Below are 144179 nucleotides of genomic sequence, written 5' to 3'. Positions count from 1 at the left end.
CGGTGAGGAGAACGTGATGCCAGTCCTGAGCGGTCCATTCGGCATGTTGTTCGGCCCATCTGCACCCTGCTGCATGGTGTTGTGGTTGCAAAGACGGACCTCGCCATGGAAGTCAGGGTTACGTTGCGCATCATGCTGCCTATTGCGCACAGTTTGAGTCGTAACACGACATCCTGCGTCTGCACGAAGAGCATTATTCAACATTGTGGCGTCGCTATCAGTGTTCCTACGAGCCATAATCCACAGGTAGTGGTCATCCACTGTAGTAGTAGTCCTTGGAAGTCCAGAGCGAGGCATGTCGTCGACAGTTCCCGTCCCTTTGTATCTTCTCCATGTCGAAACAACATCGCTTTGGTTCACTCAGAGATTCCACGTCACATCCCTTGTTGAGAGCCCTTCCTGGTGCAAAGTAACAATGCGGAAGAGATCGAACCGCGGCATAGACCGTCTAGGCATTGTTGGACTACACATAAGCCGTGTACATCCATCCTGGTGGAATGAATGAAACTGATCGGCTGTCGGAGCCCCTCCATCTAATAGGCGCTGCTCACGTGTGGTTCTTTACATCTTTAGGCGGGTTTAGTGACATATCTGAACAGTCAAAGGGACTGTTTTGGGATGCAAAATCCACAATCAACGTCCGCCTTCAGGAGTTTTGGGATCTAGGATGCTACAAAACCGTTTTTGATATGTATATATCGGAAGATTAGGACAAGCGGTAAAAATATTAGCGAGTACAAAAAAATGTTCAGACGTGTGTGAAATCCTTAGTGAGCAAACCGCTGTGGTCATTGCTCCCTTTATCAATTCCTCTACCGAAAGGCGTTAGCGAAGTTTTTATGGTTCACGGTTTTTATCTTTTTTTTCTCTCTGTCAGATGTTACAAAATAAGGATGACATAGAAAATGTTTGGTTGACAGACGTTAATTTACAGTTAGAGACACAGGTCTCCTTCAGGCCATACCTCGATTCTTTTTAAGATGGATATCATTAGCAATACTTGTATGCGCCTGTAGAACCAAGTCCGTTTGTGACAGTAACTTCGGTTCTGCGATAGTGTTTTTAACACCTGGTGACTTGTAAGACGATTGCGTCTCTCTTTCTAAATGACACTGGTGTCACGCTCAAGGAAAACTTGTGAGACATGTACATCCATCGCGGATTTTCACCCAGTATTGTTTGGTATCACCAGCATTCATTTACTGGCGAAGAATTATATGTAGTTGTAGAGGCTGTGAGATAGATTTGCTGTGATCAGCGGGCTTATAAAGTATGTGTACTGTGGTCATTATTCCGATAAATTCAAAGAAAATGACTTTGGCCTGTCATAAAGATGCTATGAACCTAATGTGGAAAACTGCGATAGCCCGTAAGGGAAATGAAATCAATCGATTTCCCTCGAAATGGCCGATCAGCTGAGTCTTTTTCCCACTAATGTCTGGTATAGGGAGGAAAGGGGAGGGGCCTGGGGTGTTACGCAGGATGGAATTACTTATTTGATCGATTTAATTTATTAATCAATCAAATTGATATCAAAAGTGTGCTTGTATGAGTGAGGAAAGTTCCCAGAGGGATGGGGGACGGGGATATGTGAGAGGAGGCGGAGGAAGAGTTGGAGGGGAACAGTGGATAAGGACCTGTGAATCAACAGGAAGGATTATGCCCCCTGGTCATAACCTGTTAATCTAAGGCAAGAACTATCCCCAGAGAGGCTAAATCCTCTTAAAACAATAGGTTAAGGTTTCTCTATCGAGAGAGAACAATAGGTTTTCCCCTGAATCTATACTTGCCTTTGATGTAGGCCACCTGTACTATGGGTTGATGTGGCCGTTGTCCCCCTGCTGTCGTAAACCATGATTCCTTGCCTGTATTAAGCTATATCAGATTAACGGTTGGAAGAGGGTGTAATGTGCAAGTCACAAGTAACCATTTCGCTCCTTCACATGGAAGCCACTTCACTCATCAGTTTGGTTCATGTGTTTCTGATTATTAAATATTCTCACTGCATAACAGATGTATGTCTCATTAATTGTGTCTGCAGGTTGTGCACATTTTTAATCAAATGGAGGTAATGCTTTCAGAGTCTTAAGCTCTATCTGGTTAATAAAATTTTATATAAATTCATAACGAATTATGAAAGATTAGCATAAGACCAAGACAGGCTAGATTTTTAAATTCTGTCTTTTCTTTTAACTGAAACAGTTTAATTTTAATTAAAATAAAGACGTTTATATCCGAGCTCAACATAATGGTCTGGTGTTTCAATTATTGTTAATAAACATCTGATTTTTTATAAAATTACTATTCTATCAAATCCCGTTTAAAAAGGGGAGAGAAGAAACAAAATGACTGAGAAATAAATGTACTACAGTTTAAGAAATATATTTTTTTTCTCGTAATCAGTCTTTGCCACTTCCCTCTCCATGAATTTGCCAACTAATACCATAAAAATATACCAGTCAAGCGTCTTCCCTTCTGTTGCACGAAAATATTATAACAACTAAGCTGTCCTTACAAACTACGAGTAATGAGGAACCCACAAAAACATAGTCAAGGCCACGGGACATCACGTTAATACCGTGTATAACCTCCTCTAGACTCTATAAACATATCAGTTCGGCGAGGAAGAGAGCGCACAAGTCCCTTCACACATGCCATACACACGAACCAGTTCAATAATATTCGATTCCGATGGGCTATCAGACTGTGGATATATTAGCTGCTAGGTTCCATGTGCTGTTAAAAATAGACCAAAATATATTCTGTCCAGTGATTTAGTGGAGCATTACAGTTGCAATAGGCTGTCTCAGCGTTGCAAGATCCAGGAAGTATGCTATAACAACGTCAATACTGTTGTTGTTATTTTGGGAGTGTCCACGGTACAGTCTTCCTTATGCTGTCATAGAAATGGAAATACTAGGTCAAGGAGGGTGTTGAAATAACCATGATGGTTTAAGTTCATACTAATGTGTATGAGTGGGCCCAAGGCATGGTACTAAAACTATAACAGAACCATCTCCGGCACGAACTGCGTCCTCCAGAAACTACTCGGTGTATTTGGCGCCCTGCTTCTTGTGAAACGAAAAAAACAGCGATTCGTCGGATCGCACCACACAGCTTCAGTCATCTATTGTCCAGTTTTGTTGTCCCATTGAAAACGAGCAGCTTTGTTGAGCCGCTCTGAGCAATGGATATCTGCGAAGTGAGCAACTACAGCTGTACACAGCAAGCAGTTCCTCTCACTATGCTCGAAAATTCGTTGAGCGTGACCTGCATTCACTGACAGTATAAATTCGTCTTAAGCTTGAAGAGGATTGTCATTAAAAAGATGTGCCGTTCGTTTCCAGTCCTTATCGATTAGAATCCTTATGCCGTGTTATGTAGTAGATTGGTACTTCATTCCTTGTTGACACGTTGAAAATTCCGCATTGTTACTAAACAAATCTGCCGATTTCATCCACACTGTGGCCAAGGAAAAATCCAAACACGAAAGCTGCATTCTAACATTCTGTCAAGTCTCCACGTCGACAGCCCACTGGCGCATACACCACCATAGTGCACCACCTGACCCCTTGATTCTGCACTTTTTAGAACAAATAAATTTTTAGGTTTGAGTGTGTTCAATATCGTCAGGATAAAATATTAAAAACAATAATAGTCTTATTGTTGTTGTCTTCAGTCCTGAGACTGGTTTGATGCAGCTCTCCATGCTACTCTATCCTGCGCAAGCTGCTTCATCTCCCAGTACCTACTGCAACCTACATCCTTCTATTGGAAAAATGTATTTTTGTGCACTTTGAAATTTTGCGAAATTGTGTGAAATTTGTATCATTAATAAATGTTCGTTCTGTATAAAAATATAGTTTCAAAAACAAAATTAAGAACAGTTACGGCGGAATGAATGGTACTATCGAAAATGGGTGGACCGCGCTTGTCTTTAGATACTATAAAGAAGGGTGTTTGTCTTTATTGAAAACATAAGTTTACTTCGCACTTCTCACACGTGATAAAGGTATAGGCTTTGCAGTTATAACGTTTTCACTTTGTTCTCTTCTAATTCCACACTCGCTAGTTATTAAAGGGTTCTAATATTATGCCCTATGGAGGTAAGGATGATCCCTTGTGCTTAAGCTTGTTGATCCCTGTTGGATCCGAGCTAGCAGTTCTACCTCTCTTTTTTGCTCGAGGACCAACCTGGCGAAGAGTTTAAGCCAATTCAATTTTAAACTGCTAATGGTTCATTGGTATGTCTGCTGTTATTTTCTCACTGAGCTCTAACATGTGTACGACTATATCTGTAGAGGAATAATATCTGCCAAAATAGACCTTATGGTTCTGGTTCTTGCCATTTCCCTTATGAGGCGAATCACATTATTTCCACTTTCTCCATTAGGTTGTTCATTATCTAGTATGAATTTCGGATTATTTTCTTGTTCACTGTAGATCTAATTTTGTGTTCAATTCCCATCGCTTCGTACAAAACTGAAAGCTTTTACCTTTATTTGTGTGGTTTATCTTTCATATACGTTTTTATGTGGTACCTTCTGTAACTGCAAACATTTTTTCGTGAATGGACCAATACTCACTCACTTCAACTGAAAGACGTTTGTTGTTCAGTTGACCTATTATAGGGTTACATTTGTACAATTTGATATGATCGCGACTCTCAGTGGTTGGTCGCATCGTATTGTGATTGAAGTGCAAAGTGGTCGCCAGACTCTCAAAACATCTCTGAGACATTGCCTGCTTTACTAGCTGAACACCAGCAACATCGTTCCAGAGATTACAAACAGAGCTAGGGGCAGCCAAAGAAGTAACAAAGCATGTACCTATAAATTTACGCATGTCCTGAATATTGTAATCAAAAGTTTTGCTCCGGTTTCACTGGGTAATGTGGTGATGATTTGATTCATTCTTTTCGATTTTCCCTATGTTAATATGTCGTCGTCGTTGTCGATGTTGTTAATATATGTGTGTGTGTATAACTACTTCTGATCCCTCTTTGTTTGTTAAATAATTATTGATGGTAGAAACATTTTTAATGTTACTCTCAAGTTTTACTTTTATTATTCGTGTAATGATCAGATTATCCATAATTTATCCCATTCATTCGTCAGCGACAAAAAAAGAAATACAGCATAGACAACGATAGCATGGTTGAAGTTTGGTGGTATTTCCTTTGAATCTAAAAAGGCTATATACACACATCAAAAAAGTATTTCGTCATCTCGATTCCGAGAGTTCCGGAACCTGTACAGAAATTTGGAAAAGAAATCAACATAAACATCATTTGCGTTCCGAGATGGTGGTCCAGATTACTGTACACACAGGTACTTCTGATACCCAGCACCACGTCCTCTTGCACTGATCCATGCATGTATTCGTAGTGGCATACTATCCAGAAGTTCATCAAGGCACTGCTGGTCCTGATTCTCCCACTCTTCAATAGCGGTTCGGCTGAGTTCCCTCAGAGTGGATGGTGCGTCACCTCGTCCATAAAGAACACTTTTCAGTCTATCCATGACATGTTCGATAGGGTTCATATCTGGAGGACATGCTGGACACTGTAATCGACCGATGTCGTTATCCTGAAGGAATTCAGCCACAAGATATGCACCATAAGGACGCGAACTATCGTCCATGAAGACGAATGTCTCGCCAATATGTTGCCGATATGGTTGCATTGTCGGTCAGACGATGGTATTCACGTATCGTACAGCTGTTACGGTGCCTTCCTACCAGCGGCGTACTTCGGCGCCACATAATACCACCCAAAAACAGCAGGGGACCTATAACTTGTACACTTGCAGGACAGTGTGTCTAAGGCCTTCAGCCTGATCGCGTTTCCTCCAAACATGTATCCGACGATTGTCTGGTTGAAGACATATCCGATAGTCATCGGTGAAGAGAACTTGAAATCAGCCCTGAGAGATCCATTCGGCATGTTGTTGGGCCCACCTGTACCACTCCGCCTGGTGTCTTGGTTGCAAGGATGGACCTCACTTGGACGTCGGGTGTGAAGTTGTGTATCGTGCAGCCTATAGTGCACAGTTTGAGTCGTAACTCGATGTCCTGTGGCTGCACTAAAAGTATTATTCAACATTGTTTTCCTCCGAGCCATAATCCACAGGTAGTGGTCATCCACTGTAGTAGTAGCCTTTGGGCGGCCTGAGCGAGGCATGTCATCGACAGTTCCTGTCTCTCTGTATCTTCTCCATGTCAGAACAACATCGTTTTGGTTTACTCAGAGACGCATGGACACTTCTCTTGTTGAGAACCCTTCCTAGCACAAAGTAACAATGCGGACGCGATCGAACCACGGTACTGACCGTCTAGGCATTAATGAACTACAGACAACACGAGCCGTGCACCTCATTCCTGGTGGAATGTCTAGAACTGATCGGTTGTCGGACCCTCTCGATCTAATAGGCGCTCCTCACGTATGGTTGCTTACATATTTAGGCAGGTTTAGTGACATCTCTGAACAGTCAAATGGACTGTGATACAATATCAACAGTCAACGTCTATTTTCTGGAGTTCTGATAACCGAGGTCACGCAAAACGTTTTTTGATGTGTGTATAAATGTAGCACTTGGAAAAAAAAATGATTCGATTCTTCTATGTCGTGGATGTCTGTCAGAAGCCTCTAGCACCCATGAAACAACAAATTCGTTGTTCTAATCGTCCAAAAAAGTTATTAGCTTGGTGCATAGGTAATTAGCTCTTTAGTTGTGCATGTTGGTATTCCGGTTGCTACGCTCTCATTTATCGATTGTAATTAATTTTTTATCTTTAGTTCGCTGGTGCTCTTTGAGGTTACATGTTGAAAGTTTCTAATTTGGAGTTAGTAAGTGGACGCTAGAATATATAGTGCCAAATGGAGTAATCGGATGATTTACGACATATTCAGTAGAGGGGTGGCAGCAGCCGAGGCAGCTAGAAACACTTGAGCCGTCTGTGGAGATAATGAAATTTGACAAATGACGGCAAGAAAACGGTTTTTTCGTTTGAAGGACGATCGTTTTGACATTAGAGACTCCACGTTCAGGAAGACATTCGGAGTTCGATTAAGGTCGTTTAAACACGTTAATGCACAATGATCCTCGTCAGCGTACACTACAGCTGCCTCATGTGATGAACTGTGATGATTCCACCATTGTGCAACATTTGCGTGCAGTGAGAAAAATTCAAATATCGGATGTATGGGTAGCGCCAGCTCTAATCCGAAATCACATAATCAACAGCTTGCCATACGTGCATCTCTTCTTGCTCGTCATCAATAGGCTCCTGGGCAAATGGAACCGTTCCTACCGTGTATAGTTACTGGTGACAATAAATGGCACCTGTATAGCCACTCCCCGTACGAAGACCTGCGCGCCATCACAGAAGATGTTATGCATCAGGTGGAACAGCAACGTTGTGGCGTATACGAACAGCTTCCCCAAGGTGTAACTATCACTGCTGAAATTTAGTGCCAACAAATGAGACGTTTTGCAGACGTAATCCAACAACAACGACCAGGAACATGGCGTCAAGTGATGCTACTCCACGATACCGCACAGCCGAAAAAAGAAACAGGAGACACGCCGTAGTGAAATGTATCTCGTATTTCGTCGAACCGTGTAATAGTTTCAAAAAGCAAGGAAGACACGAAAGTCATTTTTCCGTTGTCAAACCCTGTAATAGCTTCAAAAAGCAAGTCTAAACATTCATGGTGGTGTCCGTTCTATATCGTGTCTCCCTACCACTTTCGCGCAACGACGCTCTGAGCGTGTTTTTTTTTTTTTTTAGAGAATTAATTAGTTTGAACCTGGGACCTGTTGCTGGTAAGGAGACGCTAGACCACACATGACATGTAGCATTCAGAAGAGTTCAGTGAGACTAACGATGATATAACCAAATACTTAAGGATCTCAGCGTCGGCTCCATTGCACTCCCTGTAAAAGAATCTTAATGCTAACTAAATTTAGTGGAAAGGGTTCAAGGCTTTCCTATTTTTAGTTAGCTGGTAAAATAACGTCGAAAAAGCAGTTAAGTTTACCATTGGAAATTTATTCTAATCACAAAACGTCGTTTATAAATTGCACTATTGATAAAAGGAACTGTTTTAATACAGGATGGTAAAAACCAAATGCGTTCAACAAAAATTTGAACGAATATTCCCTGAGTGGGTTTCCAAGTTCTACAATGGATCGAAGGATGACCTATGCCATATCACATCTATAATCTAGGTTTAAATTAAGTTTCACAAAAGAGAAAACTATCAAAATTGTCTACAGTGACCCTCAATTATCTTTAATTACTTATCTAACTTGTCGTAAATTACAGTGGCTGATGTGGCTTCTCTATAACTATATTACAGAAAAATCATCTCGTTTCAGATCTTTACTTCAAGTAGCAAATGTGAACACCATGAGTTTTAATTAACGATCGACACTAGTATTACGCAAAAAGGGGGTGTAACAGATGAGACTTCTGCAGTTCTGAGTGAAGTCTTATGCGCTCAAAAATGCGGCATCGCATGCGTTCATTACCTTGTCGGTGTTTAGGCAGCGTCAGGGCAGCGGCGGCAGCACAGCTCCGCTCACCTCGCCATCTCGGAAACAACTCCGTCCTTACTACCATTTACCGAAGTTGGTTTAACAAAAACTATCTGGCTGTGTTTTCATCTGACCAATCAGGGTCTCAATGTTAACCTTAAGCTCCGCCTAAAAAAATTCTGTCCATCCAATGAGAAACGTTATACTTTTTGTGGTGGGGCCATTTTTTTAAAGTTTGCAACGTAACAGGGACGCGAAAAAGTCTCACGCTAAAACCTGCAGCTGGTGTGGTCCTTTTAGCGTTATCGTGAGATCTATACTGTTCTTCTGGAGGGCTCTAACATGGGCTGGAGGGTGGTCCTAATGTAACAGACACGCGAAAAATCCTCGCACTAAAACTTGCAGGTGGTAGTGGCCCTTTTTGTGTTATCGTAAGATCTATACTGTTTTTCTGGAGGGCTGTAGCTTTTAACATGGGCTGGGGGGTGGTCCTTTATCGTAGCAGAGACGCAAAAAAGTATCACGCTAAAATGTGCGGGTGGTAGTCTTAGCGGTAGGCTGCCGACGTGGGTGTCCAGTCCATCCCTTATCGTAGGGCCTTCTAGCTTAACACGGTTCTGCTATCAGCTTCTGTTCTCGTTTCTCCCCTTGGAACTGCGTCGGTCTCGCAGTGGGAAGGTACGACATGCATTTAGGCATTCTTGTGTTAGTCTGTGGTATTCCATTTGCTCACTCGTTACTCGTATTACTTTGGTTAATTTAATGTCACTACTTATTCGGAGCTATGTGACATACTACTGGATTTGCTTATCATGTCAGGGTTTTGATGGAAGGTGTTGGATTTGCCTGACACCTTACAGCCTCAAAGTCATGTGATTTTTACAGTCGCGGAATCGAAAAGTTACCCGAACGTTGGCCGATTGTTCTAAATAGTGAAGGACAGTTTATTGTTGATGACTAAAGCCTCTGATACGCGCATCTGCTGTGTTTATTAATCTTAGGGAGAAACGTTACGAACTTATGTATTAACAAAAATATTGAATTATGTGTACTCCTTACAGTAGCCTCAGGATCGCTATTACTCTCTGCAAAGTTCAGTAACAGTTATAGTAGAATCATCGTCAGAATTGTTAAAATCTAACTCATCGTGACCATCACATGAACATTATATGGCCATGATTTTTTCAGGAGCCATCACTTTGCGTCACCCATTATCGTTGTTATTGTGGTCTTCAGTCCTGAGACTGGTTTGATGCAGCTCTCCATGCTACTCTATCCTGCGCAAGCTTCTTCATGTCCCAGTACCTACATCCTACTGAATCTGCATAGTGTATTCATCTCTTGGTCTCTTTCTACGATTTTTACCCTCCACGCTGCCCTACAATGCTAAATTTGTGGTCCCCTTATGCCTCACAACATGTCCTACCAACCGATTCCTTCTTGTAGTCAAGTTGTGCCACAAAATCCTCTTCTCGTCAATTCTGTTCAATACCACCTCATTAGTTATGTTATCTACCCATCTAATCTTCGGCATTCTTCTGTAGCACCACATTTCGAAACCTTCTATTCTCTTCATGTCTAAACTATTTATCGTCCATGTTTCACTTCCATACATGGCTACACTCCATGCAAATACTTTCAGAAACGACTTCCTGACACTTAAATCTATACTCGATGTTAACAAATTTCTCTGCTTCAGAAATGCTTTCATTGCCATTGCCAGTCTACATTTTATATCCTCTCTACTTCGACCATCATCAGTTATTTTGCTCCCCAAATAGCAAAACTCATTTACTACTTTAAGTGTCTCATTTCCTAATCTAATTCCCTCAGCATCACCTGACTTAATTCGACTACATTCCATTATCCTCGTTTTGCTTTTGTTGATGTTCATCTTATACCCTCCTTTCAAGACACTGTCCATTCCGTTCAACTAATCTTCCAAGTCCTTTGCAGTCTCTGACAGAATTACAATGTCATCGGCGAAACTCAAAGTTTTTATTTCTTCTCCCATTATCAGAATACGAGAAAGATTCCATTACAACACTAAATCTGGCACGAGAAATTAGAAGAAAGAAGAATGAAGGATACACGAATCTGTTTTCTTCGAGTGCAAAGAAGCGCGGAGAGGTGATAAGCAAGCGGTGGGGGCCCACATGCTTTCCTTGTACCAGATTCTCGTCACTTACTTGGCTTGAGTGCTACCATTATGCTCTTTTACGGGGATGTCCCGTAGTTAGTCAGCCACAAACTTATTTAGAAAAAATAAAGTACGTAATAACTGGTAAAACATACTGTGAATTGAAGTTGGACTTGGCTGTAACGTAAGCTGCCATTTATACTGTCCACTGAAAGAAATATCTCGATCAGTGGCAGCAATGTTTGGGGGAACTTAATATCAGATCATCGATTAGTCATACCACGACAGACTGTGTGTCGTAAAGATTACTGAAATGAAGGAGGGAGTTATTTGGTGGGAGCCCCGATATATTTACGCCGATATTCATACGGCTGTGCTGTATCTGGGGGGAGGAAGGAGGGGGGGGCAGACAAAGACGACTGGGACCCCCTGCCAGTAGGATCGTTTTATTGCCGTCATCATTTCCTTCCCGCTGGCGGTTCTCGTAACTCAGGAGCGACCGAGCGGGCTGCTCTCGTAAATTAGAGCGGGGTGGCCCTTCCCTTCCCCTCCCTGTCCCTCAGGGCCGGGTGGCGCGTGCCGCCACAGACATCATTGTCCGCCGCTGACTGGAGAGGCGGAACAGCGTTTCCGGTTAAGCTCCGAAATCGGCCACAAATATCTGTCGGCGTGGAAGTGACGTCTGCAAGCGGTGGAAGACGCCGCAGACTTAATAAAGATAGCAGTCCGGGATTTTACTGGCCCCTTCCCTCCAGTCCTCTCCGCTTTCAGTGTTGTTTAGTTTTTATGTCTCGTTTCTGTCTGCCAAAAGAGATTTGGATACACGCAGACGATGTTGATTTCTGCTTTGACGACTTCCACAGGGATGTCATTCAACGCGCATCTCGAACGACTTGCTCGTTGGGCGCTATAAATAAGTACTACTAACAAAGAGAGAAATAGCGATGACTTAGTTAACGTTTTATCACAGCCGATAAGACAACTTTTTTTGTAACAACTTAGTAAATGGTACAATATACAACCTTCATAAACAATGTGGACTGCAGAACTTTAAAGGGTAACATGAATAAAATCGACAAACTGTAGGGACGGATTTCTGACGGGAAATGGAGGGGAAAAGATCTTATGAACATGTATCCGTAACTGGACGGTGTGAATCCATTAACAGAAAATCGCCCTGGGACGTAGTATAGAAATGCTTCGTATCCACGTCACAGCAGATGTTCAAAGTGGCTTCCATGGCATGCAATGCCACGCATTAACACGTCTTATCATAGATAGTTGCACTCTTCCGCACGTTCCAGCCTCTCTCCGAATAGCGTCACAGGCGTCGGGAACCGGCTGTTGAAGGATCTGCCCATCAGGGACTTGTTCAGCAAACACAATGCTTCTCAGATGCCCCTAGAGGTAAAAATCCCGCGAATTTGGTGATCTAGCAGGCCATGCTACAAGGCCTCCGCTTGCTATACAACGCTCGGGAAGGATGTTGAGATGTGGTCGAACTGTAACATAGGAGTGTAATGGTGCTCTGTCATGCAGTAACCACATACCTCGTCGTATTGCCAAAGATGCATTCTCATGCAGCTCAGGCCGAGTATTCCACAGGAAGTCCATGTGCGTTTATATGTGGAGACTGTAACACCATAACTCTAATATTCCAATGATTTATTTTGGCTTTTGTTTCATATAATATTACATCGTTAAGCTTCTGTAAATGTGTTTGAGTGAATATATGACACAAAAGTGCATACTCCTGTCTTTGTACAAACTTTGATGTCATGGTATGATTCTATGGAGGGTAGTATATCTGTCATTTAAATTCTTTGTCCCATTTGGAGGGAACAAGTCTTATTGTTTATAATTGAAATTTCTGTGTGAATAATTTTTTGTAGAAATGTCAATACGTGCAAATATTCTGTTTTATTGAATGAATTTGGTTGCTGTTATGTAAACTGCTGATCCTCACTTAGGGTTCTTAGTTTGTATGTAAAAGTTGTTGTGGTTCCCCTCGGGCACGGAACTGTGTAGCGCGCGCAAATTGTGGTTGGCCTAGAAAAAAAAGGTGGAACAAGAGTCAGTCGTGGACGAGCCACCAGTCGGGGACGAGCTACCAAACTGTGCACTGCCATGTAAATGTTGCATACTGTGCTGGTTCCGAGAGAGGGTTTTTTTTCTGCCACTTTCCAATGCCTCGGATGGATGGATAAATAGCTGGAACTGTTCTGGAATTTGCATCTATCATCGCCACCAAGAAATGACTGAGTCCAGCAATTCTACCTGCAACTCCATCTACCAACATGCAGTTGCCACCACACTGCGCAATCACTGTAATGGAGCACTATAGTAATGTACAGCGAAGGATCAGCTTTAATGGATGTGTTAGTGTGCTCAAATATAAGGTAATTTATAACTGAGTTTATGTACCTACCTTGATTTTTCTCCTTATCATAACACCTCTCAGGTTCCTTTCCGTTTGAACTAAAGTGATTTCCGAGGGTCCCTACTGAAACAACATTAAAGACCAGTGTTTTTGCTAATTAATGCCTCTTAAACATAGTAAAAAAAAGAAAGTTAAAGTTAATGAAAGTAATTTTCCTAATAAAACTGCTTATTAATTTATTGTTGCCAACTTCAAATTAAGAGTTCGTAAGACTGAGGCTTATAAAGTTTTGCTTCGTAAATGATCTCATTACTGCCTGTTGTAAGTCACAGAAGGTGAGTCAGTATCTTACATATATGTTAATTTTGTCTCTCAATGTAGTAAGAGTGGAAAACTGCAGTATGAAACGTTATATACTCACGTTTGCTAAGTGTTTGTCTCTCTTGTGTATTAGAAGTGCATATGAATAGTATACCAGGATCCACAGTTTGTCTATTGTGTTAATGCTCGGTAACAAGTAACGGAAAGACCATTAATTATGAAAACCATAATTTCTTTATTGAAATGATAGTGAGAAGCAACCTGTTATTGGATTCCAATTAACTTTCATTTTAAATAGTAAAGTCTTTAACTGAGAGAGACTTAACTTATATCCAATTAATAATTCGGCAGTGAATAGTAATAATAACGTTATAAAGACCATTCAGTTGGTGTAAACCCTGAAAGTAATAGTGTGCTCCGGCACCTGTTACAATTTTGCAAATAGTTTGTGCTGCTCCAGTTGTTAGCTTCAATCTTAAAACATACGTATGTGTCAAGAGTTCACTGCACTCACGTGTGACAAAGTACAGGTTGTGTTTATCCATTAAAGTTACTAATAACCATTTTCTTGAACGAGAATGTTAATCATTCTCTTGCCTAGTTAGGCTGGCGACCGTTTTCTTTACCCGTTAAACAGTAGAGATAGGCAAAATTTTGTTTGTTACTGTTCAAATATTTCCGTAATTCTGATTTTCACTTCCGATAAGCCACCTCCGTTAGGTACAACACGGTCAACACAACAAAATTCCTCCCAGAGGGTAACACTGCTCTGTGGCTTTATACCATAATTGCTTTGTCAAGATAGTTTTATTTTACAACCTGCTTCAAGCTTTAAGGTTATGGTACAACAGCAGTAGCAAATTGCACCAGACGGTAGTGTTATAAGACGTTGTGAAATAATAACCGGTCCAAGTATTTGGTCGCAAAGAATCCCTGCCCAACATTTATGCTGAACCTATGCTGATGAGCGGCCTCAACCAATCCCCCAAGATTGTCTGTAGCCCACAGCTTACGAATATGCAAATAGAGGATGCCAGTTCTGGTAAAGGTTACTTCGCCGGTAAAGAGGACAGGTGACACGAATCCCATAATTGTGAAGGTCTGGTGGAAAACCACCGAAAATGTCCTTCCCATAGAGCAAATTCCGCTGCCGATAATACCTGCACTCGTTGCAGATGATATTGATAGTAGCGGTTATTACACATGACACACATAATCGTACTTCGGCTTACACCATGTTGGCGGACCACTTGCCTGGAGGTCATACTAGGGTTCGTCTTCATATCTTGTCGAACCTCTTCCTCCAAATCTGCTCTATGCACAGCCCGCCGCCTCCCTGCACATTCGTCTGTCTGGAAAGACCAACGATCATACAAACGCGCAAAATGGCCTTGAAACGTTGTGTGGTATAGCTGATGCCTGTGAGAGTACTTAGTTTCATATAGCTGTGCTGCCGCTCGATAGTTTCCGTCTGCTTGGCCGTACACAAACACAATCTCAGCTTGTTCCTGACATGAATGCCGGACCGATCTGCTGCTACAGTAGGCTGGGTCACTTACATAGCCTGTAACCCACATGTAATACACGTCATGTGGTCAGAGGAACTTTCAATTGTCAGCGCCATCTACTGTGACGAAGACTCATTTCTGAACACTTGTTACAGGACGTTTTTTCCTTAATGTCCACTCAGGAATCTTTCCCTTCAGTTTCTCGGTTTTGTTAATGTCCACCCTATGCGCAGTATGGCCAGGCGCATAATGAGATGAAGGCGACGAAGGGCAGGGCACGGTAGCATGTAAAAGAAAAACTTTGTGACACAGTGCACTGTGTGTACACAATGGGAGGCAGTTTCCACTGTCGCACCTATCCCGCGATAGCACGTGATTCGTGCGCCACTCATCAGCTGCGTGGCGCTCGCGCATTAAGCTGTGTCCGGAACACTGAGCCAAGAATTCGGAGGCAGGCACTGTACTGCCCTGTCCTGCTAGACATCGCCATTCGCTCTCATTCCCATCAGCAAGACGACGCGTTGTAGGACGTCATGAGAAATCTAAACCGATGTAAGCTAGCCTCGATAACGAGCACTCAGTTCCCATCCAAAAGTCATGGAGACGGATCAGAACTGTGTGCTAGCTACATAGCTCGATTACTTCCAGATGGGTTCAATAAAATTGTGGTCAAGTGCTCTTGATGGTGATTTGGAGGGGTGGGTGGGGGGATCTACATCTACACCATACTCCGCAAGCCACCTGACGGTGTGTGGCGGAGGTTACCTTGAATACCTCTATCGATTCTCCCTTGTATGCCAGTTTCGTATTGTTCGTGGAAAGAAAGATTGTCGATGTTCTCTTCGCAAGATATACATAGGGGGGAGCAATATACTGCTTGACTCCTCAGTGAAGGTATGTTCTCGAAACTTCAACAAAATCCCGTACCGAGCTACTGAGCGTCGCTCTTGCACAAACTTCCATAGGAGTTTATCTATCATCTCCGTAACGCTTTCGCGATTAGTAAATGATCCTGTAACGAAGCCCGCTGCTCTCCGTTGGATCTTCTCTATCTCTCCTATCGACCCTATCTGGTACGGATCGCACACAGGTGAGAAGTATTCAAGCAGTGGGCGAACAAGTGTACTGTAACAAGACTGGTTTAAATGGTTCAAATGGCTCTGAGCACTATGGGACTTAACATCTGAGGTCATCAGTCCCCTAGAACTTAGAACTACTTAAACCTAACTAATCTAAGGAGATCACACACATCCATCACCGAGGCAGGATTCGAACCTGTGACCATAGCAGTTGCGCGGTTCCGGACTGCAGCGCCTAGAACCGCGTGGCCACCGGGGTCGGCAACAAGACTGAGTGGGGGAGGGCTGTCATGTCTGTGGAGGTTACTGACGATTCAGGAGGGATGGTTTATGTAGCTTAAGTTGTGCTGTAGAATAGAATGTTGCCATTTCATGGAGTCATCGTTTGTTTAAGATAACTATATTGCATTGTATTGTGGGAACGCCTTTGCGTTTGTTTTCCTTGCTTTATAAAAGCCACGCGGGTTGAGGCGCCTTGTCACGTTTCGCGCGGCTGCCCCGTCCGAGGTTGGAGTCCTCCTTGTCCTTAGCGTAAGTTAGTTTAAGTTAGATTAAGTAGTGTGTAAGTCTAGGGGCCGATATCCTCAGTAGTTTCGTTCTGTACGAACTTACCACCACCACCAACAACAACACCACCACCGTAGCTCAGTAACATAAATGCTCAGATGACGAATATTACAAGACTGTCCAGAGTAAAACAGCGTGTTTTCTTCTCCATTTTTCAGTACCCCACTCCAAATAATCAACCGTTTGAGTTTGGTAGACATATTGTACAAACGAAGCTATACTGGGTGGTTAAAATGAAGCCTTAGCAATTCGAGAGACACCCATGATAAACGATTGAAAGTAGGCCTACGAAGTTTACGGAACATTGATAAGGAAATACGAAATGGAAGTAACGAATGGACCACTGAAAGAAACACATTTTAATTTCTATGTGAGAAGTAACGTTTGTTAATTGTTTACCATGTTTACAATCTAGGTTTCAAAAGTTACTCAGCGTGAGGACTATCTGCATCCACGACAGCCTGGAAGAGCACTCGAGATTTTTCACAGCATGATACACTGTCGAGACACAGCTCGTGCACTGACTGAAGATTGCTCATTGCGTCCAGAATTCTTGGTCAAGGCAACAGTAATATCTTCGACAATATGTGGCACAAATGGCAGTCGGCTTCTCCCTGGAGCATTTCCCAAGTGGCCAGTTAATTTGAACTTCCGAATCATGTTCTTTACCACCGGTTCGTGAAGAGGACCTCCCTGTATTCCTCCAAGCGCTCGATACCTGGGAAGAGCAGCAGTAATGTTGTGTCTGAGTTGACAAAACAGCTTTACGAGTAAATTCCTGCTCACATTGTCCAGACGCATGTTGACTGTCCGCAGTTGTAATGCACACTGACGCTTGTGATTCAACCCTACCTCACCGCACCAGCATCGGCGCCAAACGGCAACTCATGACGCTGACAGTACTAACAAAGCCCATCCTGCAGCACACATCTGAACATCATTCCTACAAAATTTGGTACCCATACGGTAAATAGTTTTCCCTCAACATTGGCTCAAGTAGTGGAAGTTTAATTTTAACAACCCTACATGTTGATCTACACTCCTGGAAATTGAAATAAGAACACCGTGAATTCATTGTCCCAGGAAGGGGAAACTTTATTGACACATTCCTGGGGTCAGATACATCACATGATCACACTGACAGACACACAGGCACATAGACGCAGGCAACAGAGCATGCACAATGTCGGCACTAGTACAGTGTATATCCACCTTTCGCAGCAATGCAGGCTGATATTCTCCCATGGAGACGATCGTAGTGATGCTGGATGTAGTCCTGTGGAACGGCTAGCCATGCCATTTCCACCTGACGCCTCAGTTGGACCAGCGTTCGTGCTGCACGTGCAGACCGCGTGAGACGACGCTTCATCCAGTCCCAAACATGCTCAATGTGGGACAGATCCGGAGATCTTGCTGGCTAGGGTAGTTGACTTACACCTTCTAGAGCACGTTGGGTGGCATGGGATACATGCGGACGTGCATTGTCCTGTTGGAACAGCAAGTTCCCTTGCCGGTCTCGGAATGGTAGAACGATGGGTTCGATGACGGTTTGGATGTACCGTGCACTATTCAGTGTCCCCTCGACGATCACCAGAGGTGTACGGCCAGTGTAGGAGATCGCTCCCCACACCATGATGCCGGGTGTTGGCCATGTGTGCCTCGGTCGTATGCAGTCCTGATTGTGGCGCTCACCTGCACGGCGGCAAACAAGCATAAGACCATCATTGGCACCAAGGCAGAAGCGACTCTCATCGCTGAAGACGACACGTCTCCATTCGTCCCTCCATTCACGCCTGTCGCGACACCACTGGAGGCGGGCTGCACGATGTTGGGGCGTGAGCGGAAAACGGCCTAACGGTGTGTGGGACCGTAGCCCAGCTTCATGGAGACGGTTGCGAATGGTCCTCGCCGATACCCCAGGAGCAACAGTGTCCCTAATTTGCTGGGAAGTGGCGGTGCGGTCCCCTACGGCACTGCGTAGGATCCTACGATCTTGGCGTGCATCCGTGCGTCGCTGCGGTCCGGTCCCAGGTCGACGGGCACGTGCACCTTCCGCCGACCACTGGCGACAACATCGATGTACTGTGGAGACCTCACGCCCCACGTGTTGTGCAATTCGGCGGTACGTCCACCCGGCCTCCCGCATGCCCACTATACGCCCTCGCACAAACTCGGTCAACTGCACATACGGTTCACGTCCACGCTGTCGCGGCATGCTACCAGTGTTAAAGACTGCGATGGAGCTCCGTATGCCACGGCAAACTGGCTGACACTGACGGCGGCGGTGCACAAATGCTGCGCACCTAGCGCCATTCGATGGCCAACACCGCGGTTCCTGGTGCGTCCGCTGTGCCGTGCGTGTGATCATTGCTTGTACAGTCCTCTCGCAGTGTCCGGAGCAAGTATGGTGGGTCTGACACCGGTGTCAATGTGTTCTTTTTTCCATTTCCAGGAGTGTATTTTCTGGCAAATATGCAGTATTATAACAGGTCGAAAGAGTTACATGGTGCTCAAAATTCTACGAATCTATGGGTTACACAATAATTAATCGCTCTAGAAACCTGTGGCTCTGCGGCTCGGAATGGCACTCATTGCTACCGCCGAGGTTATCTTCTGAAGAGTTCTTTTAAGAATGTAATGTTTCTCTTTAGGAACCACCATGGGTTCCGAAACCAACGATCGTGTGAAACCTGTTTCGCTCTGTTCGTCCACGAGGCCAAGGAAGCAATAGGTATAGGTGGGCATATAGAGTCCTTGACTTCGGAAGCAATTCGATACAGTTCCAATTGCTGCCTAATGACCAAAATACAAGTGTATGAAATACTAGACCAACAGAGTGACTGATTTGAAGATTTTCTAGCAAACAAAACGCAGCATGACATTCTTACAGCAGATAAGTTATGACTCATAAAACTAAATTCTGGCGTTCCCAAGGGGAGTGTTATAGAACCATTACTTTTCACATCATTTTTAAATGATGTACTAGGTAACGTCGGGATTTCCGGAAGACTTTTCACAGATGATGCTGGTGTGTGAAGAGAAGTCGCGATGGTAGAAGATTGTAGCAAAATCAGGAAGATCTGTAGAGGATCGACACTTGTTACACGGAGTGGCAGTTGACCCTCAGTATAAACAAATGTAACGTATTCTGGTTACGTAGACAGAAAGTATGATTACAAAGTTGCAGAATAGTCGTTGGAAGGAGTTGCTTCCATAAGATTTTTGGGAGCATGCGTACGGAGCGATTTAAAGGAGAACTAGCACACAAAATTAATCGCAAGTAAGGAAGATGCCAGACGGAGATTCGTTTGGAAGAATTCTTAGGATAGTCCATCGACAATGAAAGCAATTTACAAAACACACGTTCTACCAATACTTGAATTCAGCTCGTCAGGGAATAGAAAAAAAATGGCTGTAAGCACTATGGGACTTTACATCTGAGGTCATCAGTCCCCTAGAACTTAGAACTACTAAAACCCAACTAACCTAAGGACATCACACACATCCATGCCGGAGGCAGGATTCGAACCTGCGACCGTAGCAGTCACGCGGTTCCGGACTGAAGCGCCTAGAACCACTCGGCCTATAGACTCAAAGAAGAGCATCGCGTTTCATTACAGTTTCGTTTGGTAAACATGGGAACGTCAGAGAGATACTGAGCGAACTCCACTAACAGACGTTCCAAGAGAAACGTTCTGCATCTCGTATGGATCGTTGTTAAAGAACCGAGGGCGTATGTTGTTAGAAGACCTAACCAATACAATATATTTCTTCCCGCAGACCATAAGAGTCTGGAACAAAAATATGGGAAGTAAGACCGGTACACAATGTACCCTCCACCACACACTGTAAGGCGCCTATCGGAGTATCGATGTAAATGTAGATAATGAAATCTCGTATATCACTGCTGCAGACTTTCCGAGACTTTTCCTATGTTTCTGCTTCCGCTCGTAGCGTTAAGTGATTGCATCCCACTACAAGTGGCATGAGCGGATAACAAGAGGTGCTATGAAGTGCAGCGCCTTCGTGGTGCCTTGTCGCACGTGTGCGTGTGTGTTTGTGTGTCGGAGCCCACGTGGCGCCGGCAGCAGCGACGCAGCAGCTGCTACAAACGGCTGCTACCAACAGCTCGGCTCGCCGGTTACGACGGTAAACATGGCTTTCAGGGACTCTGCCGCCAACGATAAAATATCTGGCGACATTCCTGTTTACGTACCTGCGGTCGCTATAAACGCACAGTTGCCGCAGCTCCGCCGACGGCTCACAAATTTCACTGGGCTTAGACAATGTGTTGTTGCTACTGCCTTACAAAGGAATGCACTCAGTGGATTCCGGTCCAAAATAGAAACTGTATACGAAGCTGCTACCGTTTGATGGCACGCATAGGAGTGTTACTGTTCTTGTTAGAGTTCTTGATACCACCTGATCATAACTAAAGGCGTTCGCTGAAAAATGTGCGCACCTACAAACGACCAGCATTTTGTGTTACTACATGTGATATGTTGTGTCAGGTTGAAAGACAAGAAAATAAATATAACAGTACAAAACCGTTTACATTGATGATAACATTTTAAAAACGTGCATAGTGGACCTCTCGCGTCAGTTTGTGGTACATTCGAAAAAGCAAGAGATAACTTTATCAGAGCAATCCATATTAACTGAGGTTAGCACTTACTTCCACAAGTTTCTTCGACATTTCTCTCGAGTAGAAATCAAGCATTTTTTTAAAAAATAATTTGTCTTTCGAATTGAAGATTTACTCCATATATCTGCATATGTATTACAACAAAAATCGTATGAGATCTATTTCAAATTTTGTAAGTTAAATCAAACTTTCACTGCTAGGAACGTCAGACTTATTAAAATGTCCGAGGGTATTATACTGTGGTCCGATGAATTTGTTTAATAGAGGATATGTGTTTCATACTGGCGTATGTGAACAAATGCTGATAACTACTCGTGTATGCATTTTAGAGCCCAGCTTACTTTACATTTATACTTCTATTGGTCCATACTACCATCTCTGAAAGCTGCATACCCTATATTCTTACAAGAACAGTACCGGTCCATGTAATCGGGTTTCAGAGGTATCGCTTGCAACTTCTGACACGTCTGTTTTCGGACCCTTGCCTCGAATTGATTCACTTATCCCTCTCCATCACCCTAGAAAGTTTATGACATCATCACGGAACAACCTTATATATTTATAGAGGCACTTTGACGGTCTGTAGCGTCGTTGGATGACGTTTCCGGACTGGGGTTCCCATGTTAAACTTGATCTACTAAGTCCTCTCTACATCCTACAGAAGTGTGTAACATAAATTATGAGACACGCTGTGTATCAGATATTAAACTGTTGTTGTATATATTTTAGTTGTTCCTTAAATCCGGATAGGTTTCAAAAACTCACATTTCGTTTTCACATTGTTTAGTAATGAAATGCTAGCTTAGATTGAGTTTCAAAAGTTGGCTCAAGATCTGACGCTAAAATAAGAACTCCCTCACAGATTTATCAGAGAAAGGAAATTAGCAAGTAAAGATGTCTGCGAAAAATTTATGTCGAAGCATTCAGAACAGTCTCACAGAATACTTCAGTGTACAAGTTAATGCGTGGTGTCGGATTCAACTGACTACATTTGAAACTTCTTTTAACAAAATGTTAATTTTTATCGTATACTTTCGATGTATAAAAAGGTTATTTGTTCGTAAAATACAAAAACACCTTTCTTATTTAAGGAACCTATATTTTGTTGTAAAGCCCACACTACCCGACATTTCCCTTAACATTTCGAATTGTGTGTTGGAAAATCATTTCTTAGTGTGTGTCGTTTACGTTAGGAATCTTTTTTCCCTTCAAAGTAACAACAGAAGCTTATACCAATTTTGGCTTAAGCCACTCGTACTAGGAGCTGGTCCCCCACCGGAATATCGCCGAAGTAGAAGGGAAGGGAAACAGAGGTAGAAAGCGCTCCCATGTCACTTACGACGGCAGTTATAAGGATTCTGTTATCACCAACAAAAAGTAAAATATGTAATTAAATTTTTGTAAAAGTTTCTGTGATGGAGCATATTCGTATCTGCAAAATGACTAATCACACAACCAAATATTTAATTGTATAACTTTATTTCTTCGAGTGTATAGCTACTCCACATAATATGCTCTTAGAGTGGCTACAGAAGGTGAGATAAGAACAAGTTTGATAAATAAGAGAAAGAGTTTAGATAATAAGGCACATCAACAATGAAGACATTGAACTAGATGTTGAGTTTGAGTAGGTCGAAGATATGAAGGCAAAATTTCATCGACCTGAGCTTGAGAGCATTTGGAAAACTAAACAGTTTTTACATCTGAATCTATGTTGTGCTTCTAAGGGAGTTCTCACAGTTAACGTACTTATGACTTTGAACTTTGGCATTAGTAACGCAAAAAAAAATTACGATTGCTCAGAAAATTTTTACATTCGCGTGTTGGGAGATATTAGGAAAGCTAGGAAAACAAACAAATGGTTATTGGAACAGAGGGTGTGGAAGTAATTGCAATGGCAATGCAAATTAACAGGCAGAAATTACAGTTATTGTGTGTCTAGATGACTGCCGAACAATCACTAAAAGGAGTCACATCCATCAAATACCTGAGGGTACTTGTACTGATATTAATTAATAATAGGAAAAGCGTGTTTCTGCGTAAGTCTACATCAGTGCTCTACCACTTACATTTAAGTGCTTGGTAGAGAGTTCATCGAACTACGAGTATTTTCAGACTGTTTTTTCTACGGTTCCATTCTCGAATAGATTGCCAGAGAAATGAAAACCTATATATTTCTCTTATTATGTCACGATGATCATTTCTCCATATGTAAGTGGCAGTCGTCAAATTGTTTTGACTCTCGGAGGAAAAAGTTGGTGATTGAAATTTCGAGAAAATAGACATCGCTGCAACGTAAAGCGCCTTGATTTTAATGATTGCCTCCCGGTCTTGTGTATTATACCAATGACACACACTCCTCTATTTTGTGACAACACATATTGAGCCACACTTATTTGAACATTTAGACGTCATTCGTCAACCCTACCTAAAAGGATGCCGTAAGGCGCATCAGTACCGCACAAGAGGAGGGTCAAAGGTAGTGTAGGCAGACAATCAGATTTGCTGTATCTTCGTAGCGTTATATCAATAAAATACTGTCCTTTTTTCGCCTTCCTCACTTTTTTGTGCGTGATTCCTACAGTTTATGTTGTTCGTAGTCGTAATTCCTGAAGTTAGTGGATTCGAAAACCTTTAGATCTGTGTGAATTATCGAGTAACCCAAATTTAAACGATTCTTTTGAGTGCTCACTTGAAACTCACATTTTTATTATTTAGAGCTATCTGTCACTTTTCGCACCGTAGCGATACCTTATCTAAATAATTTTTGATTGGCTTTGATCTTCTGATGACTTCATTAGACGATAAATGAAAGCATCATCAACAACAACCTGAGATGTTTGCTCAGGTTGACTTGTGATTCATTTGTATAGATTAGAAACAGTGGAAGGCGTATAACGCTTTCTTGGGGAGAGCCAGGCATCACTTCAGTTTACTGGGTGTTGTGTGATGTCCTTAGGTTAGTTAGGTTTAGGTAGTTCTAAGTTCTAAGGGACTGATGACCATAGCTATTAAGTCCCATAGTACTCAGAGCCATTTGAACAATCACTTCAGTTTCGCTCGATGACTTTCCATCAGTTACTACGAAATCTGACTTTTATGATAGGAAACTGCGAATTCACTCCCACAACGCCAACGATACTCCATTTGCAGGCTATCTCATTAGAAGACAACTAAATGGAGTAAATCCAAAATATTCTGGAGATGTGGAAATATGGAATCAATCAGAGATTCCCTGTCGATAGCAATCATTTCTTCATGTGAGTAAAGTGCTGGTGTGTTTCACAAGCATGAAGTAGTCCGAGCCCGTCATAAGTAGGTGTCACTTAATAGTTTTCTGCCCACTGTTTGTCGTCTTCGGTGAAATGGGGCTGTAATTCAGCGTATTTCTGTTATTTCATTTCTTGCGCATTCATATGACTTGTGCAACTTTCTAGTCCTTAGGTTAGGATATTTCCTCGAGCGAGCGGTGTATTTGATGGATAAATGTGGAGCAACACACTCCTAAATGAACCTAATATGTGTACAGTCTGGATCGAAAGATTTTTCTTTATCAAGTTATTTATTTTGTTCACTAAACCTGGAATATCTAATTCAAAGATACATATGCCGGCAGCTGTTCATATTCCATAATGCTCACTGCTTCTTCTTGGGTTCAGATTGGTAACTGTGCTTTTGGGGCTCTGGAATTGGCAACATTACCTATGGTAGCTCAAACAAAGTGGCTCTGAGCACTATGGGACTTAACTTATGAGGTCATCAGTCCCCTAGAACTTAGAGTTACTTTAACCTAACTAACCTAAGGACATCACACACATCCATGTCCGAGGCAGATTTCTAACCTGACCCTGAGGCGCCTAGAACCACTCGGCCACTCCGGCCAGTCTTTGGTAGCGCTTAGTTAAATTACTAGGTGGACAACAATGTGGAAACACGAAAGGCACATTACCAGAGCCTGCTCAATACGGTGTAGGAAAACCCTTGGCTTTAAAACAGCTACCAGTTTTCTCGGAGTGAATAAATACAGCATCACCAGTAGGGATCTAACACTTTGCAGTGGGAAGATCTTGATTAACCAAAATCGTCACATATCCCTTGACAGTAATACCACCTTGCTAAGTAACCAATGTACCCATACAATAACACTGAATGATATGCCAAATGATCTCAGACCCCTCGCCATGTGTCACTCTTGGTAGCAAGACGTTTGCCTCGCAGGACTGGGACGGCATCCGCGAGACGTAAACTCTAAGTTGGACACAACGTGAAAAAAGACTTACCCGACCAACTTACTTTCTTTTACCATAGGCCAGGTTTTATGGCTGCGGCATCACGCTTTCCTGTTACGAACATTTGCATCACTGATAAGTGGTTCTGAAATTTCTGCTTGCCCTGCAATTCCCTGCTTATGGGTCCCACTTCGTGTGCGTGTGCAATGTTCAGTGCTGCAGTGTCTTTTTCAGCTGTCGTCATCTTATCTTTCTTGACCGATACTTTTTCCGCTTCCCCTCTATAGATGAAAATCATCGATACGGTGCCTCTTGAAACACGAGACACTTGGTTATGTAACTACCCACCATATGAATAACAACAATTCGTCCATGTTCGAATTCACTTAGCTGCGACATAATCCACTCACTATACAGAACACTCTCTGTACGCAGCTGCCGCAGGTACGTTATTGACGGCATTATCCGTGGTCAGACACAGCAACGCCGCCGGTAATCTCGTTTAACGTCTGAATTTACGGTAAAAAAGTCTTATCACGTGGTATTTTTACATTTTTCTCCAAACCCTGTATTTACTCTGTCTTGCTACTGCTTCACTTTGCAAGCAACTAGACGCTATTTGAACCTTGTCGTACCGGAAGACAAAGTTTTGTTAACTATCAAAAGGATCTCGCATTGAAGTACATGTTCAATGTCGAGTTTTTGTAGGACTCAGCCAATCTTCGAGAGTTTGCGTTCTTTTAAATATGGCATCCATTTTTCGTTGCTTCTACAAAAGTGTCCTTACTTGTACGTCACGGAGGAGCTGTTTCGACTCTTATTGGTTTACTGTTTGTTATGATCTCTTATCTGCCGTCAATCGATTTCGTTGAATTTAAGCTGCATATCAGATACATTAGATAAGAAAGTATGGATTGAAGGTGCCCATCTACATCTGTAGTGTTCTAGTTCTGGGATGATAGCAATTTTTGAACTAAATTGGCTGCCGTAATAGCTAGAAGCAGCCCCATCTCATACCTGTACAGACATGTGCCTTAGAACCAGTTTGGAAGTAATGGAGACAATCTCTTAGGACAGGGTAAGGCGAATATTTTTCTTTATTATGATTTGCGTTTCTCTCCATGTAGGTGAAGAAGAGAACAGTGCATTGGCAGAGCTGTCATTTGTACTCAGGTGGTTCACGTGACCAACTTTCCGACGTGATTATGGCCGCACGATGAGAATTGATATTTGAAGGCGGAATGGTAGTTGTAGCTGGACACATGGAACATTCCTTTTCGGAAATCGTTAGGAAATTCAATATTCCGAGATACGTTGTGTCAAGAGTGTACCGAGAATGCTAAATTTCAGGCAATTCCTCTCACTACGGACTACACTGTGTCTGACTGCCTCCATTTAAAGACCAAGAGCAGCGGACTTTGTTTAGAGTTGTCAGTGGCGACAGACAAGCAACACTGGGTGGAATGATCGCAGGCGTCAATGTGGGACGCATGACTAACGTATCTGGTAGGACAATGTGGCAATATTTGGCCTTTATGGGTTATGGACGAAGACGATTGGCTCGAGTGCATTTGCTAACTGCACGAAGTCGCCTACAGCGCCTCTACTTGGCCCGTGACCATATCGGTTGGGCGCTAGATGGCTTTGTCAGATGAGTTCAAATTTAAGTTGGTAACTGACCTCACAAAACCATGGACCCATGTCGTTCACAAGGCACAGTGTAAGATGGTGGTGGCTCCATAATGGTGTGGGCTGTGTTTACTTGGAATAGACTGGCTCCTCTGGCCAAACTGAACCGATAATTGACAGGAAATGTTTATGTGCGGCTACCTGGAGACCATTTGCCACCATTCGTAGACTTCATGTCCCAAAACAATCATGGAATTTCTATGAATGCAATGCCTCATGTTCAGTGCCACAGTTGATCGTGATTGTTTGGCCACTCAAAACACCCGACATGAATCCCATCGTACTCTTATGGGACATGATCGAGAGGTCAGTTCCTGCACAAAATCCTGCTTCGGCAACACTTTCGCTATTACGGACTGCTAGTGAAGCAGTATGGGTCAATTTTTCTGCAGAGGACTTACGACTTGTTATGTTCATGTCACGTCGAGCTGCTTCACTACGCCTGAAACAAGGAGGTGGGACCCGATAGTAGGACGTATCCCATGACTTCTCTCATCTCATTGTACATGTGGAAAGGTGGACAGGGATTTGAGTAACTTTCCTCACGAATGCGAGTCTATTGTCTTAACAACTCTCCACTGCACTCGATGCACGGAAATACATAAGAGTTGTAATTGTTCCTTGTGCATAACTGACGTTTTACTAGGCTTAACTCATCATCTCAGAAAGCCAAAATTTTCGTGACACTATTTTCATATATTTTTCAACTTAACTTTTGATCTAACTGTGTTAGAGTGTAACGCTTGTAGTGCGTACACCAAGTGATAATTTAGGAACGCTTTTCCCTGATGTTAAATCCTTTGGGATGCTAAATTCAGAACGTTTACAGGTTGATTTATGCATGTGTTCATTAATGGAGTGTGTTAAATGGTGGCAAGCAGCAATTTCAGCACTTTTCAGATGTGTGACATCGGAAATGTTCATGTCGCGAGTTTATGTAGGCTAGTGATATGGCGCGCGCCGCTGACCTGTGATCTTGTTCAGCGCGCGCTGTAATTGAGTATAGTTCGCTGTCATGGTGCGGGTGGCGCTCCGGTGCCGATTTGCTATGACGTCGCTGACGTGTGTTTGCGGTGACCGCAGAAAGCGAGAGGGTAGTTGGTTTTCCGGGTACTACACGGAATGTGAAGTTCGCTCTGATTGGTCTGCTAGTGACTAGCGCTGAGGTTATTGTGCCTCGCAATATGAGCAGAGTGGTCTTGGGCGGAGGCAACATGCCGCTGTGCTGTCCATGCGGTGGTGATTAATTGGAGTCGGCGTACTTGTTCTTCCTGCCTGTCTGATGTGGAGGTCCGGTGGGGTCCTGTGATACTCTGGCCCGGAGACAACTATTTGCTGAATTTTTGAGTCGTCTGCGAGGTTAGGGTGTGAGTTCAGTTGGTTCTTCAGATTTTCCCCTGGAAGCTCCAGGAGCGGTTTCTGAACTTTTATGATGTGGGACGGTGTTGCTGGAACTTTTTCTGCGTGTGTGGCTCGTTACGATATTTGTTGGTACTAATTTATTTGTTCGACTGGAGTCCTGCCCGGAGTTGCGTTCATGTATGGTACATTTGGCAGTCGATGTGTTAGGTAAAGTCTGCCTAAGAAGGGCGATATATACATAGTGGCATAGTGCTGCTTGGTATATGTGGTCTTCTGGGACCTGAACAACACGATCTAGTCAATGTGGTTGTATAACAGCATTTAGAGGCATGTTCTGTACTTTTTTACTGTGTTAATATTAACTTGGTGGAATAGTCGCGTTTGGTGTCGTTAAGGCACTTCTGAGACTGTGATTTGAGTATTCATGTCCGCTTGACTTTTATTGTTTCGGTTTAGGCAGCGAGAATTGTTTGAAATTTGTGTGTTGGCTTCCGGCGCTTATTAAGAGCAACCGAGTTAACGGCGCTGTGGTTATCATGCTCTGTTGGCATGATATAATGTAGTTTTGAATTTTATCTTGTGTTGATATTGTCTGTTGTGTGTTAAAGAACATAACGAAGGTACGGAAGTGATGGGCAGTTGTGGGAGGCATGTCGGGGAGCTCTCAGCGGTTTATTTGGAGGACCGTTTATAGTGGGAAGTCTCCTAAGTGTAGAGAGCCCGCTCGTCTGTGATTGCGTTGGGAGTTGCCCTCGCCCTTTGGTTATATCAAATTATTATTTTGTTATTATATTTATTGATTGTGTGTTGAGCTTCTTTCATTTTATGGTGCCAAGCGCCATTATCTTTCTCAAAGTTTTTATATAAATCTTTTTAAATTGTAATGCCAAGTTAATTTGTTATTGGATTTTGTCTTTTGGATAAACTCTAAAAGCACTATTGCAAAAGGTTCTTGATTTTATGGTATCAAGCCGCCGTTATTGTTTTTAAAGCGCCCTCTTAAACCATTTGTTCAGTTTTTTTAAGTTATATGAATTTGTTGCTGATTAAAAGAGTTTAGTATTGGCTATTTAATAAATTGTGTACAGAGTCTGCTGTTTGGATATCATTGGGTGGAACTCCTTGGATAGTTGCCCTATAAGAATACACATTTCAGCTAGTGTTTGGCGTTAACTGCAATGCACCCGTATATGTGCCAGTACTGTACTATCAGTAATTTGTAGCCACCATCCAGTATGTGGCGACATGCAAAACAGATAGTATTAATCAGAAGCCCAATGCAAAGGTATGTGTCTCGTCCAGCTGCCGCAGCAGACCTCAAGCACGTTGACCTTTCGATCCGATCGATTAAACTTTGTATTCGATCGCACTGGATAATTAGTCGTTAAAATGGCTTTAAATTAGATGACACCTGACACTGTTTATAAAACACGCTTCTATTCAGACACTTTACATCGGCATCACATACAACAATAACGATTTTCAACATCAAGACATTTCCCTCATGGGCAAACACAACGATGATTATGATGTTTATAAATAGGACTTGTAGTGAGCTGGGTTTCAATTTCTGGGATATTCCCTACCGTTTCCTGCTGCACTATGATGCTAAACATTTGTCCAGTCTCCACAGCTCTTGTGACACACTTATCATCATATTGTAGCAACGTTACGTTTTTTCTATGTATTGCGCCATTACGTTATTTATTTTAATAAATGGAGTGGTTTTATAAGTTATCTGGACTACATGTTTATAACTAAAATTTGCTATAAGGATTACGTTTCGCCGAAAGAATGTTTTAAATTTTCTTTGACAGATTTTCGTAAATTTGGTATTCCTAAAATTTCAAGAAAAAATTATGAAGTTCAATAAAGAATGAACACCCAAGAACACTATAATAAAACGAATCTGAGGATCCACATGCCACTACACAAAATAGCTGGTATTCCTCTACGTACGAATATAATAGTAAAACTTTTCAACTATGCCCGGTCGCAACAGTATATAGAGGGTCACAAATGGTACACACTGACTGCTCAGACTAGAAGACCATCATTAAGTTCAGTCGTTCTGAATCATGCTTTTGTACATAGAAAACATTTTCCACAATTAATAAATCATGCCATAAGTGCCTCTGTAACACCAATATCAACATTTGCATTGTAACATTGTCGTAAATTGCATACACCGTAACAACTTAATAAATCATCTTTAATGTAAAAAACTTACTGTAGTTATTTCACTTCTGCTGATTAATTCAGCAATGGCTCGAACTGCTTGATGTTGAAACTCAAAGCAAAATTCCTAAACGTAAACATTCAAGGAAATCCGCATTCCAGAAACGGAAAGAACCGCGAAATGAGAGCGCCTGAAATAACAAAAGAGGGCTGACAACACAACGAAAGCGACGCAGCGCAAACGAATGAAAATACGGCGGGACAAATAATCAATAGACCTCCGGCAGATGTTGAATAAAGCCGAAATTACTCGCTCGGTAACCAGTAACATCAAATCCCGCTAAAAGAATTCCCCAATGTTTTCTCCACTCGTGTGTCTTCGAGCTACAAATAACGAGAGCACATTTACGTCGTCCGTCTTTCGGTGGAAAGCAAGTCGAATAGAAGTGATTGGAATATTTATTCACAAAGAACCAGATTCTGTGTTTCTCCACTGCGTTCTGGGATATCTGAGCTAAAATAAATTATTCTTTTGTTGCGCATTTCTTATGAAGTTGCAGTAAGTTTTGCCATTTCGTCCTCAACATACATATTTTCTCCCTGGCATAATTACACAAAGACTTCAAGAGACTAATTACGTTTATCTAAACAGAGGCGACTTTTAAATACAAGAGTAAACGCGATACAGTAAAGTAACTAGCGCCAGCCACATAACTGAACAATAAGATGTTTTACTATATCACAGGAAATAAAGCAATGTGAAGGATCTCTTTTCCCATTCACAGAATTATCACTATCACATTGTGATAACTAGAATTCTTAGACAAACTATCCTCGATGGTAATACATTGTTTTTGAAAACAGAAATGCATCCACTTGTTTCTGTGCTCTTACCAGCTGATTTAAAGGTTTTCTAATGAAACAGCAGAACAAATACAGCACCAGGACAAATTATACATACTGTGAAGTACAATGAAGCAGCTAAGAACATCTACACATATATCCAGGAAGAGTAAATACAGGAATTAACGATCTTTATCATGTCACTGCGAAGAATGCAGTAATTTTTTTTACGTAGACAATTCATTTTTTATATTTACAGCTGCCGGATTACGTTATCGACATTATTTACTTGAACCACGGTTTTTTTTCTTTAGCACTGGGAGGAGTGTTCGAAGAGGACTGGCCGGCCACTGGAATATCCTTCACCTCGATCGTCAGGGAAATATGGACTAGCCGGCATTATGTTACATATATGTTAAGTGTTGAGAGAAAACTTACGGTGTCTAAAAATTAGTTTAAAATTGCAGTAATTATGAAGGACAAATAACTTTATGAGGTCACAGTGTTACAGTTTATCCAACTGGGAAAAAGTAACTTCGCGGCTGTTTTTAATTCACAGCTATAGTTGTCAGTTGATAGTTGCACAAAATAAATCAACACAACAAAACTAACTTTCTTTGATACCAGTGTCCTATCTTTGCCAGGCAGGCATATTTCAAACCAGCCTTCATCGGCGACACTATATATAATCCAGACTGGCATAAACTGTTATCATTGTGTGGAACATCCGGATGGTTCAAACGCTCCTCACAAGGAAACCTCCCAATCGCAGCCCTCTCAGGTTTGGTGGTAAGATGGACCATTGGATAGCCGGTCAGAAATTGAACACAGATCAAGCATGAAAACAGGAAGAAAGGGTATTAAACTGTAAAATAAGAAGCTAATTCGAAACACTGAACTGCCGAAGCTCAAGGTGTGCATCATTGATGGGAGTCGGGTAGTGGCGGCGTCATGGTTATTTGGATACGGTGTTGGACTACGGAGAGAGAGATTGATACTGAAATCTTCTTTGTTACGCAATTTCTTTTTGACAAATGATGAACTATCTTTCCGATCATCGATGTGTCTGTTCGCTGTATTCACATTTCTATCTTTGTCGTGGCTTAACGTCCGTTAGCAACAGCGAAGTGTAAAGAAGGAATCTCCACACATACATACCTCCTAGACAAGTACCGGAAGATATGACACTTGCCTTTCGTTATGGAAGTTTTGACTCTTGAATTCCTATGTTGTAACAGTTCACACCCGTTTTCATTTCTGTGAGAGGTCTAAGCGGCATCTCGCCAGCGCTCACTATTAATCACATTTGCTAGCGACGGTAATTTATCTTACCACACAACTCATATTCTGTAACCAATGTATGACTACAGAAGGAGACCAGACAGGCTAATGACCAGGTGGAATGTTGATAATGCTGTCCCACACCATTACCACACGACCAAGATTCCATGGGTCTGAAGCTGTTCTCTAAGTTGTGTATGTTGTACTTGGATCGTTCATTGTTTCTATTTTGCTTTCTTTTTCGCAGTTAAGTACACCTTCTTCCTGTTTTCATGCTTGATCTGCTATCAGTTTTTTACAGACTATGTACTGACCTAATTTACGACTGAATCTGAGGGGGTGTGATGGGGAATTTCCATTGCCAGTTTAATAGAATATGCGGCAGCTGACCGATGGCATGTAGATACCTCGGAGTGCGACTTGAGGAACACCGGAACTACAGTTTTGAGTAGCCATTATTACTGACAAAGCAACGAATTTTATGCACAACTTGACGTGAGGTCATTCCTCAATACCACTGTAAGACGTTCTTCGGATAACAGACAGGGATACCCGAAAGAGGATGTTTCATGTAGTTCGTTACCTCTTTCCAAAAATCATCTCAAATCGGGACACGATATAATACATCACCTGCCTGCCTGTTATAAAGATGTATTTGTCTTCAGACTCTCCTTTGTGGCATTTACCTATTCTATTGTCCGCAACTTTCCATTTCTAACTGAGTAGACATTAACTATTAGGATAACGCTAGAAATTTCGCAGTCATAACGGAAAGGTGACAATACAAACATGTTGTTGTTGTTGATGTGGTCTTCAGTCCTGAGACTGCTTTGATGCAGCTATCCATGCTACTCTACCTGGTGCAAGCTTCTTCATCTCTCAGTACCTACTACAACCTACATTCTTCTGAATATGCTTAGTGTATTCACCTCTTGGTCTCCCTCTAGGATTTTTACCCTACTCGCTGAGCTTCAATACTAAACTGGTGATCCCTTGATGCCTCAGAACATGTCCTCCGAACCGACCCCTCCTTCTAGTCAAGTTGAGCCAATAACTCCTCTTCTCCCCAGTTTTATTCAGCCACGCATGATTAGCCGAGCGGTCTAGGGGCTGCAAGTCATGGACTGTGCGGCTGGTCGCGGCAGTTCGAGTCCTCCCTCGGGTATGGGTGTGTGTGTTTGTCTTTAGGTTAAGTAGTGTGTAAGCTTAAGGACTGATGACCTTAGCAGTTAAGTCCCATAAGATTTCACACACATTTGAACATTTTTGGAACAGTTCTATTCAATACATCCTCATTAGTTATGTGATCTACCCATCTAATCTTCAGCATTCTTCTGTAGCACCATATTTCGAAAGCATCTATTCTCTTCTTGTCCAAACTATTTGTCGTCCATGTTTCACTTCCATACATGGCTACACTCCATACAAATACTTTTACAAACGACTTTCTGACACTTAAATCTATACTCGACGTTAAATTTCTCTTCTTCAGAAACGCTTTCCTTGCCATTGCCAGTACCCATTTTATATCCTCTCTACTTCGACCATCGTCAGTTATTTTGCTCCCCAAATAGCAAAACTCCTTTACTACTTTAAGTGTCTCATTTCATAATCTAATTCCCTCAGCATCACTTGACTTAATTCGACTACATTCCATTATCCTCGTTTTGCTTTTGTTGATGTTTATCTTATATCCTCCTTTCAAGACACTATCCATTCCGTTCAACTGATCTTCCAGGTTCTTTGCTGTCTCTGACAGAATTACAATGTCTTTGGAGAACACCTCAGTTTTTATTCCTTCTCCATGGATTTTAATCCCTACCCCGAAATTTTTTTTTGATTCCTTTAGTGCTTGCTCAATATACAGATTGAATAACATCGGGAGGAGGCTACAACCCTGTCTCACTCCCTTCCCAACAACTGCTTCCGTTTCATGTCCCCAACTCCTGTAACTGTCATCTGGTTTAAAGAAGCGAAATCACCGCTCTCTACAGCTTCCATATGTCTTGTAGCCTTCCACACCAGCCAAATGCCGGTGATATGAAAGACCTGAGTTTTCTCTGCCATAGAAATACACTGACATGAAAACGTTCAAGAGATACCTCCTAATGTAGTGTCGAATCTCCATTTGCTTGGCGCAGTGCAGCAAATGGACGCGGCGTAGACCCACCAAGTCGTTGGAAGTCCCTTGCAGAAATATTGAGCAATGCTGCCACTGTAGCGGTCCATAATTGCAAAAGTGTTGCCGGTGCAGGGCTATGTACGTGAACTGATCTCTCGATTATGTCCAGAGAATGGGATTCATATCGGGTGGTCTGGGTTGCCAAACCGTTCACTCGAGCTGTCCGGAATGTTCTTCAAACGAATCGCGAACAATTGTAGCTCAGTGATATTCCATCTTTGTTCATGAACGTGAAGTCCATGAATGGCTACAAATGACCTTCAAGTAGCCGAACATAACAATTTCCAGTCAATGAGCGGTTCAGTTAGGTCTTTCAACGAGGACACAGCCCACACAATTATGGACAACACTATCAGCTTGCACAGTGCCATCTTAACAACTCGAGTCCATGGTCGTGAGGTCTGCGCCGCACTCGAATCCTACCATCAGCTCTTACCAACAGAAATCGGGACTCATCTGATGAGGGCACAGTTCTCCAAACGTCTTGTGTACAACCGCTATGGTCACAGTCCCAAGAGAGGCGCTGCAGACGATATCTCGCCGTTAGCTACAGAACATGCATCAGTCGTCTGCTGCCAATAGACCATTAATGCCAAACTTCACCGCACCGTCCTAACGGATATGTTCGTAGCGCTGCGGACACTGAGTTCAGCGGTTATTTCAAGCAGTGTTGCTTGTCTTAAGGACTGATAAATCTATGCAAGTGCTGCCGATCCCGGTCGATATGGACACTGCGCTGTCCGTCGTTAGAGGTGATGCCTGGAATTTGGTATTCTCGGCACACTCTTGACGCTGTGGGTCTTGGAATATTGAACCCCTAGCGATTGCCGAAATGGAATGTCCCATGCGTCTAGTTTCAGCAATCATCCCGCGTTCAAAATCTGTTAATTTCCCTCATGTGCCCATAATCTCAATTGAAGCCTTTTCACTTTTCGTTACTTTTGGTATTAAACATTTAGCTCAACCAATATCTTGTGTCATACAAATTAACAGGCCCTGCATATGCCAGAGTTAGGTGACTCAGCCTCTATAGCGACATTTATTTTCAGGTTTCCCGTAGTCTTGAGACTAAAGAGTGAAAAATTTAGTGAGACTTCTACGTTTCCAGTACTTCTGTTCGCCCCATTAGACAGATAGTTGCTGGAAACAAATTCTTAACTTATAACCAAGAAGACATCTTGTTGCTGAGTTATCTTATCGCATAGCCTGTTGTTTTTTTAACAGTAATATTTCCTGATTCTGGTTAACAATATTAGCGATCACCATGAGGAGTAAAACCCAAGGAAACTTAAGTTAAATCTTGCTTTCCCGGCACGAAACGAGGATGGCTACGATTGTCTTTACCAGAGTCCGAAAGACAAAGACAGTATCTGAGATTTTTTGTGTTCTGTTCATGGCATCTTTTATAGCAAAAGCTGTTGCAATGGAAAAGTGTCACAGACGAAGAATTCTGCCTTTTTCACTTAACTGATAGACGCAGTTCTTAGAACAAACTTGATAGTACATTTTATTGATAAACGTTATACTATGGTTGACTGAAGAATATTTGAAACGTACTTGACCACCTCAACTATTATAATAGCACTGAGGCTAATTTTCTTTCTAAATAAACAATACCACAGCGAAGAGAAAAGATGAACAAAAATTGCATTTACTAATGTGCTATGTTGGGAAACAGCACGGTCCTTCGGCCTACGGAACCATTAACATTAAAAAGAACAATTGTTTCGCAATTCAGAACGAATTTACGTCAAGTAAAAACCCCGGTTACGTTTATGAGAAGAATGATACTGTTTGTTTCGCGGAGTAAGAAAATTATCGTAAGCGTTAGCGATCAGCAAAAAGAATGGCCCCCTTATTTTCACATTAGACCCAGATACTGCAATCTCTGTTCACGCTGTTTCCATCAAAGTCTGGTTTTCTCATTTCGGAAGTTTTTCTGGACTTCACAAACGAAACTAAAATTCTATTATAAATCATTCACCGATGTAGTAGCAATCAGAACAAGCACTCTCCCGAAACAAAATCGTCGAAAATCTCTACATGAAATTCTAAAGATATAAAGCAAGAAAGGGTTTCGTACCGTAAAATGATAGAGGAAAATTTATGAAATAACCTAACTCCGACTCTTAGTAGAAACCTGTGACTCATTTTATAAACTCAAATGAAACAGGTATACTTTCTGGAACTTCAAGAGAATAAAACTCATCTTACAAACATTAAGAGAGCTTAAGCTATTTTTCGGCTCATGTAATATCCTTTCTTATAAGAAACACCTTATTGCGAAGGTAGGGTGCGTATTAACAGTAATGTGTCAAATGCTTGAGCGCACATGCAAAACAAAAACGGAAGTGTGTTCTTCATATGTACAGAATACAGATTTCTAACGGCAGTAACTCCTAACATGAAATAGTTGGAAGTGAAGGGTAGAGTAAAAGCTTTGTGGAAGGCTGTAAGGGAATAAGAAAGGAATCATGAACAAACACTGACAACTTCAGTCAGCCGGAAAGAGAAGGTAAGTAATACGTACTCTTCTGATAGCTGTTCGAACAGAAACCGAGCAACGTTAACCACATCCAGGGGAGGCAAAACAACGACAATTGCTAACAGTCAGTCATTTCTGGAAGCTACAGCGAGTTATTTGCAGTTTTCCTATGTTGTACGTTATGGCAAAATACTCAGGTATCTGGAATTATGCTAGTGGAATTTAGAGTGTTATATTTAGAAAAATACGGGAAATAAATTTATCTGAAATAGAATAGCTAAGAGTCACGTATGTAGTGTGTCAGAAATGGGGAGATATTCGACAAATAAGGGTAAAAATTAATAGTATGGAGATAACTGATCACAGCGCACAAACCTACAAATCTGGGACTGTACAATTTAGCAAGGGTAACAATACAGACAGTGAAATAATATGAACCTTGGGAGTTCGATTAGGTACAAAACTTTTGTAAACGGAATTGGCAGTACTCTTAACGGATACTTGGGGTTAAACACAACCGTGCATAAGCCAACAATTGCGTAAAAATGAATTTCTGCAAAGAAAATAAATGTATTTTAATCAATGAAGCGATGTAGCAAGAGTCATAAGATTCGAAGAAGGATATACTGAAAAAATTCTTGGTTCTAATTAAATTTAGTTGTTTGTCATGATGGGTTCTTTGTTATGAAGACTGTCAAAATCTAATTCGAATTAACTAAATCAAAAACAATAAAGGACAAAATAAGCCGAGAAAAATCTTGTTAACATTCTACGTACCTGTTCTGGTGAAAGCAGAGCCCGTGGCACGCACGGTTAACCAATATTCCTGAAATAACACAATTGTCAGTCAGTGGTCGAATTTATTATAAATGCAGGTTTAAGATTTATCAACAATTCTGGAAATATAGTGTCAATGAAGTTATGACGGATGATACATAATTCTGGTCTGTTGTAGATTACAAACGAGAAAAAAGTAATCAAGGAGGCAAAAATCTAAGCCTCCAAACAGAAGCTTATTAAATGAAGTGATATACATTTTACGATCGCGCTGGAAAGCGGTGGCAGCAAACCATAGGAGCAGCTTTCAGATATTTATCCTTGACATGGGTGCATTCTATCAGCTACTTTCAAAATAGTTGTTAGAGCGCAGCAAGCAATGACCATTTTGGTTGCATTCACGTGAATGAAAACCGCGATGGTATTAAAGTTAAAGAAAATTGTGTCATTTTCGTATCGGCTCTTCCATGTGGACTGACTGCACTTAATTCTGAGTCTTTGTTCTCGTTTTCAATTGCTTCAGAATACGTGATGATCGGTATCTGCCCTCGGAAAACCGTCTGCAAATTCACAAGCATATTTTTAAGTTAATTCTGTGTTATGGTGTTTCTAAAGGAATGTTAAAGGTTCCGATTCGATGTCTGTTCGTAACCACAACGGTTAATCCTTTCCTGCCCAAACTGTGAAAATTTTTACCAGGGGCTTTAATACTTAGAGAGAATATTACTGTAGCAACTGAAAAAGAGTAGTGCATTGTAATACATGTAACTGTTTCAAATTATATGCAAATCACAGGTCAGACTGTATTCATCGTATCTGATCAGTAATTTGCTTATTGCATTAGTAAGATCAGTTTACATAAACTGAAGAAGTACGAGACATAAACACCAAAACACTCGCGATAGTGTCCTTTCACCGTAGCACAGGATATTCTGTACTATAACAGAGTTTTAGAGGCGTCTTGACGGGATGCGTAAATACAATGCATAAATACGACTACATGCTGTATTACTACACTGAAATTTGAAAGGTAAATCTAGGTCCCGTAGAGGAGGAAAGGGTTAACTTGTATATATGATCCGTTCAAGAGTTTAATGGGTTTTACACACAATTGGACTTAGCGAATTCCTTTTTTCAAACCTTTCATTCGTGCACAAATTCTTGCACTTCTACCCTGCCTCCGTGTTTGAGTATTTGACTTTGTTTCACGTAACACGTACTCCGTTCACTTACGTTGCATTTTGCAGACGAGGGTGTACTGAGTATGGTCGCTACCCTGGCATTTACTTTTCGTAAGAAATTTCAGCAAGCCAGGTAATATGACGCTCATGTAGTTCAGATTACGAGGCGGCGGAGAAGACATCATTGAAGATTATGGCTTTCAGCACACAAGCTCTCTGTTTCTCCGGTTTCTTAGAAGTTAGGCAAAAAACGAAGAAAAAAGAACATGTCTCTCTGGCCAAATCGATCCCATAAGGAGCGATTTATTACACACCGTGTCTTTCTACTAAGCGATTTGGTAATAATGTCCTAGTTCAGTACTCAATTGCGTTTATTCGGAGTTACCTTCCCTCCCTCCGTTTTCCATCTCTGGATTCAGTTACGAGGTCAGATCATGTTACGGATGGTTCACATTCAGTATACAGTGTTGGAGCGTACATTTCTGGGCAAAAATCGGATTCGTGAATTTGTGTGAACACTCAGGCATAGTTCTGGAAGAATTCACAGTTTAAAATATTTACTAGTTAACTGTTGAAAGGTAATTATCAAACGTTATTGATCTTTAGAACAACTTAACTTCAAAGATTTGGTTTCTGATATGTATTTTTTTTTCAAATACACCGTGCAAAAAAAAAGAAGAAGCTTACGTGAACAACGACAGGTTGACATTATTCGTAATTAGTAAACATTGTCGTTCACGCCAGGTTTTCTCTACACTATCTTATTTAAGAAGTGGGCTCGTCCTTCAGAATCTTGCTGCAGCAGAAAGAACGTATAAATGAAATAGGGTAGTCGGTACCACAGTACAAGGACCGAGGAAGACTACAGGGACTCCCCACCTGGAAGATGTAGCACTTATTTTCGTGGATGAGCTGTCTGAAATCAGCACTCGATCAGTTTCAAGTGAAATGAATGTTTCACAGGTTACTGTGTGACGACTTACGGAAAACGTAGCAACACCCCTACCATCTAAATTGCATGCATTGAACCCCGCTGATTTCGGACCTGGTAGCAGCGCTTCACAGACGATACCGACTTTTCGGTGTACGGACGTTTCGCTATTCAAGTCTGTTTCAACAGAGATGCAATGGTAAATAGTTACAATAGCCATGTTTCTGCCGACAAGAAGACCCGCTACGTTTCTGAGGAGTAATAAAGATAAATTGTCAGTCAACATATGTGCAGGCATACTCAGTGATTACTTACTAGGCCCATTTCTTTTCCCTCACTGCTTAAATGCACCTTTGTACATAGTGATTATCAGAGGCATATTACCCAGGTTGCTGGAACATATCCCGCTTGTCATTCGTTAACGGATGTCGTTCCAACCTGATGGTTCGAGTGAGAGAGTTCGTGAACACCTGGATCAGACATTCCCTGAAAAGTGGGTAGGCAGAGGAGGTCCTATTTCGTGGCCTACAGATTCAACAGATCTTAGCCAACTTGACTTCTGTTTGCGGGGCTGTGTCAGAAGTCTTGTGTACGTGACGCCCGTCAAGACTGAAGAGGATTCTCTAACAAAAATTCTCGCTGACTGCGACATTGTTCAGAACGGGTACGACAGAACTTTGTGCGACGATGACATGCCTGCACTATTGCTGGAGAACGCCATTTTGAACGACTGTTTTAAGTTTAGCCGCTTGTGAAACTTGTGCAGGGAAATTGAATTCACTAGTCCTTTACCGTAGAAAAAAATGTGTGTGAATTCTTATGGGACTTAACAGTAAAGAACATCAGTCCCTAAGCTTACACACTACTTAACCTAAATTATCCTAAGGAAAAACACACACACATACGCCCGAGGGAGAACTTGAACCTCCGCCGGGACCAGCCGTTTACGGTAGACTTAGGATTTTCGATGTCTCTGGCATCAAGTTACATGCGTCGTTACTGGTCCAGGGGTTATTACCTGAGAGTATTGTGGAGTATTCAGCGAAAATTCTGCATGACATGGCCAGGTTCCGGAAGCTGGAGCCTTTAGCTTGAGCGCTGAGCAAGGCTAAGGTGGAACTTAACTAGATATTAGCTAATACTTTTCTTCTTGAGAGTTCTACACAAGGATACCTTACTTCACACTGATACATTTACCCATCTCCGTCAACTCAAAGTTTGTAACATCGTCACGGAATGATGTTACATATTCGTGGCCTCTATAAAAGCGACGTGTAGGGAATTGAAGTGTCTCTCTCTCTTTCAAAGCATTGATCCGGACTGGCGGAGTCAGCTTGATGATCGGATGTGTCATACTAATTTTAAAGGATGGCCGGATGCCGTTCCTGTCGCCACCCGGTACCCCAACTGCTTGTGTTGAGTGTAATCCATGGTAGAGTGCGAATGCGATCAGATGTCTGCTAGCCCTGTAACTGAGGAGGAACGTGACGACCAGCGCAGCGCGATGTGGAAAACGGCCTAAAAACCACATCCGTCGCGCCTGGCACACCGGACCTCTCCGTTAAATCGCTGGGAGGATTTGATCAGGGGCCGGCGCACCTACCCGAATCCAGCGAGCAGCGCGTTAGCGCTCTCGGCTACCCGGGTGGGTGTGTAGGGAATTGTAGTTCTGAATTCTTCGTTTACCCTTTTCGTTGCTGAGTCGGCTCTTGAAATGCGTTTTCCGCTTGTAGCGGAGTGTGTCTTTCGCTAGTCCCGGCTGTGTTGTCACATGTGTCCTTTAACTCCAAATGGAAATTATCCACATATCGGAGGAGAAGTGTCTCTCGTGATTCTCTTGTTCGTAATCATCAGTTTAAATTATGGCAATCGTGCGAAAAAAAAAAAAAAACACTGCGAAACATGGCCTCCGATGGCGAAAGGGCCTGGTCGACAATAGCCACAGTATATTCGTACTTATCCTCACCGTAGTAACATCTCATCTTCCTAATTTAGACCGCAGATCTTCACACTGATTCTTCACACATCTCACCAAAATGAGCCAATTCAAATAAGGATATTGTGCCATTCAGAAGCAATATTACTGTATTATTAGTACGATTAATGCTCTTTAAATCAACTTCTATGTTCATGCAGCGTTGAATTGTCGTGACGCATATTTCCAATATTCGTGCTCCTGACTTTATTAATACTTTCCGCATGTAGGAAGTGTTTCAGAATTCCTGTTTCCCACTTATAGGTGCTTTAAAGGGGATATAGTAGGTAAAGCTCTGGTAACGAGCAGGTTCTGAAATTAAATTCCCAGCCTCACAATACACCCACAACCTGACAGGGGAACTCTGTGGCTGGTCCCTCTTGTAGTTACGGCGCCACGAGCCACTTTCCACTCGACTACAACAAGGAGTCCGATAGACTGGTACATTAGCAACTAGAAGGATTGACTGTGATGCTCCACCCACGCGCAGCATTCTCGAAATGAAGAGAACGTCCTTCGTCACTTAGACGACCTGACGAGGAGAGCTCTAAACACGGCCTAAGCCGTGGCTCCTGCAGAGGTCACGGGTCGGAGGTCATTGTCTCCACTGTGTGCGCACCATGAAGCGTGGGATTTGAAAGCGATAAAACCTTCAGGCTTACGTTATATATTAACGGTATATTGTCAGACATACGAGTAGGTTACTTACCAAAACTTATGCACTAAACCATCTCTACAACTGCTAGAATGCTGTGAGAGGGAATTTAAAAGCCCTGTGTACGGTCTTAGCACAAAACGGATGTAAGTCTGCAACGGAAATACAGGGTTATGAAAATAAAAGTGGCCTGGAGAACGGAGCTCCAAGGTACAAAGAAATACAGCAGAAGCAAGGGAAGGAAAGATAAAGTGAACCTGACTGTATCAGATGTTGAAAGTGACCACCATTCATCTCTTGGCACTTCCGGGCCCTGGTCAGCAAGTTGCTGAAGGTCGATAGAAGCAGGACCGCTTGAATTGCTACAGTTTCATCTGAAATGTTCTGCTGCAGTTCCTGAAGACTATGAGAGCTGTAGCGATACACCTTAGACCTGAAGGCTCGCCACACTGAGTAACCAAACACTGACGTATCAGATGCTCCGGGTGGCCAACTAGGGCGGCGAGCTGACTGTGTTGCATGGCTCTCTGTTAACAACTCTGTCATGCGTGAAGATTGTGTAGTTGTGCTCCAAGGTTCAGCCAGTTGTATGAGCAGTTCCTCCATCCTACTGGAAGTAACTGTAGGTCTTTTCCTTTCAATTAACGCTGTCACAAATGGTTTAGAAATATTGGAAATGTAATGTTTCGAAGTCAGCGTCTGATGAAAGATGATGAGACCCATAATGGGCCTATAGAAACTGCATACCAAACCCCAACCTTCTGGCCATTTGCGGGTTTCTCGTGGAAGTTACGTGAATTCTCCTTTGCCCAGGATTTGTGACTCTGTAGGTTGACGTAAACACTCAGGTGAAACCTGGCTTCATCAGACGTAAGGAGCCGATCCATGTCCACGTCATTCATTGTTATCTCAGTGAACAGTCGCTCAAAAAATTGCAGGCGTCTGCTTATTTTAATGCATGAACAGCTGCACTCAGTAGAGACGTATGTGCAGGTTCGGATGGAGTATTCACCTGCATGACCGACGTGATACGTTGGTCTGTTGCTACAGGCACCGTTTTGACTTGGTAAGCCTTCGAAACATTTTCTGGTGAACTGCAGCCACATTTTCTGGTATGAGAGCACGTTATTGAAATGTTTTTTGACTTCTTCAAAACAGATCTCCTCTGGTGCCATTATCGGATTGTGTTGCATGGCTCTCTTAGCTGGTACTTTGACACCACCAAATTTCTTTGCAAACAACTGACAGCACCTTTCCGCGAGTTTGTTCTCACGCAACCTTCCACGAGGAACACCCGCTGCTCTACTGTGAGTACCATCGTATCCTCTGTACTGCTCCACTCACACTGACACAGCCCGCAATACGTTCTGAACCGGTGTGGATCGCGTGGCAGTCGTACAGATAGTGTGCTCGTCAAGTGGTGTGGTTATATGCATACATTCAAGTGCGATAATATCCACTCGTTTGGGCCACATTTATTTGCCTCAACCTGTATGTGACCAAAACAGTTAAAATGGTAATATTTTATTACATTACTTACTATTATGGATTACTTCGCAACGGTTTGAATTACTGCTGTATGCCTACTCATGGCATAGTTTCTAGGCAAATTCATACTGCCTCTGATGAGAGAAGTGCCAGAAACGTTGGATCACATCTCTTCCAGAGACAGTGCAGTTGTTCCCTTGGTTCGATTCCAGGACGGATCGGCAATTTTCTCCGCTCTTAATTGGAGGTGTGTGTTGTTCACTTCATAACTTCATCAGTTTCAATGCATAAGCTGGTGAAGTCGCAACAAATAAAAGGATTTCACCTTGCGGATGATCATTCGACAAGGGGTCTCCCGGTCAATAATGCCATACGCACATCTCATTTATTTCTGCAGTAGCAGAGCTACAGCCCTAGAGAAGGGGAACTCAGTGGCAGCAACAGTTTATCAGTTGCAGAGTGTTTAACTCATTATGTTTAGTGCTATTATCACTTAATTCTGAGTAGAAGTGGACAGTAGTGATTATTTGGATTTTTTAGTAGTGCTATTATTTTTTTGTAAGTTTTCGCATTCTCCGATTGTTTGTGTTCATTGAGTTTCACTTCCTGTGGTAGGTTACATTTCCTGAGGTTCAAACAACTGTTGCTTAAAGACAGATAGGAAATCTGCATGTTGTGTATGGACGCAGGGGGGAACTGGGCACTGTTCCTAAACATCTGGAAGTTGTGTTGGCCACGGTCCAGCCTATAGCGCAACCTGCGATGCCTCTGTCGCTGCTTCACCCGAAGACCACGTCCCAGCTGGACGACATTTATCTGTCGGTGAGTGACGAGCAGTGATGGGGTTTCGAATCGCTGGGTGAAACGTGATAAAGGGTTTCGGCTGAGCGACTGTTGACATTTCAGTTACTGCCTGCTGCTCAAAGTACGTCTGAACCAGAAAGGCAGTCCTCGTCTGATACGAGTGTAGCTGATCTTCCCGAGAGGTCCGGACAAGTGTAGAGGGGGCGATTTCATGTCGTTGGGAGATCTAGTGTTAAGTGGGTGATGGCGTAACTCACGAGAATAGCAGGCAAGTTGTGGAAGAGGACCAGTTTCAGCTGTCTTTGCCAGCCGAGGAATCTCGTCCGAGATGTGAAGGAGGCTCTGCCGGTAGCGAATGAGCTTACTGGGTGCACTCGGCTGCAAATCGTGGCTCACGTGGACTCGAATGAAGCCTGCCGCTTGGGTTCAGAGGCCTTCTTCGGTTCCTACAGGCTGCTGGCTGATTTGGTGACCACAGCTAGCACCGCCCACGGAGTAAAACGATCGCTTTGGAGCATAGTTCCGTGAGCCGACCGTGGTCCTCAGTGGAGAGTCTAAACTAGAGGCTGAGGCGATTCTGCGCCGATATCGGATGAAAATTTTTCGACTTGTGCTATCGAGTGGAGAATTCTATAGATTAGGCGTGATCTACTCGCGGGGGAGGACACTAGAGCAGTGGAATATGTCAGGCTTGACAAGTGGTCTTTTTTTTTAGTAGAGAGATATCCCTTCACAGACCCAATAAGATGCCTTCTGAATCCCGACTGTGGTATATTCATTGCAGCAAATCGGAGAAAAAATTGTTAATATAGTATTAGTTAACTGCAGCAACTAAGCTCCCTTACAAAAGGTAACAATGACCATATGGTACTTTTGACAGAAATTTGGCTAAAACCAGAAGTAAATAGGAACGAAATTCCAAACTGCAAAGATAAGTTGAACGCTGGTGGTGGAGAAGTGTTTATAGCCACAAAAAAATACAATAATATCTAATGTCATTAATACAGATTCGGAATGAGAAATAATTTGAATGAAGGCAAGTGATAAAGGTGGAGCAAACATGGTAACTGGACACTTTTATAGTCCTCCTGCGCTACAGTCTGGATCCGCGTGACCGCTACGGTCGCAGGTTCGAATCCCGCCTCGGGCATGGATGTGTGTGATGTCCTTAGGTTAGTTAGGTTTAAGTAGTTTTAAGTTCTAGGGGACTGATGACCTCAGAAGTTAAGTCGCATAGTGCTCAGGGCCATTTGAACCATTTGAGTCGTCCTGTATTGACAGCAACAGTGACAATTCACAGCTGAGTAGAAACTTGAACAGTATTTCTTGTTAATTTCCTGGTCATGTTATAGTTTTAGATGGAGGTTTTATCTTACAGCTACAGACTGAGAGACTCGAGCAATTAATACGGGTGGTCGAAACACGTGAAATTGTCTACGTGTTTACAGTTAATCAGGGAACCGATTCGTGAAGATTAAATCTTAGACCTTTTAGGGACAAACAGATCCGAACTTCTCCACTCAGCGTAGAACGGAGAAACAGGAGGGCTGTGTATTAAGTTATCATTTTTTCGGACTACGACCATCCCTCCATTATTGATCTTCAAAGTGATCGTAGGACTACGGAACTTTGTGGGAACATCAGTGAGGACGTGCCATAAAGAAATAGTGAATAAATAATTGAAGCGAAATCATTACATTTGGTTTTTGCCTTCTGACGACTTTGTTGTTGTGGTCTTCAGTACGGAGGCTGGTGTGATGTATGCTACTTTGCTCTGTGTAAGTCTCATCATCTCTGAATAACTACTGCAACCTATATTCCTTTAAATCTGCTTACTGTATTCATCGCTTGGTTTCCTTTAGGACCTTGACCCACCATACATGCCTCCAATACCAATTTCGTGATCCCGTGATGTACGAGAAATTGTCGTATCAGCAGGTCTCTTGTACTAGTCAGGTTGCGCCACCTATTTCTTTCGCCAAATTCTATTCCGTGTTTTCTCATTAGTTACTTGGTCTGCCTATCTAATCTTCAGAATTATTTCTAGCACCCCATCTCAAGCGCTCCTATTCTCTTCTGTCTAAACTGCTTATCGTCCATGTTTCAATTCCATGCATGGCTACACTCCATACAAATACTTTCTGAAAAGACTTCCTAATACATTACTTTGTATTCGATGTTAATAAATTCCTCTTCTTCAGAAACGCTTTTCTTTCCATTGCCCATCTACATCTTATGTCTTCGCTGCTTCGGCCAGCATGAGTTACTTTACTGCCCAGATAACAAAATTTATGAGTTACTTTTACTTTCTCATTTCGTAATCTAGTTCCCTCAGCATTACATTATTTAATTTTACTACGTTCCATTACGCTTGTTGTACTTTTGTTGATGTTTATCTTACATGCTGTTTCAGGACAGTGTCCATTCCGTTCAACTGCTCTTCCAGGTTCTTTGCTATCTTTGACAGAATTACAATGCCATCGGCAAACGCCAAAGTTTTTATTTCTTCTCCCTGAACATTAATTCCTGTTCACTATATTTCCTATGTTTCTTTTACTGCTTGCTCAATGTACACATTCAATAACGTCGGGGATAGGCTACAACCCTGTCTCACTCTCGTCCCACCCACAGCTTCCTTCCATGCCCCTTAGCAGCCTCGTCTCCCAGAAATCTGAGATGACGGCTCAGGTTGCCTTCTAAATCATTTATGTACACTAGAAACAGAAGAGTGTCTTCATTGGGGAACGCCAAATACACTTCTGTCCCACTCTGTGATTTTCCTTCGTTACTACGAACTACCTTTCTGACAGCAAAGAGCTAATCTACTTCGACGATACTCCATTGGCATGCAATCTGATTAGAATCCGAGTGAGTGGAATGAGGTTCTTGGGAAAAAAAGAAAGAGGATAACAGCGGCATAAGGAACCAATCTGATCGATCAGGACAGTCCCATAGTACAATTTGTGTTCGCCAATGGTGATGCTGTCTTCCAAGACGACAGTGTTCCTTTTCACACAGCTCACCTACCCCAGGAGCGGCTTTGTTACACGAGGATGAATTGTATGTCCCCTGACTACCACAACAAACAGATCTCAGTATTATTTCGCTTTTGTGATCTACTTTGGGTTCGAAAGTTCCCTTTTGGATGTAAAGTAAAAGTCAAATTTCCCGCTCCACAAGCGGTGGAGACAATGAACTCCGACCTGTGTGCTCTACAGGATCTGGTCCACGTGGTAACCATGTTGACCCTGCCATTCACTGCACAAAGCGTGTCTGCGACGCATTCAGTTCATACGCACATTTCACAAACCCTGGTGTGCGCCCGTGGAGCACCATTGCCAACCACCCACGTTGGAATTGATCAGTCTCTCTCGGCCGATGTTGTCCTTGGACGAAAATGGCAAGTGATGGAGTGAGACGGGCCGCAAAGCGTTCTTCGCTGTGCAGGTCTGCCATAAATTTCGTACTGTGAAGTCGCAGATTAAAAAATGAGATTCAGTCTTCAGACATATTTTATATCCAGACGTTGCATTTCTAGACGGGGTATACTATCAAAACCGTGTCTACTAATTCCTCTGGACGCCAGCGATAGCAGTTGGGAACATCCTGTGTTGTTATTGTCTAAAAAAGGCAGGTTAACTACGACATCTAAGGAAACAGATCAGAGTCACCTTCGAAATTTTGTCGGTGCTGCTCGGGTTCACATGTTTTGTATGACTCGATATTTGAGTGTGCTATATTAGTACCTATGTCGATGTATTCAGTCATTGTACTATATTATGTCAGTGAGTTACAAAGCAGTAGCTACAGAAATAAGAGCCATCGAACTCTGTATCCTACTGGAGATGTGATAAGAGAGACAACGATCGATCTCCATCACTGGCAGTATGCGATGGACTGCAGACAACAACGCCATTTCATAAATTCAACCATACCCAAGACATTTTGTGGAACCTGATACAGAACTAAATGGAACATTTTTACTCTCCGTACCTTATAATTCGAATATGGGTCATTCTAAATTAGAGATTATTGTTTTCACGTCCCTCACGGCAGTCTCTAGGCACTGTTTCTTGAACGATAATCCCACATGGTTTTCCGTCAAATCAATAATTATCGCTCCTGTCATGCATTTCCCTGTAGAGTATAATTTAATGCAGACTTTGACAGAGGTCTATGTGCTAGTACCCAAAGGTAATATCAGCTCCTCCGGTAGAAAACACGTAAACTTCCATTTTGTGGGACATCAGACCACTCATATATTTCCCGAGCTAAAAGTTTATAACGCCCACTCTTTATCGCAGAGGGATGGTCTGCAGCGTATGAGCTCAGTATTCATCCACTCTCGTCCAGATATATAGTGTTTTAAACTGACGAAACGTCCCATAAAACTTTGAAGACGGATATGTGTGTGCGTGCGTGTGGCCGGGAGCGGTTTTGCTCCGCTTTTAGATCATTACGGCATCGTCAGGTTGCTTACACAATCTGCGGTTTTTAATGGAGTTCGGGGCTTAAAACAAACGCTCTCTCAGAGTTAGCACGCTGCAGTAAATTCAGAAAATAAATCACCGAGTTTACTCTGCTCGCCGTGAAAGCGCGCCGGAAGCTGGTCCCGATGTGTGCTCTTTTTTTTTTTAGTTTTATTTCAAAGCGCCAATACCTAGCTGGTACTCGGCAGAGAATGTTCGCCTTTAATTGCAGCGTTCGATGGTGAAAGTGCCTTTACTGGTCGTTGGTATGAAGGGACAGTAAAATGCTTGCCATAGTTCTCTTAAGAGTCTTAAAGATAGAGATGTATCTCATTACTCATAAACTATCATACAGTAACGATTTCAGTTAGTTGTCAACAGCAGCTCTGTAACCCCCCGAGACCTTAACACTGGCCCAGACCTCTAATTATTTTTCTAACGTTCTCATTGATTAACAATAGCAGCTGAGGCTGGGTGTTACTGTTCACAATGGCGTGAGAAACCTGCACAAGTGTGTGGCTGCTTAGCTGAGTGATTACGTGCTTGCATACCATGCCGTTGGCCCGGGTTTGATTCCTGGCCGTGTTGGAGTTATTCTCCGCTCGTGGAATGGTTGTTGTGATCTCCTCATCATAATTCATCACCACCGACCAGCAGGTCGTCCAGTGTGGCGTTACTTGAAATAAGATTTCCAACCCAGTGCCGACCTTTCCCCGCATTGGGCCTCGTGGGCAAAAATGCCGCACGATCATTTCACTTTCACTTAAGTCGACAAGTAAAGGTCACACTCCCTTGGGTTGGTAACATACTAATTCCTGTTAACCGACGGACTTTCAAGGCTCCACGAAAAGCTGATGAAGATGACCTTCGATGTTACTTTTGAATTTCGTTATTTTTTTTATTTTCTTTCGTTTTAGGAGTGAACTTAAACACTCACAACAACAAGAAACTTTTTTAAGTTAGCGTTGGTGGAGTCGTAGCGCTTGCTCCGTTCACTGCCACCGTTTACCATCATAGTGCGGAAACTGAAGATTGTGTAAAAAAGAAAAACTGGTAACTCCATAAGAGAAGAGAATTTTCTTGCGGTTGTGGCGGTCTATGTTAATTTTTAGGTAATAATAAAACCACTGTTCTCCAAGAGAAATGTTCTTAAAAATTACTGATTTTATTTTACCGACATTTGGTTCGTAAGACATGGTCATTCTGTTTTATTGATGACTGTTGTGCGTTACTGTTAAGGTCAATGTATTTAAAATTACAACAAGAGCAAATCTTCAGAACAACCGAGGAAACTGTTCGGACGTTCAACAAACGGTTAATACTTGTTAAAACACAGATAGCGTTAAAGGCAAACTACAAACGTATTAAAATATTAAAGAAAATTATCTCCCAACGTATTACATTATAAACTCATAGCTATTAATTGAATCGCTTTTCAATATGAATTTAGTGGTTGTCGTAAGAACTTGTACAATGTTCTCAGTGAAAAGTGTGGTAGGGTGGGGGGGATGGACATGTGAGGATCTCACAGCTGCATGAATAGTTTTCTCGCCATTTCATACTTGCTGCAAGAGAACAATAGATGCTTTCGATCTGAAACCTATTCGTTGATACAGTCAAAAATTGGCGTTACACTGACGCTGATTTTTAACCCGTGAAGTAGAACACATCGATATCCAAATTTCGTCCTGCGTTTCTTGCTGATGGTTCACCCTGACGTTTTGTGATATGTAATCGAGGTTTCGGTCGAGATAGTAGTTTCCACCACCATGTATTGCCTTACCCGAAAGGGCTTTGAGGAATTTTATTCCTCTTCCACTCGGTCACGATTCTCGGTGCCAGGAAGATATAACATGCTTTATAAGGAATCTAAGTATGAAAACGTGACTGAGAAGAAATTCTGTTAGCTATTGCGAACAGTGGGATTTCCCACATTTAGCATTAGGTATCTACGGCCAGGCGACTTGTATAGCGAAGAGTATTGTGTTTGCGGGCCACTGCAAAGAGTTGTGAATAAATTTCAGACGACAACATTAAGGAATGGGGTATCACCACAGTTGTATAAATTATAACATGGTCAAAGCGCTCGGCAGGAAAGTTGTCAGGAGGTATATACGCGCACGCCTTAGAGCAGGGCCACACAAACACGGAAAACCGTGCAAAGCGAGGTGCAGCGAGTGCCTGCACAGTGCATCGATTCAACTCGGCATACTTCGCCTCAACTCGGCATACTTTGCCTCAACTCAGCTTTCTAGGTGAGGCCGACGCTGTGCGCTGCCGAATGCGCTACCAGACGGCTTCGTCAACATTGGAATACGTAAGCTCAAAACAATTACCGGAATAATAGAACCATCTCCTCCAAAAAAAGGGAAAATTGCCGAAAGTCCATTTAAACTGGAATGGGAACTCCCCTACTTTTTTGTGCGTTGTGACGATTAAGCCAAATGTCTAATCTGCGGTGTCAGAATGACGTGTGTCAGAAAATCGTCTATTGAAAGGCACCGCTGCAAATTGCATTCAGAAAAGTATAGTGATATAACAGGGGATGCCAGAGAGGGAGAATTACGGAAGTTGCAAACTCTTGCAGGAGAGAATTCTGTATCTTCAAACGAGGTTTGTTGCAAGAACTTTAGTATGTATATTTTGATTAAAGGTCAAGCGAAACGAAATAACATTTGTTTAGATTCCTTAGTTTTCGCTTCCGCATAAATTATTTCTAACATATCTTTTTTTCTCTTGTTTAGGGTGAAGAAGAAGAGGGGTGTTGCGAAAGGTCTCTCAGAGCTGGTTACAAAGTTGCTAGGCCATTTATGGACGGGCCATTAATAAAAAACATTATGTTGGATGTAGTAGAGACAATGAATCCCACATTAGCTCTCGTGTACAGCAGAATACCACTTTCCAGAATGACAATATATCGGAGAATCAACGACATTGCTGATAATTTGCATGAACAACTGGCAGCCAAAATTGAAAACTTCCTAGCGTACACCATCGCACTTGATGAGTCCACGGATATTAACGGCATGGCTCAATTAGCAATATTTTTGCGTGGCGTGGACGACGACCTACATGTAACGGAAGAGCTCCTGGATATGATTTCGTTGAAGGACACTGTTACAGGGGCGGATATTTTAGCAGCTGTTGAAATGGCAGCTGAAGGAGTAGGACTCCCTTGGGAAAAGCTGTTTTCCGTAACCACAGACAGGGCACCAGCAATGTGCGGTAAAGCAAAAGGGTTTGTTGGCCTACTGCGGAAAAATCTTAACGAATTTACCTTCCGTTCATAGTTTTGCAAGCCAAGAGGCTCTTTGTGCGAAAGTCATCTGTCTTCAAGATTTGATGAAGGTAGTGGTGCGTATCATGAACTACATTCGTTCTCATGGACTCACTCATCATCAATTCAAAGAATTTTTGATTTCCTTTGAAGAGGAGTATCCAGGTATTCCCTACCACGCTGAGGTGCGCTGGCTGAGCAAAGGGAAAGTGATTTCCCGAATTTTTCGACTACGCCACACTGTGACTCAGTTTTTGGAGAGCAAACGATGCCCGGAGCCACTTTTTCATGTCCCTGAATGGGTAGCTGATTTAGGATTTTTAGCAGACATTATGGCTCTCCTAAACGATTTAAGTCTAAAACTCCAAATAGAAAACATTCTCATCAACGATATAATCAGCAGAATAAACGCTTTCCAGTGTAAACTGAAGCTCCTCAAAAACAACCTTTCAGAGAAAAATACGCAACACTTTCCTGAACTAGCTAAGCAAGATATAAATTGTACCTTTATTAAAACAGCCTGATTTTTATAACCGCTCTAATCAAAACGGTACTAGGTTTTTGTTTGACAGCATCTGTGCAGGAAGGAGCGCGCTTTGAAAAATACGTCGAGGTGCTACAATCCCTTGAAAATGCGTTTAACGACCGATTCCAGGTAATGTGCCGGTATATGACATACATCTAAATAAAGAAGATTGCGTAACATATGCAAGTGTAAAACCAGTTGTACACATTACATGTTTATTAAAATCTATCGCATTTTAGTACTTCGAAACAACGGCTTACTTTACTTTCATTTATTAACATTATTGTTTCAGGAAATTACCTACCTGCAGCCAATTCTCTATGTTTTTGTGAAACCTTTTTCGATGGATACTGAAAGTGCACCTTCAGATTTACATTTCGAACTAATTGATTTGCAAAGCGATGTTCACCGAAAGGATGTGTTTTACAATACAAAAGGTTTGCTCCAATTCTACCAGAATTTGCCGAAGGAGGAATTTCCCAAGTTACCCAGAGAAGCAGCGAAGATTGTTTCTGTGTTTGGTTCCAGTTGTGTATGTGAAAGGTTTTCTCCTGTTTTGTCTTGTACAAAAACTAGATTCCGTGCGAGTATTTCTAATTGTAATTTAAAAAATTCTCTGGGAATTACTGTCAGCCAATCTCTTGTTCCAGATCTTAGTAGCATAATTGCGAATAAAATAAAGAGCACATAGGAAGATACATTTGTGTTGAAACCAAATTTAAAATTGTTACCATTACAGTTATTATATAAATCTCTTTTGTACGGGTACACCAAACTAAGCTCTCCACCTAGTGTACATTAGTACTTGGCAATGACGAAGACAACAGGGTAAAAGCTTTGAAACAGATCGAGACAGGGGGCCCGAGCGACACAAACTAAGGAAGTGAGAGGCAGCGTTGTTGCGCAAAGCCGAGGAGTGGGGGGTCTGCACCACCGTCAACATAGCTGCAGCCGTCTTCTGCCCTCTGCACTGTGCGATGCACCGGCGCATGCACCTTGTGCGGCCCTGCCTTACAGCATCTCTCTTGGGAAGTTTAGTACACACAATAATTCCTTGTTGAGACTTATTGCCGAAATTCTATGTCGTGGACTTTCTATGGCAGACTTTTTCCCGTTTCACGAAATTAATCGTGTCCACATCTGGCATTGACACAAGGAAAACAAAAAGCAGAAAGTTAATCTGCTGCGGTGATGAAAGAACGTACTCTGTGTAAGCGAAGCGAAGAGTTTGAAGTAGTTTATGGAAACTATTTACTTGTAACATAAGGAAATCAGACACTTATTTTGGATTTGCATGTTATTTCATTATGCAAATGTCCTCAAATTATTGAAGGCGGGGCACTGGTTTAAAATTTTGATTATTTAAAACTGTAGTGATGTAAAAATGTTGTGTGACTAGGGCTAGATTCGAAACGGACAGAGCAAGAGAGAGGGAATGTTTACCCAAAATATAATAGTCCGCCAGGGTGACTTGTAGCGCGTCGTTTATGCCGCTCACACATCGCGGCTTCGTATTCACTTCCTTGATGGCGGGGAGCCACGATGCCGGAAGCCTATAGCCGTCCTCTCTATTGAAATTACATGCATTCGAGGAAATTTCAACCTCTTCTCGGACTTCTGTATATGTTTGTTTCCTTAGCCACTCCACGTACGTTATTAAAATTGAGGTCAGAGCCACAGTTCTCATGATGTTCCTCTACTGCCGATTTTGCGCTTTGATTTAGCCGCTTGTGCCGTTTGTTTTCCTTAATGCGTTCCTTAACAGTTCTTCCCCTTTCGCCTAGATACACTCTGCCGCAGCCACATATCACTTGATAGACGCCTGCATTGTGGAGGCAGTTAGGTGCATCCGTTTCCCGTCGGAAAAAAATTTTTAATTTCGTTTTGACTAAAGAAAAGTGTCTGAATACTATTTTTCTGTAGAATTCTGCTTATGCTGTCGGTTCGCAGAAGAAGATGTAATCCCCCAACGATCTGACATTTTTCTCCAGGTGCCGAGATAATGATGTTATTCACGGATTTGCCAGAATTAGCGACCATGTGCAGACAGTGAAAGCCAGGAGGATCTACCAAAGGGCCAGACAAGCACTTCTCCGTGAAAGAATCCACAAAATACTTAGCGATCTGAATTATGTTAGCTCCATTTTCATTGATGTGCATTTTCACTGGCGACAAATGTCTCACCTCAGGACTGGGATAAAGTGGACACAATGTGAAAGAAAGGAGTACGCGAGAATATGAGTTTGATACTACGAATAAGAGGGAAGAAAGACATACTGAGTTCGGCAATAAATTTCAGCTAGCAACAGCGAATACTCGTTGAAGAATCACAAGAGAAGGAGTGATAACATTAATAGTGCAATGGATATTCCACTACTGAATGTAGAAGAGAGTGCAGGTAGACGGGAGTAGTACATTGTAGCACTCGGTGAGGGAGGAGAGTAGTCTGACGACGTAATAGAAAAAGAAACCGGAGTCAATGTAAAAGTTATATGGAATCCAGTATTTAAGATCCAATAAAGCAGTAGGAATCAGAACTTACTAAATCATTGGGGGAAGTGACAACTACTCACTTTGGTGTGTAGATCATTAAGAAAGTACTCGGATGAAAATAGGATTAAGACAGGAATGTAGTTTTTCGCCCTTTACTGTTTAATTTATACATCATAGACTGGACTGCATCCAGCAAATAACTGACGACGTACATTGCAAGTGCTCCACTCAGACGAGGAGGAATCCGTGAGGGGGTCGCATTAAACCAGTCAGAAGAATGATGAAGAATGATGACTGAGGTTACTATCTTCACAGATCCAAAAACTGTCACATCACGTATACAAATTATCTAATACGATTTATCCATTAAATTTAAAGTATCACACTTAAGACTGGATGCGAAAAAGAATTAGATACCGCACAAGTTTCGACAAACGGCACAGCATTTCCTCCCTCGCAGTCCTTTATATCGTAAAACCTGTATAATACTGTTAAAACAATTGTGACGAAATTGTCAAGATTGTTTAATTGGTGTTTTGTAGGTATTAGAGTAATATTTGAAGTAAACTGGTTAAGAAATTTCGAGATGAATGCTTTGTTAGTGTAAATGCAGAAATGCATGGAAATGCGAGAATTCACATGAAATTACGATTAGGTAAAACGTATAAGAGTATTATTGATAACTGCAATCACTTCAATTAAGAAAAAGGTATTTCGCTTGCATGTATCAAATTTTATTCTTTGTTATAAGAGTAATTAAAAATAAAAGATGGTACTAATATTATATATACAACCCTGTATAAAACGTATAGAGAAAGCATGCTGCTAGCAACAATCGAACTAGCGACATTGTGACTACAATCCATTTCCGGTTCACGCTGAGCTACCGACGATCTCGCTGCCATACCAAAATTTGAAGTAGCGACTTTATGGATACAGTATATTTACGCTACTCGCTGAGCTACCGACGAACTCATTAATAAGCTCTTAATGTTTTATGCTTGACAGTACAATAAAGTCTTGTAATACTCAAACGTGTTTTTAGCAATTATTTTGTTTAAGTTATTTATTTATTTTTCTGTATTTCATGAGAAAAGTGTCATAATGTCTTACAAAACTGACGTCCGGCGTTGACTTACAAATCCCATAAGACCAGATGAAACTGGAGAGGACCACTTGGAAAGAGCACGTTGTTACTCGGCACTCAGCGTCCGTAGTCAGCCGAAACCAGAAGCGAACTAGATGTGCGTCCCTACACGTTCACACTGCATAAGTCCTAAGTAAACAGCGGAAACAATTTCGTATCAAATATCGAAATAGTCCCCCATTCGGAGCTCCGGGCGGGGACTACTCAGGAGGACGTCGTTATCAGGAGAAAGAAAACTGGCCTTCTACGGATCGGAGCGTGGAATGTCAGATCACTTAATCGGGCAGGTACGTTAGAAAATTTAAAAAGGGAAATTGATAGGTTAATGTTAGATATAGTGGGAATTGGGGAAGTTCGGTGGCAGGAGGAACAAGACTTTGGTCAGGTGAATACAGGGTTATAAATACAAAATGAAATAGGGGCAATGCAGGAGTAGGTTTAATAATGAATAAAAAAATAGGAGTGCGGGTAAGCTACTACAAACAGCATAGTGAACGCATTATTGTGGCCACAAAGCCCATGCCTACTACAGTAGTACAAGTTTATATGCCAACTAGCTCTGCAGATGATGAAGAAATTGATGAAATGTATGATGAGATAAAAGAAATTATTCAAGTAGTGAAAGGAGCCGAAAATTTAATTGTCATGGGTGACTGGAATTCGTCAATAGGAAAAGGGAGAGAAGGAAACATAGTAGGTGATTATGGATTGGGGCTAAGAAATGAAAGACGAAGCCGTCTGGTAGAATTTTGCACAGAGCATAACTTAATCATAGCTAACACTTGGTTCAAGAATCATAAAAGAAGGCTGTATACATGGAAGAATCCTGGAGATACTAAAAGGTATCAGATAGATTATATAATGGTAAGACACAGATTTAGTAACCAGGTTGTAAATTGTAGGACATTTCCAGGGGCAGATGTGGACTCTGACCACAATCTATTGGTTATGACCTGTAGATTAAAACTGAAGAAACTGCAAAAAGGTGGGAATTTAAGGACATGGGATCTGGATAAGCTGAAAGAACCAGAGGTTGTACAGAGTTTCAAGGAGAGCACAAGGGAACAATTGACAGGAATGGGGGAAAGAAACACAGTACAAGAAGAATGGGTAGCTCTGAGGGATGAAGTAGTGAAGGCAGCAGAGGATAAAGTAGGTAAAAAGACGAGGGCTGCTAGAAATCCTTGGGTAACAGGAGAAATATTGAATTTAATTGATGAAAGGAGAAAATATAAAAATGCAGTAAATGAAGCAGGCAAAACGGAATACAGACGTCGCAAAAATTAGATCGACAGGATGTGCAAAATGGCTAAGCAGGGATGGCTAGAGGACAAATATAAGGATGTAGAAGCTTTCTCACTAGGGGTAAGATATATACTGCCTAAAGGAAAATTAGAGAGACCTTTGGAGAGAAGAGAACGACGTGTATGAATATCAAGAGCTCAGATGGCAACGCAGTTCTAAGCGAAGAAGGGCAGGCAGAAAGGTGGAAGGAGTATATAGAAGGTTTATACAAGGGCGATGTACTTGAGGACAATATTATGGAAATGGAAGAGGATGTAGATGAAGATGAAATGGGAGATACGATACTGCGTGAAGAGTTTAACAGAGCACTGAAAGACCTGAGCCGAAGCAAGGCCCCCGCAGTAGACAACATTCCATTAGAACTACTGACAGCCTTGGGAGAGCCAGTCATGACAATACTCTACCAGCTCGTGAGCAAGATGTATGAGACAGGCGAAATACACTCAGACTTCAAGAAGAATATAATAATTCCAATCCCAAAGAAAGCAGGTGCTGACAGATGTGAAAATTACAGAACTATCAGTTTAATAAGTCACAGCTGCAAAATACTAACGCGAATTCTTTACAGACGAATGGAAAAAACTGGTCGATGCGGACCTCGGGGAGGATCAGTTTGGATTCCGTAGAAAAGTTGGAATTACGTGAGGCATACTGTCCCTACGACTTATCTCAGAAGAAAGATTAATAAAAGGCTAACCTACGTTTCTAGCATTTGTAGACTTAGAGAAAGCTTTTGATAATGTTGACTGGAATACTCTCTTTCAAATTCTAAAGGTGGCAGGGGTAAAATACAGGGAGCGAAAGGCTATTTGCAATTTGTACAGAAACCAGATGGCATTCATAAGAGTCGAGGGGCATGAAAAGGAAGCAGTGGTTGGGAAAGGAGTGAGACAGGGTTGTAGCCTCTCCCCGATGTTATTCAATCTGTATATTGAGCAAGCAGTAAAGGAAACAAAAGAAAAATTTGGAGTAGGTATTAAAATTCATGGAGAAGGTTCGCCGATGACATTGTAATTCTGTCAGAGACGGCAAAGGACTTGGAAGAGCAGTTGAACGGAATGGACAGTGTCTTGAAAGGAGGGTATAAGATGATCATCAACAAAAGCAAAACGAGGATAATGGAATGTAGTCGAATTAAATGGGGTGATGCTGAGGGAATTAGATTAGGAAATGAGACACTTAAAGTAGTAAAGGAGTTTTGCTATTTAGGAAGTAAAATAACTGATGATGGTCGAAGTAGAGAGGATATAAAATGTAGACTGGCAATTGCAAGGAAAGCGTTTCTGAAGAGGAGAAATTTGTTAACATCGAATATAGATTTATGTATCACGAAGTCGTTTCTGAAAGTATTTGTTTGGAGTGTAGCCATGTATGGAAGTGAAACATGGACGACAACTAGTTTGGACAAGAAGAGAATAGAAGCTTTCGAAATGTGGTGCTACAGAAGAATGCTGAAGATAAGGTGGATAGTTCATGTAACTAATGAGGAGGTATTGAATAGGATTGGGGAGAAGAGACGTTTGTGGCACAACTTGACCAGAAGAAGGGATCGGTTTGTAGGACATGTTTTGAGGCATCAAGGGATCACAAATTTAGCATTGGAGGGCAGCGTGGAGGGTAAAAATCGTAGAGGGAGACCAAGAGTTGAATACACTAAGCAGATTCAGAAGGATGTAGGTTGCAGTTGGTACTGGGAGATGAACAAGCTTGCACAGGATAGAGTAGCATGGAGAGATGCATCAAACCAGTCTCAGGACGGAATACAACAACAACAACAACAACAACAACATAACGAAATTAAGATCTAGATGTTACTTGTAACGATTTATGGCGAATGATACTTCACATGGGACTACAGGTCAGGGTTTCCTTCCATTCCAGCCGTGTTGGAGTGCAGTACAAATGACTGCATAAATGCCTCTGTGCATTCTATAATTAGTCTAATTAGGTCTTCAAGGAACTTCGTGGTTTCCAGTAGTTCGTTAAGTGTAGCTAGCGTCTGTTGGTAAATTCCTTTTTTGAAGGTCTCTCATAGGAATAGGTTAAGAGGTGTAAGGTCTGGAGACTTATCCATCGTCTAGGCAGATTTAAGTAGGCTCTCACATCTCTGTGGTATTGAGATGGAGCGCCAACTTGTTGAAGGTAAAATATTTCATTGCCAAAAGCCTCTCAGACCGCAGATAAAATCGATGTTTGCAGTATATGAAGATAGACCTCGCCATTTACGGTATCTTTAAAAAAAGAATGGGCCGATCAAATTGCGCGATGACAGATCATATCCTACATTAACACCCAGTAGATTAACATGTTTGCCCTCTTGAACGTGAGGATGTTCAGGTGCCCGGTACACCCAATTGTGCTGTTTACAATACCGTTCAGTTTGAATTGCGTCTCGTTTCACGAGATACCATCCTTGCAAACCGTTCATCCTAGCGGAGCATGCGTTCAAACCACTCACAGTAGTCCATTCTTCTATCAGGGTCGTCCTCGTCCATATCGTGCAGCGAACTTGGAATGCACACTTTCCACATTTCAGCCATCAGAATTCATCACTGATCGGCTTACTGTTCTTTCAGCCTTTCCTTATGCACATTCTGAAAGTACCATCGGCTTCAAGTTTTCCTGATTTCGATAAATTGTTGCATGTGTTGGTGGTTGAGTTTTGTGGATATTAAGCCATTGCCGTTGTCCCTCCATCATGCCTTCATACGTTCGGTAAAACTTCCCTATGACCTTACGTGGCTCATACGACAATCGTTCTTCATTCGTTGCTGCACTGTAATCTACTGCAAAACGCGGCCAAGATATTGAGCAACCAATGGACTTCGCTACCACGCAAAATCGCAACTGTATGTCATTTTGTTCTAAATATATTAACTATCAATGAGTTTCTACATTTTTCGGGACCCGTCTGTACGTAGGCGAAACAGTTGTCTGGTATTCCGAGACAGAAAACCACAGACGTAAGGCATAGACAGTGGATTTAGGTTACACGAAGTAAGCAACAATGGGGAGAGCTTGCGAACTGCGGACGAACTGGGCAGTTGGCACATGGCTAAAGTTCAGTTCAGAGAAATAACTCCACACACCAAGTAAATGCCACAGTAACCGTTAGTCACAAAGAGGCATGTCTTAGCATATGCACCAAGCATGATCATTGCTCCTGAGTACAGCAATGTCAGTAGATTCACACAGATTAGAGTGAGACGGAAATGAGGAAAACGCTCTCGACCGAGAAGTCTTACACTTACGGAGGAGCAAAGTGACGTAAAACATTGTTGTAGCTAGCCATACTAGGAAGGGAAGTGAAGTTTGAGTTTTCACCTAAGCGGTGTTGTTACTCAGCATGGAGTTTGCTAGTCTAACTACAGATCAGAATCGGTGCGAGAACGAGTATTCAATGTTCAGACTGCATTCTTCACAAAGAAGAAGCCACTATTACATCATGCTAACGGGCTTCCTTCCTCCCCGCTGCAGTCCCTCGAATACAGCGAGTCCGCGGTGGCTTCGTACTGTCGACTCGTTCTCTCTTATTGAAGCATGGAGGAGTGTAAGGCTAGTCCTTACTTAATGTTAGTACGGAAGTTGAGAACACTATCTTGCTGGTGTAAATTAGCGTCGACAGGCGAAATGAACGATTGTCGGGATCAGGCATCCTTTAACAAAGTTTTTTTTTCTTTTTTTGCTGTGTAGGATGTAAGACGAAAATTAATTGATGCAAAGTACACTTTTGTAGACGTGTTCATTAGAGTAGGAGTGATAAATGGAATAAGTCTTGCTTTAAGGTCCATGCTTCCGACGAAAAGTATACAAATGTCGTCCAATGGAAACAAAATGGCTGTAGGCCTCTTCTTGTTTATTCCACCTCCACTACGAGAAAGATCTGTGTGCCGCCAAACGAAAACTGGGCAGGGACAACCGTCACTATTATATCCCTACGACGAAAAGTGCGCCATTTTTGTATTCTTTCGGTCAAGGCAAATTGCGTTCACGGTCTAACAGCGAGTTGCTTAGTTTATCGTACATTTTTGTAATTTATTTTAATAACTAATCATCATTCGATATGGCACTAGATCAAGGCGTCATGTTTTCTGGTGCTATCGTTACAGACTCGGTAACGTCTTCAAAGTGTGTAAATGTCAACGCACTTGTTAGACCTGCTCTGAATAGGTATTAAATATAGAAATAGATTTACAGGAGTCCTTGAAAAAGTTTTACTGCATGGTTCTCGTAAAAACGTACAAAAATTTAACAGGACCTAGAGGACGCTCCACTGAACAAACTGAGGTAGAGCACCTGGTGTCGGAGGAGCCATCTTAAGGAGATCATAGGAATAAAATCACATTACCGTGTACTTTTTTTTATTTACTTTATTTACAGTTAACGGCAAATACCGCCATTGACGTAATGAACGTACCATTTTACTCCATATTAGAAAATGTGCAGAGTCTGTTGGCCATCAGCCTGAATGCCCGCATGACATCAGCGAGTAAGGCCCTGACGCACCCTGACGATTATCCCTGATGTGATGCTCGTGTTGCCAATTTCCTCGTTTCTTCTCTATAATGCACCAGTCCCCCGCATTCGTCGATCGAGAGAAATAATTACTTCTCTTGACGGATGACGCCTTTTAGGAAATTGTTCCCAGTACAACCTTTCAACAGCGAGAACATTGCAACGTGCTTCCCCATATGCAAACAAAGTAGATGTCAGTGAGTTCTGAGAAACTGTACCGGCACTGCTCCATCGTATTTTACTGTAAGTCTCTGAATAGCACTGAGAAATGAAAGAGTCTCTAATTGACGCACAGCATGTTCTGCCATGTGACAATGTAAATACTATATACAACAGAGCCACCTTATGCACAAATAAAGTAAATAAAACCTGACTCATGACTTCCTGGTAATCAGGCTTGTCCTCCTAGTTTCCTTGCAGGAAATTAAGAATGTACATGTAGATAAACAGCACAGCCCCTACGTATGTTAGCTGTAAATAAGCTGGAAAACTCTAATGTTAGACAAAGTGGTAGACAAGCTTACTTCCATATCTCCTTGATCTGGTTGATTCGACGCCAGGTTCTCTGCCTCAAATTGCTCAGTGGAGCATTCGCTATTCCCTATTACATTTTTGCATGCTATTACGACAGCACCATATATATAAAGTTAAGTACAAACAGAACTATATCTACTTCTAACCTGTTGGTTGTTATGCTTATAAGCCTATATAACCTGCTTCTTTCATATAAGAACGTCGAACATTTTATGAAATTTCAATTTGCATTTGAGATATAAATCAATAGTTATTTACAGTTTAATGGCGGAAGATTGTTTTATAACGTTTGTGTAAGAAGCGGGAATACTGCGATTTCGCGGTTACACTTGGGATCCAGTGTTCTCGCTCTCCTTCCTCAGCGAGTCGAGCCCCGAAGTACCGAACAACAGACTCAGGTGACAAATGGGCTGTGGCGGAGACTCGCCGATCGAATAAGTAGGAACACGAAAATGGTGAGTTTGGAGATGAAGTCACAGGACTTGTGGGCGAGTTCAAAGGGGTATATGGAGCTCATTTCTGGCTTCTGCTAGCTACGCTATAGAAAAAGGAGAATGACTTTAAAGTGGTGGGGCATGGAGATGCAGAGCCTTATGTCAGATTGGCCGGTGTCTGGGAAGTGCCATCTATAAAGTGCCTTCTGTAAACTGCCGGTGGACCGAAGGATCGATTACAAGTAGAGAGAAACAGTGCACTGTCACAATCCCTTAGAAACATCAGATTTTCATATTCAGACGAATTCTCAGTGAAAAAGTTTGGACACTAATTCCGTATTGCTCGACACCAGCCTCGGGTAAGCTCCGATTTCAGTCTGTTTTTGTCTTGGAGTGCTGCTCAAATGTTTGTACTTTACGAAGTAAATGGTGGTTGTTACTTTTGTTTGCTTTCACTCCTCGGACTATGGCAGCGTCGAACAGTTGCTTTTTCTAATGCTTAGAAATAGCCTTCAGTGTAGCACTTCGGTTTGAATGTAATAAAACAATGTACGAAGGCTATCCACAAAGTACATTACATTTAGGAATTAAAAATAAATAAAGTATTGAAATTTTTTTATTATATACAGATGAAAGTCACACTTAAATACTACTTTTCTATATAGTTGCCATTTAAATTAAAACACTTATCGTAGCGATGGACGAGCTTGGAAATCCCTTCGTCGTAAAATTCGGCCTCCTGCGCCTTGAACCACGTGGTTACCTCCTCTTGAAGCTGTGCGTCGTCATCAAAACACTGCATAGCCAACCACTTCTTCATTGCTGGGAATAAGTGGAAGTCGCTCGGTGCCAGGTCGGGACTGTACGGCAGATGAGGAAACAACTCCCACTTAAAAGATTCGAGAACTACACAAGTGACATTTGCCGTGTGGGCCCGGGCGTTTTCTTGAATCAGCAAGATCTCTTATCCCAACTTTCCCCTGCGCTCGTTTTGTATTGCTCTTCTGAGGTTGTGCAGAGTTTAGCAATACCTTTGAGAGTTTATTGTAGTTCCTCTTTCCAGGAAATCCACAAAAATCACACCTTTTCTGTCCCATAAGACAGTCATTGCGTGGTTGAAGTCGCAGGCAGCTGAATTTTACGACGAAGGAATTTCCAAGCTCGTCCATCGCTACGATAAGTGCCTTAATTTACACGGCAACTATGTAGAAAAGTAGTATTTAAGTGTGGCTTTCATCTGTCTATAATAAAAAAAATCCAATACTTTATTTATTTTCAATTCCTAAACGTAATGTACTTTGTGGATAGCCCTTGTAATTCGATCCTTTAGTTCCTTGAATCTCCTACAAGCATCCTTATCGAGTACCAACATCCACACCTCTCGTAGGTGCCCTGTGACAATGTTTGATGTACATATCAGCTGGCACCGGCTATCACTGGAGGTGTGTCTTGTTGCGTTTGCTCCTAGCCGCTCGGAAATTGCGGACAGATTTGGAACCCCCTTCAAGTTCTCATACGCTGCCTCTATCCTATGCCAGGATACGACAAAGTTTCTTGCTGCAGCTGCACTGGGGCCATTAAAATGCTACACTGTGATGGCGGCATGCAATAGATGACAAACTGGCATAAAGCACACTTTATGATCAGATAAGGAAATGATCAGCAATTAGGCACAAGCTGGAAATGAACATATGGGTAATACCAACTACACTTTGTATACAAGTAAATATTAGATAGCAGTTTTCTCGTTCATAAATCACATTTCACTGTTGGTTGTGTAGCGCTAAAGGTGGTTCTGACTCGTTCAGATAGGAAAATCCTCTTCCAGCACTTTTAGAAATTCATCAGCAGAAGGATCGTGGCCAATAGAAACTTCCGGTTATCGTTTCTCAACTTCTCTACTCGTGATGGCCAAGACTGTACGAGTCTCTTGTGGATATCCAATCAGTGATTTCAGAAGCGCTGGATTTGACGTTATGCACGATCTCGACTACACCATGCTACTAGCACCTGAGAGGGCAGACATATTGTACGCTCACTCGTCTGGGATCATATATGCCATTTACGATCAGTGAGGGTATCGGCTTGTTGGCAGAGAGACAGGTGTCCACACTGGCAGTACAACGACGGTTGGAGCACCAAGGACTGTCAGTGTAACGACCACTGCAGTTGCGGCTTCCACTGATGGGCAGCAGGGAGAGACACGCCAGGAGTGGGGCGTCCAACAACAGCACTGGACACGGAAACGGCCTCGTCTTTCTGACGAGTTCCGACTCTGCTTGCAGCACCACAGCGGACGTATCCGTGTGACGAGACTCCGAGGATAACTGACATTGAGAGATAGGATTTGTCATTGTCTAAGCAGTGTGATGGTATGGCATACCATCTCACCTTTGAGGAAACAACGTGATTACTTCTGTCATGCATAGAAGTAGTTTAGACAGCAGGCGTTCCGTTTCTGATCCATCAAGCCGCTGGTTGTGTCCGATCTTCAAGGTCTCCAAGACGCTCTCATTCAACAAGATAACGCAAGACCGAATGAGGTTGTCCTTGAAGTCACGACGAACCTCGTTACAAAGGGCGTGCACCGTTCATAGCCCAAAGTATTAAACATGGGAAGGTCAAATTGTTTCCGAAATTGTTCGAGTATTTTCATCATAAAATACATATTTGTTAAATTTATACTTCGATAATGCAAAATAAAAAATGGTTAGCTGAGACTTTAATAATTTCTAATTTGTATTTAGAGAAGCAGTTCCTATTATTTAAATCCATTAAAACGCAAATGAATATAAAATGTTTATTTTATATGGTAATTACTTTTTACATTTAATTATGTTATTGTTTCATTAAAATAGGAATGTCTCTTAGAATTCTTGTGGACGCTTCATGATTTTAATATTTTATGCCTTCCAAAACCCGTTACATCAATTTTTGCTGGTTCGACGGTAAATAAGTACTCTGTACATTCCAAAAGTGAACACGTCCATTGAACATTTGCTATTATTTATGGAAAATGGATGCTTGCTTTGTACCAGCTACCATGCACCTGTTTCGAACTATTGTCTACGTTTATTTTTAATAGACATTTCTTTTTATTTTAATTCTCTTTTTTTATATATGTATCACCGGTTTTCGTATGACTATTAAAAGATTATTAGTCTGGTTGAAAATTTGGTAAGCTAGGCTCGATACCTGGTGAAACAGTTACTCAGTAATGCAAGGTGAACTTCCCCAGACAGCTCACGGCTTTTAACCCACTTTTATGGTTTTGAATAGCAGCACCGCATGCAGAATAAATTAATGCAACAATATTACAAGGTGTTCTTTATTCTTTTGTGCAAATTGTGAAGATGTTTTAAGTAGTAATTATTTTAACAAAATTAGGCCTAAACACTGAATTTATCTGTTGCTTTCAAATCCTTAATTTTTTTCGTTATTGAGTTATGTAGGACCCTTCGCTCATTATTGTACACGTTACGGCATCACATTATCTAATCGTATCAACGTAATTTTGCTGTGCGAAAATATTTCACAGCAATATCTTGTGAGTAATTTTAGTTAGTTTCAAAATATCTGCTCCTGTCTGCACTCTCTGTTGTTGAAATGCAGACAAAAACACATATTTCACGGAACTTCACTCGCTTGTGACAAAATTGGGCATCATACATGAACTAGTCAGATAATGAGAACTGTATATACCGACTATCATTTATTAATTTATTTTCCCTTTTAGTTTCATTACCATACAACCCGCCATAGTTTAAACACAACAGTAGCAAACTTATTACTGGCTGTATACAAATTTCGATGCAGTTACAGCAAAAAAAAGAAATATTTGTAAAATTCGTATGTTCCATTTCTGGGGAAAAAAGCTAACTCGATTTGTATAAGTTAAACGGAATAATATCAAAAATAATTCTATTACATCGTAAAAAAAGGAAGTACATCTTTTGAATATGATTTTTCTTACTGAATTTTCGCACTTCAATAATAGTTTATTTTTGAACCATGTATTCTTGGAAACAGCGAAAACTTGCAGCAGCAGCATCTAGCGGAATCTCTCAGAACTTACAAAGACAGAGGAAATGCTGCAGCACTGGAATTATGAAGGTATACTAATGGGAGCTGTTACGATGTCACAGTCTTGAAGACGCCCTCCTCCATGTCTGTTGAGCCAATCATTCCTTCTGGTGTAACTGTTTTGATCAAAAATACCAGCTTGCGTCATTTACGTATGTATGAGGGTTGTAGCATCGCGCCTTAGTACCTGAATAGTGCAAATTTGCGTAGTCGTCTGTCTTCTGTTTTTGTTGTGAACGGCCAGAGTCGGTTGGCCAGTCAGTGTGCTCCCTGCCGCCGTTGGATAAGCAGCTGCAGCAGCAAGTCGTATAACCCTAGCTTACTTATTTGTTACATAGTTTAATTAATTTCTTTGCGTGTTTTTGGGTACTTGCATTGTTTAATTCGTATATTTCGGGCGTATTATAGTATTTGAGGGTTGTAGCATCGCGCCTTAGTACCTGAATAGTGCAAATTCGCGTAGTCGTCTGTCTTCTGTTTTTGTTGTGAACGGCCAGAGTCGGTTGGCCAGTCAGTGTGCTCCCTGCCGCCGTTGGATAAGCAGCTGCAGCAGCAAGTCGTATAACCCTAGCTTACTTATTTGTTACATAGTTTAATTAATTTCTTTGCGTGTTTTTGGGTACTTGCATTGTTTAATTCATATATTTCGGGCGTATTATAGTATTTGACAGTTGTAGCATCGCGCTTTAGTGTTTACTTCGTAGATTCTTATTCAAATTGCGTGTGAGTTTCGTATAGGAGGTGCAATTTCGAGTTTTAGTTACTGTAATCGTAAATCCAGCAGATTGTAGCGCAGTCGTTAGGCATTTGTACAGGTTAGTTGATACATTCTTTGCGTGTTCCGCTTGCGTTATCTAGGCACCGACTCGTGTTTCAGTAACTGTTGTTAAACATCGATTAGAATGGACAGGGACTGCGATTGCTGTGTTCGGATGAGGGCTGACTTGGCATCCCTTCGCTCACAGCTGCAATCGGCGCTGACTTCGGTCGCGCAGCTTGAGGCTGTTGCCAATGGGCACCACTGTGGGGAGCCGGACTCGGGTATCACGGGGATGTCAACCTCATCCCGTCTGTCCCCAGATCGGTCTGCCGCTGTGGTTGCCCCGGTTGCTGCCCGCAGTGGGGCTGAGCCCTCGCCTGTGGTTGATTGGGAGGTCGTTCCAAGGCGTGGCAGGCAGCGAAAGGCGTCCCCGGAAGCTGACCAGAAAGCCTCCCCGGTGCGTCTGACAAACCGGTTTCAGGCACTGTCTCTGGCTGAGCCAGATGCAGCTGCCTGCCCTGTTTCAGAGGATCATTCTCAGCCATCAAGGTCCGGGCAATCGCAGAGGTTGGGCTTACTGGTAGTTGGGAGCTCCAATGTTAGGCGCGTAATGGGGCCCCTTAGGGATATGGCGGGTAAGGAGGGGAAGAAATCCAGTGTGCACTCCGTGTGCATTCCGGGAGGAGTCATTCCTGATGTCGAAAGGGTCCTTCCGGATGCCATGAAGAGCACAGGGTGCAGCCAGCTGCAGGTGGTGGCACATGTCGGCACTAATGACGTGTGTCGCTTTGGATCTGAGGAAATTCTCTCTGGATTCCAGCGGCTATCTGATTTGGTGAAGGCTGCCGGTCTTGCTTACGAGATGAAGGCAGAGCTCACCATCTGCAGCATCGTTGACAGAACCGACTGCGGACCTTTGGTGCAGAGCCGGGTGGAGGGTCTGAATCAGAGGCTCAGACGGTTTTGCGACCGTATTGGCTGCAGATTCCTTGACTTGCGCCATAGGGTGGTGGGGTTTCGGGTTCCGCTGAATAGGTCAGGAGTTCACTACACTCAGCTGGCGGCTACACGGGTAGCGGAGGCTGTGTGGCGTGGACTGGGCGGTTTTTTAGGTTAGAAGGCCTCGGGAAAGTGCTTGGCAATTACAGGACGTGCTTGGATCAAGGAACAGTCGGAATTATAGTTGTAAATTGTTGTAGTTGCGCTGGAAAAGTCCCTGAGCTTCAAGCGCTAATAGAAAGCACAGAAGCTGATATCGTTATAGGTACAGAAAGCTGGCTAAAGCCTGAAATAAGTTCTGCAGAAATTTTTACGAAGTCTCAGACGGTGTTCAGGAAAGATAGATTAGGCAGAATTGGTGGTGGAGTGTTGGTGTCTGTCAGTAGTGGTTTATCTTGTAGTGAAGTCGAAGTAGATACTCTGTGCGAATTGATGTGGGTGGAGGTTATACTTAACAGCCGAATTAAGTTAATAATTGGCTCCTTCTACCGACCCCCAGACTCCGATGATACAGTTGCGGAACAGTTCAGAGAAAGTTTGAGTCTCGTAACAAATAAATACCCCACTCATACGGTTATAGTTGGTGGGGACTTCAAACTACCCTCGGTATGTTGGCAAAAATACTTGTTCAAAACCGGTGGTAGGCACAAAACGTCTTCCGAGATTGTCCTAAATGCATTCTCCGAAAATTATTTAGAGCAGTTAGTCCACGAACCCACGCGAATTGTAAATGGTTGCGAAAACACACTTGACCTCTTGGCCACAAACAATCCAGAGCTGATAGAGAGCATCATGACTGATACAGGGATTAGTGATCACAAGGTCATTGTAGCTAGGCTCAATACCATTTCTTCCAAATCCATCAGAAACAAACGCAAAATAATTTTATTTAAAAAAGCGGGTAAAGTAGCACTAGAAGCCTTCCTAAAAGACAATTTCCATTCCTTCCGAAGTGACTATGCGAATGTAGACGAGATGTGGCTCAAATTCAAAGATATAGTAGCAACAGCAATTGAGATATTCATACCTCATAAATTGGTAAGAGATGGAACGGATCCCCCGTGGTACACAAAAAAGGTCCGAACGCTGTTGCAGAGGCAACGGAAAAAGCATGCGAAGTTCAGAAGAACGCGAAATCCTGAAGATGGGCTAAAATTTACAGACGCGCGAAATTTGGCACGTACTTCGATGCGAGATGCCTTTAATAGGTTCCACAACGAAACATTGTCTCGAAATTTGGTAGAAAATCAGAAGAAATTCTGGTCGTATGTAAAGTACACAAGCGGCAAGACGCAGTCAATACCTTCGCTGCGCAGTGCCGATGGTACTGTTATCGACGACTGCGCCGCTAAAGCGGAGTTATTGAACGCAGTTTTCCGAAATTCCTTCACCAGGGAAGACGAATGGAATATTCCAGAATTTGAAACACGAACATCTGCTAGCATGAGTTTCTTAGAAGTAGATACCTTAGGGGTTGCGAAGCAACTCAAATCGCTTGATACGGGCAAGTCTTCAGGTCCAGATTGTATACCGATTAGGTTCCTTTCAGATTACGCTGATACTATAGCTCCCTACTTAGCACTCATATACAACCGCTCGCTCACCGATAGATCTGTACCTACAGATTGGAAAATTGCGCAGGTCGCACCAGTGTTCAAGAAGGGTAGTAGGAGTAATCCATTTAACTACAGACCTATATCATTGACGTCGGTTTGCAGTAGGGTTTTGGAGCATATACTGTATTCAAACATTATGAATCACCTCGAAGGGAACGATCTATTGACACGTAATCAGCATGGCTTCAGAAAACATCGCTCTTGTGCAACGCAGCTAGCTCTTTATTCGCACGAAGTAATGGCCGCTATCGACAGGGGATCTCAAGTTGATTCCGTATTTCTAGATTTCCGGAAAGCTTTTGACACCGTTCCTCACAAGCGACTTCTAATCAAGCTGCGGAGCTATGGGGTATCGTCTCAGTTGTGCGACTGGATTCGTGATTTCCTGTCAGGAAGGTCGCAGTTCGTAGTAATAGACGGCAAATCATCGAGTAAAACTGAAGTGATATCAGGTGTTCCCCAGGGAAGCGTCCTGGGACCTCTACTGTTCCTGATCTATATAAATGACCTGGGTGACAATCTGAGCAGTTCTCTTAGGTTGTTCGCAGATGATGCTGTAATTTACCGTCTAGTAAGGTCATCCGAAGACCAGTATCAGCTGCAAAGCGATTTAGAAAAGATTGCTGTATGGTGTGTCAGGTGGCAGTTGACGCTAAATAACGAAAAGTGTGAGATGATCCACATGAGTTCCAAAAGAAATCCGTTGGAATTCGATTACTCGATAAATAGTACAATTCTCAAGGCTGTCAATTCAACTAAGTACCTGGGTGTTAAAATTACAAACAACTTCAGTTGGAAGGACCACATAGATAATATTGTCGGGAAGGCGAGCCAAAGGTTGCGTTTCATTGGCAGGACACTTAGAAGATGCAACAAGTCCACTAAAGAGACAGCTTACACTACACTCGTTCGTCCTCTGTTAGAATATTGCTGCGCGGTGTGGGATCCTTACCAGGTGGGATTGACGGAGGACATCGAGAGGGTGCAAAGAAGGGCAGCTCGTTTTGTATTATCGCGTTATAGGGGAGAGAGTGTGGCAGATATGATACACGAGTTGGGATGGAAGTCATTACAGCATAGACGTTTTTCGTCGCGGCGAGACCTTTTTACGAAATTTCAGTCACCAACTTTCTCTTCCGAATGCGAAAATATTTTGTTGAGCCCAACCTACATAGGTAGGAATGATCATCAAAATAAAATAAGAGAAATCAGAGCTCGAACAGAAAGGTTTAGGTGTTCGTTTTTCCCGCTCGCTGTTCGGGAGTGGAATAGTAGAGAGATAGTATGATTGTGGTTCGATGAACCCTCTGCCAAGCACTTAAATGTGAATTGCAGAGTAGTCATGTAGATGTAGATGTATGTACTAATAATTCTGATTAAAGTCCAAAAGTGTAAGCGAATCAGATTTTATTCGCGCCTCACTTGTTCAAGCCTTATTTCCTTTCATATACATGAACTTAGGTTCCGCTGTTTACTTGTACTGTAGTAGTTCCTTTTATAACTTCAGATTTCCTATTACTCGGACTCGTAAAGCTCTCTGGTTGAGCGCTGTAGCAAGAAAACATTGGAAACCTACCAAGCGTAGTAAAATATTTTCCAACGTTTCCGGCAAGAGGACATAGACTGAAGTCGTCCCGTCATTCTGTATTACGGGAAATGCTGGATTATCAAAGATGCCTTGTCATATCACGTAATTCTACATCTACATCTACATCCATACTTGGCAAGCCACCTGACGGTGTGTGGCGGAGGGTACCCTGAGTACCTCTATCGGTTCTCCTTTCTATTCCAGTCTCGTATTGTACGTGGAAAGAAGGATTGTCGGTATGCTTCTGTGTGGGCTCTAATCTCTCTGATTTTATCCTCATGGTCTCTTCGCTAGATATACGTAGGAGGGAGCAATATACTGCTTGACTCTTCGGTGAAGGTATGTTCTCGAAACTTTAACAAAAGCCCGTACCGAGCTACTGAGCGTCTCTCCTGCAGAGTCTTCCACTGGAGTTTATCTATCATCTCCGTAACGCTTTCGCGATTACTAAATGATGCTGTAACGAAGCGCGCTGCTCTCCGTTGGATCTTCTCTATCTCTTCTATCAACCCTACCTGGTGCGGATCCCACACTGCTGAGCAGTATTCAAGCACTGGGCGAACAAACGTACTGTAACCTACTTCCTTTGTTGTCGGATTGCATTTCCTTAGGATTCTTCTAATGAATCTCAGTCTGGCATCTACTTTACCGACGATCAACTTTATATGATCATTCCATTTTAAATCACTCCTAATGCGTACTCCCACATAATTTATGGAATTAACTGCTTCCAGTTGCTGACCTGCTATTTTGTAGCTAAATGATGAGGGACCTATCTTTCTATGTATTCGCGTCACATTACACTTGTCTACATTGAGATTCAATTGCCATTCCGTGCGCCATGCGTCAATTCGCTGCAGATCCTCCTGCATTTCAGTACCATTTTCCATTGTTGCAACCTCTCGATACACCACAGCATCATCTGCAAAAAGCCTCAGTGAACTTCCGATGTCATCCACTAGGTCATTTATGTATATTGTGAATAGCAACGGTCCTATGACACTCCCCTGCGGCACACCTGAAATCACTCTTACTTCGGAAGACTTCTCTCCATTGAGAATGACATGCTGCGTTCTGTTATCTAGGAACTCCTCAATCCAATCACACAATTGATCTGATAGTCCGTATGCTCTTACTTTGTTCATTAAACGACTGTGGGGAACTGTGTCAAAAGCCTTGCGGAAGTCAAGAAACACGGCATCTACCTGTGAACCCGTGTCTAAGGCCCTCTGAGTCTCGTGGACGAATAGCGCGAGCTGGGTTTCACTCGACCGTCTTTTTCGAAACCCATGCTGATTCCTACAGAGTAGATTTCTAGTCACCAGAAAAGACATTATTCTCGAACACAATACGTGTTCCAAAATTCTACAACTGATCGACGTTAGAGATATAGGTCTATAGTTCTGCACATGTGTTCGACGTCCCTTCTTGAAAACGGGGATGACCTGTGCCTTTTTCCAATCCTTTGGAACGCTTCGCTCTTCTAGAGACCTACGGTACACCGCTGCAAGAAGGGGGGCAAGTTCCTTCGCGTACTCTGTGTAAAATCGAACTGGTATCCCATCAGGACCAGCGGCCTTTCCTCTTTTGAGCGATTTTAATTGTTTCTCTATCTCTCTGTCGTCTACTTCGATATCTACCATTTTGTCAACTGTGCGACAATCTAGAGAAGGAAGCACAGTGCAGTCTTCCTCTGTGAAACAGCTTTGGAAGAAGACATTTAGTATTTCGGCCTTTAGTCTGTCATCCTCTGTTTCAGTACCATTTTGGTCACAGAATGTCTGGACATTTTGTTTTGATCCACCTACCGCTTTGACATAGGACCAAAATTTCTTAGGATTTTCTGCCAAGTCAGTACATAGAACTTTACTTTCGAATTCATTGAAAGCCTCTCGCATAGCCCTCCTCTCACTGCATTTCGCTTCGCGTAATTTTTGTTTGTCTGCAAGGCTTTGGCTATGTTTATGTTTGCTGTGGAGTTCCCTTTGCTTCCGCAGCAGTTTTCTAACTCGGTTGTTGTACCACGGTGGCTCTTTCCCATCTCTTACGATCTTGCTTGGCACATACTCATCTAACGCATATTGTACGATGGTTTTGAACTTTGTCCACTGATCCTCAACACTATCTGCACTTGAGACAAAACTTTTGTGTTGAGCCGTCAGGTACTCTGTAATCTGCTTTTTGTCACTTTTGCTAAACAGAAAAATCTTCCTACCTTTTTTAATATTTCTATTTACGGCTGAAATCATCGATGCAGTAACCGCTTTATGATCGCTGATTCCCTGTTCTGCATTAACTGATTCAAATAGTTCGGGTCTGTTTGTCACCAGAAGGTCTAATATGTTATCGCCACGAGTCGGTTTTCTGTTTAACTGCTCAAGGTAGTTTTCAGATAAAGCACTTAAAAATATTTCACTGGATTCTTTGTCCCTGCCACCCGTTATGAACGTTTGAGTTTCCCAGTCTATATTCGGCAAATTAAAATCTCCACCCAGAACTATAACATGGTGGGGAAATCTACTCGAAATATTTTCCAAATTATTCTTCAGGTGCTGAGCCACAAGAGCTGCTGAGCCCGGGGGCCTATAGAGGCATCCAATTACCATATCTGAGCCTGCTTCAACCGTGACCTTCACCCAAATCATTTCACAATTCGAATCTCCGTCAATTTCCTTGGATACTATTGCACTTCTTATAGCTATAAACACGCCTCCCCTCATCTTAAATATTCGAAATGTGGAAAGAAAACGAGCGTTACATTAACGAAGAGATATGTATTGTATTAGTGCATTAAATATAAAGATCATAAAGTTTCAAAATGCCTTCCCGGGCAGCGTTGTCCATGAAATCGCTGTAACATTTTTGTTTTCAAACAACTGTGGCATGCGACAGAAATAAAGAACAAGAAACAATCGTGAAAACAGTAAGCAACTATAAACTTTACTATACTAATGTTTCGGAGAATCCAACATGGCGGCGTCAACGCAAAGCGCCCTATAGTTTAAGTCCGTAGCGCTATCTCGCCTTTTCAGTGCATGTTTGATATTGAGGTAATTGATCGCGAGATAGAAAAACAGCAACAATCGCTTAGTAGAGGAAAGTCATCACGACCAGATGAAATACCTGTACGATTCTACAGAAATCATGAGAAAGAACTTGCTCCTCTTCTAGCAGCAGATTATCGTTGGTCGCTGGGTCAACGGAGGGTATCTACCCACTGGAAGAAAAGCGCTGGTCATTCCCGCTCTCAGGACGTCGTAGAACAGATACATATAATTATACGCAACATGAATTCCACAGACAGAGGAGAGCCACAGCGCTATGGACATAGGCGGTCAGGTTGATACTGTGTTCCTCGATTTCAGGAAGGCATTTAAAATAGTCCAGCACTCCCGTTTGATGAAAAAATAGGAGGTTACCTCGTGTCACACCATTTTTGCGATTGGATTCAACACTCCCTTTCTGATAATACTGAACACGTCGCTCTAAACGCAACAAATCGACTATTGTATGAGCATTTTCGGGGTACTCCGAGGAAGTGCTATAGGACCGTTTCTGTTTACAATGTATATGAGCGATCTAGTAGAATGCATCGGAAATCCTTTAACGGTGGTTTCAGGTGATGCAGTTACAACGCCAGCAGACAGTAACGATTTGCAGAACGGTCTATAAACGATTGATGGTTGGCGCATAGAACGGCAGTTGACGCTGAACGCAAATAAACATACATAGCAAAAGAAATCACTGTTGTGCAACTCCCTAATTGAAGACAAATAGCTGAAAACAGTAACCACGTTAAAATATCTAGGAGTATCTATCTGGAGCGATATTAACTAGAATGACTACATGAAATAAATAATAAGATAATGAGGTGCCAGACAGATTAATAGGAACAATTTTAATGGAATGTAATTCATCCATTAGAGAAATGGCTTACGAAGTGCTTGTTCGACCGATTCTTCAGTACTCTTCATTATTCTGGTACGCTTACCAGTAAGGGCTGATAGAAGAGAGAAAGAAGTTCCGACAACGATTATTTAGTAGGCACGAGATCGTTACATGTCTGCTCAACAAACTCCATAGGAAGACGCTACAGGAGAGGTGTTCTGCATAACGGAGAGGTTTACGATTGGTGTTCAGAGAGAATCCTTTCCGGGAAGTGTTTGACAGCGTCTTACTTTCTCCTACGTATGTTTCATCAAATGACCACGACAACAAAATTCGAGAAATTAGAGCTGATGCAGACGCTTACCGACAGTTATTCTTCCCACTCGATATTCGTGAGTGGGACAGGGAAGAGGCGGAACCAGTTAGTGGAGCCGAAAGTACCCTGGGTCACACACAGTCAGGTGGCTTCGGAGTATTGGTGTAGGTACACATGTGGTTGCAAGTGTTTCGAATTCTAAGATTCGACTTGATTTACTTATGGGAATTTGAATTGTAGACCACATTCTTCAGCGCAACAGGAATGCTGAAACGTTTCATTAGTCCAAAGAAATTATAAATAACGGAACACAAGAAAAGGGTATCATCCTACTCGAAAAAGTCGCGTGAGGCTCCCGCTTACGTTTAGACAAAATCGTACTGATCTGATTATGAAAACCTTTAACCACAGCACGGCTCGATATGCCTGGATCACATAACGTGGCCCTGATCAGTTCCTAGTCAGCTTAAGGATTATGCCTCTCTGTTCGTCTGTACAAGACTTACCAAAAATTTTACCTAGTAGACATTAATTAGAAACCTAATTACAAAGAAACGAAAACAAAAAAGCCACTTCTTGCACAGTACTTCCAGCTGGCTGTGCTTTGCGAACCCAATCAACCAACTCTCAGCGGTCCAGGATGAAAAACGAATGGCCCTTCCACTCAGCTGAAGCAGGAAAATTCCAGTTAAAGATTACTAGCGTGACTCTTACCTAAAAAAATTTGGATGCCACGGAGACCAAAGATATATTTGCCACACAGCTAGGAAAAGTAAATCCAATTCAGTGGAGGAGAAAATCGCAAGACCAAAAATAATAATTAATAAAGAGTAATGATATTCAGGAATACATTTGAATAGGTAGCATATTTCAGTGACTGTCGTAGCAGGATCAAAGATTAATGTAAGTATGAGAAAAGGAAGTGGAAATGCGGAATACTTGTACGGTAATAACCACTGAAGCCGCCAGCATGTAGTGTTGAGTGCAACTATGCAAACGCGCATGCATTGTGGTCCACAGATGCGGGAAGGCAGTAAGTGCCATCGAGTTCCATGCATGTTGCACTTAGTTGGTCGATACAGGGGTGGTTACAGCTGTTTTGGATGACACTGGAGTCGTAGTAGTAATAGTAGTAGTAGTAGTAGTAGTAGAGGGGTTTTGGGCGCACGACAGCAAGGTCTTCAGCGTCCGTTCAGTAACATGACGCTGGAGTCGTCGTCCGATCATGTCCCATGTGTTGTCGATTGTGGACGGATCTAGATTGACCAGGCCAAGGCAACATGTCGACACACCGTTCAGCATTTTGGGTTACAACAGCGGTATGTGGCCGATTGTTATCCAATTTGAAATCACCCTCTGGAAAGCTATTCATGAATGGCAGCAAAAAAGCTCGAATAACTAGACTGAAGTAGAAATTTTCCGTTAGGGCACGAGGGATAACCACGAGAATGCTGCTGCTGTCATACGTATCCCAGACCATAGCTCCAGGTGTAGGTCCAGTGCGTTTAGCACACGGACAGGTTTGCTGCAAGCCTGTAGTTGCAGTCCTTCAAACCAACACGAGGCCATCACTGGCGCCGAGGCAGGACCAACTTTTAAGAGAAAACAGAAGAGACCTCCACTCTACCCACCATTTACCTCTCTCTTGACATCACTGAAGTCGCAAATGACGGTGGCCTGTGGTCCCTGGAATGCACGCTACAAGGCGTCCGCCTCGAAGCTGTCCTTGAAATAATCGATTTGTAACAGTTTTTTGTGTCACTTTCGTGACAACTGCTGCTCATGTTGCTGCTTCACAGATGTAGAACGATGCGTCAGAGCCATACTCCGAACATGAAGGTCCTCCAGAGCCAGGTCTTCTTCCCACCATATACACTGCTGGAAATGGAAAAAAGAACACATTGACATCGGTGTGTCAGACCCACCATACTTGCTCCGGACACTGCGAGAGGGCTGTACAAGCAATGATCACACGCACGGCACAGCGGACACACCAGGAACCGCGGTGTTGGCCGTCGAATGGCGCTATCTGCGCAGCATTTGTGGACCGCCGCCGTCAGTGTCAGCCAGTTTGCCGTGGCATACGGAGCTCCATCACAGTCTTTAACACTGGTAGCATGCCGCGACAGCGTGGACGTGAACCGTATGTGCAGTTGACGGACTTTGAGCGAGTGCGTATAGTGGGCATGCGGGAGGCCGGGTGGACGTACCGCCGAATTGCTCAACACGTGGGGCGTGAGGTCTCCACAGTACATCGATGTTGTCGCCAGTGGTCGGCGGAAGGTGCACGTGCCCGTCGACCTGGGACCGGACCGCAGCGACGCACGGATGCACGCCAAGACCGTAGGATCCTACGCAGTGCCGTAGGGGACCGCACCGCCACTTCCCAGCAAATTAGGGACACTGTTGCTCCTGGGGTATCGGCGAGGACCATTCGCAACCGTCTCCATGAAGCTGGGCTACGGTACCACACACCGTTAGGCCGTTTTCCGCTCACGCCCCAACATCGTGCAGCCCGCCTCCAGTGGTGTCGCGACAGGCGTGAATGGAGGGATGAATGGAGACGTGTCGTCTTCAGCGATGAGAGTCGCTTCTGCCTTGGTGCCAATGATGGTCGTATGCGTGTTTGGCGCCGTGCAGGTGAGCGCCACAATCAGGACTGCATACGACCGAGGCACACAGGGCCAACACCCGGCATCATGGTGTGGGGAGCGATCTCCTACACTGGCCGTACACCTCTGGTGATCGTCGAGGGGACACTGAATAGTGCACGGTACATCCAAACCGTCATCGAACCCATTGTTCTACCATTCCTTGACCGGCAAGGGAACTTGCTGTTCCAACAGGACAATGCACGTCCGCATGCATCCCGTGCCACCCAACGTGCTCTAGAAGGTGTAAGTCAACTACCCTGGCCAGCAAGATCTTCGGATCTGTCCCCCATTGAGCATGTTTGGGACTGGATGAAGCGTCGTCTCACGCGGTCTGCACGTCCAGCAGGAACGCCTGTCCAACTGAGGCGCCAGGTGGAAATGGCATGGCAAGCCGTTCGACAAGACTACATCCAGCATCTCTACGATCGCTTCCATGGGGGAATAGCAACCTCCATTGCTGCGAAAGGTGGATGTACACTGTACTAGTGCCGACATTGTGCATGCTCTGTTGCCTGTGTCTATGTGCCTGTGGTTCTGTGATCATGTGATGTATCTGACCCCAGGAATGTGTCAATAAAGTTTCCCCTTCCTGGGACAATGAATTCACGGTGTTCTTATTTCAATTTCCAGGAGTGTATATATTCTCGTAACCACCTCTGCCATGTACAGTGTCTAAGCCTTTCTGCTGTATCGCAGAAGGAACTTCCTGCTTATCTTAACACTGTTCCACAACCTCGTTCAAACTCAAGAAGGTGTTATTAGTCGTGCCTTTGTCGCCTTAAAGGCATTTTTGACTGTCGACAACTCATCGTGTCTACTGTCACAGGTAACTAACTCCCATGACCTTTACAGCGTGTAATAAAAGCGAACTCGATTTTGATCCTTAGCTACTAGCTGCACTCTTATGAGACTGGGGCGAAATTGGAATAGATGTAATGCATCAGATGTGGACACACGCCTACAAACTTTTGTTTATATTGCATAATTCCTTCTTGGTGTTGCGATTTCTTTTCCGTCCGTGTATTTATACAGTAACGTTGTGCTAAATGAGAGTTTGAAAATTGCGTAAAAGCCATTAAAAATTTCCCAGTACGTCTACACTGATTCATTCTGACGAGTGGCATCTGATTTCTTTTTTGTCTACACATACTAAAATGTTAATAACATTTGTCTGTAAGATGTTCTGCCAGATATTGCTGTTCGTCAAAAAGTATCGACGTACACACATATACCATTAATTGTTGTGCCAGCAATATCTCGTAAATTATTTTTTGGAAGTTCCTAATATGAAGTTTCATACCTGAGAGAGAAACCAGATATCCATATGAATATATTGTGACCTGGATGGTCAGATTTTTAATAAGAATATTTAAATAAACTCGATTAAGACGAATGACGCGATAGACGTTTAAACCTCATCCTAGAACAAAGATGAGTCTGTCTACGCCTCTAACCACTTAATTGAATTTTCTCATCATGAGAGTATTGAAAGGCGGTCTGTGGTAATTGTTGAGCACAATCCACAAGCCAACATCGCACAAAATATTTTGTATTCAAGAAAACAGAATTCAATAGTCTTTTCTGTTATCTTCAGTTCGTAAACGTCTTTTGTGGTAAAACATGTTCATTTACGCTGAGATCCTGTGCATGAGGGTCAGCGTAAAGTCAGCATGTTTTACTACAAAAAGATGTACAGGACTTCTTTTCAAGACGGTTGTCTTGAATGGTAAATATTTAGTGTCATCTTACCTTTTGGATGGTTTCTAACTTCTTAGTACGCTTTCCAGATGGCTGCACTAGTGCTATAACCTAAATCTAAAAAGAACAAGAGACAGAAGTGGCAAAAGAAAATATGAGCAAGCCATGCGAGTGATGTCACAATATCTCCACAAACTGCATCTCAGCTATACGTTGAAAGAATGTTTTCTCCCTGTTTCAGACACCCCAATCAAAGGTAATGGATGGCGATGTTTTTTAGTCATCAGTCATGTTTGATGCATGCCAGTGCTAGTCTGCTTTCTACGTCCTTCATGCTGCGTCCGTCATGCGTTGTTCTGCTGCCTAGGTATCAGAATTCTTTAATTTCGTCTACTTAGAGCACCAGTTCTGATAGGTTTCTCACTGTTTTCGTTTCTGCTACTTATCATTACTTTAGTATTTCATAGATTGTAGTGTTCATTCCAATCAACATGTCCCATAATTCTTAATTACATACACTGAGGATAGCAATGTTGTCAGTGAATCTTGTCACTCATATACTTTCACCTTGAATTTTATTTCTTGAACCTCTCTTTTATTCCCGTCATTGCATAGATTGGCCAGTAGGCTACATGCCTCTCTCACATACTTTTTAAACCAAGTGCTTTTTCGACGTCGACAAATTTTATGATCGTGCCTTGATTTGTCTTGCTTACATTGTCAATCGCAACGTCAGAATTGTGACTAACACCTCCACTTTATCTAAAGCCAAACTGATCGTCATTCAACAAATCTAAATTTTTCTTTCCAATTCTTCTGTATATTATTCTTGTCAGCAGCTTGGATGCATGAGCTGTTAAGCTACCTCGTAATGACTGGGTGTTGTGTGCTGTCCTTAGTTAGGTTTAAGTAGTTCTAAGTTCTAGGGGACTGATGACCATAGATGTTAAGTCCCATAGTGCTCAGAGCCTTTTTTGTGAAGCTAATTGTGCGAAAATTTTCGCACTTGTCAGTTCTTGCTCGTTTCGGAATTGTGTGCTGATGGTTTTCCGAAAGTGATCTGGTATATCACCAGACTTATACGTTATACACACCAATGTGAGTTTTAGAAATTCCGATGGTATGTTATCTATCATTACTGTCTGAACCAATCTTCAATCTTCCAAAGCTCTTATAAATTCCAATTATAGTACTGAATCCCCTATATCTTCTGTATCGGGTCCTGTTTCTTTTTCTACGACGTCATCAGACAAATCTTCCCCCTTTTAATTTCAACGAAGATTGATTTCACTTTTCTATATGCTCAGTCAATCCTTCCGACAATAATTTCTTTTTCTATCTCTTAACATTTTTCATGAAGCCATTTCTCCTTACTTTCTCTGCACTCCCTATCGATGGTATTTCTAAGAGTCTTCTATTTTAGTACCTCTTGTTTTTTCGCAACAATTTTGTACTTAAATCTTTTGTCGATCAATTGAAGTATATCTTCTCTTATCCACTGTTTCTTCGCAGTTACCTTTTTTTGCACTTACGTAGTCCTTTCCATTTTTTGTTTGCTTCTTTAAGAAATGTCAATTTGTCTTCAACCCAACTGGCTTTTGAGCTACTCCTTATCGCAGTATATATGGCCTCAGAGAACTTCAAACGCGTTTCTTCATTCTTTAGTACTTGAACTGTTAAACTGATTTTGCAATAATTCTCGTACTTATCAATTCTTGCAGTCTCCGGAATCGTGTGAAGGAAGGTTTTCCGAAATTGAGCTAGTATATAGCCGGACTTATACGTTATAAATACGAATGTGAGGCATTTGTGTTCGCCGATGGCCATGTAATTTATATTAAATGTTTCAGTAGTTTTCGAACTTTTGGTTATAGCATAGCTTAGTCTTTGGTTGCCATCAACAAATTTTACGCAGTTTCCATATGTTTGTAGAAATTAGTGATTGAAAAGGTATGCAATATTAGAAAAACGTTATTTTATTTTATTCAAATACCTTACACCTCAGTTACGGCATCGTAAATCGGCGTCACTTTAACTATTATCTCTTTGTATTTTGAGTTTTCGGTGAAGAATCACGCAGTTTATCTAGTGACCTATGCTAAATTCGCCGTAAATCCATGTCTGTAGTGGATAGGCCGTCACTGGAACACAAATTGTAGTAAAAGAAAATTTAAACAAACACCCGCTGTTGATTAAAATACTGCAGTGAGACGCGGCTGGGTAAAAACTAGCATTAAGCTGTCGTTTCGGAAGAAGGTCGACCCTATTAGTCTTAAGATATAGTTTACGTCCTAATGTTACAAAGACACCATTTAGACGTTCTTTTGCAGGATATAATCCTTCACAGATCTTGAAATATGTCAGACACAAATTATATTCTCGGAAGTGCAAAATGAGCAAAGAATCCTGAGTCTGGGCGCAATTATTGGCCACATAAAATGTTTGTTGACAGAGTCAGAAACTTTATGATTTAACTTTTACCGGTGGTGGACAAAAATACGGAAATACCAAAAACTAAAACAGTTTATCATGGCTAATACGGAGTAGAGAACCCGCTGGCGTCTCGGAATGAATACTAACGTATGTGACGAGCACAGTAAGCTGAAGTTCGGATACATACGGAACCAGATACGAGCATTGCTGCCTTGTCTTATACATGCAGGAGAGGTACTCGGTGCCATTCATGAGACAGGCCTCAAGATGAAGTAACTGAAATTTCGAAATTGGTTCCCTAAGAAAACAATTTCATAATAACGGCTATTGGTACAGTATTATGATATTTTAATAATAGGTCCTCTGTAGTTATCAGGGAAAACTTATACCATTCTTTTGCAAAAAAAAAAAAATGCAAATTCAAGTAACGTTGATGGATGTGGACAGCGATTACCCACCCTTCTCTCCACAGTGAAGCACAAGGGCGCAATAGTATTGCCATCTGGTGACGGTAGTGGCCAAGGGAGATGCGACAGTTTACACGCGTGCTCACAAAACCAGTCCGACCCAACGCGAGCTGTGTGAAGAGAGGTCCTGTCGTCTCGGAACACAGCTTCTCCATTACGGAACAAACATGGTACTATCGGCTGGACCAGATTGGTAAAAACGGTGACATAATCGCTGCCAGCAATGTGACATTGCAAAGTAACAATGGGGCCCAAATCATCAACGAGCCCCTCCATGCTTCATTCTTCGAACGTGAACTCGGCCAGAAGTTGTAAATGGTGTGCAACAAGTCTCATCGGTCCAAATGACTGTCTTCCATTGCACCGCTGTCCAGGTTTAATTCCTGTAGTGGGTATGGACATCAATGATAAATGGTTTTAGGATTAAAGCTCGTCCTGCGATTCGCCTCTTATGAAGCGCCTTTCGTGTTGTTTTGATTCTGACAGGGTACACCAGTGTGACATTTAGTTATGATGTGAATTGTAGAGCTGTTCTTCAAACACCGTTTCGTCTGCCACGATCTCTCTACACACACGTTAGTCCTCGTTGTTACTTAGCAGATTATATTATGCCGTTTTCTCGGTACGCGGTATAAATCTTCGAAACGATGCATTCTGAAATACTTAAACTACCTTGGTTACTGAAGCACTCTGCATTCGAGCACCAACAATAGGCCCACGCTCTAAATTACTTATTTCCGGCATAATGCGTTCACAACTACACGGAACACTGTTCTCGCCACGTCTAACACTTGCAGCGTATTAATGAAAGTGTACAGGTACTGTACGCAGTCAAATACAAAAGCGCAACCTGCAGACCTGGTTGGCATAGACATCTACATTATGTGATGACAAGTATCCGGATACCCACAAAATCATACATTTTTCTTATTAGGGTCATTGTGCTGCCACATTTGACTGGTACTCCATAACAGCGACCTCAGTAGTCATTAGACATCGCGAGAGAGCAGAATGGGACTCGCGGAATTCGAACGTGGTCAGGTGATTGAGTGCCACTAGTGTCATACTCCTGTACACGAGATTTCCGCGCTCCTAAACATCCCTAGGTCCACTGCTTTCGATGTGATAGTCAAGTGGAAACGTGAAGGGATTCCCACAGCACAAAAGCGTACAGGCCGACCTCGTCTGTTGACTGACAGAGACCGCCGACAGTTGAAAACGTTCATAATGTGTAATAGGCAGACACTATCCAGACCATCGCACAGGATTTTGAAGCTTCATCAGGATCCACTGCAAGTACTATGACAGTTAGGCGGGAGGTCAGAAAACTTAGATTTCATAGTCGAGCGGCTTCTCATAAGCCGGACATCGCGCCTGTAAATGCCAAACGACGCCTCGATTGGCGTAAGGAGCGTAAAAATTGGACGATGGAACAGTGCGAAAACGTTGTGTGGTGTGAAGAATTATGGTACACAATGAGGCGATCCGATGGCAGCGTGTGGGTATGGCGAATGCCCCTTGAACGTCATCTGCCAGCGTGTTTACTGCCAACAGTAAAATTCGGAGAAGGTGGTGTTATGATAGGGCCGTGTTTTTGATGGAGAGGACTTGTACCCCTAGTTGTTTTCCGTGGCCCTATCACAGCATATGTCCACACTGATGTTTAAAGCACCTTCTTGCTTCCCACTGAATCCTGGATTCGCAGGAGAGAGTGTATCAGTTTGTGGAAAGGGGCCAAGTTCAATTACTGTTAGTTATACAAAAACACATACAAGGGTATTCCTGAAACGAAAGCACAGTTTTTAAATAAAACAACAAAGACCAATTCACGTCTGAGGCCCCAAGTAACTTCTCCAAAATAAGTTTAAAAGATTCCTTCTAAAACATAAGGACTTAGAGTAACGGCTGAAGGCCTTTCTTAAGTAAAATTGGAATATCTTCTCGGCTAAAAGCCAAAATAATATTTCATATCAGCTAAGGCAATTCTTTAAATCCAAGCGTTTACAAATTTCGGCTAAAGGCAAGAGAAATGCAAATTCATTCTTCGGCTCAAAGCCCAATAAAAAAATTACTTAATAAAAGAGGCTTTAAAGATAAGCTTTTACACAGTACAACAGAAAAACATATTAAGAAAACTTGAAGTATGTTGTCGGCTGAAGACCCAAATAATTAAGATAGACATTTAAAAATGGTTTAAATGGCTCTGAGCACTATGGGACTTAACATCTGTGGTCATCAGTCCCCTAGAACTTAGAACTACTTAAACGAAACTAACCTAAGGACATCACACACATCCATGCCCGAGGCAGGATTCGAACCTGCGACCGTAGCAGTCGCGCGGTTCCGGACTGAGCGCCTAGAACCGCTAGACCACCACGGCCGGGAGACATTTACAGAACACTGCTGAAGGCCGTTTCAAGAATCCAAGATAATTAAAGAGAAACTTTTGGAGAGGGATTTACATATCAAGACCACAGATTCAGAAACAAACTCGGCTGAAGGCCTAAATACAGAGCTGCAATAATTTTAAACAAAACGCTGCTGAAGTCCTAAGCTTAAAATAGTTGTCATAAATTTCGGCTGAAGGCATATACTAAACATCAAGCAGGCATTATAAATACACGGCTGAAGTCCTGGCACAGTATCTGCGACCAAATAAAATGACAATCACAAACAAAAAACGGCGGTGCTCAGGAGAGTTACAAGGGTCGGCCTGGAGAGGAAACTGTAAGCACAGTTTAGGTGAGACAGGCAGCCAAGTGTAACACTAAACTATCGGGTGGCAACACGATCTAAGAACGGCTGAAGAACCAACCAAGAGCCTAATCAGTTTGCTGCTCTATTTCAACGACCAACTGACTACTCCAGAACGCAGACAGCATTCATCTGCAGAGTGGGAATCACACAAGCTACACACAGTTCCACGTAAACACACTTGCACAAGAACTCGAAAAATCGTAAAGACAATCACTGTAGAACAACAAGGACGAATCAAATCAAGACACAGAGAGTTCCCGCAAGCGGTCGGCAAACAAATACTCGTCGTTCGATGAGAAGACCGACCGAACGACCAGCCCAGGCCGTTCCCACTGAAGTTACGTGTGTCGGCAATGGTCAGTCGACTCTTGGCTGTCCGAAGCTGACTGCAGCTCCAACCTGGCCTCAACTCGATGCTTCGTAATTCGGAGACACTGCGACCCAGGCACATTGTCTCGGACCCAAACATGCAGAGGGAACAGTTGCCCATTGGGCACCCGACATTTCCGCACAAGGAAGGAACCGACCCACGTCCGGCAAGATGACCAACGGTTGAGGCCCAGAAAGGCCAAAAACACTTCGCCCGATGAGACGACAAACTGAACGACGAACTAATGGTCGTCCCTCTCCAATCTCTTTCCGTCGGACACTTCATGTGTGTCGCAAGCGGTCGGCGAGTAGTGGCTGTCCGCACCTCACTGGCGCTCCGTCCCGACTGCTGCTCCGTCCCCGAACTCACTGCTGCTGCGACCCGACTGAGCACCCCACAGAACTCCAGACAGACGTCGACCCGGAAATACTAGCGGTCGCTCCAAAGATGGTACGACAGTGCACTTAATGATAAGCGCCGCTGCTGCCACAGACGGGCATGCAAACCAGCAACCTAGTGAAGCCAGTAAATCGAATTAAAGAGAAACCGAGTCGACAGAGCCACAAATACAAGAAGACAAGCAAGAAGCGGCAACGGCGGGAGCCGCATACGGCTCACCCACTGCTGAAGAGTAATTTGTAAATGGCGATTGCAACTTTTAACACCAACTTTTTAACTTTCGAGCACCTGTTCATAATGCACAGCCTGTGGCGGAGTGGTTACACAACACTAACATCCCTGTAATTGGCTGGCCTGCACAAAGTCCTGACCGAAATCCTACAGAACACACGTGGGATGTTTTGGGACACCAACTTCGTGCCCGAGCTCACCGACCGACATCGATACCTGTCCTCAGTGTAGCACTCCGTGAATAACGGGCTGCCATTTCCCAAGAAACCTTCCAGTACCTGACTTAATGTACGCCTGCAAGAGTGAAAGCTGTATCAAGGCTAAGGGTGGGTTCAAAAGGACTCTGAGCACTATGGGACTTAACTGTAGTGGTCATCAGTCCCCTAGAACTTAGAACTACTTAAACCTAGCTAACCTTAGGACACCACACACATACATGCAAGAGGCAGGATTCTAACATGCGAGCGTAGCGTTCCTGTGGTTCCAGACTGTAGCGCCTAGATCCGCTTGGCCACTCCGACAGGCGCTAACGGTGGACCAACACCATATTGAATTCCAGCATTACCATTTTCAACCAGATGTCCGGATACTTTTTATCACATAGTGTATGTTCAAGCATGCGTTACTCACAGTTTTTTCTTATTTTTGTCTAGCCCCTCTAGTCCTTCTTTTATATTGCTTACACTGGCAACAAAATAAAGTTCAAACGTATTTACCTTGGTCAATTTGGAAGGCCAATTAACATTAATTGCATTTATTAGGGATAAATATTAAGCGTGACAAATGTATTTGCAAATAACCAATAAAAGGATTAGGAATTCAATTAAAATACATAAAATGCACGTTTCTATTAATTTTGGCTGTGAGTTTTCAATTTGAGATAAATTTTACCTGCACTTTTACCTGAGCGATGAACTACATTCCTCCCACCTGACATTCCATGCAGTTCTCTCTGTTTTCCCCTACATTTAAATGGCCAACACAGACCTTTCGTCCCTTTACCGAAATTTACTGTTGTCAATTATCGTTGTTTTTAAGCCTTTTTTTCATGCTGAAGGGAGCTCATTTCATCTTCTGAAAGCATTTCTCAATAATGCTTAGTTTATCCCGTATCTACTAAATCCATGTTTTATTGAGTCATAAATGCTTCTATCTTCGTGTTCATCTACTACAACAATGTTGCAGCTTCTGCCAAGCAACAAACTGGTGTCGTTTCCATATGAGTGAGGTGCCGTGCGGTTACGAGGCATAATGATGAATTAATGGAACTTCACCTCTTTGGTGATCACAGAGATGCTGTTAACACCAGAAGTCCACGAATGAACTCTTCCAACAGATACTGCGGCTTTACTGAATTAATTAACGCAGTTTATGTTGTACATTGTTTGCACTAGCCACACAGGCCTCTGAATCTGGACCTACCTGTACACAAGAATGTTAGGATGCACTTTTGGTCAGTGTTAAACATGTTTCTATTTCTCCACACTGTTCTCTTTGTGGAATGAAGGTCGCTGACTTTATGTTATTGTTCCGTGCCACAGGCTGGATCCGAAGTCTCTGTCAAGCATGAATAGCAGCTAGCGATCAAACGCACCCCTGTCAACTATTTTGTTATCCTGGGACGAACTGTACGCGAAATCTACTGTGATTAAGTTTTAGTTTGTTCTACAGCCATTGCTTAGTACTGTTCAGCAAATATCGACAAGTTCCATGTTTAGAAACCTCTTGGCATCGCGTAGTGGTCGGAACTATTTGACTGGCCTTTTTATGCACATTTCTCTCGAGAAACCTCTACATTTCATTCCTATTTTGGTGATATTATTCCACTTACTTGAAAGTGAACGATGCGCAGTTACGTTAACATTAATTTGATTCTGGGAGCTAAACAATCGAAGCGAGTAGATTAAAAATAACACTTTAATATTATATCTATTTTCAATATTATAAAACCTATTTATACTGGATTTTATTCGTTCCACTCCATTCGGGGAGAATCTCATTTTGCAATGAGCTGTAGATTTAATTTTGAGAAGCAGTAGGCATGTTGTTGTTGTTGTTGTGGTCTTCTGTCCTGAGACTGGTTTGATGCAGCTCTCCTTGCTACTCTATCCTGTGCAGTAGGTGTATCACGCAAATAATTCCAAGCTATACCACTTGCAGGATAGCGCTTCAGTCGTCTTAACTGGAACGTACGTTCCCTTCTTAGAACGTTTGCTCTACTTAGTCGCGGAAAACTAATTGCAGATCGGTTCCATCTTCATCACTTCATTGATGACTGTCCTCTCTCGACACCATTTTTCGGTGCAGCACTGTTTGCGCTTTTATAATTTCTTTCTCCATGCTTCTTAGTGGAGCACTCAGTAATACTGCCTGGTCCTGTGTTATGTAATATCTGTCCTAACGAATCTCATTTTCAGGTATAGACATTTTGATTAAGCCGGCAAGTGAAGTACTTGCTGCGTATTTTCCACAAATAAGTCACCTTACATCAGTGCAAATTCGCAGACAAGCAGTCCCCTTCGTTACATGAATTAGTCTTCAGTTAACCATACGGTATTACTTTTCCATCTGATGATCACATTGAGAGACTGCGGTGTGACTTAAACCTCAGCACGTTCCAATGCATACGATTTTTCGCGGCACATGCTCGGATAGCTGCAGGAGGACCTCTTACAATCAATTTCAATGAAATAGCACTTGGCAGTTATTTGCGAAGCATAGAAGCTGATGTAGATCAGGGGAAGAGTAGCTGTTGCTCACTTCGCTTTTCTCAGGAGAGGGAAACGAATTTTAGTCTGCAAAAAGATAGCACCATCGCTCCCTGTCTGATTTTCCAAGGCCCTCTCCTAAAGGTAAAAGAAACAAGGAAACGAATGATGGCATTGATAGAAATTGTACTACTCACTGTGCATACATTTTGTGGATGTATCTACGGAGAGAGAGTGGAAGAGCAAGAGCGGTAGGGAGATATGGGAGATAGGGACTCGAAAGAAAGGACGTATACCTGCTGCATACAGATGCCTATCGAATACGGTGGAGGAAGGCAGTCAGCCAAGACGCTCGGCACCTAATGCGCTTCACAGTCTCCTGTGAGTTGGAGCAGTTGTAAATCCCATTGAGCGAGCCGGCACGCTGGCTGAAGACGGGGTGCGTCGGCAGGGTGGGGGTGGGGGTGGGACGTGGACACTCGCGGGGCGGCGCGTCATAACAGCCGACTAACGACGTCCGTTTGCTAATGAAGTCCCCAGAGCCGGCTGCGCACCCGCCCCTGCTCGCTGCACCAATCAGAACAGCCGGAAAGGAGCTCCGCTGCCATCTCTGAAACCTCACGTCCACCTTCAACTCACAACTGCACGTTCTGAGCCGTTGTCTTCTGTCACTGGAACTAAATCGATTGGTTTCCCCCACCATGAAGCGAGGTAAGAATTCCTGCACGGATAATGAGAAACAGTGAGGCAGTTAGATCGCTAAATTAAATTCAAAATAATTGCACAGAGAATATTTCAATTGCTTTTAATTTTTTGTAACTTTTCTTACTTTATCAAGGAGAAGTGTAAAACTATTTTAAGACACAGTCATTAAATACAGCTCAGTAGTTTGGACTTGTATACAATCACATCCTTAGAAGAAGACATAAACAGAGAGGATACATTTGAAAACCGGAAATACCCGTGAAACAAGGAACTATGGACATACGTGATCTTTGTAGAAGAAAGACGACGTGATGCCAGCAGTAGCTTGTTAGTGACGATAATAGTACACGATACGTCGAAATGAAGAAGACAGAAATGAGGGCTGACGGAAGAGTGAAAAGGCGCTGAGCTGAAAATAAACCTCAAGATTGAAACTTCCTGGCAGATTAAAACTGTGTGCCTTTAAGGAGACTCGAAATCGGGACCTTTGGATTTCGTAGGCAAGTGCTCTACCAACTGAGCTACCCAAAGCACTACTCACACCCCGTCCTCACAGCTTTACTTCTGCGAGTACCTCGTCTCCTACCTTCCAAACTTTACAGAAGTTCTCCTGCGAATCTTGCAGAACTAGCACTCCTGAAGGAAAAGATATTGCGGAGACATGGCCTAGCCACAGCTTGGAGGATGTTTCCAGAATGAGATTTTTACTCTGCAGCGGAGTGTGCGCTGGTATGTAACTTCCTGGCAGATTAAAACTATTTGCTGGACCGAGACTCGAACTCGGGACCTTTGTCATTTCGCGAGCAAGTGCTCTACCAACTGAGCTACCCAAGCACGATTCATGCCCCGTCCTCACAGCTTTACTTCTGCTAGTACAGTTTCAACCTGCCAGGAATTTTCATACCAGCGCACACTCCGCTGCAGAGTGAAAATCTCATTCTCAAGATTGACCATTAAGGAGAGGACAACTATTTGGTTTGTACAAAGGTGAAAGGAGAAACAGCATTTCTCCTGTTGAGGGATTCATTTCAGAATTCGTCTTAATTGACATAGAAATGATATCAGAAACTTATTCACTGATATACCTGTTCACAAATTTCTATATTACGAGGATTATCCAGACAGTAACTTTCGATCGGTCACGAAATGGAAAACATTGGAAAAATCCGATAGAGCTTTGCACAGATGCGCTGGGCAGTGTCTCTAGTATGCCCGTCTATAGTGTCGCGTCGTTCATTTCAGTTTTGAGTGAACAGTGAGCACATAAAGATGCGTAGGGAATAGCGTCTACCGCCAAGTATGAGGGCCTGGTTAGAAATTTCGCCTGCGTCATGCGGCCCACATAATACAACTATCGAGCAATTCCTTCTTCATGCCAATTCTTAGCCGCACACTGCAGGGACAATGAAGACGCTCCTGCAGCGTTTCCGATGAGAAGTGTTTGACCACCCACAATACAGTCCGTAACTGGCTACCCCGAGGCTCATCTTTGCTCACAAGAACCGCTGGCTATAAAGACAATTTTTTTCCACAGACAACGAGCTGCAGTCCAGTGCAGGTAACTGCAGAAAGCACAGGCGGCTGCTTCCTATGATGAGGATATTGGAAAGTTGATACAACACTACGACAAAACTCGAATTTGGAGCGGTGACTATGTAGAGAAGTAGGTGGAAGTGTACCTAACCGTTGCAAATAAAACCGTAGCAATAAAGAACTTACTTGATAAATATATAGATAATCCATATTTTGCTGATGACATGAGGGTGGCAGCACACATTAGACTAGCACAAAATTATAAACTTATCTGTGGTAACAAAAACAAGCAGATGTTGGATACTGATTCATCATGATATATTGTGCTGATAAAAAAGTACTACCAGACAATATGAAATATTCTTCAGCGTTTTTAAGTCCAAACAGAAAATCAAATTTACAATGGAGTTCGGCCGTTACTGTAGTTACCCTATCAATTATTTAGGCCTTGCAACATATCAGTGAACTCATTTTTAACATTCAGAGGAAGCCCACTACATTGACACTTTAACATCATGTGTGATTACATATTCTCAATAGAATTACTTAAATATTATCAAGCTATGCCTGGTGGACCGGTTCCCGTCAGATCACCGAAGTTAAGCGCTGTCGGACGTGGCTGGCACTTGGATGGGTGACCATCCAGGCCGCCATGCACTGTTGCCATTTTTCGTAGTGCACTCAGCCTCGTGATGCCAATTGAGGAGCTACTCGACCGAACAGTAGCGGCTCCGGTCAAAGACAACCATCATAACGACCGGGAGAGCGGTGTGTTGCCCACACGGCCCTCCTATTCTCATCCTCATCTGAGGATGACACGGTGGTCGGATGGTCCAAATGGGTCACTCGTGGCCTGAAGACGGAGTGCTTTTTATCCTTGGTGAACTCCATAGTGCGTTCAAATCAAACGAAACAGGTATCAACTCTTTTTTACGTAGCGTTCGACCCATCACATCCAAATCTCAGTAACTGGTGCGTAGTTCCTAATTTTCTGAAATCCTCCTCCAACGTGGCTAGAAAGGTTAAACCTACGTCGAAACCATCATTTTATGTTCTCATCACTTTTTGGAATATTCTCCACAACGTTAAAGATAACACACGAGCTTTGGAAAATAGTGGAATACACAAAATCACTAGAAATAAAGGCAAATTTTGAATAGGCATTCTGGGAGGGAAGAATCCATCCATTTGAAAGAACACCATAGGAGACAGAAGCCTAAAGATATGCCACCACCATCTTTTCTGTATCATAGTTAAACGTACAGCACAAAAGCCTAGATATCATCCACAAATGAAGAGGTGCTCTACCAATTTAGCGATCCAAAACACAAGGCCGGTGCTCACAGCTTTACTTTCGCCAGTGTCTCTTCTTACACCTTCCAAACATAACAGAAATCCTGATGCTTACCTAACAGGGCTAGACTCCTGGAAGAACGAATATTCTTTCGAGCTGTGTAAATGCGTCCCGCAACAAGAAGTGTTTCGTTAAGTGAAGCAACCGTTCTTCTTGAGCGGTCGTTATATTTTTTGTCTATGCTGGGCAGAAAGATTACGATTTTCCACTCGAGATGCCACCGTGCTTCTTTCTCCCTCGCACAGACGCTATGTTCATGGATGGCTTGGGACTGAGAAGGATGGTGTAGTCACTGCAGTGCTATCAGTGGTATGTGTATGAAGTAATATCGTGAAGGATCCATTTTCATTTCCCGATTGGCAGTAGAAGATGACAGTCCAATTTTTACTTTTTTTATGTATTTCAATGTGTCCCTCGCTCATTTGACAGATGTCTACCACAGTATTCCGTGAACTACGATGTGCAGCTACGTTTAAAATTTAGCAGTTAATGGTTTATGAGTGAGTTACCCTCCTTCCCATTAAAGAATGACATATAATTTTGTAATACTTTTGTTTATAGTATTCCGACTTAGTTCGCTTTATCAGCTGGTCTGTTGAGACTCCCATTAACTACCTTATGACTCTGGTCCACATATCTCAAGAAGTCCTTAAATCACTCTAACCAGCCTTCAAATGTTAATGTTTTGTTTATTTTAAAATAACACTATTAACTTTTCTGCGTAAATATCGTCCTAATTTCAAAAGTGCTACAATTTCCTTCTTTCTCGTTAGCATTAGGTAAGCAAACAAGATGTCATAACGACACTGGCTTTGAGAAAACAGCGCATCTGTAAAAAAAATTATTTGATACTGAATACATATATTGCAGGAGCAACACCAGAAACTGTACAACAGAAGCATTTCGTTTAACAGATGTGAAATGTGGGCAAGAAATATAATAGTACAGGAATGGAATGAAGCCGTGACGAAGTTTTACTGAAAAAATCTGTGAAACAGTGAGGCATTCCACATACGGAGACAGAAGTTGACTGAGCATCCTTAGAATAAGAGGCAACAGGGATTTCGTACCATGGTAACGGTTAATTATCTCGACGCTTAGCAATAGAGTGGAAAAGTAAATAATCTCAGACATTGGGCGCAGTACGTAGAAAATAAACTATCGCAAGATTAGAGCAAGGAATGAAAATTAACATCTCATATTTCAATGTCTCCTTCGCTCTTTTGACAGATGTCTACCACAGTATTCCGTGAACTACGATTTCACACGTCCCATTGAAGGTTTCTGGGCTTTTTCCATGTCTTTCTTTAAGTGGTGTAGTACAAATATTCCTATTCTTCGTACGACTAGTAAAGTGTTTGAATTAGGTGTAGTGAGTAGGTTTCCGGTTTAATGTTAATTTATTGTTAAGATAAGCTTTAAGTTTATACTGCCTTCATTCGTATTATTTTACTTACTGATTAGGCGACGAGATGCTGCTTGTCTGTACCTCATCACAGAAAGTGAAGTTCGGAGACATGTACGCTCTTTAAAGAAATATAGGCGGTAATATATTGTAAATCTGACTGCAGACTGCCGTGCTGGTGGAGGCACAACTGTTTCGGAACACACCGCTCAGCGTATAAGCTTGAATAAAAGCATCTACGACACTTGTGTGCTTCGATGTTGAACAAGCAACGTAATTTATAATTTCAGTGGGCACCGCTTCATCGTTAATACACCATGGATCAATGGAGATGTATGTTGTTGTATGATAGATGACGTTTGATATTGCTCTAGGTCGACGGTTGTGTCCGGATGTGCTACCATCTAGGCGAACGGCTCCTCACAGCATGCGCAACACCACGGACACTGGCCTATGTGAAAACTGTTTTATTGTAGAGGACATTTAACATAGCTTCCATGGGATCTATTATAGTAATCGATGACACAATGTCAGCTGTGGACTACGTGAACATTATTAAGAAATATACGTCTCTCTTAATGTCTGATGCCATCCGCGATAGCAGTAGCACATTCCAGCAGGATAACTGTTCATATCAGAAGGCCTTCATTGTGAGACAGTGATTACAAGTAAATACCAGTGAACTCAAGTTGCCGCTTGGCCACGAAATCTGCCTGCAGTCTATGAAACACATCTGGGACGCCCGCAGACACCAGCTCCGTGTCTACAGACTACCACACTGTAGCTTAGGAATTCGCCAGGGGTTGGTACCATTGTACGGTAGTGCGCTGACGCAGAAAGGTCGAATGGTCATGTGACGGGAGCGATGATCTCTCTGCTGAGAAGAGAGGAATGAGGAATGAGTTACTTCTGGGCAATAGAATGGAATGGTCGTCTCTCTCTACTGCAGTGTATGAGTGTTGAGTTACCCATGCTCGGAAGTGTAGGGGAGAGATCAGAGTGATAATTCTTCGTACAGAAAACCAATTACGGCTGGGCAGTCGGAAGGTACGGAGAACGGACGCGCTCGACTCTGGCATAGGGGCAACCGTTTACAGGAGACGACTACGTTTCAGAAGTGACTGTGATATGGATCGCATGTTGTTTTCGTGGAAGCCGTATGTCAACCAGACGTAATGGCGGGAGTGCTAAGCAAGCTTGCCATTGAGGGGAGACTTGGGAGCCACCGTCGAACATAAAGGGTGTGTTCAGGGTCGTGTGATGGTTTCCTCCAGACAGACTCAACACAGATCCACATTTCCTTGGTAAGTTCCATATCTTAAATATTGGAGGCATTTATTTGAAGTATGTAGGACAGTTGGACAGTGAATTTTTATCCTTTACGGATGCCGCCTTGTTGGACTGGAGTTATGATCTTTTAATACGATTCCTTCATGAATTTTCTGGTTTTGTTCTAATTGTGGCGAGCAGTTACTTGTTTATGAAATTTTTTAATGGCATATAGTGCGAAAGATCTCTAGTGGCAGTATACAAACTGGTTAGAACTGTTCGTAAGGTACTTGTGTTACAGGGAAACTTAAGTATGTGAATAATCTTGTTGGTGGGTAGAGGGGGCTTGTCTATGGACCTGATTTCTTGTTGGTGGATAACTGAGCTTATAAATGACAACTTGTTCAACTGTCAGATAAAAATTCTGCGTAATTTTCGGTAAGAGGCAGCTGCGACGGACTGGGTGCTGATGCGGTGTAATGCTTCATGTATTGTGTTATAAATATAGTGACTTTTAAAATTATTAAGCTTACCGTTTACGGCTATTTTTGAACCAATGACTGTTAACTGAATTTAAATACATAAAACTGCAACCTGGCAGTTGTTTGATTCGTTATTCATTATTTCATGAACCCATCCTCCAACCTTTCCAGGATAATCTTCAGATGGTTTTCTAGAAGTTATATATCTTTTTTAACGTAATACTGCATGCTTGATTTTAAATTTGCTGTAGAGGACTGCTTACAAATAAGGGGGAATAAGTTAAACATCCTTGATCAGCATAAGCTTCTTGATTGTAAATTGTACACGACTGACCTAGCTTGTTTTGTTAAAAAGTAAATCGTATCAGATTTTATAACGGTGTCCTTGCTTAGCGGATTACATTAAACTGGTATTTTTAACGCTTTATAGTAAATGAAAAATAGTAGTTTATCCAAATGTTATTGTATTCCAAGAAAAGAGCAGCAATTCTTGGGGTTAAAAAAATAAATTGTTGAAACTTTTGTTCTATTTGTATACTTTTCCCTAATCTGCCGCTGCTAGCAGAGTTTGGCTCTAGTGTCGCCACATTAGAAGTTCGTTTTTGCCACATATCTCCAAAAACGTAGCAAAGACTTCTCGAATATATGCCATGCTGAATCGCTGCTGTACTGTGTTTCGAATGTTGACCAAAAGGCTATTAAGTAAGTGACCATAATGATGTGGTTGATCAGTTTTGCTGCTATTTGTAAACCCAGTTGGCATGTGAAGCACGTCACTGCGAAATCTACGAGTGGTAATGAGCCGCCAAAAGGGTGGAGAAAGTTTTTGGCATGAAATGACGTGGCCGCTTTGAGCATTTAAAATTTTGTGCTTGTCGAGGTCGCTTTAATCAATTAGCTATGGTTGTTTGCCAACCATTACAATTCTATGCATTTTGTTTGCCAACCATTACAATTCTATGCATTTGTTACTCACTGTAGTGTGCAACACAGACACTAATCAGTTGTGAGTACACAACCAAATGGGAGCAGTTTTAGTTTGGTGGAGCCACGATGGTGAAACTCTTGCAGTCTTCAGTCGTTACTTGGTGTAAATATTCTCATTACATTACTTTCATTCAAAAATTCTCTTCTGATGGCTTATTATTTCGTTTTATTTTTAGGATCATGGGAAGCATGGAAGTCTGTTAATATTCCTAACCCGTTAAGCTCAGACGTGGCTGGCCATATTATTTCACTGACCACTCTCAGTTCAGAAAGAACAAGAACATAATCTAGCAAGCAGCATAGTAGTTTGTGGTGGAATATATCATAAACAAGACTTTTGGTTAATAAACGACCGATTGGAGCATCATAACCCATCAAGTGACAGGGTGTATTCCAATTTTGAGTAGCGCAGCAAGATTCACGGAAGAGCACCACGTTTAGGTTCGCCCGTTGAACACTGAGCTGGGGCTGCGCGGCCGCAAAAGGGGCGAGGCCTACAGGGGGAGGAAACGATAGCGTCTAAAAGCGTCCGAAAGCCGTCTTATAAGAGTGTCATAGTACCTTGCAGAGTTTATGTTGGTGCCTTCAGGTGGGAATCCCAAATACACCACACCTGGAACATCCCAGAACGCTGAGAGCATGCCTTGGCCCGCGGATGGCCCGGTGATGAACGTTTTAGGCGCCGGTGACACTTTGTGGTGGAACTCCATTGGTGCTCGTTTGCTTTATACGTCAAAATGGTGAACCCAGCTTTCATCATCTGTCAAAATGTTGAAGCTGATACAGTGATCATCGTACACAGCTATCCATGTCTATGGATTACAACAGGAGGCACGTGTTCAGAGATCAGAAGCTAACTACAACAAGCTCTTTCTCATGCAGTGGCATAGTGACGTCACACACCGCTGTCTTACACGCTACAATTGGGTGCGCTCTAACAGCTGGAAGTTGCGTCAGCAAAGCGGGAAAGTGGTCCGAGTAATATGCTGGAGGTGTAATACCTCAATTGATATTGAGAACATAATAAAAAATTCGGAGGCATTCTTTTCATCATTCCCCCATATTACTGCCATCGTACAGCAATCTAATAGGCGAACTAAGGACCTCGACAAAATAGTGTGAGTTTACCAGATTTGATTGTTACTTATATGAAGGTGTAAAAGCCTTTCTATGATTTGTTTTTGGTGTTGCCAAGAATAGGTGCGCAACCCAGTTGGAGCGCATGATGGCAACCAATGTCTACCAGGTAAGTGCAGGTAGGTTTTGATAGGTGCAAACATTTGCTAACCGACAATGGGGGAACTGAACCAACAGGTACGTATTGGTATCACCAGATCGCTTACTGTTGTTATTCCACAGGTCAGGGCAGCAGAGAGTTCTCCTGTCCGTTCTAAAGAGACGTACTAATGATTAATGTGTGTGGCGGTTGACGTTACAAAGCTACAATCTGCATCTACGCGAAAACAGTTTATGTTTACAGGAGCTGTGCTGTAAACGGAACATAAATACACTATAAGTTTTTTAACAGGGAGTAATCTCTTACTCATTCATGGTCTATGGATTTATCAACTGACATGAGCTTCATTCCAACCAGAAACTGCTGAAAGAAAAATCGTATGCTGAATAATTTTTTGAGATTCGTTGAAACATTTTTAAGTTTTAGTATTTTATCTTTCTCTCTAATAACGGTAGCAATTACACACTCACTTAACGAGACAGAAGCATGCGTTTATCGGGGGCTGAAATCATTACGCCGCAAGCTCGAGATAGGAGGTGATGTAGGATGTTTGTTGGGCAAGCGATGCGCCGCAGAATTGCTAGGCAGATCGAAGAACGGCCGAGGAAAGTGCTTGGGAACTGGGGCGAATGGTCTCTCAGCGCCGGCATCTAATACCAAGGGCGGAACATTCCAACAAGTAGCTCCGGCCGCCACTGCTTCTTTGAGCCGAACTCTCTTCCCGCAGTCCAGTAGTTCTAGTTGGCTGCTTGCCCGTGCGTTTCCGCTTCGCCTGCGGCGTAGGCAGCCCGTGGCAAAATATTTAAAGCCGCTAATCTTCTGGGAGTATCTTGGTGACTGACCACTGGTATTTGGAAATTTGTGGTAAGTTTCATGGGACCAAACTGCTGATGTCATCAGTCCATAGGCTTACGCCCTAGTTTATCTAACTTAAACGAACTTACGCTAAATATAACACACACAACCATGCCCGAGGGAAGAGCCTCGCGAACCGTGGCAAGGCGCCCTAGACCGGGCGGCTCATCACTTGTCTCAACACTATAATGCATAAGATACGCTAACTATTTAATTATTTCTGCCCCGCTTAGGTGCAACTGTCTACGTAAACGCGATCATACACTTTTTGTGCTTTGGTCCTCGCATCGGAACCCGTTCGAAGTAGATGGAATTTTTTATATGAAAATTACCTGTACACTGGACCTCCAAAAGTTTCGTGACGGATTTTATTCCCTGTATATAAGCGATGTCAGCGCAGTACCTATGTCGACAACTCGAATAAAGTTTGACATAAAATGACCATTTACACAGCGCTCATTTCATGTACATAATTTTTTACGCAATTGTCTTCATCGGTGAGCTTTATAAGTAGAATTATCGATTTCGGTTATTCAATAGCTATCTTCACAATCCTCCATTCTTAAGCACTACAAGAAGTCATAACCGTTTATAACTTAATGCATTCCTATGACTTGTTGCAGCGGAGCAGAGTGAGAGACTGTGAAGTTGGCTACTGTATATCCGAAACCAGTAAATTTGTTTATAAACTTAACGATCAAAACAATCAAACAAGCAAAGAAAAATAGCAACAACTTGAACTATCAACTGTAAACAACAGATGTGCATTCCATGAATCGGTTGTGAGCACGCAGCAGTGTATTAGTGATGTGAACTTGTTACCAGAAATAAATCTATCGGCATTATTTACTGTTATTTCCCGTATGTTTAACTTTGCAAGCTTTGGTTGATTCGAAAATGGATATTAACCCGAAAGTGGTCACCCACAGAGCTAACATCTGTTTTAGTCGCAATTCAGGCTGTCTTCTTGCATCAGTAATTGTTGTGTTACAACTGCAGTGTAGAGGGTGCTATGTACTGTGTTTTTGTTCCTTAGATTCCTTGTACAATGACAACATTTCGACCCTCAAATATAATTATTGTTTATTTGCCACAACCTGCTAACTTTACTTATGACTACTTGTCGCAAGTTTTACGTTTTCCTGCCATATGCTGCTAGCCGAACAGCGTGGCGGCATCTCTTCATGAACTTCAAGTGTCACTTGATAATAGCATCATAGACGAAACTGATCAATGTAGGGCGATAAACGGTAACGGTAGAGTTGTGCTTTGGGTAATTCCGTACGATTGTGGTACCAGTCAAAAGGGAAATGGCGCGTTTGGTAATGGTCCACCAGGACTATTCTCGTTAGTAACGGTAACAAGTTGTAATACAATGAACACTTTCTAAGCAGTAGACCAGCTAAGTTAGAAAAGATGAAACTACCCTGTAGAACATCCAAAAATCCTGGTTACCTAGTACAAACAGGAAGCTAATCTTCTAAACTGCAACGGAAGAATTAGTTAGAGTAAAACTGTTAATGTCGCCTAATCTCAACCACACTGTGGCAAATAATGATAGAAAGCGACGAGATTTAATGTCAAATATAAGTGGTAACAAACTTATGTACGTTGTACCAAATATAATCGAAACTACTATATAAAGAACAGTAGCAGTTTAGCATTGTTACTGATATCTCGAAAAATTCTTTTCCGATTTACTTCAAACTTTTTCACAGTTCTCCATTAGACGCTGCGACTGACATTTGTAGCATATTTTAACTGTATAGGGTGATTGTGATCAAAATGTAGCACTCAAATCGCTGTAGAAAGAACACCACTGCTCAGAAAGATGTCAAACTGCAACAGAATGTTATCAGAGAAGGGGAAAAACGAATGGCAGAAGAAAAATAAATAGTTAAAAATGTATCAATACATGGCGCTGTAAGCATCATAATTTAATAGTGTTCGACTACAAATGAATCATACAAAAACGCCTAAGGTGTATGGGTGTCGTTAAACAAACTATATTACTCAGTGTTTAAGGGTGAACAAGTGTGACACTGTTAGTTACGTATGCCCATCCACCACGGCAAGGTCGTATCACATCGCATGGAAAAAATCTATTTTTAATTATATTGAGAACAGAAACTGCATACAAGGCATCAATCACATCGGTTTCTAATTGTACTCAGCCAAAAAAACAGCATACAAGGCATCAATCACATCCGTTTTTTATTTTTCGAAGGCCAAAACCTATTAAAAAGTATCAATCAAAACCAAATCGGATTATTAATTGCCGTGCGACTGGCGCAAAACATGTTCAATATGCTGTCCACCATTTTCTGCAACAAGCTGAAGTCGAGAAACTGTGTGTTCCACATCTGTTCCGGGGTCACGTTCAGAATGTGTTACGCAATGCGTGCCTTCAGCGCAACTAAGTTTGCAATCGGAACACCGAACACAACATCTTTCAGATAGCCCCACAGCTCGAAGTCACGCGGATTAAGATCAAGTGATCGGGGAGGCCAGGCTGTAGGAAAATGGCGGCTGATAATTCTAGAATTTCCGAAATGGTGCTTCAGCAGCTGCGTAACTGGATTTCTAACGTGCGGAGGTGCACTATCTTGCGTAAAAATGATCCCATCCACACATTCACGCTGTTCGAGAGCTAGCATGACGACGCTGCGCAAGAGAGAATCACAGCGCTTACCAGCGACCGTACAAGTAACAGGGCCGGAAGCAGCTGTCTCTTAACAAAAACTATGGCCCTATGATAAATGAGGCCGGAAACACGCACCACACAGGGACCTTTTCAGGATGAAGTCGCACTGGTTAATTTGCGTGTGGATTTTCCGTTGCCTATGTTCAACAATTCTGTGTATTTGCATATCCTGTCAGATGGAATAGGGCTTCGCCTGTCCACAAAATCTCCCACGGCCAAACATGGCCCACTTACATGCGAGAAAGAAATTCTAAAGCAAAGGTCTCTTGCTGGCAGGTCAACAGGGAGCAACTCGTGCACATGTAATTTAGAATGGATAGCGTAGAAGGATGTTTCGTAGGAATTTACACACCGTGCTCACGAGTATGTCCAATGTTCTGGCAATTCTCCGTGCACTACACGTTTGCACACCACCACTCGTCTCCTCCTGCACTGCTGTAGCCACTGGTTGCACTGACATCGAATAAATTCCTTTTCTCCGTATACCAGGTTGCACACCAAAAGAACCAGTCTTTTCGAATTCCCGAATCATTTTCTCCATACCCACGTCAGTCATTGGACCAACGCCGTTTTCAAACCCTTCGGTGTTCGGAACTTCTACAGAGCAACATCATGATTCTTATAATACAACCTTACAAGGAGGGCGCGATCCCGCATTGAGACAGCCACGGCGACCGTCGCAGACGCGGAAGGAGGAAAAGTCGTGTACCCGGCGTTTTTATAACAACTTCAGTAGGTCATGCACATGACGTTCATTTACGTGTTCTGACACATAGAGTGCCATCTATTGATCAATTTTCACACTATTTTTTTTTTCTTCTGCCATGTTTTCTTCCTTCTTCGATAATATTCCGTTGCAAATTCATGTCATTCTGACCAGTGGTGTTATTTCTACAGCATTTTGAAAGTTTAACTTAAATTACTAATACCCCGTATGTAGCACATAAATGTACAGTGTGAACAAAAATTCGCCCTGTGACTTTACAACTCTATTCCTAGCATACTGGCAGTGCAAACATTTCTGTCAGAAAACTTCGTCCAGCAAATTTTTCGGGCAGCAACGTTTGATTGGCTGTCTGGCAGCACCTTAATCACATGTACTACTGTCAGGATGTAGCTGTTTTGTACAGCAGCTTGAGGCTTGGTTTTGGCTTATTTGTTTCTATTTGCTGAATGTAGTGTGCGTGGTACTTTATATGGCACCTTAATTCATATACGGCGATAACAGTGGGCTTTCTACAAAATATTCGCAGTTACGTACTACGGACACAAAAATCGAAGATTAGTAGTTCTCATTGGTCAGCTTTCAAAGAAGTCTTTTGCACGTTGCGGACACCAATTGTTTCACCCCTCTGCCTCTGCTAGATTCCAAAATTGTTATCTGTGTACCCTTCCACAATGGCCCCATCGAAGTTATTTGAAAAGCACATTCCTAACCCTACTGATGACGTTAGGCCATAACGAAATGCAATTGACCTCAACGTTGCAGGAATAGTAGTTGGTATTAATCGACGGGACTGTAGGAATGCAGTAGTTGCGGTGGTCCACGATATGTAAAATGTTTCTTTAAAAGCTGGCTGCCCGGGCTGGCCGATCGAGTCTAGGCGCTACAGTCTGGAACCGCTTGACTGCTACGGAAGCAGGTTCGAATCCTGCCTCGGGCATGGATGTCTAAGACCAATGTATAGACATTCTGTTAAAACCGACTGTGTGAAAGGAAATTCTGTGCTTTAAAAAGGTGAGGTCTACTTTTATATAAAAAAAATTACACAGTTTTGTGGGTTTATTCCTATTACTTCTTAAGCTGACTTCTCCGATCCCAGGTTCCCCACCTCAAATTGTTCTCTGGAGCATACTCTGCAGCCTGTAAAATATTTGAACGCCTTTACAGAAACACACTACATAATGCACAGTCGTCTACTTAGCATTTTACTCCAGATATTTACACGTGACAACAATGGAATGCTTCTCTGAGCCATCAGGTAGCCATTTAGAACAGTGAAATATGAATCTCCAAATCGTGCTACTTTGTTTTGGAAGAAATGAAAAAGAAAACTGAGTTTTGGCAGAAATCTGAAAGAAAATTAATTATTCTTTGACTCACACGTAGTGTTACTCCAGCGTTGCCCTATACCTCGCACCGAGCGAGGTGGCGCATTGGTTAGCACACTGGACTCGCATTCGGTAGGATGACGGTTCAATCCCATCTCCGGACATCCTGATTTAGGTTTTCCGTAATTTCCCTAATTCGCTTGAGGCAGATGCCGGGATGGTTCCTTTGAAAGGGCACGGCCGATTTCCTTCCCCATCCTTCCCTCACCCGAGCTTGCGCTCCGTCTCTAATGACCTCCTTGTCGATGGGACGTTGAACACTAATCTCCTCCTCCTCCTATACCTCGCGTTTTTCAGTTGGGAGAGTTTGAAATGCTATTTCTAACCATCAATGTAGCAATGTAGCAAATAACCCTTAACTACAACAGATAGTGATGTACATCTGGTGAAATTATGGGACTGTTTTTCCTACTCATCTACAATAATTTACATGTTTCTACATTTAGAGATAGCTGTCATTCATCTCACCAACTGGAGATTTTGTCTAAGTGATCTTGAATGTTCCTGCAGTCACTCACTGACGACCACTTGCCGTACATTAAAACATCGTCAGCAAACATCTGCATATTGCTGCTCACCCTGTCCGTTGGAATGTTAATGCATGTAGAGAATAAGATCAGTCTTGTCACACTTCCGTGAGTGACTCTTGACAATGTGCTTCTTTCTGAAGAACTCTTCCCATCGAGGACAACGTACTGGGTTCTGCTACTGAAGAAGACATCGAGACACTCACATATCTGGGAACTTATTCCATACGTTCGTATCATCGTTAACAAATTGCAGTGGGCGCAGCGATGAATGTTTTGCCGAAATCTAGGAATATGGAACCTGCTTCTTGCACTGTATCCATGGCTCGTAAGATATCGTATGAGGTAAGGGCACGCTTAGCTTCTCACAAGTGATTCTTTCTAAAACCGTAATGTTTTGTGGACGGAAGCTTTTCTGTCTCAAGAAAATTTATTATACTGGAACTCAGAACCCTATGGGAATCCGATGTGGAGGATATTGGCTTGCAATTTTGCTCGTCCGTCCTTTTATCCTTCATATGAGAAAGAATCACCTGTGCTTTTGCCACAGTTTTCGGGCTTTGCACTGGGAAGGAGACTCGCGATAAATGCAGGCTAAGTAAGGGGCCTTTGCCGTCTAGTACTCTGGATTTCATTCGGACCTGGCGATTTATTTGTTTTCAACATTCTCAGCTGTTTTTGTACACCAGGGATGCGTATTACTATCTGTGATTTCCTTTTTGTTTAATTTTTCTTCCCTTCACAGCTGGGGGAACTAAAGACCACGTGCTAGTTTCAGTTCCGTATTCAGTTCCTTATTCTTCCAGTACTCTTGCATCTGTTCACCGAGGTGTTGATTCGAAGTGCCGGCAGTGGCCGGGTGTTTACACCAGAGAGCGACCACGGCTGCTGGCCACCTTCTACAGCTCGCTGTGACTACAGCGGGGCAGGCACCCGGTACAGTACAGCTGAAGATAACAGCGTGTGCCCACACTGGGCGACGCGCAGCTGCTGTGTTTGACCGCAAAAGGCGATGACGGGGGAGTAGGTAGGTGGCTCAGGCTCGTACCCTAAGTCCGCCGGAAAGATGACTGATGGCAGATGACAGTCACCCACCATGCCATCCACCCGTGGAAAGGCGCGTTCTACATAAGCACAGGTAGTAACCGGCAGCTATGACGGTATAGACTGGCGAAAGCGCCACACTGCAGACTACTGACGAAGGACAGAGCACATACATTAAGTTTCCAGATATGTGACTGACTCGAAGGCGTCATAACACAATAAGCTTAGGCATCTGTAAACATAATGCCATAAAGATATTAGTCGATTTGTGATTAATTCATACCGTTATTCTCGATTAAGTACGTCAACTTACGTGCCCATTTATCGCCATTTCCGGGAAGTTTTCATTTTCTGCTTTAACACGAAGAAATCTGCGGTTGTGGATCTTAAAATTCTGGGTAAGACGAATAGTGAGGCAAATATTAGTGGAAGAAGGTGCAGAGAATGCTTTCAACGCCTTAATAACTGTGATTTTGATGTCGAAGACTGGCGTGATGGTGGAAGACAGAACGTTTTCATAGCTACTGAAACTGATGAAGACAGTCACAGAACATCATTATCTAAAGCAACTGATGCGTTCGAGCCCAGCACTGAAACACAAACGGCCACAATACAACGATAGACATGTAAAGGTAAATTTGCAGCAGGTCATTGCTCGATCCCATGTCGCAAAACCCGTCAAAATATACATGGGAACCTTGAAATGAGAGGTCATATCCGTCCCGCCGTATTCTCCATACGTTCCTCTCTCTGACTACAACCTTTTTCGGTCTGTGGCATACAGTCTGGGTGACCAGCACTTCCGATCATATGAACAAGTGCAATACTGAATCGATTAATGGATCTCTACAAAAGACCTCCAGTTCTTCCGCCAGGGGATTCGTATGCTATCCGAAAGATGGGAACATGTAGTGGCCAGCGATGGGCAATACTATGAATTACAATTGTTTTGTAAGTTTATCGCAATAAAGCCTCAAACTTCGAGAAAAAACTTCGGAAGCAAAGTTGTAGACCTAGTAATAATGCCAGTAACTTGTACTTTACAGCGAGTGTTGATGAGAAGCGAGGGTATCATCTGCAGTGCCTCAAGGAAGTGAATAGGACCGCGGTTATTGTTTATTGTTATGTCCCTACGTTATGTGAATTGACGATTCTATGATGCACAGTAATGTGCTTGTGTTATTTCCATCATATCTGTTTTATGTGGTGAGAGGGCTAATAATTTTCTTTGCGATGAATGAAAACAACGTAAATTTTAATAACGCAGGGAAATGCTTAACTAATATTCAGGCTGCAAGTTCCAGCGATGATGCGTTACCGTAAATGAGACGCCAACGCTCATTGCTGTGAAAAGGAGCATCTATTACTTTTGTAATTTTGGAGATAAGGAATCTCTATTTCTGGGTCAGATTCGTAGTTTGCATAAAGACGTAATTTGATGTGCAGAGGTGATACAAATTGTAATCGAAATTTTCAAGGAAAAACTCTATCTTGTGAGAAAGAAGGTAAATATCGTCTACAAACTTTTATTCGATGTTGGATATCTGGATCTTCATAAAATGATCAGTGTACAGTGATTTCTTCGCAAATTAACAAACTGCTCGAATCTGCTACTATCACAGTCCGAACGACTCGAAATATTTCGCCGTCAACTTGTTTGTTAAACAAGTTCCGTAAGCGACCAGTTTATTAGTAAGAACGTATCATACAGTCACTGTTGTTCAACTTTCTTATTCTGAAAGTGTTTCCAGAAAATGTTACGGCGACTGTGAGTACTTTAGTTGCCGCGAGAGACGGAGTTTTCATCGCCAACTGTATCAGTTTTCTTCGACTTTGCCTCGCATTCTCTGAGAACCGGAGGTACGTAACCTCCGACCGCCAACTCATCCTGCACCTAACCCGTTCTCTCCTTACAGCAGCCACCATGAAAATATATTCATCTATAGGATAATTTTTCCCAGATTTTTATATTAGGCATGTCAAAATTTTAAAATCTGTCCCCCTAGGCAAAAAATCAAAACAAAGTTTAAACGCAGTAACTGTCTTATCTGTGCCAAAGCCAAAGGTCAAGTTAATTAATGTTTCTTTATGACGTAGCAGTTCATTATATTATATACATTAATGATCTGACGGATGAACAGTGATTGCAAGAGGATAAAAGGTGATGTAGACAAAATTTGTAGTCGGTGTCATAAATGGGAGGTAACTCTAAATTTAGAAAAAATGTGAGTGGACCCATCACTTGCCTAAATTTTATTATTTTATTTTTCAGTTATTTACATTTATATGATACCCTGAGTGACGAAAGGAAAGGTTGTTCTGAAAAATTTCACTGTATTAGTACATAAAATATAGGCCGTCCCATTTGTGGGACATCTGCAAAATCTGTTATCAATATGCATAATATTATTGCAGTTCAGAAAAATACAGGAGATATTTTGAACGAAGTAAAAACACTGTTTGTAATATTTTTAATTATTTATTCCTTATGAAGTGAACAAATCTTTGTGATGTACTGCAGCAATGCAACTATCACACATTTTTTTTCCTTTTTTCCTTGCAGTAGGCACACAATTTTCATAATTTATCCAGCACAGTGAAGTGTTTGCCTGGAACTAGTCGTTCATCTTCTCTGTATATCGTTGTTGATACTAGTTTCTTCAAAACGTACATCACAATTCTCCTTCATACATCAAAAAGTGCTTCTCATTAGGGATAGACGTTTTGTACGCCTGTTATATATTGGTAACATGCATGTATCAGTCGTCTGGGTGAATAATGGGCACCATCACGTGTTTCATATTATCATCGACCTATAATGTGATATTTGTTTGCCCTGTAGATAAACACCACCCACATGGACACTGCATTCTTCAATGAGATGGCATCGTAACAGATATTTACTTTTTCTTTGCCCATGAGTATCTCTTAGCGTAGCTCGAAAGAGGAAGAGTACTGTAATTTTTGACTTTACATACCGGTTTGTTGTCCCTTCATTTCACTACCACAACGTCTTTCCCTGAGTCAATGATGTTGTCGTAGAACTCTCCTCCATTTTCTTTCACATTTTTTGTTTTTTCATGTCAACCAAGGGGCAAGCTGTAGGTCGCATCTCTCTTATTATGGATAGGCCTGATGCATCACTTTCTCCTTCATCTCCTAACGCTTTTCTTCGCGTCACATCTGGAGTTAAATCAATAAAATTAGCTTCATTCCTGCTGGTTATCATTTCTGAAGTACTTGTAATATGTCGTACAATATATTCATCGATCAGTGTATTTTCTTCAATGCCTTCGTCATCTGTTATTTTATCTGTATTGAGTGGAGTAATCAGCTTCATATTCACTCACTTCATTGATCTCCAGTTCTGCTAGAACTTCTTTCAACTATAAACTCAGGCGGCATTTGAATCGTAAAATACGAAAGGTGTTACTTCACTCTACTACCTAAAACTGCATAAAATATTGTACAATGTAAATAAAGCACAAACTAAAATAGTAATTCTTGTATTTAAGACGTGTGTACAGTAATACGACACATCAACAAATGAATGATTATGGAATAAGCCTTTGTCATATTATTGGAACTCATAAAATAATTATAATTGCAGTTAATTCAAGAAATTTTAAATACACCGAATGCTACGTAACATAACAAACATATCCAGAGAACGAAATCACAATCCGCTGTTGCACAGTGCAGTCTAGTGAGAAGATAGAAACTTCGACAAATTAATTATTTTCATAAAATAAGGTAATTATAGAAAAATTATATCTTTTCAGTTTTGTAGTGATTATAGCAGTCAGTTCAGCCAATAGGTAGAACAATCAAAGATAAATGTTTCTTTGATTATGCAGAAATAAATGAAATAGTAGCCTCCCAAAAAAGGAACAACAGTAAACAGTGGGTTAGTGCGGATGAGTAGGAAATACGTTCTTGTACCAACATTAGCAGTTTCGGATACAATGTTAGCAGTTTACTGTTTGTCACAGCCACATTAGTTAAAAATCAGTGAAGCAGATAAATCAAAGAGGTTTTCACATACTTTTTGCGGATAAAACTTCCGCAACTTTATGGTCATAAGAAGTAAAAATTTATTCACAAGGAATTTTTAGAAATCTGAACTGTTGCACCACAATTCGCCTGGCTTAGGGCATTGCTCTGCTGACAACACAAAATGACACCAGGAGAATGCCTTTGCGAGTAATCTCGGTAACGAGGTGCCATGTCACAAAAGTCGACATTCATTACGCAAGAATCAGTATTCAGCAAGCTGACGTTGCGGAAGTTGACGCACACAGCTTCTGAAACGAGAAGCTGCGGCACCTTTACAGTACCACCAGAACTGTGAAATTGCTGATATGACGGAATAACAGGAGCATGATGTCATTGTACCTCAGCGGCCGGGCCGGCGTGGCTTTGGGGGCGAAACCACTGCTGTTTCAGAAATGACAGCGGCCCGGCTAGCATTAATACCACCAAACTTAGGCTCTCATTCTCAGACACCACCGAACGCTAACCGAGGAGAGATCCACAGCAATCACTGAGATGAAACAGACAGCTGAGTTGTGCAGTTTCATATAGATAAATACTCCGCAAACCACCATATCGTGCATGTGGGAGTGTATTGCATACCACGTCTACTCATTTCGTTTCGTGTTCCACTCGCAAATATCGCGAAGGGAGAACGCAAGTCTATAAGCCAGCATACGAGCTCTACATTCTCTCTCCTTATCTACGTAGTCTTTACGTTGTCGGTAGTAGAATCGTTCTGCAGTCGGCCTTAAGTACAGTTTCTTCAGCTGCCTCGCAAAATGAACGTCGTCTTTCCTCCATGGATTCCCATTTGAGTTCATGAATCATCTCTGTAATATTTTCGTGTTGACAGAACCTACCAGTAAAAATCTAGCAGGCTTCCTTGGAAATTATACGATGTCTTCCTTGAATCTGCCCCAGTTTGTGTCCCACACATTTGAGCACTACTGAAGAATTTGTGTATTAGTGTTCTATAAGCCGTCTGCTTTGTAGATTAGCAACACTTTCCAAGAATTCTTCCATAGAAATCTTAATTGGCCATTCACCTTCCTTACACCAACGTGAGAGGCTCATTCTACTTTTTACACTTTTACAAATTTCCATGAGATTTCCGCGTCTTTTCGTAATTACTTACTATATGTTTCTATGTTATGATAAATTTCATTGCTACTTTGTAGTTCCCAGTGTTCTACACTTTTTCTTGGGCCTACTATTTTCGTAATGACTCGCTCTTTTAGTATTCGCAGTTCAACTAAATTTTAATTTAAAGCTAGACAGTCACCTCTAAATAGGCTTTCTGATTTCACTAGTGCATGGCAAATGCATAATTTTTCCTTTTTAGGGGGGCCTTTTCTTATTTTTGAGTGGATTGGTTTTCAGATGTGTCATACGTCCTTCTCATTCTGTGTACGGTTTGTTCTATAGCAGGTTTTTTTTTTTTTTTCAAACGACATTCTTTGATTGTCTCTTCAAAATATTTAATGTTATAACTTCTACTGGGCCGCTATCTGTTAACAAAAATTCAGAAGCATTATTAAGTTAGTTATAAATTTGTTTATATCTGCAGAAATTCTTGAACTGGTCCTACCGGTTATCTTCTCTGAAATATTAATTTGTACTGCAGCAGATATCTTGTTATGAGATTGTACAGCAAAGTCATCTTCTAATGCGAGACGGGTTAAACCAACATTTTTGTTTCCGCTTCTCATCGTGGCCGGTGAAATTTTACATCCATTGAGTTTTCTATTTCCAATTCTCATTATATTTATCAGAACACGGATAAAAAGAATTTGCGATACGTCATCACCTTGCCGTACACCTGTGTTTATTTCGAAAATCTGAGATATTTATTTTATAAATTTGAATTCCATTACTGTGTTTCTGTAAAAATTTGATAGTTTAGTTTTTACATGAAATTTAGGATTATTTTATGTTTAACTTCTCTGTCAACAAAATCTGTCTTGGTAAACCAAAAACATGACTACACTGTGTTTTCAATTCATTAATTTATATTGAATCATTGGCTTTGGGGTAATAACATGACTTCCCTTCCTAAAAGCAACTAGATATTCACCTAACTGACTATCCAGTTGTTCCCACTCTGTTTAGTACTGTCTCGGAAAATATTTTTGTGCAGTTGGTAACAAATATACTCCCATGTAGTTGCTAACGTCTTGTTTCTAGTGTTCCTTATGTATTGAATGTACAAAGGCTGCCGTCTACTCTCTTGGGATTTTACTGTACTTTAAATTTTACCACAGATTAATTTTACCTGTTTTTCTGTTTTTGGTGGAGACCAGTTCAAAAATGCCCTGTAATAGAGTCATCTCCTCTAGTTTATTGGCTTATAAATATTGTAATTACTTCTTCAAAGAGTTTGATATTGGTAGATAAATTTACTTCGATGTCTTCAGGAGTGTTTGAGAGGAACAGTGCATCATAACTAAAAATACAGACTTTCACTATAGCAATACTATTTTTCCGCAATTCCAGGTGTTAGTTTAATACTGACGTACAGTACTACTACTATACATGTTAAATTTCCAGTGTATGAGGATGATAATCTTGTCAGAATATAATTCTAAATCAGTCATCACATATGTCGTATTTGACTATGTCGTCTCTGAATAAACTTGAAACTGCTGCTTGTAAATGAAATAAACTGTAAGACAAAGGTTCCCGAGACGACCAGAGAACATGACTGTAAAAATAGTTGGCAGTTTAGGAAACGCTCTCCTGTCCTGGGTGCACTGTGTAGTACTTCTGTGAAGACATTCATCTGCGCAGCCTATTTGGGTGAAAGTTCCTTTTAATGTTTATTTTATATAGCATGAAATGTTTATTGCAGTTATTGTAGCATATTTCTGAGGTTTTATGAAATGTCTGTTGGTCTCTGAGAAACAAGAGGAACTGTCATTGGAACTACAGACCACTAAAGAATGGTGAAAACCAAGATAAAGTGTCCAAAATAGACGAAAAGAAAATGAAAGGAGTTTTCTTCACCCACAAGCTCCGTAGTCAATATTAAAAATCAGGAACGTAACACAGAAAAATATTAGTTTAGACAGATGTTACTACTAAGTCCGTATAGGCAGAAAAAGAAATAAATATGAGATTAGAGGTGGACTGGAGATCTACGTGTACTTGAAAGCTAAATATTTTTTAAGACGAAGATTCCAGAGCGTCTGAAATTGCAAGTTTATAATTAGTTTGTATTATAAATGATGAAATGTGGCATTGAGACCTGTGGAAACCATAGAAAATTACATCTACATCTACACAGATACTCCCAAGCGTGGCGGAGGGTACCCTGTACCACTACTTATCATTTCCTTCCCTGAGTCACTGGCAGATAGAGTGAGAGAAAAACGAGAGTGTGCGTGACTCCCTATGAGACCCACTTTCTCGTATCTTACCTCCGTGGTCCTTACGCGCATTGCATGTTGGAGGCAGCAGTTAACTTCAAATGCCGGTTCTCTAAATTTCCCCAATAGTGCTTCCCGAAAAGAACGTCGCCTTCCCTTCAAGAAATCGCAGTAACACTTACATGTTGTTCGAACCTACATGTAACAAATATAGCAGGCCGCTACTGAATCGCTTCAATGCCTCTCTTCAATTCGATCTGGTACGGATCAGAAACACTCCAGCAGTATAAAACAGTCCTGCATGATTAACGCTGTGTACCAGACCTAGACTCGAACTCGGGACCTTTGCCTTTCGCATGCAAGTGCTCTACCAACTGAGCTACCCAAGCACGACACAAGGCCCGCCCTCTCAGCTTTAATTCTGCCAGTACCTCGTCTCCTATCTTCCAAACAGAAGCTCTTCTACAAACCTTGCAGGACTAGCACTCCTGGAATAAAGAATATTGCGGAGGCATGGCTTAGCCACATCCTGGCGGTTGTTTCCAGAATGAGATTTTCACTCTGCAGCGGAGTGTCCGCTGATATGAAACTTGCTGTCAGATTAAAACTGTGTACCAGGAAGTTTCTTATCAGTGCACACACCGCAGCAGAGTGAAAATCTCATTCTGTAAACTCCAGAAGTACTCAAGAGTAGTTCGCACCAGCACACTAGATGGGTGTTTTGCGAGCAGTTCAGAAATACATGCTGGGAATTACCGGAAGAACCTAGAAAAATGGTAGTGGATATGGGAACGTACTGAGTAGGCAGACGTAAATATGACACCAATAAAATTGGAATAAGGTTAGTGGCGGCACGTAGCCAGACGCATGGACGGTAGATGGACGTATGATATTTTGATTTTATCACTAGATGCATAGCAAGTTATAATTTTGATAAACTGGAAAGTCAAAATGTAAACTCACCCACTCAAACTGCAGCTGCACTGTTTAATGTGTTTCGGAGGTACCCGCCTTCATAATCAGAATTATTGGAACACAGGAATCTGCACTGAGACGTCAGCGTTGACTGAATTTCACCCATGCAACGTATCAGACAGGTGTAACTTTCTATAAGTGTAAAACATATTCCTACAAAGCTCAGTGCAAGATTATCAGTAATTTCCTTTGTATCCGTATCATCATTATCGAAGTTTGTCATCAACCAGCTTTCTGCCGAACAGATAAGAGTTAGCCGACAGTGAATGTTGGTAATGTCAAAGAAACCGCAATTCTGGTGTGCGAAATCTCTCCTTCTCCAGGAAAAACTCATTCGAACGTATACACATACACTCCTGGAAATTGAAATAAGAACACCGTGAATTCATTGTCCCAGGAAGGGGAAACTTTATTGACACATTCCTGGGGTCAGATACATCACATGATCACACTGACAGAACCACATAGACACAGGCAACAGAGCATGCACAATGTCGGCACTAGTACAGTGTATATCCACCTTTCGCAGCAATGCAGGCTGCTATTCTCCCATGGAGACGATCGTAGAGATGCTGGATGTAGTCCTGTGGAACGGCTTCCCATGCCATTTCCACCTGGCGCCTCAGTTGGACCAGCGTTCGTGCTGGACGTGCAGACCGCGTGAGACGACGCTTCATCCAGTCCCAAACATGCTCAATGGGGGACATATCCGGAGATCTTGCTGGCCAGGGTAGCTGACTTACACCTTCTAGATCACGTTGGGTGGCACGGGATACATGCTGACGTGCATTGTCCTGTTGGAACAGCAAGTTCCCTTGCCGGTCTAGGAATGGTAGAACGATGGGTTCGATGACGGTTTGGATGTACCGTGCACTATTCAGGGTCCCCTCGACGATCACCAGAGGTCTATGGCCAGTGTAGGAGATCGCTCCCCACACCATGATGCCGGGTGTTGGCCCTGTGTGCCTCAGTCGTATGCAGTCCTGATTGTGGCGCTCACCTGCACGGCGCCAAACACGCATACGACCATCATTGGCACCAAGGCAGAAGCGACTCTCATTGCTGAAGACGACACGTCTCCATTCGTCCCTCCATTCACGCCTGTCGCGACACCACTGGAGGCGGGCTGCACGATGTTGGGGCGTGAGCGGAAGACGGCCTAACGGTGTGCGGGACCGTAGCCCAGCTTCATGGAGACGGTTGCGAATGGTCCTCGCCGATACCCCAGGAGCAACAGTGTCCCTAATTTGCTGGGAAGTGGCGGTGCGGTCCCATACGGCACTGCGTAGGATCCTATGGTCTTGGCGTGCATCCGTGCGTCGCTGCGGTCCGGTCCCAGGTCGACGGGCACGTGCACCTTCCGCTGACCACTGGCGACAACATCGATGTACTGTGGAGACCTCACGCCCCACGTGTTGAGCAATTCGGTGGTACGTCCACCCGGCCTCCCTCACGCCCACCATACGCCCTCGCTCAAAGTCCGTCAACTGCACATACGGTTCACGTCCACGCAGTCGCAGCATGCTACCAGTGTTAAAGACTGCGATGGAGCTCCGTATGCCACGGCAAACTGGCTGACACTGACGGCGGCGGTGCACAAATGCTGCGCAGCTAGCGCCATTCGACGGCCAACACCGCGGTTCCTGGTGTGTCCGCTGTGCCGTGCGTGTGATCATTGCTTGTACAGCCCTCTCGCAGTGTCCGGAGCAAGTATGGTGGGTCTGACACACCGGTGTCAATGTGTTCTTTTTTCCATTTCCAGGAGTGTATGTGGCTTGACATAGCACCTCAAGTATGAAGTCGAGGAATCATACACGCCAAGGACATTTCCAATTACATCACATACAACTTGTGGTGAGGATACCAATATCAGGGTCTGAACTGCTATTTATGGGAACTAAACAGAAACTTCACATAAGGATTGTGCTTATTACACTCATCTAATTAACATGAGGTATTTATGTAACTATATACGGATCTGAAATCATACCAGTTTCCAAAAGCACAAATGATATTTGCCTCCCCGTGAACGATCCATTCAACAAGTTTCCATCTTTCGTGTTATGTATCGTTCCAACAGATTCCGCTTCTGATCTTTTGCCTGTGGAAGACAGTACCTTCATCAGCCCCAAACGAACGATGGCCAGTTTCAAAACTGTTCATGATTACAGACAACATTTCAAGTACACCAATCTGACTAAATATGTGAAGCGCGGAGAACGAGGAGAGAACATAAAATGATACTTTACGGGTTGAGAGCGTGTGTTTTGATATTTCGGTGACTTCAAAACTGAGTCAAATTGAAAATGAAATATTCAGTATGAACACACTTATCTGTGTGACGTTGCATGCCCTCTGGCTCGAATGCATCCTTTTATTTGATTGGAAAGGCTGCCATAAAGTCGTATCTTCTCCTGAGGATAGCTGTCCCTCATCTCTTGTCACTGGTCCTTGACATCTCGGATACTGGCACTGGGGCGAAACTGTCGTCAGAACCTGCCCCACACATGTTCTCTCAGGGACAAATCTGGTGATATAATTGGCCACGGGAGTACCTAAACATCACGCATGTAATTCGTAGAGAAAAGTATCATGTGTGGAAGCGCGTTGTCCAACCGCAACTCTGTTACTGTGTCTTCGAAAACTCCTGCAGCAGTGTAACGCCCTTTGACGTTAGAGATTCAAACAGATTATGAACGTAAGAGACAAACCGCCACAGAAACCTACTGTTGAAATCTCTTAACATTACTGGAGGCTGTCAAGGCGGTGTAAGCTACTCAAACGTGTGTATTCATTATACGACAGTTCCCCATATTACTCTGAACAGGAAAATGTCAGAAATACAGGTTTTTAGGCCTTCATGCTTACCCCTCCACTTTACTTTACTAACATGTTTTACTTCTTATTTCGCCGGATGAGAAAAGATTTGCGTTGTAGACATATTCAAAATGACTGCGAAGTGCTTCTTAAAAGATACGGTCAGTAAAATTGAAGTAGAATTATTATTTGAGTGTTAACCTAATTTCAGTATCCAATTTTCCAACTCGTGTGCTGCAGAATAGTTGTACACTGCCTGATAACATTTTTATAGATCGAGCTCAGGCTGAAAGAATTGCTAATGAACTATCTGATCATGATGCGCAGTTAATGAAAATAAACAGTATGGCCCCTTACAATCTGGAGGCAGGTTCATACAAAGCAATGGGCTTATTAATGAGAACAGGATACGTGACTACGCTAAAAAGTAAAGGGGGGGGGGGGGGGTATATATATATAAAAAGAGATGCTAAAGTTAAATTCAGTTTATTCTATAGTAAATTTGTGTCAATGTTTGAAAGTTGTTTTCCTAATAAACTATCCAAATGATCCATTAAAAAAAGAAGAAAGAAGTAAGCTGTGGATAACTAAAGGAATTAAAATTCATGTAACAGGAACAGGGAACTTTATACAAAAGCCTAAGTACGTCTAGACCTGACATTACATGCATACTGCAAGAAATATTGAAGTATTTCGAGGAAAGTCATTAAAATATCCAGAAATAAGTAGCGCACATAATATAATAAAACTACGTGGGACATTGTCAAAACGGAGACACGACAATCAGTCCGTACTCAAGATTCCGTAACAATTAAAATATATGACAATGTTGTGTTTGCTCACGAATTGCTAATACTTCTAACAATCACTTTGTAAATGTAACACCAATTTAGGATTCAATGGCTCAGTTGAAGAAACAAGAAATAAATTATAAATTCATTTGACAAAACTTTAAACAACAAGAAGTATCAACATCATTCTTCGATATTAATACCATAATAAAAATTCTATAAAACATACGTTCCTGTGGAGTTGATGGAATTTCAAACAGAGTTCTGAAAAGTTATTCCATCTTAATAAGCTATGTTCCTAGTGATATACACAGTTTGTCACTGGCGCAGGGAATTTTTCCATATAGGTTAACATGTGCAGTTATTAAACTACTTCATAAGAAAGGTCACAAGACAGACTTAAACAATCATCATCTAATTTCCTTACTGACCTTATCGCCAACGAGGGCTGGTGACGCAGTCAACATAAAAGTGGTCTTTGGGCGGTTTCCCACATACAGTTAGGTGATTGCTTTCCTAGGATCCCTGTGCCATCTCAGATACACACTACCTGCACACATACAGTAATCGTTTTGACGCGTGAAATTTTACATTTCCTCCAGACGCAGACAGATCGAGTACAAAAATTCTCTCTCGAGAGTTTGCGCATCACTTGACTAACTGTCACTAACACGCATATAACAGTGTCGACTCTGTAAACAGACGGTGAAGGAAAGAAGGTGAGGAACGAGGAGAGAATCAAATTTATATTGAATGAGTTATTTTCGCCTGAGTACAATGCTATGACTGACGTTAACAGGTATCTAAAGAATCATCGGTTTGCTCGGCGAAAGCTTCTGTAAGGTAAGCCTATGTCCTGCGAGAGGAAACATTTTGTTGCCATCAACTCTCACGCCTCCTCCATAGACGGATGCTGAAATACATCATGGCGGCGCGTTACCGAAAAAAATATTTCCAAACCAATTAATAATGTAATGATCTCCCAGTTACAGCAGTATGCCATCACTTGGTAAAAATGTTTACTTCCTTCACCTATCGTTATTACTTTAAACGGGTAAAAAATAAGCCCATGAACGCCCACAGTTGTTCGTCGGCTACAGCATGCAATATGTGGCTAAAAGTAACAGGACTGATGCTGTCACCGACCAAGTACGCATGCACCAAAGGTGGACGACAAACATCTGTGATGAACGAAGGCTTGTCTGTCGAATGCTGCATCTATGGAGCCCGTAGATACTTTGTGTGGCCGAGTCCTTCGTTTGTCTAACAGCTGTTAGTCTGTTTTGCCAGAAAAGTGGTAAGTGTAATAATGGAGCAACTAATTGTCGTGAAGTTTCACATGCTAATTGGAAAAATTGCTACTGAAATACATCATTTGCTACAAAAGAAAAGGTATGGCGAAGATTGTGCATCACGTTTATGTCGTACAACTCCTCTTCGGTGCTGTGATTTTTTCAGTCAGCGTATTTGTTACCTTGTATTCCAATGTCTGTCTTCCACTACCGTTTTTAACTCTATAGTTCCCTCTAGTATCATGGAAATTATTCTCTTAACCTTTTAACCCTTGACGTATCACATATCCCTGACATAGTGTAGATTGGAAAAGCGCCCAACAATATGACGAAAAATAATTTGCTTTAGTCAATATCCGCAATTTGATTTCGCCTACTGGCTACCGGTTTTCGTGTCGTATACTATTATCAGGCCCTTGTACGTTCAAAAACTCAGAGTACCAGAGTTATTGACCAGTGTAACCGCTCTGAAAGGGGCCGAAAATGCGTTGAAGATGACTCACGCATGGGACCATCTTCAACATCTGAAACGGACGAAAATATCGAAAGAACATGTAATCCGATGTGACAGTCCGTTGAGTTTTCGACCGATTGCTGTACTGTTGAAGTTGACAGAGAATGTGCATTGAAAATTTTACATAACTAACTTAACAGAAGAGAAGCGGATGCAAATTCTCACCATAAAAAAAAAGAGAAGTCCGTCAAAATGTTTGTACTGACACTTCGCATACCACTGGAAATGGTCCTAGTTACTTGCAAAGCCTGACAACATGTGATGAAACTAAGCAACGCCCCATGCTTTGGGAGAGCCTAACTTCACCGAGAGCGGAAAAAGTACGAATGGACAAATCAGGATTCAAAGTGATGATAGGTTTCCTGTCTATTATGGTGCCGTGATCTTCACTGGGTTCCTGAAGGTCGACATATTAATCAACGGTACTACCCTGTGTTTCTTGCTGAGCTTGGTGATAAACTAAATAAGAAAAAACACACGAACTGTGGAAGAAAAATTCATGGATTCTGCATCAAGACAGCGCACTGGCTCATAGCCTACTGTTTGTTGACGGGTTTCTAGTCAAATACAGCATCCCAGTGTTATATCATTAACCGTATTCGGCTGAACTACTACCACGTGACGTAACTATTCCCGAAGGTCAAATTTGAATTAAAATGAACCAAACTTTACTCCTTTGAAAAGTGAAAGAGAAAGCTGTACGCTTCATCGAATTGCTCAGAATGGATAACTTCCAGCACTGTCCCCAACGGAAAATTTGCATGAAGATTTGTAGGAAGGGAGTATATTCAGGGTGACAATAAGTAAATGAAGTGGGGAAAAATTCGTAACCAAAAAAAAACATTAGAGTTATGAGACTTTTTGTAGTTTTGTCTAGGTAACATATTTAAGAGATTAACGCTGCAAGATCACAGGCTTATGTAAATGCGAGAGAAGCTACTGCAAATGTGATAGCTGGCACACTAATAACTGGTGTAAGCACCAGAATTTTGAATAAAAGAGTAAAGATGTACATACATTGTGTTGTACAGGTGCTCGATGTCAGTTTGTGGGATGGACTTCCATGGCTGCTGCACTTGGTCCGTCAATACAGGGGCGATTGTGGCTTAAGCTGGAGTTACCTATGCCCTATATGTACTCGATTGGAGACAGATCCGGTTGTCTAGCACTCCAAAGCAACATGTCGAAACCCTGTAGATCATATTTGATTACAACAGCAGTATGTGGTAGAGCGTTATCATGTTGGGAAACACCCCCTGGAATGTTGTTCATTAATGGCAGCACAAAAGCTCGAATCACCTAACTGACGCACAAATTTTCAGTCAGGGCGCGTGGGATAACCACGAGTGTGTTCCAGCTGTCATACTAAATCGTATCCAAGACCATTACTGCGGGTGTAGATCCAACCGTGGACAGACTGGTTGCAGGCCCTTAACTGACCACCTTCTAACCAACACACGGCCATCACTGGCACCGAGGCAGAATCAGATTTCATCAGTAAACACAACAAACCACCACCCTGGTCTCTGATGAGCTCTCCCTTGACACAACTGAAATCGCAAATAGCGGTGGTTTGGTGTCATTGAAATGCCCGCTACAGGGCATCTGGCTCGGAGCTGTATTTGAAATGACCGATTTGTGTCAATGTTGTGTCAACTACTGCTCAAATTGCTGCTGCACATGAAGCACGATGCGCCACATCCTTACGCCGAATTCGATTGTCTTCTCTCTAGGCAGTGCCACGCGGCCGTCTGGTGTCCAACCTTCGTTCGACTGTACGTTCTCATAACCACGGTCTCCATCAGTCATGTACAGTGGTTACGTTCTTGCCAAACCTCACTGCAATATTAGAGATCCCTACTTCTTTACCTCGTTCAAACTCAAGGAAGCGTTGATAATGACATCATTGTCACCTTAAAGGCATTGTTCACGGACATGAACTCACTATCTCAAATCACCGAGGTAACTGATGGTCACGTCTCTTACAGCTTCTATTTAAAGCAAATCTTATTTGTATCCCCATACAGCCACTCTTAGGCGATTGGTTGGAAACTGGAATAGACTTCTTTCAGATGTAGAAACACGCCAGCCAACCTTTATGTCGCACAACTTCTTCTTGGTGTTGGGAATGTTTTCTCCGTCAGTGTATGTGAGTAGCCCAACTGCAAAAGCCGCTAAATGCATTTTTAATCGACTGAGTTGAGAACACTGCCGTATAGATATTTTCAGCGCCTACACTATGAAATAGGTTTCATGATGCAGATGTTTGTTGTTGTGGTCTTCAGTCCTGAGATTGGTTTGATGCAGCTCTCCATACTACTCTATCCTGTGCAAGCTGTTTCATCTCACAGTACCTACTGCAACCTACATCCTTCTGAATCTGCTTAGTGTATTCATCTCTTGGTCTCCCTCTACCCACCACGCTGCTCTCCAATACTAAATTGGTGATCCCTTGATGCCTCAGAACATGTCCTACCAACCGATCCCTTCTTCTTGTCAAGTAGTGCCACAAACTTCTCTTCTCCCCAATCCTATTCAATGCTTGCTCATTAGTTATGTGATCTACCCATCTAATTTTCAGCATTCTTCTGTAGCACCACATTTCTAAAGCTTTATTCTCTTCTTGTCTAAACTATTTATCGTCCATGTTTCACTTCCATACATGGCTACGATCCATACAAATACTTACAGAAATAATTTCCTGACACTTAAATCTATACTCGATGTTAACAAATTTCTCTTCTTCAGAAACGCTTTCCTTGCCATTGCCAGTCTACATTTTCTTATCCGTTTTACTTCCACCATCATCAGTTATTTTGCTTCCCAAATAGCAAAACTCCTTTGCTACTTTAAGTGTCTCATTTACTAATCTAATTCCCTCAGCATCACCCGACTTAATTCGATTACATTCCATTATCATCGTTTTGTTTCTGTTGATGTTCATCTTATATCCTCCTTTCAAGACGCTATCCACTACATTCAACTGCTCTGCCAAGTTCTTTGCTGCCTCTGACAGAATTACAATGTCATCGTCGAACCCCCCAGTTTTTATTTCTTCTTCATGGATTTTAATACCTACTCCGCATGTTTCTTTGTTTTTCCTTTATTGCTTGCTCATATACAGATTGAATGACATCGGGGATAGGCTATAACCTTGTCTTACTCCCTTCCCAACCACTGCTTCCCTTTCATGTCCCTCGACTCTTAGTACTGCCATCTGGTTTCTGTACATATTGTAAATAGCCCTTCGCTCCCTGTATTTTACCCCAGCCGCTTTTAGAATTTGAAACAGAGTATTCCAGTCAACATTGTCAAAAGCTTTCTCTAAGTCTACAAAAGCTAGAAACGTAGGTTTGCCTTTCCTTAACCTTTCTTCTAAGACAAGTCGTAAGGTCAGTATTGCCTCACGTGTTCCAGTATTTCTACGGAATCCAAATTGATCTTCCCCGAGGTCGGTTTCTACTAGTGTTCCCATTCGTCTGTAAAGAATTCGTGTTAGTATTTTGCAGCTGTGGCTTATTAAACTGATGGTTCGGTAATTTTCACATCCGTCAACACCTGCTTTCTTTGGGATTGGAATTACTATATTCTTCTTGAAGTCTGAGGGTATTTCGCCTGTTTCATACACCTTGCTCAGCAGATGGTAGAGTTTTGTCAGGAATGGCTCTCCCAAGGCTGTCAGTAGTTGTAATGGAATGTTGTCGACTCCGGGGGCCTTGTTTCGACTCAGGTCTTTTAGTGCTCTGTCAAACTCTTCACGCAGTATCGTATCTCCCATTTCGTCTTCATCTACATCCTCTTCCATTTCCATAATATTGTCCTCAAGTACATCGCCCTTGTATAGACCCTCTATATACTCCTTCCACCTTCCTGCTTTCCCTTCTTTGCTTAGAACTGGGCTTCCATCTGAGCTCTTGATGTTCATACAAGTGGTTCTCTTATCTCTAAAGGTCCCTCTAATTTTCCTGTATGCTGTATCTATCTTACCCCTAGTGAGATAACCCTCTACATCCTTACATTTGTCCTCTAGCCATCCCTGCTTAGCCATGTTGCACTTCCTGTCGATCTCATTTTTGAGACTTTTGTATTCCTTTTTGCCTGCTTCATTTACTGCATTTTTATATTTTCTCCTTTCATCAATTAAATTCAATATTTCTTCTGATACCCAAGCATTTCTACTATCCCTTGCCTTTTTACCCACTTGATCCTCTGCTGCCTTCACTACTTCATCCCTCAAAGCTACCCATTCTTCTTCTACTGTATTTCTTTCCCCCATTCCTGTCAATTGTTCCCTTATGCTCTCCCTGATACTCTGTACAACCTCTGGATTAGTCAGTTTATCCAGGTCCCATCTCCTAAAATTCCCACCTTTTTGCAGTTTCTTCAGTTTTAATCTACAGGACATAACCAATAGATTGCAGTCAGAGTCCACATCTGCCCCTGGAAATGTCTTACTATTTAAAACCTGGTTCCTAAATCTTTGTCTTACCATTATATAACCTATCTGATATCTTTTAGTATCTCCAGGGTTCTTCCATGTTTACAACCTTCTTTCATGATTCTTAAACTAAGTGTTAGCTATGATTAAGTTGTGCTCAGTGCAAAATTCTACCAGGCGGCTTCCTCTTTCATTTCTTAGCCCCAATCCATATTCACCTTCTACGTTTCCCTCTCTCCGTTTTCCTACTACCGAATTCCAGTCACCCATGACTATTAAATTTTCGTCACCCTTCACTATCTGAATAATTTCTTTTATTTCGTCATACATTTCTTCAATTTCTTCGTCATCTGCAGGGCTAGTGGGCATATAAACGTGTACTACTGTAGTAGGTGTGGGCTTCGTACCTATCTTGGCCACAATAAAGCGTTCACTATGCTGTTTGCAGTAGCTTACCCGCATTCCTATTTTCCTATTCATTATTAAACCTACGCCTGCTTTACCCCTATTTGATTTTGTGTTTATAACCCTGTAGTCACCTGACCAGAAGTCTTGTTCCTCCTGCCACCGAACTTCACTAATTCCCACTATATCTAACTCTAACCTATCCATTTCCCTTTTTAAATTTTCTAACGTACCTGCCCGATTAAGTGATCTGACATTCCACGCTCCGATCCGTAGAACGCCAGTTTTCTTTCTCCTGATAACGACGTCCTCATGAGTAGTCCCCGCCCGGAGATCCGAATGGGGGACTATTTTACCTCCGGAATGTTTTACCCAAGAGGACACCATCATCATGTAATCATACCATACTGTAAAGCTGCATGCCCTCGGGAAAAATTACGGCCGTAGTTTCCCCTCGCTTTCAGCCGTTCGCAGTACCAGTACAGCAAGGCCGTTTTCTGTTATTGTTACAAGGCCAGATCAGTCAATCATCCAGACTGTTGCCTTAGAGACTACCGAAAGGGCTGCTGCCCCTCTTCAGGAACCACACGTTTGTCTGGCCTCTCAACAGATACCCCTCCGTTGTGGTTGCACCTACGGTACGGCTATCTATATCGCTGAGGCACGCAAACCTCCCCACCAACGGAAAGGTCCATGGTTCATGGGGGGGGGGGGGGGGGGGGGGCATGTTGCATAACCTGCTGTAAACCGTTGCAGGTTGTTGCAGAACATGGTGTGAGGTTGGAAAAGCTGCTTATCCGGGGAAAAGTCCGCTAAATGTCCAGCGTTCGCAAAACCCGCGATGTTCGACAGGCATGACGGTCAGCGTGCACGTCCTTATGCAAAGCACGCCAGTTGACATCAGACTTAAAGATATAGACAAACCTAAATTTTAGTTTGTTGGGATTGGAAAAGATATTTTTCTTATTCAGAGTTAGATTGACTGCCCTGAAGCAGATGCGAACGCAACGGTGAAACTCTCGCTCCCGATGCATTGTTGAAAGATATACAATTTGGCACACTTCAGCTGATCGGCAGGGTGAATACTGAAGTATTTGATTGAGTTTCCTTGAAGAAAACGAGTGATTTTATGAAATAGTAGGAATTCTGTAACAAATTGAAGCCAAATGAAAAGTAGTTGAAAATCCAGAACGAGACCAAAGGCGACAGTCCTTGTCGGTAAAGGAAGCGGCGTCCTGATCAGAAAGGTAAGAACATGACAAATCTTATTAAAGCAATATTAGGGAATGTGGACTGTGTTGGCGCTAATTATTATGACATACACGGATGTCTTAGTGAAAGTGACTGGTAACTGGCATTTCCAGAGTTAAAAAGCCAAAAAGTGGTTTTCACGAAAACTAAAAAGAAGAAGATTTGCCTAGCTCGTGGAGAGCCCTTCTACAATTTTGTATTTGGTGACGGGAAGAGCATCCTGAACTGGGGAAATATTTTCACCAAGGAAAACGGTCCAACACCGACCACAGGAGGTGTAGAACTTTCAAACCCAAACTCAGTGATGCCAATAAGCTTTTGGAGCTCCACTTTGGTGGAGACTGGGAGACCGACGACAAACTCTAGTTCGACACAGAAGTATTAGACGAGTGGGATCGCACTCCTTGAGTCATTCCTGTCGCTCCCAACCATCTGAACGTGGAACAAGCTAGAAGCAATATTGAGATGATGGACAGTGTTGAAGTCGATTTCACTTAAAAGTAATTTACAACCAGTTTAATTTTCTAGAACTTTTTTGTAGCAGCTTTGACTAAGATACAGCTTTACACCTATTTTATCGTTTTCTAAGCCTTTAATCGATGTTTTGCTAAGATGCTATTTGGAACATATTTTATGTACTACAATATTTCGTGAAGTCGAAAACACAATAGTGTGTTTTTTAAAAAAAGCATAATATTGAACATTTATTTCTACTCCATTTTTGACAGCAAGTAAGTCAGTTTTTCCTGGTATAATAATATCTCCTTCGTATTTTTATAAGTGAATGTTGTAGAAACTTCAGATTTCTGTTTGAAAAAAAACGTATTCCATTTACATTCGCAATAATTAAACTACATCTTTCTGTCACTCCTAACATATCACTGAATAGTGGGTTTTGCATCAGAATGTTCGTTCCGTAATTGCATCGATACTTTTCCAAAATATGGTAACTGCTTAAATCGGGTGCCAAAACCGCTAAGTTAATAATTGACTTACGATTTTACATATAAAACTTACTCGAAAATTTCAGCCATTGACACAGAGTTATTATTTTTTTTGTATTTTTTAGAAAAGAAGTAAATTCTATTACTTTAATAGTTTCGATGGGACGAGTTTTTAGCGATTATCTCAGTTTCTCTTAGAGTATAGTTAGCGGCTATTGCATCAGGGTTACTCATGTATACTTTTGAAATAAGATGCTTTGTAGCGATAGTCTCGTTATTTTATAGCCACATCTAGTACATTACGTAAAGGTAGAGTTCTAATGGAGGTGAAGGGGTAAATGCGCACTGCTCTCAACCCACTGGTGACACTGCGCGCCAGCCTTTGCTGGTGGCACTAATTCTCCATTTGTAACGGTGAACAGGGCTGTAGTGTGTCCGTTCGGATCGATGGGCCAGCGTGACAGAGACGCAATTAAGCGGGGCCCGCTCCGGCGCAACCTGCCCCTGCAGCCCAGCGCTGCTGGAATCTCCCGGCACTGAGCGTGGGCGTAGGCGGCGCCGCTAAGAGCCCGTATAACGGCCCGAGTTGGCGCCGCCACCGCCGCAGCCGCCGGAATTTGTTTGGCCGTAACTCGCAGTTTGCGCGGCGCGCCTCTGCCCGGCCCGGCGCGGCTCTCCCCGGGGACCCACCACTCTGGCGCTCTTTGCTGCCTCCTCTGCAGCCGCAGGCCGGCCGGGCCGCGTGCAGGCTGCTGCGGCGATGGCGCGGGATGCCGCTCTAAGCCCGCCACCCGTTCTCACGTCGTACTTTTCTTCAGAGTTTAAAGTCCAGTGAGTAGTGGCGTCGCAAGGGACCGCGTGCCAAGGTCGGTAGAGTGCACCGCCGCGTAGAGGAATTGCAGCGCTTCGTAGGAATACTTCAAAAAGTCTGAATACCGCGGGACATACGACTGTTTCTAACAGATGAGGGCTAGCTGGAAATTTGTTATCGTTTAGAATCAGTTTTCATGTAACGAAATAATAACCAACCAGTTGCGCAAAATAAATGTAATTTCTTTGCCGGTTTCGGGTACTTACTGCCTCCCTTCAGAGTTTGATACCTATTGCATTATTTACGAGTGTTAACAGTAGAATAACGCGACAGGTATAACCTTGTGAAAAAGTGCACTACGTGCCCAAAACTGGCGAGGAAATTAAATTTATTTTATGAAACTAGTTGGTTATTGTTTATTTACATACAGCTACTGTTCCTGAAGATGGAGAAAATACCAAATCAGTTTTCGGCTGGAAAGGAAAACTACTTTAGAACGTGGTCGAATCTGACTTCTGTGCTTTTTCTCAGCGAAAGAATGAAGGAGAATTTTATAATATTATTTTAGAACTCGGGAAACATCAGCCAAAATTCCACATGGTGAATAAAATCTTCCGCACTGCTTGCTGAAGTACTTCTATTAAGAAGTTAGTACTGGTTTCGCTTCACAGCCATGCCATGATTGTTTAAAAATCTCTCACCTTATGATTCATCTCCACTGATGGGAAAATGGAAGCGACTTTTTAATAAAACTGTTTTGACAGCCAGTGATTAGATATTATTCACCATGTGCAATTGTATAACGCCTGAAAGACAAACTTTTTCTGCTCTTTAGTACAAATCGATGTTATAGCAACCATTTCACGGAGTTCTAGAGAACTGTATTAGCAGATCGTGTTCCACACTGATTTTTTAAAAATATTTTTGTTATAGGTTTCTCTTGTGTTGGTGCTCCTTAAGGCAGTGTTTTGAAGAGAAACGTTACCTGAAAAGCTATGAGTACGTAATTGTTTAAGTGAAGCGTGTTTGCCGGCCGTTATGTCAGAGCTGTTCTAGGCGCTTCAGTCTGGAACCGCACGACCGCTACTTTCGCTGGTTCGACTCCTGCCTCGGGCATGGATGTGTGCGATGTCCTTAGGTTAGTTAGGTTTAAGTAGTTTAAGTTCTAGGGGACTGATGACCTCAGATATTAATTCTCATAGTGCTCAGAGTTATTCAAACCAGCGTGTTTTCCCGTGTATTTCAGTGTTTGCATGATGAGCATCACGTGATTGTTAACCAACAAACGCCATCTTCTGTTCAGTTTTGAGTTATGTAGCACAACTGCGTACACCAGGTGAAGCAAACAGAGCCAAACCCATTTCGGCAGCTGATACATTTCAAGATTAGCTCGATGATGCTCAGGAAGCTAATGTGCTCCTGGACAAAGTATCTGAATTTTTATAACCGAAAACTTTACCAACCGACGCGAAGAGCTGGTACATATTCCTGGGACTCCGGAAGTGTCATCGGACGGATTAGGTGTAGTTGCTGGATTTCTGGGACGCCATCGGCATTATCCGTGTCATTAATGCTTACAATGCCGCCTCCAAACGTTCACATGAAATGAAAATCAACAATGGGGAAAAGGGGATGACTGTAATACCTACCGCCTCTCCACATACAAATTATTTGGCAGCTCAAGAAAAAGCAGAAAAAAGAAGGAAGACAAGAAAAATTTTTGTGATGAAGTACCAAAAGGGCCAAGCCTAAAAGAAAATATGAAAAAGCAAAGAAAACGACATATGAAAACACAATTTCTTTTCATCGAAAAGAAATATCCAGACGAAATACGCATAATTTGTAATAAGTAGGATGGGTGGATCTAGTATCTATCTTGTCGTGACTGGACTCACGAACAATGTTCCAGTGCGGAAGGAGACGAAAGCTACTCCGTCTGTGACTTACGTTCCCAATATTTTTTTTTTTTCATCTGGACAATTATAAGGAACCTTGGCTATGTTAATATCATATTTCGAAAGTTTGAAGTTTTTGGTGAGAAACCAGTTTTGGTACATAAAATACGTTTATGGTATCCCGTGTTATTATGTTTGACGATTTATCTACCTTTTCATACACTTCTGCTTGTAAAATAAGAATTTTGCCTTGTTTCCAAGTTCCTACTATTCTTATAAATGTGTATCCCATTTTACCTAACGGGTGGTGCAAAACATAATTTTGCAAATCAAGGTGTAATTAAAGTTAAAATCTCCTAGGTTGTTAGGCCGCATTATATTTGTTCTCAAATAATCGGCTTTCGACGTCTCTGCTCGGATCTTCTTCTGAATGTTTCGTTGTTCACAGTAAGATATCAATTACTTTAGAAGGAAATATGACGCGGCCTAACAACCCAGATGGTTTTAACTTTAGTGATAACGGCCACGAAAGCCTGCAGACATACACTAGTTTGTTTGTTATGCTGAGATCTGTTTTAAGCTGAAACCGCAAGAGAATAAATAACATTAGTTCGCAGATTTATTTGCCTGTGAAAATCATTTGTGTGAATTAAAGGTCAGAGCATACAATTTAATCCTACACTATTTTCAAAGAGTCACATAAATATTTCAGTAATTGTACTAATTCGTGTACGTCCCAAAAGTTGCAAGTCGGGTAATTATTGCACTTTAAAGGAATTCGCCCCAGAATATCAGAATGCATCTTCTTGTTCTCCTTTGTCTTTTGCTGGTTCTTCGATGGAGACAGCTTTGTTATATGGCTTGAGGAAATTTTGTTTGGTGGGCAGATACCCTTCCTGAAATCACACCCCCTCCCCCATCTCTCCCGCCAGCCCACTCCCTCAACAACAGAATTTGTGAAACCCCATCGGCGTGTGCATAGAGTTGATGTACGTTCTCTAAATGTTTGCATGAAGTTTATGTCAGACAATACGTGGGTAGCATGTCAGTATTCAAAGAGTCGGGTGTAGGAAACTACCTTATGATGATATCCAAGCTGACCGCCTCACAAGCCACTGTCGTAAGCCCCGGGAAACACTCGCCTCCCCGTCACCCGGAAGCGGCTGTTCGTGTGGCTTCTACAGAAAAACTTATGTTATGCTGTTAATTTAAAAACTATTATCGTAACAGTTCGCCACACGTGGTCTCGCGATAGCGTTCTCGCTTCCCGAGCGCGGGGTCCGGGATCGATTCCCTGCGAGGTCAGGGATTTTCACTTGCCCCGAGATGACTAGGTGTTGTTGTGTCATTCATCCCCATTACGGTCGGAGGAAAGAAACGGCAATCCACTTCCATTAAGACCTTACCTAGTACGGCGGTGTAGGTCTCCCGCATCGCCCCTCTACGCTCCGTCAAAAGGTATGGGACTTCATGCCCATTATCGTAACAATTTATTACGACTTTGACAACGTTAAAATTTATACAATCTGGAATCCAGCTGTACACTCACACCGCATCTTGCACTACGACTGTGTTAAAAAGTCTTAAGAGAACCGCTATGTCTGCATGTAAACGACAGAATGCTGTTTCTTTCAGGCATTTTCACCCACGTTCTGGAAGTCACTCCTACTTTTATTACTGGACGACATTTGCTTTTCTGTATTCCGTAATTCCTCCTCCTGTCGCTTGTCGGTTTTATGGGTGGACCTATGAATTGTATCGGATTTGTTGTTAATAGCAGGTACCGACAGCCTGGGTACGTGAAACTTATCTGACTAGAATGTTGCTGGTCAGGTCGTTAACGCATTCAAGTTGGCGGGCTCTCACTGAAGCTACTGGAGTATATCCTATGTTAATTGAAGCCTACAATTTACGGAATTCCTTCTTATTTTCGACACTCGTGGTTTTGATGCTGCTGTTGACGCCACTTGTGTGTGTCAGTAAATGTGTGCGGTTGGACGGATACATGGCGACGCCACAGAAACAGTCATCAGATATTCAGTGCTCCTTGTTATTGTATCGCGCCCTAATTCAATATAGGATGGCGGATCTTGGTCGAGGAATTTCGCTGCCTTCGATATCGCGATATTGCTGACACCCAGGATTGCTGAAGGAGGGCAGCGTCGGCGGCCGTAGCATTCGTGACACGACCTCCTCCGCCATCAACGATCCGTGTTGAGCGGCCGCTGCAGCGCTCTCGTTGTGTGGTGGCGCGCTGTACCCACCCCCAACCACCACCCCCCGGGTCATAGGAAAGGCAGGAGACAGTGACGAAACAGACGGTGAACCAGTGTACCTGTGTTGGTGATCAGTGTGCTGCTACTCGGTGTCAGTGTTGGCCTGTTGCAGCAGCAGCCCCAATAGTGAACAGCTTCAATTCGAGCTGGCCTGGCGTACATGCGAACTATGGTCTGCGATCAGCATCCTTTTTGGTGGCCAGGTGACACAGCCCCTGTGGTCGTGGTAGAGATGATGTGCTGACGCAAATGGTTTTAGTACGCACGGCTTGGGTATGTATACTCTTCGGAGATCCTTCTGAGGTACGCCTTTTGGCATGAACATTAAACTCTTTGGTGGCCACCAGTGTTCAAAGGCCTGTGACGCCTTTCTGCTTAAGTGATGCTGTGTGAACTATTTACACATAGGTTCTAGCTGGCCCGCTTGGCAACTTTGTAACGGCTATGTTACGGAAACCTGGTAGTCAAGGAAGACAGGATTTGGTTACGATTGTGGACGGGGCCGTAATCAGATGGTGTTGGTTCCATTTTGCAATTACACCGTTTATTTTAAAACGGTGATTCCAGACTCAGCAATAAATAAAGATGTCACACGTTATTAATGAAAGAATAAACATCTGTGTGATTAATAGTGCTTTCAGTGCGTTGCTATTTACCAAATGAGCATAACATACAGACACAGAAAATAATGTATTAAACACAAGCCAATGTGATCCCAATTAGAATTTTATGGCAAGTAACCACAGTCACGGATGAAGGTCTTTAACGCCAACAACGGCAATTTAAAAAAAATTAATAAACTTACTGTAAAACAGCAATGCAATAGCAAAGGTTAATTTAAAAGGCATGCGACTGATCACCAAACGGGTCAGGTAAACTGATTGTATACTTGGTAACACAACCATTTGAACCTACTGTAACACCAAGAAGGCTATTAGAGAAAATTTTTTAGAAACGTACAGTAAAAGAGCAAATACAATAACAAAACACAAGGGCCAGTCACAGACGGTGCGCCAGGGATCTACCTCTGAGTAGGTCTGGCAAATAACACTTTCTGAAGCGATAGACCCGTGGTCTAGGGGTAGCGTCTTTGATTCATAATCAAAACGTCTTCGGTACCGTGTTCGACCCCCGCCACTGCCTAATTTTTGATAAGTAATCAGCATTGGCGGCCGAAGACTTCCCGCAAAGGAAGTCAGCCTCATCCTGCCAACGGCCTTGTCAAAGAGGGCGGAGGAGTGGATAGAAGTTCAGGGCACTCTCTTGTCCTAGGGGTGGGAAATTGCCCCTAAAGGCGGAAGAATCAGCAATGATCAACGACATGAGGATGCAGAAGGCAATGGAAACCACTGCATTAAAGACACGTAAAGTGTATCCACAGGACATGTGGCCTGTAGTTGAAGAAGTGTCATGATGATCTCTCCATTGGCAAAAGATTCCGGAATAGTCCCCCATTCGGATCTCCGGGAGGGGACTGCCAAGGGGGAGGTTACCATGAGAAAAAGATTGAATAATCAACGAAAGGATAATGATCTACGAGTCGGGGCGTGGAATGTCAGAGGCTTGAACGTGGTAGGGAAACTAGAAAATCTGAAAACGGAAATGCAAAGGCTCAATCTAGATATAGTAGGGGTCAGTGAAGTGAAGTGGAAGGAAGACAAGGATTCCTGGTCAGATGAGTATCGTGTAATATCAACAGCAGCAGAAAATGGTATAACAGGTGTAGGATTCGTTATGAATAGGAAGGTAGGGCAGAGGGTGTGTTTCTGTGAACAGTTCAGTGACGGGTTGTTCTAATCAGAATCTACAGCAGACCAACACCGACAACGATAGTTCAGGTATACATGCCGACGTCGCAAGCTGAAGATCAACAGATAGAGAAAGTGTATGAGGATATTGAAAGGGTAGTGCAGTATGTAAAGGGGGACGAAAATCTAATAGTCATGGACGACTGGAATGCAGTTGTAGGGGAAGGAGTAGAAGAAAAGGTTACAGGAGAATATGGGCTTCGGACAAGGAATGAAAGAGAAGAAAGACTAATTGAGTTCTGTAACAATTTTCAGCTAGTAATAGCGAATACCCTGTTCAAGAATCACAAGAGGAGGAGGTATACTTGGAAAAGGCCGGGAGATACGGAAAGATTTCAATTAGATTACATCATGGTAAGACTGTTCAAGAATCACAAGAGGAGGAGGTATACTTGGAAAAGGCCGGGAGATACGGGAAGATTTCAATTAGATTACATCATGGTCAGACAGAGATTCCGAAATCAGATACTGGATTGTAAGGCATACCCAGCAGCAGATATAGACTCAGATCACAATACAGTAGTGATGAATAGTAGGCTGAAGTTCAAGACATTTGTCAGGAAGAATCAATACGCAAAGAAGTTGGATACGGAAGTTCTAAGGAATGACGAGATACGTTTGAAGTTCTCTAACGCTATAGATACAGCAATAAGGAATACCGCAGTAGGCATCAAAGTTGAAGAGGAATGGACACCTCTAAAAAGGGATCATCACAGAAGTTGAGAAGGAAAACATAGGTACAAAGAAGGTAGCTGCAAAGAAACCATGGGTAACAGAAGAAATACTTCGGTTGATTGATGAAAGGAGGAAGTACAAACATGTTGCGGGAAAATCAGGAATACAGAAATACAAGTCGCTGAGGACTGAAATAAATAGGAAGAGCAGGGAAGCTAAGACGAAATGGCTGCAGGAAAAACGTGAAGACATCGAAAAGATATGATTGTCGGAAGGACAGACTCAGCATACAGAAAAGTCTAAACAACCTTTGGTGACATTAAAGGCAACGGTGGTAACATTAAGAGTGCAACGGGAATTCCACTGTTAAATGCAGAGGAGAGAGCAGATAGGTGGAAAGAATACATTGAAAGCCTCTATGAGGGTGAAGATTTGTCTGATGTGACAGAAGAAGAAACAGGAGTCGATTTAGAAGAGATAGGGGATCCAGTATTAGAATCGGAAATTAAAAGAGATTTGGAGGACTTACGGTCAAATAAGGCAGAAGGGATAGATAATATTCCATCAGAATTTCTAAAATCATTAGGGGGAATGGCAACAAAACGACTATTCACGTTGGTGTGTAGAATATATGAGTCTGGCGACATACCATCAGACTTTCGGAAAAGCATCATCCACACAATTCCGAAGACGGCAAGAGCTGACAAGTGCAAGAATTATCGCACAATCAGCTTAACAGCTCATGCATCGAAGCTGCTTACAAGAATAATATACAGAAGAATGGAAAAGAAAATTGAGAATGCGCTAGGTGACGATCAGTTTGGCTTTAGGAAAAGTAAAGGCACGAGAGAGGCAATTCTGACGTTACGGCTAATAATGAAAGCAAGGCTAAAGAGAAATCAAGACACGTTCTTAGGATTTGTCTACCTGGAAAAAGCGTTCAACAATATAAAATGGTGCAAGCTCTTCAAGATCCTGAAAAAAGTAGGGGTAAGCTATAGGGAGAGACGGGTCATATACAACATATACAACAGCCAAGAGGGAATAAGAAGAGTGGACGATCAAGAATGATGTGCTAGTATTAAGAAGGGTGTAAGACAAGACTGTAGCCTTTCGCCCCTACTCTTCAATCTGTACATCGAGGAAGCAATGATGGAAATAAAAGGAAGGTTCAGGAGTGGAATTAAAATACAAGGTGAAAGAATATCAATGATACGATTCGCTGATGACATTTCTATCCTGAGTGAAAGTGAAGAAGAGTTAAATGATCATTTGAACGGAATGAACAGTCTAATGAGTACACAGTATGGTTTGAAAGTACATCGGAGAAAGACGAAGGTAATGAGAAGCAGTAGAAATGAGAACAGTGAGAAACTTAACATCAGGATTGATGGTCACGAAGTCAATAAAGTTAAGGAAGTAAAATATCAAATGATGGGCGGAGCAAGTAGGACATCAAAAGCAGACTCGCTATAGCAAAAAAGGCATTTCTGGCCAAGAGAAGTCTACTAATATCAAATACCGGCCTTAATTTGAGGAAGAAATTTCTGAGGATGTACGTCTGGAGTACAGCATTGTATGGTAGTGAAACATGGACTGTGGGAAAACCGGAACAGAAGAGAATCGAAGCATTTGAGATATGGTGCTATAGACAAATGTTGAAAATTAGGTGGACTGATAAGTAATGAGGAGGTTCTACGCAGAATCGGAGAGGGACGGAATATGTGGAAAACACTGATAAGGAGAAGGGACAGGATGACAGGACATCTGCTAAGACATGAGGGAATAACTTCCATGGTACTGGAGGGAGCTGTAGAGGGCAAAAACTGTAGAGGAAGACAGAGATTGGAATACGTCAAGCAAATAATTGAGAACGTAGGTTGCAAGTGCTACTCTGAGATGAAGATGTTAGCACAGGAAAGGAATTCGTGGCGGGCCGCATCAAACCAGTCAGTAAAAAAAATTTAGATAGGCCGCCAAGAGTTGCATTCAGTTCACAAGATTGTAACGAGTGGCAGTCTAACGAATGACTAGTGTTAATCTTGCCAAGGCTAACTTACATCCAATAAACCAAATGCCAAGATGCAAAAATACGCTAAAGCCCGAACCGGCGGTCTGGACTCCGTCCGCAGAATACTGTACTTAGAGCTCTCGCAACGAGAGTCGCTACCACGAGAGCAGAAGAATCGCCAACCAACCTACAGTCAAGCAAAGCTGTCAAAACTACACGCCTCACCGGACAGCAACGGCAAGGAGAGGAAACGTAAACTGCCATTACATACACTAACCTGCAGGGCAGGTAACTGGGGCATTAGCGGCCGCGAGGTAGGAAAAATACCGCTGGTTGAACTTAAATGATAACAAACTGAACGCAATAAGTAGTAAATAGAAGTCGAGGAAAGCTAATCAGATCCGCCTTCCCCAAGCAATCAACTCATAGCTCTTCGCCTCGGCAACACCACGAGCAGCAACACGAACCCAAGTCACTGGAGAACCGCTAGATCTCGCAATGGTGGAGGTTCCTCTTCTTGAATCCAAATGCTCTCAACGTAAATCTCGCAGGATCCGGTTTACGACGAGGTCGTGCACCCCCGTGACCATAGGCCTTCGATCCGGCAGCCCATGCGCGTCGCCAGTGGTCCCGGCGTGTTCTGCCACTGCGCGGACCTGGCTCCTCCTGAGTTCCCAACAAAACTGCCACACTCGCACAACACGGACAAAAAACCAGATACTACATATCGATAAGCGTCTCTCCTGCCACCAGCGGACAAGGAACGCTTGCGAAACGAGTGGCATCAGAAAACACGAGAAGGAGACAAACAACTGCCACTATGCCAGTTAAACGATACGGTCTGCCCTACCAACAGCACCAACGCGAGCCGCAGCACAGCTTAGTTAACTTTCGCATAGCTCCATACAGACACTAGATTGTGGCTGGCGCTGCAGCAAACCTCTTTCGAATTTCGCCTTTGTATGACCGAACATGCATGGTACGCTACACTACTTTATTATCTGAAAGTTGGCTTCGACATTTTCAAATTGTTATGTGTTTACACAGCGCCTTGGCTCTTGATGGCACCCCCCGTTTTATCCCTCCCCTTTATTTCTCGCACTTCGACATGCACCCTCTCTGTAACCGCGATCGTGTCATATAACTCAGAGAAGAAGGTGCTGGAAGAAATCATCATCTCTTGTATCTGTCTGATAATTTGCACTAATTTCCTGCGCTAAAGTGTCTCCTCATATAAGCTGTGGACGGTGATGCATCTGATACTGCCACTCCTTTCGATAATAGAGTAGTGTAGGCTACTGATAAAGGTATGTGGTGGTAACGTAAGGATAGTATAAAATCTATCTGTACGGGAAATACCTTTTTTTCACTCCCCTGAACAGGAAAAGTTTGTAAAAGCATTTGAACCAGTTTCGTACGCCCGAACGTCGCTCCATGGCCCCAAATGTCTTCTCCTAAAATCGATACTCGTAATTTACATTAAATTGATTAAGAACGTGGAGGCGATGTTCAATACGATATAGCCTTACATGATCTTGATACATTCCGTCAATTGAAACTTTCTACATCTTTTAATGAAAGCGACTTTGCGAGACGTACTGGGCAATATTTTCGCCAGCCTGAGACGGTAAATTAAGTAGGATATCCAAAGGTCGCTACATATTGCATGCTGTTGAGTGATGGAGTTCGCTGATGAAATTTAAGGTAGTGATAGGGTTTGCTGATGAAATTTAAGGTAACTCACTGTAGTGTAAAATCGTGTTTTTATAGTTCTCTTCTCAGAGTAATTGGTGTTGAATTGTGTACCTGTAAAATATTTTCTCGAAGAAGGTTCAGAGCTTCACTGTTTTTAAACTGAACGTTTTTGGTGTCGTATGTGACACAGCAACAGGTTTCTGACCATGAAGCGAAGATTCTAATGGATGATACGCGCAAAATGTTTCTTTTTTTAAATTCTTATTCGCTTTCTGGCCGTATCCAGCTACGACAGTAGGGGAATGTCAATTATGACGATACGATCGTAAGGACAGTGTAGCATCCTGTCCCCGAGAAGAGAAAGTTTCCTGACCGTGAGGATATCGAATTCGTGCCTCTTCAGTTAGCAGTCCGCCGCGCTGGCCACGCAACTAAGTATGGTGGGGGGGGGGGGGGGGCGTCGGCGTCGAAGAATATTCATGTAGCTTGCTGGCTACTTTCGGCGATTGCATAAATGACATCATTTAGTACAAATGCAACATGTATGACAATGACGTAACACATCTGCAGGTACAACGGAAACAGGATGCGCGTTGTGTACGGAAAGTCAGACTTGTTCTTATTTAATCTTAGCCTCCATCAACGAAGCAAATACTCTTTCCATCGTACTGTGCTTTGGAGCTAATAGAACGGTTCTTCGTCTCAAATTTGTAATAATAGCCATTTAAAACCGTAATAATAATTATTATTGTAAAACAAACGTAATGCAAATAGAAGAAAATCGTAATATTAAATTTCCTTGACTGCTAACTATAAAGTAACTACTACTTTGGAGATCGACGGATGTAATGGAGGAAATCGTCATCAGAGAGGATTTCCCACGAAGCAGATCCATGTAAACATTTATTTGTGTGCCGACATCAGGATTCACCCTCTCCGTTCTCTCATCATCATACAACACTACGCTATGAATATGTACGTCACGGTCATATATATACAAGAGGTACACTTTTGACAAATCTGTTATTTTTATCGAAGGAAGGAAAATCTTTACAACAAGATGGCTCTCCCAACTACCCACGCCATGCTAATTACCGTTTTACTCCTTCTAAGCATTATCATCATCATCATTCTCATCGCCGTCATCATCACCATCATCATCATCATCATCATCATCATCATCGTCAACAACCACAACAACAACAACAACAACAACAACAACAACAACAAAAACCACTTCTAAAAGCTATGTCTTGTACCAGAAAACACTCACTTTCGTTTTGTGGTGACCTCTTAAGTTGTCATTAACGCTGATTTTTGCCACCTGCCACAGATCATACACACACGTATGGCACTGTTGATCTATAATATTATTCATTTCTATTTGCACACAATATTTTTTCCCATTCAGGTATCCATTATCGTGTGCCTAATACGGAGTAACAAAAATCAACAAGATCTCATCTACTGGCTTATAAGCTCGATCGTATATAAGATTTCATTTAGAGTGATCCAGTTCGTTTATTGTGTAACGTACGTGATATCATTGTGCTTGTTATCACCAGAATACAAATATTACTGCGAAATAAATTTTATGACTAAATATATGTGAATAATAAATCTTATATCTTGAAAAAGACACCTTGTATTACAAGCGTAAACCGAAGCTGTACGTCAATCACACACTGAGTCCCTACAACGAGTCATGGTTTCAGTCAAAGAGGACAACTATTTATGAAACAATGTAGAGAATATAGTTAATACATGCATCAACCAAAAGCTCCCCTTTCGAGAATAGTTAATCTGTATAACAGTTTGTGGTAAGCACTCAACTTATACCGAAAGTACACTGAAGGCCATTGTGATGCAACAGTCAAAGTCTGTTACTAACTTAGTCGCAGAACAAGATAGAGTCTCAGTTCACGTCTTATATGAACGATGTACGAAGATAATGTCGACAGCTGATACTGAAGATCTGGTGACTTGCGATGACAGCTGCATCGTTCAGCAGTGGCTCGGAAATTGTGTGATATAGAATGTGACGACGATTCTGAACGAGACCCTGGTTGAAGAACTGCTACGTGATTTAAGATCTGTTGTCGGCTGATATAGCCCCTTCTGGCTTAGGATACTCCCGTACCACAAGTGTAGGAGGATCTGCCAGCCTGATGGGCGACTAGCCCATACACTGCAGCTTCTAGGCAATGGAAATATGGATTTGTAGAAGTCAGAAAAGAAGTATCTATAAAAAGAGAAAATTTAGTTAAGCCGTTCCTCAATAAATGTATATGCAACGAAACCTCCTTATGAGTTTCAAATATCTTGCCATCCCTTTTTTTTTTTTTTTTGTCGCTGGGAACAGGGAAACTTCGCAGATTACTAACTTTCGGGAATCGGCAGGTAGAATCATTCAGTTTCTTAACTATGAGTCCACATTCATTCGATGTGCTGAACAAGTAAGATGTACCTGTCGTAATGAAAGGGAAATATTGCAGACTTCTTTCATTCAATTGCTCCTGAACTGATTTCAGTAAACGTGATCGGTTTCAGTGTTTCTTAGTGCAGAGTCTCCCACTCCATCGACTATTCTGTTGCTATTTATCGTGAATTTGTAGACCAGCCCTCGCCTAGAGTAACAGATGTTAGGAGATCAGACTAAAAGACCGTAAAGGCTGCAACATTGTGTCACGACGCTATGTGCAATTCGCGACGTACGGTAATTAGCGTGAAAATATTCTAGAAACCTCACAAGTATGTCATCTGCTGAAGGCAGTTTATACCGACATGGATTCTGCTGGAGGCAGATCTTTTATCGTAAGCTGTTTTCGTACCTACTACTTATCGAGCTCATGCGTCACAGATTTTCGTGGCATATATATGAAATTCCAATTCCACAATCGAACTACAGGGCTCCACAGATACCATACCTGCGAAGAAGAGAAAGGAATCCACTGTTCGTTCCAATGCAGGTAATTCTATTAAACGAGTTAAAATAAAGGTGAAATTTGATGTATATGCAGAAATGGCTTAATGATACCCCGCTATTCAGCCTTATATATTCGCACAAGGACTCAGTCGCATCAAAGAGGCCTAACCTGTGGAGACAAAACTGCACCGGATCAATCATGTCTAATATAGTCAAGCCAAAGTACCGTAGGCAGGAAACACTTATACCAAAATTGAGTTGAGTAGTGCCCATCTCAAATCATTTACAAGACAACATGTCTGAACTTTTATCAAATCGTTGATGCAAACTGTGTCTCCCGCTCAGAGTGTAGGCTAGGAGGGAAGAAAGAGGAAGTGTGCGTAGTCTACCTAAACAGGGGATAAGTGAACTCCATTCAGACAGCTTGGTGATTTGATTGGCTGAAAAGGGCTCTGCCTTCAAAGTATTCCGTGCAGGTATGCCGCGTAACCAACGATGAGACTTTGCTAATAGACGAAAGCATGGACAATGTAGTCTTTGCATCATCAAGACACTCATAAATCGCTGAGAGAGCCGTAATATGGAAAACGTGTCTCACAGACGCCTTTCACTGTATGTGTCAGTCAGTTACACAGAACCAGCGAAGCAAGTTGTGTCGGTATGAAGACATTACTGAATCACAAAAGCGAGCAATCGTCTTTCAACGTGCACATGACCAAAAGATGGAGGAGGCCGAATTTTCGGAACATCAGGTCAGACGTGTCTCCAAAGAGCGGAGTAACACCTGCTACCATGAAACGTAATCTGACAATAGTGGTCACGATAATATTCTAGCCGACAGGTTGTCGACACAAGTGATACGTTTCGTCGATGACGAACGGTTTCAAACTCGTTAATAGTTACTGCTGTAAGAGAATGCAGACTTTTGTCGCTCAGTTACTAAGATAACACAGCCAAACTAGGTCGATACAAACCACAGTGGGTTTCGGGTACCTGGCAAACGGCCGTTTCTCATAGGGGGACGTTGATTTGCATTTCTTCAACGCGGCAGTCGAGACAGAAATGTCCAATAGCCGACAGGGGCCATGTAATGGAGGAACACGAATCTCGACTTTGCCTCTTTTCGATCGGAAACAGGCACTGAGTGTACCAACGGCCCATTGAGGCATTTAACATGTAGTGTTTTAGGGTTTTTCGTTATTTCTTTGATGCTTTGAGGCTGCTTTTATCTGACATTACTTGGACCAACTCTCACGATTTTTAACGTGTACCAGAAAGTTTACTTATGCAACCTTGGCGACTAACCGTTGCCTTTCTTTCCTCCCTTCATGACGAATATGATTTGGAAGCTCCCCTCTGGCAAGGTAACAACCCTATCCATAGAACTGCCCGCACGCGCTCTTCCTTTGACGAACGCTCCGGCACGCTGTGACTCTTCGACCATCCCTGCTAAATTATCTTTGTAAAGGCACAGAAAAAGGGGTTGAAAATTAGAAAATTTTATTCAAACTCATTCACCTTGCAGAGGCAGAGACACAACCAGGAAATAAGGAGTTCTTGGCAAGTGGGTCAGTCCTCGACACGTTACAATACTGCACTGAGAGAGAACTCCGTAGAAAAGCGCATGTAACCGAAAACCAAAGAACACGTGGCACGCGTATTCGTTAGCTCGTAAGAGATGTCGAAATAAACAGGCCGGCCGCGGTGGTCTCGCGGTTCTAGGCGCGCAGTCCGGAACCGCGAGACTGCTACGGTCGCAGGTTCGAATCCTGCCTCGGGCATGGATGTGTGTGATGTCCTTAGGTTAGTTAGGTTTAAGTAGTTCTAAGTTCTAGGGGACTGATGACCACAGCAGTTGAGTCCCATAGTGCTCAGAGCCACTTGAACCATTTTTGAAATAAACAGTATCTGTTTTATAAGAAACAGTATCATGGAACCTTCACAACAGCCAAGAACCTGTTAATAGAATATAACAGAATAAGAATTATACATGCGATCCATAGAAAACGAGGTCGTTTCATACCGTCACGTTATTCCCCTTTAAATACTTGCCCTCTCCAGCTCTCAAGGAGATGATCAGTGGAACCAACAGCGTTCACAGTAATAGCACTGGATTCCGTTAATACGATACTGT

Source organism: Schistocerca gregaria, chromosome 3, assembly GCF_023897955.1.
Source record: "Schistocerca gregaria isolate iqSchGreg1 chromosome 3, iqSchGreg1.2, whole genome shotgun sequence".
Taxonomy (NCBI): domain Eukaryota; kingdom Metazoa; phylum Arthropoda; class Insecta; order Orthoptera; family Acrididae; genus Schistocerca; species Schistocerca gregaria.
Note: the sequence above shows the minus strand (reverse complement) of the source record.